The following is a 144179-nucleotide window of genomic DNA, read 5'->3' on the forward strand; positions in this document are numbered from 1 at the left end:
AGCCCTGGTAGCTTTGAGCTTGGCCCTAACATTGTGAACTTCATTTCTGGTCGCTTTCAGTTCAGCCCTAATCAATTCCATTTGGTCGTCCATGGCTTTCTCCAACCTAGCTATTGCCTGGATAATTGTTAGCCTGAATTCTCTTTCTGACATATTGTCTATGTTGATAGCCATTAGCTCTGTTGCAGAAGGTCCATCCTCTGTATTTTTCTTCTGTTGGGCATTCCACCTCCTATTCATTTTGGTGAGAGATGACTGAACAGATGTAGCTGGAGGTATTGACCATGGTGCAGTCAAGGTGCACCCTGGAACACTTCTGAGAAATCAGGATTCCCCACCCAAATGAGAGACAAAAGAAAAAGAGAGAGAGAGACAGGAAAGAAAGGGAAGATGAAAGAGAAGGTTCAGCCCCAATGGGCCCCAAGGTAAGATTTATGAAGTAGACAAACAAATACAGACAAACAAAAAAGACTGATAAAAGTATATGACAAGAGAAAAAAATATGCAAATAAAGGGAGAACCTCGTCAAAAAGAACCCCAAGTGTAATATTTATATACTATCAGGACATACACAAAAACACAGAAACAGTGGTGGAATAAAAAGGTGGGAGAGTGATTATAAATTCTCAGTGTGGGCGAGGAAGGTTGTTTTGAGTCTTCCTGGCTGTATCTTGATATCTTTGTTAAAGGACTCAACTTTCCTAAGATAAAGTGGGATTAAAAATTGGCTTACCTATAGGGGTAGTATTGATTGGGAGAAGGGGATTACTTTGAAGTTTAACTCTATATGAATATTAGAAAATAAAAATAAAAAGGAATAAACTAGACTAAACTAAACAAAATTAAAAATTAACTTTAAAAATTTTAAAAATTTAGAATTCAAAAAATAGAAATGCAGAAGAAAAACATAGGTGTATATATCAAAAAGTTCAGGTTAGAAGATCATTATGGAATTTGATGTACTGGACAGCTCACTGTGATGGTAAATAGGTTAAAAAATTATCTATATATAAAAAAATGAACTAGAATAGTGGGAATGAGTAAAAAATAAGTTTTCGCATGGAGTAGTCTTGGTTGTTCTCTTGTCATCTTTTATGTATTTTTTCCCCCCTTTCTTGGTTTGTTTTCTGGGGGAGGGGTCTGCCACATGGGTCTTCAGCCAATGGTGTTCCCTGAGTTAAGTCCTCCTGCCCCCCTAAAAGGGGGTGGGCTCTGAGGTAACTGTTTTTTTCCAGGCTTTTGTTCTCTGGCGTTTTTTTTGTTTGTTCACTTTTTTTCCTCTTACCTTGACCGCTTTTCATGGTTTTTGTAGTTTTAGAGGAAAACAAACTGCACCCTGACCTCCCTCTCAGAGAGAAGCCTCAGTCTGGCTGCAGATCCCAAATAAGTTCCCCCTTGGCCACTGGCAGAGCAGGTTCTGAGTCGCGGACCCTGGGGACGCAGGATCTTTTGCTTGTATGCAAAGCCACAGCAGTGGCGGCTGTCTGGGCAGCTACAGACCACCAGAGAGGTTCCAAGCAGCAGTCCCACACTGAGATTTTCCTGCTGGCCTGGGCTGGGAGTACCTGGTCTTCTTGGGTCTAAGAGTGCCCGGCTTGTGTGCACCTCTTTCAGGGGAGGCTGTGGTTTGTGCACAGCTCTCAGGCTCTCAGAACAGGTCGCAGGTCCAAAAGCATGGGGCTGGGCCTTCGCGCACCTCTCTGGGGGGAGAGTTTGGTGCACGTGTGTTAGACTCTGAAACAATGGCGCATATCAAAGGGCACTGGCTGGGCCTTTGTACCTCTCTCAGGGGAGGACAAGGGGCACGCGCATCTCAGGCTCTGTAGCAGGGCTCACGCGTTCTGCCATCTGGTGTGGCTCCCATTCCCTCACATGAGCCGGACCCCCACGCGTTTTCGGATGCACTGGCGGCTTCGGATGCACTCCGCCACACTCTCTCTGGCTCAGTGCCAGGGGAGGTTGTCCTGGAACCAGGGACTTAAGCCTCTGTCCCAAGCTGCCCCAATTCCCACAATCCTCCTCCCCGCGATCCTTTGCTCTTTTGGAGTGCTTTCAACCAGTCTTCAAGTTCATGCTGGTCCCTAGATGCAGGGCACTCTTGCTTGTATTGGGGTATTTCCAACTGGTGGCCTCTGATGGCTCCCTCCCCCTTTTGTTTATCTTCTGATATCAGTCCACTATTCCCACTCCGCTTTACCTGTCCACTGGCGTCTTCTGCTCCTGTAGAGATCCAGATGTGTATAATTCTGATCTCAGGCTGATCTCATGGGTGATCAGAGTTCTTTGGTAGGTAATAAGCTCACTTTGGGGGACAGGTTGAAAAGGCGCCTCCTCCTACTTCCCCACCATCTTGTCCAAGCCCCCCTCAGGTTTTTAATAAAAGTAATAAACATAAAGATTTCAACCAATAAAGGTAACTGTTTTGAGTACCTACTATCCAATGAAAAACAAAACAAAAGAAGAAGAAACAAAAAAGAAAAAAAAAAGAATGCCTTCCCAGCAATCTCTCAATGTTGTGATGAGCACTAGGTGTTCTATGCAAGTAATGAATCACTGAACACTACATTAAAAGCAAATGATGTACTATATGCTGGCAAACTGATCATAATAAAAAGTCAATGCCATAGAACTGATGATATTCTTTCACTTTTTTCACAGACGAGTCCCCCTCAGCAGCAGCAGCACATTCCTTTACTGAGAGTCCACATGTACTTTGAACAAATTGGACATATTGATTTTCAGCACATTGTATATTAGAAGGAGCAGATTAGAAGGAGAGAACTTGCTAGCATAAGCATTATGGAATGGCAAAATGTGATGGGTTGCAAGTGAAGCAAAGGAAAAACTAATAAACAAAATAATTATAACTTGTAAGGGTATCTATTAACTCATGCTACAAAAAAACTTCTAGGAACAATTAAAAATACAAAGTTCTTTTATTTTCTATAATAACCAAAAGTCATAGGTGTAAATATATACATGGTATGCATAAGTGAAAAAAACACATAAGTGAAAAACATTAATCAAGTACCATGTTATTACTAAAGTTGTCCTTATAATTATCGTTAAGTATTTTATATTTATGATACATTTCTTTAAATCATAAAGAAAATTAAATAACTGCCCTTTTCAGGAAGCAAAAGAAACCGAAATGACTACTCTGAAAATGATGTAACATTTATCCGATGGAGGGGTAAATTTTTGGTCAAAATAGAAAATTTTCTTTTGTAAATTCAGTTCATTAGTAAGAGAAATGTTTGCAGGAAAAAATTTCTATTGATGTTTTATTTTCTTTTTAAAAAGTTAATGATTTTAAATTATATGTCATCTTATATCTTATTTTGCATCTGAGTCAAGAGAAGACATTTCATGCAGTTATTCACATTTTAAGCACTATGACTCAGGATATGTGGTCAGAGAAAGCAAGAACCACATTATTTCTATAGAACTGGTCTTCAAACCCTGAGCATGGTGAATTAGCATTAACATGCTATCTAGGAGTTGAAAAGAATTAAAGCCACAATAAATAATCATTCTGTTGGTCAAATAGATCCATATAGTACTCTCTTTCTTTTGAAAAGAGAAAACATAATGATATGAATATTGTAAAACCCAAGGCCACAGCTTTTTCTTCAATGACTTCATCAGTAGACATCGTCCATGGTGTTGCATGAAAAATTTTAAATGTCCTTTCATGAACTCCAATATCTATAGTTAAATAAAAGGAAGTAAAAATATTGAAAGAGACAATGTAATCTATGCTTTCCTGCTTCTCTTTCCTATGTGTTTCATCACCTTGGCTTCTTTCCTCACATAAGTTAATGGCCAGTTTTCCTGAAATTTATTTTTTACAACCTTTTTCAAAAGGAGTCCTTCTCACCTCTAATATAAAAATTCACCAATAAATATAATCATAAATAAAAATAACCATGAACACAATTGTCATTTGAAACCCTACTAATTTACTGCCTAAAATCATTTTAGATTCTTACTTATTTGCATCTTTTAAACATTTTCTGTGTCCATGTGATGGAGTTAAGGAAGGTGATAAATACTTTCTATTTTCCAAGGATATCCTTTGTTTAGTTTTCATGCTTGTCCTCTTAGGTGGATTCTATGACTTTGCCCATTTCAAGAGTTAGGAAACTGGAACTCAGACAAGCTAAGCAATTTGTCAGTAGTAACTCGATCGTTGATAAAGCTGGGGTCAAAATTCACATAAGCCTAAGTCCAAGATCTTAATCATAATTACATTGACTTCATGAATGTTTTCTTCTTGAAATTAATTCATCAAGTATGGATCATCTATTTAATAATATATGTACATTAAAGTTTACAAATATTAAGTAATAAAAGAAATCTAGCTTTACTAAGAATTGTATCTGACTATATATTCAGTATTTCCTTTGTTAAGGAAAAAGTTCCTTTGCTAGGAACTTTATCAATTACTACTAGACATTAGTTATAATATTTTAATTGAATATCAGATTATAGAACAAAAGAATAAATCCAAGGGCTTTACAAGGTAGTGTAGAAGAAATAACATGAATTTAACATGTAACTCATGATTTTCTTAGAAAGAATTGAACTTTAGTTGTTTAGGTCAAGTAGAAACTTCTTAGAATATTGGGATGGTACAATTAAACAGACAGTTAAAAGGTTCTGAAAAAGAAAGAGAAATTCAGTTTAATAAATGAGAGAAAGCACAAATAAATGAGAAAGGCCCATAATACAAAGAAAGTCTGTTGCTATGTGGAGTGAGATAATCATGTCACTATATCCTGTGATAAGTATTTAAATGAATTACAAATAGATGTTTTAAACGTGTGATCTGGTGTGAGTTTTGTCTCTTGCCTTCTCTTTCAGATCATTAGTAAAAGTATCGCCACTGTGTTGCCTCTGAGTTTTGGTTCCTTTGATAGCAAGTAGTTTTAAGGGTGGGCTGAGGAAGATAGATTGCTGTTCCTTCTTTGGATGATACCAAAATGGTGATCAAGGGGTAATTACAGGGAACAGAGGACACACTTTCCATGAAAGAAAATATAGTAATGGTGATTCTGAAATTATACCTGCCACAATGACATAACAGGTTCTTAAAGTAATCCTGAATATATCAGCATGTGCCATCAGCTAATTTACAGACTTAAAACAGAGCAATTAAACTTCTTTTGCCTGTTAAACCTATTATTGCCCATAATGAAAGACTATATGTACTCATTAAACTATAAAGCTGTCTTAAATTTAACCAAGCTTGCTAAAAATTCATGATATACTTAACACATTTTTCCTTCAGAAATATGATCTACTCAACACATTTTTCCTTCAGAGATATGAGTGGTTGTTCTAGATGCTGTAAATCGTATAAATTGAGCTCATACTTAGAAGAAATTTAAAAGATCCAGCATCCTGTTTCAGAGGAAAACATTAAAAGGTACATGGGTTTTCTTTTTAAATATTTGATCTCCTTCCTATTATGCTTCTTTATTTCTCTGTATTTTATATTTCACAGATGCAAATATATTTCCCATTTATAATATTACATACTGTCTAGGATAAATTAATTCATTTGGACCATAATCAAACTGGTCTTTGATTCCTTAAAAGAAAATTTTACTTTTTAAATGCAGCAAGGCATTTGTATGTGTACATATATAAAAAATATATTTAAATTATACAAAAAATATATAAATATATTATGAATATAATATAAATATTAAAAGTATATTAAATATACTTTATATATAAATATATTATATATATTTTAAAGTTTAGTTCTAGAACCCAAAAGAATATTCTGACTACAATAACATCCAAACTACAATAATATTGCTACTTTTAATTATTTATCTATTAACTTAAAATAATATTTTCAGGGTATAGTTTACAACATTGAAAAACATTTTATTTAAGTACATTAAATAACTTATTTTAAAATGGGATCATCAAAAAATGTTTTCTAACTAATTTGTTAAAAACAGAATATGGACAAACTTTTTGTGGTTCTTGGATCAGCATTATTATACATTATATTCACTTTCTATAGAAAAGGCTAAGGTTTTCCTACTTACGGTTTTCAAAGTAGGTCAATAATTGGGCCTTGAAGCAATGTGTATTTCTTAGGATGTTTGGATCTTGCTTCATATCCCATGTGTCTAATTTATAGAGTAATTACAGAGCAGTGTCTAACAAAGGAAATATATCACCGACTAATGATGGAAGCTTTTTGGTAGAAATCATTTTAATTCATTGAAGAATGAAATAATACCTGAATCAAGGAAAATTAGAAACCTCTCTTTCTGGGAGAGGTCCTGTTTACATCTTTTTGCAATGTAAACCCCTAGAGCTCAGAGATGTTACTTAAAGGGCTCTGTATGATACTGCAGCGTTGGAACAGGTAGCGCTAAATCCTACTCCCTCAATCTATTTTGGCAATTTGCGTAACGTCTTTTCTCAGATGATTAGTTTTTGTTTTCAGTAGAAGCAATTGCCCAGTGAACGATAATAGAAATATTTCTGTGGCTCATTGTTCTGAAAGTATAAAATGCTATACAATAATTGTAAATACCTTAATGATCTGCTGAACTACTAGAGTCAACAGCAGTCTTTAATCATCACTTGAAAGTTACAATTAGCTTCTGTGACCTTAGATGACTATATAGGCTGGAGAGGTAAAGGAAAACAGCATTTCAAATTACATAAAGATAAGCGGTTCGTTTCTCTACGTTTGTTTAGGTCAAATATAAATGAAAAGCATCTTTACAGTGCTGTGGCCCAAGAAACAAGATGAGCTAAGAACTAGAGATTTCATGTGACTAAAGTAATACAATGGATGGTCCCAAACTCTTTACAAGCAATAGACTAATGTGAAGTGTATATATTTTATAAAGCACTAATTATGTTCATGTTTGAGATGAGACAAGAAAGGCAGATGTTGACTTATATTTCAGGTCCATGAGAAATGGGAGCCTGGATTTTGTTTGCCTGCCTCTTGGGAGCAGCCTTCACTATGCCTGTGAGTAAAATGCTCCTTATATCAGTCAGTTTCCAATTTCACAAGCTTGGACATAAAAATCTGCCCCAAAGCTGTTTAACTTTAGAGTTTAAGATAGTATGAGGTCTGATGTCCTCAAGTATCTCTGTGTTTAAGAAACACTTGGAAAATCATGTTATAAGAAATATTCTCAAATGCCTCTACCCAAGATTCTGATTTAGTATAGCCAGAGTGGGCATAGTGTCCAGGACTTTGCTTTTTAACAAACACTTCAGGAGAGTATGTGCAAACAATCACTCTGTACATATCATTGCCTATCTTCAGTTTGAAGGAGCTTTTTGAGGCACCCTTGAAAGGCCTCCAGAGAAAGGCCTCTAACAGCCCTGAGCAAATACTACAAAACACAAGTTTTTCTCTAAAACACAATTTCTCACAAGAAATCCAACTCTCTTCCTGCTCTGCAAACCTTAGTACTGTCTTCCTTCAGAAGGTAGGAATTGTTAGTTAGGTGTTAGGAATTTCCTTCTTGAACCATCTCATCTTGTTGTCAGAGGCCACATCCCTTTGGGTGCACCTGCTAAACTCTTGACTTCCCATGTGGTTGTGCAAAATTCACATGGATATATTTTAAATTCAAACGTACCAAGCACCTGGAAATCAGGGCCATTCTCTTTAGACATATGTACATAAGATATGATAGCTTAGGTCATAAGCCTGCAACAAAGAACCCAGCTGCTTTTTGGTGGCATAAAGAGCAGTTGATGAATCAGAAGCCAGCAGAGCTACCTCTTCTCTTCACCTCTCTCCCAAAGACCAAGATTTTGTGCTCTGGTTCCTGAAATCCTACATTGTGGCAATTCCCAATATCCTAACAGATCCCTAAATTACAAATAGAGCCATTTTCCTACTCTTCAACACACCCACTCCCTGGGGACTTATATAAAGGAGGTATAGGAAAGGAAGTTGCATGACTAAAATAATTCACAGTCAGGTGGGAGCCAAAAAGTCCTCTTAGAAAATATGAGCATTTAAAAATAATATAGCTTTAGTTAGCTTGATGTTTCTGGGAGATGTTCTGCATGATTCTCTCTCATCTCTCTCCCTATCTAGGGACAACAAGCATTGTCTACGGCAGGCATCAGTTACATGGCCTCTTTTTTGACGGGACAGACAGTCCTGGTGCAGATAACTATTTAGGCTCTTTTTTTATTTTGAACTTTAATTTCTTTCTGTCATAAAAACTTTGATAGAATAATTAAAAGAATCGATTTAAATTTCATAAATCAACTCTTTCACTTTCCCAGGGATTGATAGTGTTTCCACTTTAACACACCCATATTTTCATATTCCTCAATAACTCACAGGTAGTTATTTCTTCTGTTGTTGTTAACTTGGTTTGCATGATATTTGTAAGGAACCTCTTTGATAACTAATCACTATCTACCTCTTATCTGTAAGAAAAGGTTTGTGAGACAGTTCTCCTCTTCTTGCTATTTCATAATTGTGTAAGAACAATAAACCTCTTTTTCCAAAATGGAGTGAGTTTCAGTAAGATATAAAACGGTGGTTGGGATTATAGTAGGATTAGTGGACCATATGGAGGTGGGCGTTGTCTGATCGCTGGAGGCTAAATGTGCACTGGTTTTTGTTTCCAGGTCTTGGGAAAGTCGTTTAGTTGTCCTGGACCTCTTTAAAAGGTTCCTGCACAGCATACGGGTTCAAACAAAAGTAGACTTCAAATGTATTTTGCACTGTACAGATTCTTATAAAGTAGTTTCTCTTAATGTGGACAATTGCATATTGACTTAATTTCTTCTCCTCTCTCCCTCTCTTTCTCTGATATCCCTCCTTCCTCCTCTGTCTTCCTCTCCCTTGCTATTTCTCTTCCCCACCCTCTTGCTTCTTCTCCTCCTTTCCCTCCATAAAAGCTACCACCTCATCCTGGGCACCCTGGTTATATCAACTTCAGCTATGAGGTAATTTTTCTCTTTACTAATTCTGACCATCGTTTGAGTTAACAATGTTCTGGGGTCCGCAAAGAATACTGGGTTGATTCTTCAAGGTATTTCTCAGTCCCACTTTTCCAGTTCATGTTACCCCATTTCTCATTTGAGAGGTTGCCTCAAGCCTGCATTGCCCCAGCATACTTCTAATTGGCCTCTTTGACTCAGTGTCTCCTCTATGGCTATAAAGCTATCCATCATGAACTACTACTCAGGGTGAGGCTGCATGGTAGTACAGAAAGTGCTCTGGCTGGACAGCTTTGTTCTATTCCGGTCCTATAAAAGGTGGGGAAGTCAGGTATGATGTTATTTAAGGTCCTTTACAGTTAAACAACTCATGATTCTAAGATGTTCACACTCTGTGGGTCTCCCTTGTTTCTCTTTATTGAATGTTCAATGACCAAGAAGTCTATGAGACATTCTCAGAGCAATGGAAAGCATGCTTTCTGGAGATCAGGTTTAAAGCTCTTCTCAACTACATTTTAGCCATAGGAACTATGGGCAAATTGTTTTTCTCTCAGGAGCTTTGTTTGGTTTCATTACCTGAAGCAGGGAAATAATGACAATGTTTCATTACCTGAAGCAGGGAAATAATTAGAATGCCCACACTTCAGATAGTTTGAGGAGTGAAATAGTTAAGCTATATGAAAAGTGCTTTGTCACATGTAACTTGAGCAAGTTTAGTAATTGTTTCTTGTATTGACATAAATGCTATACTACTACATGATTGTATCCCTGGACCTGAGGTTACTCAAGTACAATTTTATTTTTGAAGAAATGAAACTAAGATCTCTCATAGGTTCAGAAGATAATTCATGAATCTGTTTACTTATACAAACTGATGAAAAGTATTAACAATTTGAGGCATGATTTTGTTATATCTCAAAAGGTTGGCATATTTGACCAGAATATTTGACTGTGTTTTATACTGAGACACAATGTTTCACTTTTATTTTTTCATTGTGATATCAAGACAAAAATTAATGTTACATGACATTAATTTTTCTGTTTTGTTTTGCTCTTGCAAAGAAGAACTGGAGCTGTGGAATTAAACAAAATCACCTCAGTAAGATTATAAGCCTCTTTACTCCACATGACCTTGTCTGTAAAAGTGACAGTAATGACATTTGCCTCAGAGTATGTAGGAAAACATGAGAAATGTATGTGATGGATGTAATACACTGCCTCACCATAGGATGTATCTGACAAACGTTTACCTTATTCTTTCTTCTGTAGAACTCACATTTTCAGGCTCCCAATTTTGGGAAGACTGCATTAGTGAGTCTGCATTTCATGCAACTAAATTAAAACAAACTTGTTCTAATGTTACTTTCTCCTAAGGTCCTTACACCTCTGAAATGGTACCAGAACATAAGGCATCCGGTATGCAGACTTTTTGTTCTTTATTTCCTTAGAATTTTAAGCATGTATTTCATTTTTCTTTTAAGTGAAATAATATAACTTTACCTCATATGGATACTAATGCGAAATCTAGTTTCATATCATATCATGTGAACAGTTAGAAATTCTTATACAAGGAAAAATGAATAAATATTCATATTACCCTAATGACAAAGAAAACATGACTACTTTTCTAGCTGGAAGTCAATGGGGCCAATGGTAAACCTGATTCTCTGTTTCTCACCAGTACCCTTCCTATGGTTACGAACCCATGGGTGGATGGCTGCACCACCAAATCATTCCCGTGCTGTCCCAGCAGAATCTCCCGAGTCATGCCCTACAGCCTCATCACCACATCCCCATGATGCCAGCACAGCAGCCCGTGGTCCCCCAGCAACCAATGATGCCTGTTCCTGGCCAACACTCCATGACTCCAACCCAACACCACCAGCCAAACCTCCCTCTGCCAGCCCAGCAGCCCTTCCAGCCCCAGCCCGTCCAGCCACAGGCTCACCAGCCCATTCATCCCCAGCCACCCGTGCACCCCATCCAGCCCCTGCCGCCACAGCCACCTCTGCCTCCGATGTTCCCCATACAGCCCCTGCCCCCTATGCTTCCTGATCTGCCTCTGGAAGCCTGGCCAGCAACAGACAAGACCAAGCGGGAGGAAGTGGTGAGTAACCCTTGAAGCCACACCTGGGAAATAGTATTTATCTACATGGCTATTTATGGTAGGTTCAATATCTATTTAATTTTGAATTTCGGCAACAATATAGACTACCAGAATGCTTTCATTTTATGGCCAACAGTGTGAGGAATATCAGTCTTCCTTAGCTTTCAATCATTTCATTAGGAACAGCAGCTAGAATTACACTGAAGGATACTAAAAGTGATTTGGGGAGTGACGAGAATGCAAAATGGAAAATAAAACATAGGATGTGGGAAGTTTCTTTAAATACCTAAGGGAGACCTATGTAAGGCCAGTTTTCAGTGTAATTGAAGTCAGCTAAGTTGGGCAGATTTTAGCCTTTGAACCTAACCTTAATCCTAGCAATGAATGCTAGAATTAATAGATGAATAGATTAATTTACAATAATAACTTTTCCAAGTTTTAGCTTAAAATAATCTTTCATTAGTGGAAATTTCTACAAGTGAATTAGAAATACAGTAGGGTGACTCTCATCCATTCTCATTAAATCTCAGTGCTGTGTATGGAATTTTATGTATTTCTACAATTTACAAATGCAGTTAGTGCTTTGCTACTTAGAAGCAGTGAAGGCTTCTAAGTAGCCTGGGTGAGTAGCCAGAACATGTAGGTTCTAATATTAGCTTTGCCCCAAAGAAGAAAATGTTGTTACAAAAGTTCTTTCAGATTTAAGGTGCTTATTTTTCATCTCTAAAATGGGCAAAGGTGATGGATTGGATAACTTTAAAAGCTTTGTTCAATCATTTGTATTTAGGGCACAAATAATAAAACAACTTTTACACTTTTTTACATTTACAATTTTTACATTCCATTTTTACATAATTAGAAATTTTGTTATATGCAATATAGAATTTTATGAGTATTTATGATATGGAACTGAATTTTTGAGAATTCATTGTGTAACACATAATATAGTAGCTAGAGTCAATTATTTATTTATTTATTATTTAGAGGTTTGGAAAGGGCAATTTTTAAAAGGTTTTATTTATCTATTTGAGAGAGAGTGAGAGACAGCACAAACAGGGGCAGGGGGACAGGGGCAGAGGGAGAGAGAGAATGTCATGACCTGAGCCAGAGGCATCTGCTTAACTGACTGAGCCACCCAGGTGCTCCTGTAGTCAATTATTTTAGTCTAAACTTTATGTTCTCTAATGAAGAGATACAGATTCTAGATAATGTATATAGAATATATATATACATATATATATATATATAAGCTATATAGAAAGTACATTTCTTTAATAGTAAATAAGGCTGTGTGTTCATAACATATCAAACTATTTACACAAAGGTGCCTTTGGATACGTAGTTTCAACTATTTAAAACATAGTTTCTCCAAATTTAGATTATAAAGGGATAACTTCTTAGAGTTTTATTTTATACTTATTTATATTTACTTTATAGAAATAAAATAACCAAGAGTCTAGTGGGCAGGAAGTACTCAAAGAAAGATACCCATTGTAATTTTAACATTATATAATAGGTTTCAGCAGACCTGAGGGAGGGGCTACCTTTGTGGACAACTCATATCTAGCAACAATGAAACAACAAAGTTCGGAGATTATAAAGTTCAACTCAATTTGTAGTACATTTTTCAAGTAAAACTGAAGCTATATGTGTTACTGTACATGTACTATCTAAAAATATTTGTAAAATACTTTAAATGTTTCTTTTGCTCTTTTTTTTTCAGGATTAAAAGATCAGAAAACGAGAGGAGTAGCTATTTCAGTTCCTTTTAGAAATAATGCAAGAACACAATGATTTGTTCTGCAGTAGGCTTACCAATAAATTCTGTAAAAAAAAATAAGTACGACTAGAATCCAATAAAATGTTTTTCAAAAGTATCTGTTGTTTGTGAATTAAATATAAAATTTCATATCACTTGAGAGAATTTAGAATTTACAAACTACAAACAGATGTTTTGGCAAGAAAATAACACTATTGCTTTGGACAGAATTTAAAATATAGTATCTCAAATCTTTTTTTGTGATAGTTTATACATGAGTTCGGTAAAATAAAACATTGACTATATACAGTCACAGAAACTGAACTTTTGAAAAATGCTTATATTAAAAAATGAATTGGAAGCTTGAATACTGATTTTATACTTCAAATCAAAATCTGGACGTTTGTTTCTATTGAGTCTACCAAAAACATTTTAAAATGAAATCATATGATATGCTTAACAATATAGTAATTTAAAAATTATTAAATTTGTTTCCTAAAGGAAACTTTTTAAAAAATTTTATTTATTTATTTGACAGATAGATCACACGTACGTAGAGAAGCCGGCAGAGAAAGAGAGGGAAGCCGACTCCCCACTGAGCACAGAGGCCGATGAGGGGCTCCATTCCAGGACCCTGAGATCATGACCTGAGTCAAAGGCAGAGGCTTAAACCCACTGAGCCACCCAGCTGCCCCTTCTAAAGAAAATTTTTATTTAATAGATTTTCATTTGAAAAAAAATGTACATTTTATTTTTTAAAAGATTTTATTTATTTATTTGGCAGACAGAGATCACAAGTAGGCAGAGAGAGAGGAGGAAGCAGGCTCCCCACTGAATAGAGAGCCCAGTCTGGGTCTCGATCTCAGGACCCTGGAATCATAACCTGAGCCAAAGGCAGATGCTTTAACCCACTGAGCCACCCAGGCACCCCCAAAACATGTACATTTTAAACCCAAATCATTTCCTTCACTTACCAGTCTTTAATATGGCAAATTCTACCTTATTATCTTCAAAATATTAAGAGCATACTTAATTTCTTTTTTCCTATACACACATTTATAAATATTCTTTGCAGGGCATGCAGTATTCACAGTAACGTTATTCTAGTAACTTTATGATGAAAACCTCTAATCATTTTTTGTAACGAGTAAACATAAATTTACTCAAAGAGTATTGCTATTGAAAGAAGTAAGCTGATTTTTAAAAATTTTAATTCATTAAAAATAATGATTAAAAATTAGCTTGGAGATATTTTAATCAATTTAGTAAATATTTATTTATCACCCATTAGGGTAAGTACTCTTCCATGCCCTGGTAAAAGCAGTAAGTTCCCATCCTTAAGAAATTTAGAACCTACCAAAGGGATGAAATGAGCTCACAAATACTGATAGGAAAAGGCCTAGTAGCATTAACACTGTAACAGAAGTATAGTCCAAATACCCTGGCAAATAGGGCAGACTTCCTTCATCATTTTTGCTATGCCAACAAACATTCTCTTCCAGAGATGCAAAGCTTTTCTGGCCAGAATTTAGAATAATTATTTTGTTAATGACTTGCCTAAAGAAAATCCTGTTGATCCACACACACACACAAACACACACACATACACAACACCACATACATGCTTTGTCCCTCAGTTTTCTTATTTATAAAATGTACTCATATATACGTGTATATATATGTATATATATGAGTCCTTTTATGTTGAACTAGAATCTTAATACATAGTCAGTAGTCAATAAACATTGCCTACAGTTCTTACCTTTGGAAAGAAACATTATTTTAGTTCCCCATGGAACACTACACAGCTAAAAGCAGACATAATGCAGAATTAGGGCACCATAGGAAAGCTTTCAATATAAAACTTTCCAAAGTCTAACATATGCAATTTACCCGTGCACCATCTCTCACCACAGAGCAAGATGAACATCTTACTTACTAATCACTATCCTGTATGATTCCTGAGGAACATGATCACCCTGTGATACAGTTCTTTGAAACGCTCAATGATACAATACCAGGTAAGCTGGAGTGGACCACGCTGTGAGATTTTTTTTAGGATTTGTTGAGCATGCTCCATATTAAACAACTTTTTTTCTACATTGGCCTCTGCAGTAGGCATGCTTTTTGAAACAGATTTAGAAAAGTATCTGGAAATTGGTCAGTCTGCTAAATATCTGCTCAATGAACAATCAGCTTTAAAAGCTGATTTATAATGTAAAATTAGTGATAATAACAATATTGCGTATTTATCAAGTTCTTACTATGTTCCAGAAATTGTCCTAATAACATGCATTTACCCATTTAGTAATCACAACCTTACAGAAGTAGACCCATCTCTATCCTCATTTTATTTTATTTTATTTTTAAAATTTTTATTTAAATTCAATTTAATTAACATATAGTGGGTTAGAAATTTCAGGGGTAGAATTTAATGATTTATCAGTTGCATGTAACACCCAGTGCTCATTCTATCAAGTACTCTCCTTAATGTCTATTACCCAGTTATCCCATACCCCCACCTGCCCCTCCAGCAATGCTCATTTTAGAAAGGAAGAATTGTGTAAACTTTCAACTTTAAAATAAGTAATTATTCTTTAAAACACGTACTATTTTTTTTTACTGTGTGTAGCATCCTAACTAAAATAATATGCATCTAATTATATAACCTGGGGAAATACAAATTCAATTTGATCATAGTCACAAAACTTCTCATTTGTCACTAGTTTGCTGTCCGTTTGACTATCCAATAGTGTGTCAAGTAACTAATAGTGAGTCAAACACAGAAACTCCTGATCCATTTACAGCTTTGCAGTTGTAAGGAAAAAATTCCTTTTGTGGTAAACTGCCATAGCACAAAACAAAAACTTTGCAAATATGGACACTAATTAGAGCAAATCCTTAAGACTGCCTTGGCAATTTATGGGATCATCTATCTTAGCAACATCTCAGATCAGCCAGGGGTAGGGACAGCTTTCAGAGAAAGCTTCATTGGAAAGTGATGTTATTTGAAAAACCAGGCTTCATCCTCCTCTGTTTCCCCCCCACCCCGCCTTCCAGGTAGTCCAATGAGCACAAACTTAGATATAGAAAGGCTACTCCAAGTGAAATTCTGAAATATACTATGAATGGCTGTAGCATATAGTCTGAGCATGACATTGAATCAAGACTGAGTACAGTCTCTTTCCCTGGCAATTAGTATCTAGATTAAAATACGGAAAACAAAAGTTAGCATATTTGATAACATTCTAATTGTAGTTTCCATAATGATTCACTATTGACATTATAAATTCAGCTGCATGCAATAACAAGTACAGGCTTGGTAGATTTCCAAGGTTTATGTTTTCTCAAGTTCAAGGAACTTAAACTCAACCTGGTTTTCATAAATGATTTTTCTTAATCTTAAAGTAGGTACCATAGAAAAATTTAGGGTCTATTTCTTTGTAAAAACAGTGTCATAAAATAAAGTTACCTATTAAACATTGCTGCTATGTGCCATTCCTATCAACAGAATTCATTTAAAAAGTTGACAAAAAGGTAAAAATTGCCTTTGCAGAAAAACAAGCCACAAAAGCATTCTCATTTTTAAAAAAGACTTATTTATTTACTTATTTGAGAGAGAGAGTGCATGTGGTGAGCGGGTCAGTGATAACAGAAGGTAAGGAGAAAATTCCTTGCTGAGCAGGGAGCCTAAAGCAGGGCTAGTTCCCAGAACCCTGGCATCTTGACCTGACCTAAATCAAGAGGACATTATGCAAAGTGAAACAAGTCAAGCAGAAAAAGTCAATTATCATATGGTTTCAGTTACTTGTGAGCATTTACTAACATGTAAAATTGTTGAATCAAAGGGCTTCACTATTAGCATGTATGTTAATTATACGTATGTTAAGTACACTTCAATAAAAAATAAAATTTAAAAAAATCAGTAAAAGAAAAATGTTATTAATAAATGGTAATAATAAATAAGTAATGCTATCTATTACAGTTTGCTTACTGGGAAAAAGATTACATAACAACGTTGGATTTTTCTAACCCAAAAAACAGTAACAATTCATTATTAATTCCAGTTATGGAAAAGTTAAGGAATAACATGGGGGATATTAGAAGAAGGAAAAGTGGATTAGAAAGGAAAGGTAAATTGGCAGAAATTGGAAGGGGAGACGAACCATGATAGACTGTGTACTCTGAGAAATAAAATGAAAGTTTTGGAGGGGAGGCAGGTGGGGGTTGGGTGAGCCTGGTGGTGGATAGTAAGGAGGCTCGTATTGCATGGAGCACTGGGTGTGGTGCATAAACAATGAATCTTGCAACACTGAAAAATATAAAATAAAATAAAATATTCTCTATGCTGTACTTTTTATCTCCATTACTCATTTATTCTATAAATGGACATTTGTCCCTCTTAATCCCCTTTTACTAATCCTAAACCCCCACTGTCCTTCTGGAAATTACCAATACAGCTCTCTGTATTTCAGATTCTGAATTTGTTAGTTTGTTCATTTATTTTTAGATTCCACATATAAGTGAAATCGTATGGTATTTGTTTTTTCCTGTCCATACTTTGGATACTGTAAATAATGTTGCAACCCGCACCCCCCAAAATAAGAGCGAATATCTCTTATTCACATTTTTTTTTTCCTGGATGAATACCCAGGGGTGCAATTGCTGGATGATAGGGTAGTTCCGTTTTTAATATTTTTGAGGAAACTGGCTACACCAATTTGCATTCTCACCAACAACCCAGGAAGATTCCTTTCTCTTCACTTCCTCACCAACCCCTGTTTTTCCTTGTGTTGTTGATTTTAGCCATTCTGACAGACGTAAAGTGATATCCAATTCTGGATTTGATTTGCATTTTCCTGGATTATTGAAGTTGGGCATCTTTTCATGAAGACGCATGAAAAGAGTTACCCAACTCTGTCATCTTTGGAAAAATGTCTATTCAAGTCTTCTGCCCATTTTTAAATTAGACTGTTCTGATTTTTGTTATTTAGTTCTGGATATTTTCAATAAATTCTGGTTATTCTCTGGTTATATAATTTACGAATGTTTTCTCTTATTTAGTAGGTTATCTTTTGTACTGTTGATGATGTCATTCTCTGTGCAAAAGCTTTTTATTTTGATGTAGTCCAAAAGTTGAATTTTCCTTTTGTTTCCTTTGCCGCAGGAGACATGTGTTGGTAAGTGTTGCGTCCAAGAGATTACTGACTATATTTTCTAGAACTTTTAAGCTTTTATGTCTCATGGTTAGGTCTTTTGAATTTATTTTTGTGTGGTTCAGTTTCATTCTTTTACATGTTGCTGTCCAGTTTTCCCAACACCATTTATTACAGAGATTTTATTTTTGCCATTACCTTTGTTGAAGATTAATTGACCATATACTTGTGGGTTTATCTCTGTGTTCCCTATTCTCTATTAATCTATGTGTCCATTTTTGTTTCAGTACCATATAATTTTATTACTATTGCTTTGAAGTCTATCACGATCTGGAACTTTGATACCTCCTGTTTTGTTTTCTCTCAAGATCCTCTGGAGGTTTAAAGTCTTTTGTGATTCCTTATAAATTTTAGTACTAGTGTATTAAATGTATTAGTTTTAGTATTATTGTTCTGGTAAATTTGTTCAAATTTAGTATTATTAGTGTTGTTTTCAAAGGAAGGGTCTTTTACCTGTTTCATTTTGTTTTCCTTGGTACTATTGTAAATGAATAGAAATGCAACAGATTTCTGTGTATTAGTTTTGTATTCTGCAACTTTACTGAATTTATCAGTTCTCTTGGGTTTTTTTGTTTTGTTTTGTTTTGTTTTGTGAAATCTTTATGGCTTCCTATATATAGGTTATTGTTTTTCAGCATTGAATATGATGGTGGCTGTGGGTTTGTCATATAGTGCCTTAAATATGTTGAGATATCTTCTCTCTAAACTTACTTTGCTGAGGGCTTTTATCATGCATAAATGTTGTACTTTGTCGAATCCTTTTTCTGTATCTATTGACATGATAATACGGGTATTTTGTTGTTGTTGTTGTTAACTCTCTTGATGTGGTGTATTACATTGATTGACCTGCAAATACCAAACCACATTTGCATCCCTCGAATAAATCCTACTTGACTATAAGGAATGTTTTTTAAAATGTACTCTTCAATTGGGTTTGGTAATATTTTGAGGGGGATTTTCGTATTTATGTTCATCAGGGATATTGGCCTATAGTTCTCTTATTTAGTAGTCTTTACCTGCTTTTGGTACATGTAATGCTGGCCTGAATGAATGAATCTGGAAGTTTTCCTTCATTTTCCATATTTTGGAATAGTTTGAGAAGAATATGTATTAATGCTTCCTTAAGTATTTGGTAGAATTAGTCTGTGAAGCTGCTGGTTTTATACTTTTGTTTGTTTGTTGCTTTCTGATTACTGGTTCAATTTATTTGCTGTTTATTGATGTGCTTAAGATTCTATTTCTTCCTGTTTCAGTTTGGGTAGTTTCTATGTTCTAGGAATTTATCCATTCTTCTTGGTTGTAAAATTTGTGTGGCATATAATTTCTCATAATATTCTTTTGTAATTGTTTGTTTTTCTGTGGTGTTGGTGGCTATTTCTCCTCTCTCATTTGTGATTTTTTAAAAAAAATTTTGCAGTCATTTTTCTTTTTGTTAAGTCTGGTTCCATTGACCTATTCTATTATTAGTTTCTGTGTCATTTCTTTCTTTCTTTTTTTTTTTTTAAAGATTTTATTTATTTATTTGACAGAGAGAAATCACAAGTAGATGGAGAGGCAGGCAGAGAGAGAGAGAGAGGGAAGCAGGCTCCCTGCTGAGCAGAGAGCCCGATGCGGGATTCGATCCCAGGACCCTGAGATCATGACCTGAGCTGAAGGCAGCGGCTTAACCCACTGAGCCACCCAGGCGCCCTCCTGTATTATTTATTTCTGATCTCATCTTTATTACTTCCTTTCTTTTGCTGTCTTTGGGCTTGACTTGTAGCTCTTTGTCTAGCTTCTTGAGGTGTAATGTGAGGTTGTGTATTTGAGACTTTTCTTGTGTCTTGAGGAAGGCCACATTGCTATGTACTCCCTTTTTAGGACTACCCTTGCTGCATCCCAAATGTTTTAGAGTATCATGTTTCCATTTTCATTTGTTTCCTTGTACTTTTCCATTTCTCTTTGATTTTTTGGTTGTCCTATTCATTGTTTTGTAGAAGTGTTGTTTAACCTCTATGCATTTGCGGTCTTCCCAGATTTTTCTAGTGGTTGACTTCAAGTTTCATAGTTTTGTAGTCAGAGAAACACATGGTATGGCTTCAATTTTTTAATATTTTTTGAGGCCTGATTTGTGACCAGTATGTGATCTATTCTGGAGAATGTACTATGTGCAAAACAATGTGTATTCTGTTTTAGAAATAAATGTTTTAGAAATAAATGCTCTGACTTTATATGTTAAGTCCATGTGGCCCAATGAATCATTAAAAGCCAATTGCTTAGATAATCTGTCCATTGATGTAAGTGAGGTGTTCCAGTCCTCTATTGTTGTTGTATTATTATCCATGTGTTCATTTATGTTTGTTATTAACTTTTTAATATATTTGGCTGCTCCCACATTGGATGCATAAACATTTACTGTTGTTCTATCTTGTTGTTGGATTGTCTCCTTTAGGTTACATAATACCTTTTTTGTGTGTCTTGTAGTATTCATTCTAAATTTTTGTATGCATAATAGAAATATTTCTACTCTGGCTTTCATTTGATATGTGTTTTTTCATCCATTTACTTTAAATCTGTGATGTCCTTAGATATTTAAAATAAGTCTCTTTTAGGCAGTATATAGTTGGGTGTTCTTTTTGTAATAAATTCTTACACCCTGTATCTTTTTTTTTTTTAAGTAGGCTCCATGCTCGGTGTGGAGCCCAATGAGGGACTTGAATTCAATGACCCTAAGTTCAAGACCTGATCTGAAATCAAAGGTCAGAATTTTAACTGACTGAGCTACCCAGGCACCCCACCCTATGTCTTTTGATTAGAGCATTTAGTCATTTGTATTCAAACTAATTTTTGATAGGTATGTATTTGTTCCCATTGTGGCTTTTCTTCTGATGATTTGTCTCACCCTTTTTTGTCTTTGTTACTTGTGGTCTTTCCTACTCAAATAGTCTCCTTTAAATTTCTTGCCTTAAAGGGCTGGCTTAGTGATTATAAATTATTTTAATAGTTGCTCCTCCAAGAAACTATTTATCTCTCATTCTATTTTGAATTACAGCTTTGCTGGATGGAGTATTTGGGGGTGCACATTTTTCACACTCAAAATTTGGAGTATCTCCTGCTATTTTCTTTTGGCTTGCCAAATTTCTGTGGGCCAATTCGCAGTTAGACTTATAGGCCTTCTCTTGTAAGTTAAGAACTCTCTTATCTTGCTGCTTTCAAGTTTCTTTCTTTGTGCTATGTTTCGCAAATTTAATTACCCTGTGTCTTGGTGTCTGCTTTTGTTGATTTTGATTGGAGTTTTCTGTGTCCCCTGGATCTCATGTCTGTTTACTTCCCTGCTTTAGGGAAGTTTTCAGGTATTAGTTGAAATGAGTTTTCTATGCCCCATTGTCTCTTTCTTTATGGGACTCCTACAAAAGAATGTTAATTACATTTGATGTACTCACTGAGTTCCCTAAGTTTATTATCTTTTTCCATAATTCTCTCTTTTGTTCAACTTCATTATTGTTCATTATTGTCCATTATTTTGTCTTCTAGGTCACTTATTCATTACTCTGTTCTTCCAGCCTCTGTTCTTTGCATTCAGTATATTTGCAGTCTCATTTATTGCACTCTTTATCTCTGATTGATCCTTTTTTTCCTCTGGTCTCACTGATGTTTTTTATTCTTTTATTAAACCTAGTGATTATTGTGATTATTGATATAATGTGTCTGTGGGTTTGTCATATAGTGCCTTAATTATGTTACTTTAAATTGTTCATCAGGCATGTTACTTATATGTTTCACTTAGATCTCTGGTTATGCCTTATTTTTTAATAAATTTCTGCATTTTGACATTTTGTCTAAGACCCCCCCATTCTTCTCTGTGTTAGAAAGACCTGTTATGGTTGCTGCTCCTGAAAGTAATGTCCTTTGAAGAAGAGGTCACATAGTACCCAGGGCTAGTGCTTCAGAAAAAGTCTCTGCTGTGTGACGCATGCAGTCTGTTGTTGTGTCTCGGTTGCTCTATCCTTCAGGCAAGTTGTCTGCAAACTCTCTCCTTTCCTGCAATGGACAGTGTTCGGTCCTTGGCCACAGAGTGACCAGTTTTAAGTTGGTGTGCTCTGGTCTGCTTTTGAAATGAGACCAGACATCACCTCCACCAGAACTGAAGCCCTGCAGAATCTCTGGTCAGGATACAGTGTGGGCAAGGGTTTGTGCTGGTCTGGTGCAGGGGCCCCCATGCTGACTCAATTGAGGCCAGCTTGATAGAGAGAGGCAGTCCTTCCAAAATGCAGTGGGTTGGCACTTGCTGTAAGAAAGTTAGGCAGACAGTGTAAGTGCTATGTTGTTTCCCCATGGGTGACTATTTATGCTGAGGGATGAGCATGAGAAATGATGCCAGCCACTTACTCTGTCCCTGGAGAGGTACCTCTGTGAATGCTGCTTCCCAGGGACATGCTCTGAGATGAGAAAATAATCTCCCCACTGTGTGTGCCAGGTGCTCTTCAGATTGCTGTTTCCACACTGTCCACTCCAGGTTGTTTGCTTGACAAACCTATCCTGGGACCAAGGAAAGCCTGACCAAGAGTGACAGTATGCAAGAGCTCAGGAGTGTGCAACTTTGTATAAGCAAGGTAGACAGCCAGTGTCAAACCTAAGCTGCTTTTCACAAATAGCTCTGTGTCTATCCTGATGGGCAGAGGAGAGATACGGCACCCGTCATCTTCTTTGTTCCTAAAGCGCTGTTTCCATGAACACTGACTTTTGGGGATAGGTTCAAAAAAGAGTGAATAATCTCCAGTGTATGTGTGCCACAAGTATTTTTTAGGTCCCAGTTTCTACACTGTCTGCATCTGAATTATTTGCCGGTCTTCTTTCCAGAACAGTGCAGTACCTTCAGGTCTCTATTAAAGCCCAACCTGCTGACCTTTAAATCTCCAGGCTTTAAATCCCACTGGATGCAAGTACTGAAGAAATTCAGCTCCTCTAGTTTTACAAGCAAATGGCTTTGTGGAAATATTTTCCTTCTGCATTCCTTTGCATGCTCTTCTTTTTCTTATCTTTGTGCCAAAATTTGTGAAATTTCTTTTTTTTTAATTGTGAAATTTCTATCTCTGTGCCAAAATTGTGAAAACTTGACTTATGTCCGTGGGGGTTGGGGATTAGAATCACTTGAAGCTCTAGTTTTTTTCTTTTTTTTCTTTTAAAGTACAGATGCCTGGTCATGCCTTGATCCTATCACTTAGTCGTGAATCTTAGCGTGGTGTGAAGGCTAGTTGTGAATTTGTGATAAAAATTGCCAGTTGAAAAATTTTTTCTTTCTTTCTTCCTTTCTTTCTTCATTTCCTTTTCTACCCAATGGAAAACTGCTCTAAATATTTCATAATTTTGTGGACTTTCTTTAATTTTTTAATTTTTATTTTTTTATTGTGCTTTGTTAGTCACCATGCAGTATGTGGTTAGTTTTTTATGCAGTGTTCCATGATTCATTGTTTGTGTATAACACCCAGTGCTCCATGCAATACATGCCCTCCTTAATATCCACTACCATGTTCACCATCCCTTTACCTCCTCCCTTCTAAACCCCTGAGTTTGTTTCTCAGAGTCCACAATCTCTCATGGCTCCTCTCCCTGTCTGATTCCCCCTACTTCATTTTTCCCTTCCTTCTCCTAATGTTCTCCATGCTATTCCTTATGTTCCATACCAGTAAAACCATATGATAATTGACTGTCTCTGCTTGACTTACTTCATTTAGGTTAATGCCCTCCAGTCCCATCCATGTTGATACAAAAGTTTGGTATTCATCCTTCCTGATGGCTGAGTAATATTCCACTGTACATATGGACCACATCTTTATCCAGTTGTATGTTGAAGGGCATCTCAGCTCTTTCCACAGTTTGGCGACTGTGGTGATTACTGCTATGAACATTGGGGGCCTTTCTGTTCACTACATCTCTACGTTTGGGATAAATACCCAGTAGTTCAATTGCTGGGTCGCCGGGTAGCTCTATTTTTAATTGTCTGAGGAACATCCACACTGTTTTCCAAATGACTGCAGCAGCTTGCATTCCCACCAAAAGTGTAAGAGGGCTCCCCTTTCTCCACAATCTCTCCAATATTTGTTGTTTCTTGCCTTATAAATTTTTGCCATTCTAATTGGTGTAAGGTGGTATCTCAGTGTGGGTTTTTTATTTGAATTTCCCTCATGGCTAATGACGATGAGCATTTTTTTCATATGTCTGTTAGCCATCCGTATGTCTTTTTTGGAGAACTGTCTGTTCATGTCTTCTGCCCATTTTTTGAGGTGATTATCTGTTTTTAGGATGTTGAATTTGACTTCTTTTTAGATCTTGGATATCAGCCCTTTGTCTGTAGTGTTATTTGTGAATATCTTCTCCTATTCTGTGGGTCGCCTCTTGTTTTGTTGACCGTTTCCTTTGCTATACAGAAGCTTTTTATTTGAAGAAGTCCCAAAAGTTCATTTTTTCTTTTGTTTCCCTTGTCTTGTGGACTTTCTTTAAAGAAGTAAGTGTTCATAAAAATTAAATTGGAAAAATGGCTATTTTAAAATTCTTATTTCCTGTTCTGTAGAGATACAATTATGCAGTTCCTTCCTCTGACAGTACAGTAAATACTTGTGCCAAATCTCTGGAATATGGAAGCCCAAATTAAAACAAAATATCTACTACTGTTTTCCAGGAAATTTAGATTAAAATAAAATTTTGACACTTGATAATTCTCAGCTTGATTTTTGTGAACTTCTCACCAGAATAATACTATCAAACACTTTTGAGACTATAAATTTTACAATTAGCACAGGCCTTAAAATATTGATCGGTTCTACTTAAATTATTTGCTTGTTGTTTAAATTATGAACCAAATTAGGTATTAAGTTGTAATCTCTCCTCTGAACTATAAATCCTGGATTTAAATAGATATAAAGTATATGATGCTAATTTACACAATTTAACATGGAAGGAGGAACATAAGCTTGGGAAAATATCCTGAGCTTACATCCCTGATCTCCTTCTTATAAGTCATGTAACCTGAAGAAATTAGCTTAGACATTCTGAGCAATAATATCTTCATTTGTAATTTGGGAATACTATACAGCATTGAGATTGACAAAGTACTGCCTGCAATCCAAATCTAGACTGCTGCCTATTTTATAAAGTTTTGTTAGAACTTAGCTATGCCTTTTCATGTATGTATGGTGAATGGCTGATTTTGGGCTATCCTGGTCAACTAGAGTAGCTGTGATGGAGATCTTATGGCCCACAAAATTTAAAATATTTGCTTTCTGGAATTTTACAGTAAGTTTATTGGTCTAAGCTGTAGCTGAAAAATGTGAGATGCCTTAACTAAAATTTGTATATGTTAATCTTATCTCTTCACTCAGAGAATTTTACTATTTATTTCTTTTCAGAGCCAATAAGGTATTCATAATAGCAATAATAGTAAACCCAGGATTCATTCAGTGTTTAATAAATATAACACCCAAACACAAGAAGATCTGTAATTCTTACAATAACCTAGGTATGTAAAAATAATATTCTATATGTAAAAAGACAGGATTTTGGAGCTATTAAACAACTGCCTCAAGGTTATGTACAAACTAAAAAAGTTGGTAATTAGCATTCCCACCAACAGTGTAAAAGGGTTCCCCTTTCTCCACATCCTCTCCAGCACACGTTATTTCCTGTCTTGCTAATTTTGGCCATTCTAACTGGTGTAAGGTGGCATCTCAATGTGGTTTTCATTTGAATCTCCCTGATGGCTAGTGATGATGAACATTTTTTTCATGTGTCTGACAGCCATTTGTATGTCTTCATTGGAGAAGTGTCTGTTCATGTCTTCTGCCCATTTTTTGACACAATTATTCTTTTAGTGTGTGTGCTGAGTTTGAGGAGTTCTTTATAGATCCTGGATATCAGCCTTTTGTCTGTACTGTCATTTGCCAATATCTTCTCCCATTCCGTGGGTTGCCTCTTTGTTTTGTTGCCTGTTTCCTTTGCTGTGCAGAAGCTTTTGATGTTGATGAAGTCCCAAAAGTTCCTTTTCGCTTTTGTTTCCTTTGCCTTTGGAAACATATTGTGAAAGAAGTTGCTGTGGCTGATATCAAAGAGGTTACTGCCCATGTTCTCCTCTAGGATTCTGATGGATTCCTGTCTCATGTTGAGGTCTTTTATCCATATTGAATTTATCTTTGTGTACGGTGTAAGAGAATGGTCGAGCTTCATTCTTTACATAAAGCTGTCCAATTCTCCCAGCACCATTTATTGAAGAGACTGTCTTTTTCCCACTGTATATTTTTTCCTGCTTTGTCGAAGATTATTTGACCATAGAGCTGAGGGTCCATATCTGGGCTCTCTACTCTGTTCCACTGGTCTATGTGCCTGATTTTATGCCAGTACCATGCTGTCTTGGTGATCATAGTTTTGTAGTAAAGCTTGAAATCTGGTAATGTGATGCCGCCAGTCAATGAACACGTCTAATTTGAATGTTTGCTATCAGTTATTTCAACATTTCCTTAGCAATTCGGTGGGAATGCAAGTTGGTGCAGCCACTTTGGAGAACAGTGTGGAGATTCCTCAAGAAATTAAAAATAGAACTTCCCTATGACCCTGCAATTGCACTACTGGGTATTTACCCCAAAGATACAGATGTAGTGAAAAGAAGGGCCATCTCTATCCCAATGTTTATAGCAGCAACGGCCATGGTCACCAAACTGTGCAAAGAACCAAGATGCCCTTCAACGGACGAATGGATAAGGAAGATGTGGTGCACATACACTATGGAGTATTATGCCTCCATCAGAAAGGACGAATATCCAACTTTTGTAGCAACATGGACGGGACTGGAAGAGATTATGCTGAGTGAAATAAGTCAAGCAGAGAGAGTCAAGTATCATATGGTTTCACTTATTTGTGGAGCATAACAAGTAACATGGAGGACATGGGGAGATGGAGAGGAGAAGGGAGTTGAGGGAAATTGGAAGGGGAGGTGAACCATGAGAGACTATGGACTCTGAAAATCACCCTGAGGGTGCGGGCCAGTGGGAGGTTGGGGGAACCAGGTGGTGGGTATTAGGGAGGGATTGCATGGAGCACTGGGTGTGGTGCAAAAATAATGAATCCTGTTACACTGAAAAGAAATTAAAAAAAACTATAGGGATACTTGTTAAGCAAGATCTGGTATCAAATTTCTAATATAATCTTAACAATATCTATTGGGATAAGAAGTATTTTTTTCCCTATCAGATAATGTATGGACTCACTAAACACTAGTGGGATTAATAAATGTCGGAAGGAATTCTAAGGTTTAAAAAAGAAAAAGAGTTGGTAATTAAAAAAATATATCATAGTTACTTTTTTATTTTCCTTAAAAAAAATCCATTTATAGCATGTAACTCCTTTAGCACACATTGTTGAAGTGTCTTTAAAAAAGCAACTGCATTTTCAAGCAAGTGAATAAACCTGAGTCAATGAACACGTCTAATTTGAATGTTTGCTATCAGTTATTTCAAAGTTTTGTCTCAAAAGTTATCTCAGAGTTTTATCTATTTGTCTTTGCCTTTCTTGTTCTCCACTTTATTTTCCTCTCACTTCTCCATTTTTCCTTTATATTCTGCTCTTGTTTCTTCCCACCTTCGGGCTCTTTCCTTTCTATGATCTCTTTCTTGAGATCATACGGTAAAGATGGAGTAATGAGCCTCTACATTTGTGAAGCTAAATGGCAGTTGGTTGAAAGAGGCATTATTACAAATTCTTCTAAAACAGATTGTCACAAGATCACATGATGCTGTTGGTTTGTAGGCACTAGTCATATTCATGAAACAGTGTGGTACCTAAAGACAATCTACTGGTTTTGTGGCTTATTATTAGGATCTATCTCCTTACTCTGAGGAGTATCGTTAGAGTTCAAAACTAGCTTCATAAGTACTCTTAGAAAGAGTTAAGATGGCGATGGACATCCATTACTGGGATATGTACCTCTTTTGATGGATATTAAAATGTGACCTTATACCCTCCATGGATAATGGTAATCTATATCTGAGTATGTGTCTCCATAGATAGTCAACGAGCACTGGGACTACGTCTCTGAAGAAAGTAATTGAGTAATTGAGTTTGCGGGGGTCATATCTCAGACACAATCATTTGGTATCTTTGTTTGCTCAGGCTACTCTAACGAAATATCGCAAACAGGGTAGTTAAACAAACAAACAAACAAACAAACAAAACAGACATTTATTTCTCACGGTTCTGGAGGCTGCAAGTCCAAGATCTTGGTCTCTCTTCTTGGCTTCTCACTGTGTGCTTCATGGTACATACACATGAAGAGAAAACAAGCCCTGGGATCTCTTGCCTTGCTAATAAGGACACTAATCTCATCATTAGTGCTTTAGCTTTATGGTCTCACCTAAACCTGACTACCTGCCAAAAGGTCTGCCTCCTACCTTTGTCAGAATTGAGGCTTGTGGCTTCAACATATAACATTCGGTTATAAATATTCAGTCTATAAGAGTGTGGTACTCTCTGATTTCACCTTATTTTATTTTTCCCTCCCTACCCCTATGATCCTCTGCTCTGTTTCTTAAGTTTCACATATAAGTGAAACCATTTAATTGTCTTTCTCTGACTGACCTATTTTGCTCAGCGTAATATCCTCCAGTTCCATCCACGTCAGTGTAAATGGTAAGTGTTCATCCTTTCTGATGGCTGAGTAGTAGTCCATTATACACAGATAATAGATATGTGATAGATAGATAGATAGACAGGTGATTGATAGATAGATGATCTAAATGCCTTCTTATATCCATTCATCTGTCAATGGACATCTTGGCTCTCTCCAAGTTTCATTCTTGTGGACCTTGCTCCTATGAACTTTGGGGTGCAGATGCCCCTTTGGATTGCCACATTTATATTTTTGGGATGAATCCCAGACTAGTTCAATTGATTTTTTAAATTTTTAATTAAAATTTTAATTTTTAATTTTTTGAGGCATCTCTATACTGTTTTCCAGAATGGCTGCACCAGCCTGCAATGTATTGGTGTATTCCTACCAACAATGTAAGAGAGTTTGCTTTCTCCCATTGTATTGAAGAGACTTTTCTTTTTCCATTGGATATCTTTCCTGCTTTGTTGAAGATTAGTTGGCCATAGAGTTGAGGGTCTATTTATGGGTTCTCTATTCTGTTCCACTGATCCACATATCTGTTTTTGTGCGAGTGCAATACTTTCTTGATAAGGATAGCTTCATCATAGCTTGAATGACAGTCTGAAGACTGGCATTGTGAAGCCCCAGTTTTTGTTTTCTTTTTCAAACATTCTTCTGGATATTCAAGGTCTTTTTTGGTTCCACACAAATTTTGGGATTATTTGTTCCATTGCTGTGAAAAATATTGGTGGTATTTTGATAGAGATTGCATTGAATGTGTAGATTGTTCTAGGTAGCATAGACATTTTAACAATATTTGTTCTTTCAATCCAGGATTATCGAATGTTTTTCCATCTCTTTGTGTCTTTTTCAATTTGTTTCATAAGTGTTCCGGAGTTTTTGGAGTACAGATCTATTACCTCTTTGGTTTGGTTTATTCCTAGGTATCTTAGGGTTTTTAGTGCAATTGTAGATGGGATTAACTCCTTAATTTCTTTTTATTTTGTCTCATTGCTAGTATATAGAAATGCAACTGATTTCTATCAGTTGCTTTTATATCCTGCCACTTGGCTGAATTACTGTATGATTTCTAGAAATTTTTTGGTGGAGTCTTTTGGATTTTCCACAATAAGTTTCATGTCATCTGCAAAGAGTAAAAGTCTGACTTCTTTGGCAATTTGAATACATTTTCTTTCTTTTTGTTGTCTGATGACCGAGGCTAGGATTTCTAGTACTACATTGAACAACAATGGTAAGAATAAATATCCCTGCCATGTTTCTGACCTTAGGGGAAAAGCTCTCAGGTTTTCCCCATTGAGAATGATACGCACTGTGGGTCTCTCTTACATAGCATTTATGATATTGAAGTGTGTTCCCTCTATCCCTACACTGTGGAGAGTTTTAATCAAGAAAGGTTGCTGTGCTTTGTCAAATGTTTTTTGTTTTTTTTTTTTCCTGCATCCATTGAGAGGATCCTTTGGTTCTTTGTCCTTTCTTGTATTATAGTATTACAATGATTTCATCTTTGCAGCCCAGGAATAAATCCCACTTGGTTGTGGTGAATAATCCTTTTAATGTACTGTTGAATCCTATTGGCTAGTATTTGGTGAGAATTTTTGGCATCCATATTCCTCAGGGATATTGGTCTGTAAGTCTCCTTTTTCACGGGGTCTTTGGTTTTGGGATCAGGGTAATGCTGGCCTCATAGAATCAGTTTGGAAGTTTTGCTTCCATTTCTATTATTTGGAATAGCTTCAGAAGGATAGGTATAATTCTTCTTTAAATGTTTGGTAGAATTCTGTTGGGAGGCCACCTTGCCATGGATTCTTGTTTATTGGGAGATTTTTATTACTACTTCAATTTCTTTACTGGATATGGCTCTTTTCAGGTTTTCTATTTATTCTTTTTTTCTTTCTTTTTTCTTCTTTTCAGTTTTGGTAGTTTATATGTTTCTCGGAATGTAAACATTTCTTCCAGGTTGTCTGATTTGTTGGGATATAATTGCTCATAATATTCTCTTATATTTGTCTGTATTTCTCTGGTGCTGGTGGTGATCCAACCTCTTTCATTCATGATTTTATTTTGTTTTTCATAAGTCTGCCTGGGGAGTTTAGTTGATGAGTAAAAAGAAGGGCCACATGCATCCCAATGTTCATAGCAGCAATGTCCACAATAACCAAACTATGGAAAGAATGGAGATGCCATCCATTTTATTTTATATTTTATCTTATTTTATTTTATTATTATTGTATTTTATAATTTCATTTTATTTATTGAATTTTATTTTGTTTCTTTTCAGTGTTCCAAGATTCATTGCTTATGTATCTCACACAGTCCTCCATGCAATATGTGCCCTCCTTAATACCTACCACCAGGCTCACCCTCCCCTCCCCTCCAAAATCCCCGGTTTGTTTTTCAGAGTCCACAGTCTCTCATGTTTCATCTCCCTGCTGATTTCTCCCAATTCACTTTTCCTTTCCTTCTCCTAATGTCCTCCATGTTATTCCTTATGTTCCATAAGTAAGCAATAATGTATGATAATTGACTTTCTCTGCTTGACTTATTTCACTCAGCATAATCTCCTTTGGTCCCACCCATGTTGATACAAAATTTGGGTATTCATCCTTTCCGATGGCTGGCTAATATGCCATTGTATATATGGACCACATCTTCTTTACCCATTCGTCTGTTGAAGGGCATCTTGGCTATTTCCTGATGGCTAATGATGATGAGCATTTTTTCCATGTGTCTGCGAGCAGACATTTGTATGACATTTGTATGTCTTCTTTGGAGAAGTGTCTGTTCATGTCTTCAGCCCATTTTTTGACATGATTATCTGTTTTGGAATGTTGAGTTTGAGGAGTTCTTTACACATCTTGGATATCAGCCCTTTGTAGTGTCATTTGCGAATATTTTCTCCCATTCCATGGGTGACCTTTTGTTTTGTTGACTGTTTCCTTTGCAGTGCAGAAGATTTTTATGTTGATGAAGTCCCCAAAGTTTATTTCCACTTTTGTTTCCTTTGCCTTTGGAGATGAGTCTTGAAAGAAGTTGCTGTGGCCAATGTCTAAGAGGTTACTGCCTATGGTCTTATCTAGGATTTTGGTGGATTCCTGTTTCACATTGAGGTATTTCATCCATTTAGAGTTTATCTTTGTGTTGCTTAACTTCTTGGCATATAGCTGATGATAATAATTTCTGATGATTTTTTCTATTTCCTTGGTGTTAGTCGTGATCTCTCTCCCCTTTCATTCATAATTTTATTAATTTCAGTCTTCTCCTTTACTTTTGGATTTGTTTGGCCAGTGACTTATTAATCTTATTAATTCTTTCAAAAAACCAACTTCTAGTTTAATTGATGTGTTCTACTCTATCTCTAGTTTCAAACTCATTGATCTCTGCTTAATCTTAGTTATTTCCCTTCTTGTGCATGGGGTTGGCTTAATTTGGTGTTGATTTTCTAGTTCTTAACGTGTAAAAAGAGTTGACGTATTCAGGATTTTTCAGGTATTTTTGAGTGAGGCTTGGATTGCTATGAATTTCCCCCTTAGGACTGCCTTTGCCATATCCCATAGGTTTTGGGCCAATGTGTCTTCATTTTCATTGGTTTCCATGAATTGTTTAAAGTCCTCTTTGATCTCCTGGTTGATCCAAACATTATTGAGCAGGATGGTCTTTAGCTCCCACATATTTGAATTCCTTCCAAACCTTTTCTTCCAACTGAGTTTCAGTTTCAGAGCACTGTGATCTGAGAATATGCAGGGAATAATCTCGATCTTTTGGTATCTGTTGAGACCTGATTTGTGATCCAGTATGTGCTCTATTCTGGGGAAAGTTCCAAATGTGCTCAAGAAGAATGAATATTGTGATATTTTAGGATGGAATGTTCTGCATATATTAATGAGGTCCATCTGGTCGAGTGTGTCATTCAAAGCTCTTGTTTCTTTGTTGATTTTCTGCTTAGATGATCTATCTATGGCTGAGAATGGTATGTTAAGATCTCCTACAATTAATTTATTCTTATTAAATTCTTATTTATTATCTTATTAATTATTCTTATTTATTATCTTATTCTTATTAAATTCTTAATAGTCTTATTAAAAATAAGACTATTTTGGTTAACAGTTGGCTTATGTAGTTGCCTGCTCCCATGTTGGGGGCATAAATATTTACAATTATCAGATCTTCTTGGTGGATAAACCCTTTCAGAATGATGTAGTGTCCTTCTGTATCTCCGAGTACAGTCTTTAGCTCAAAATCTAATTTATCTGATATGAGAGTCACTACCCCAGCTTTCTTTTGAGGCCCATTGGCATGAAAGATGGTTCTCCATCCCTTCACTTTCAGCCTGGATGTATCTTTAGGTTCAAAATGCATCTCTTCTAGACAGCATATGGATGGGTCCTTTCATTTTATCCAGTCCATAGCCCTGTGCCATTTTATGTGAGCATTTAGGCCCTTCACGTGAGAGTGATTATTGAAAGCTGTGTTTTTATAGTCATCATGTTGCCTGTGAAGTCCTTGTTTCTATAGATTGTCTCTGTAAATTTCTGTTCTATGTCACTCATGAGTTCTTTCTTCTTTAATAATACTCCTACCCCTTAGTATTTCTTGTAGTGCCATCTTGGTGGTGACATAATCTTTTAAACCTTGTCAGTCTTGTCAGCTCTTTATCTCTCCATCCATTCTGAAAGTCAGCTTTGCTGGATAAAGTATTCTTGGCTGCATGTTCTTCTCATTTAGTACCCTGAATATGTCTTGCCAGCCCTTTCTGGTTTGCCAGATCTCAGTGGATAGATCTGATGTTATTCTGATGATCCTTCCTCTGTACATTAGCAATCTCTTTCCCTTAGCTGCTTTTAAGACATCTTCTCTGAGTTTATGACTCATGAACTTCATAATCATGTGCCTGGATGTCTTTCTACCCTCATTGATCTTGGCAGATGTCCTCTCTGCCCCTAGGACATGAGCAGTTGTTCCATTCCCCAGATTAGGGAAATTCTCATCTAAGATTTGTTCAGCTGTATCTTCTAGTCCTCTGTCTCTCCACCCCCTTAGGGATCGCGATAATTCTGACATTGGAATGTTTCATGGTGTCATCTATTTCCTTAAATCTGTTTTCATGTCTTCTAAGCTGTTTTTTCCAGGCCTCCTCCTGATTCTTCTTTTCTATCAGTTTGTATTCTAGATCACTAATTCTCTCTTCTGCCTTGTTTACCTTAGGTGTTAGAGTATTTGGATTAAATTGAATCTCACTGATAACATTTCTAAGTTCTGTGAGATCAGTTCTCCCATCCATTCTTAGAGATTCGATGTTGTCACTAATGGTCATCTCCAACCTAGCCATTTCCTGGGTAATTGTTACCCTGAATTCTATTTCCAATATATTGTATATGTCCATACCTAATAGTTCTGAGACAGAGGTCCCAGTCCCTGGATTTTTCCTCCGTTGGCACTTCCTCCTCTTAGTCATTTTGGTGAGTGGTGGTTGAGGGGATGTATAGCTGAATATATCAGCCACAATCCAGGCTGGGTGCACCCTGCCAAGTTTCAGAGCATTTGGAAGTCACCTCCAAAAACAAAGAAAAAAGAAAAAAGCAGAGAGAAGAAAAGAGGGGGAAAAAAAGAAAAAAAAACAGCCAAAATGAGTCTCAGAATTAAGATTTGTAAGGTACAAAAACAAGTACGAACAAACAAAAGGACCAACAAAAGAAAGAGGAAAAAAAAAAAAAAGAAAGAAAAAAGAAAAACCCAGCCAAAATGAACCCCAGAATAAGATTTGTCTAGTATAAAACCAAACACACTGGCAAAAAATAAATAAATAAATAAAATAAGATGGAAGATAGTGTTAAACCCTTGATGTGGGCAAAGAAAGTTATTTCAGTTCTTCCTGGGTATATCTTGTTATCTTTGTAAAAGGACTCAAATTTCCAGAGATACAGGAAAATTAAAACTGGTTTATAGGGGCACCTGAGTTGCTCAGTGGGTTAAGCCTCTGTCTTTGGCTCAGATCATGATCTCAGGGTCCTGGGATTGAGCCCCATGTTGGACTATCTGCTCAGCAGGGATCCTGCTCCCCCCCTTTCTCTCTGCCAGCCTCTCTGCCTATTTGTGGTCCCTATCGGTCAAATAAATAAAGTAAAATCTTAAAAAAAACAACAACAACAACAACTTGGTTTATATATAGGGGTAGAATTGAATAGGGAAAAATGACTACCTTGAAGCTTTTATCTATTTATTTATCTATCTATCTAGACAGATAAATATATATAATATATAATAAATATATACTATATATAAAAATATATAAAATATATATATATTTAAAGAAAAGGAAAAGGTATAAGTATGAAAAAAGTTCAAGTTAGAAAGTTATTATGGAATTTTATTATGGAATATGTTATATATTCCTCTAGTTGTAATGGTAAGTAGATTAAAAGATGAAAGAACAGGAATTGTGAGAATGAATAAAATAAAAAAATTTAAAAAAAGAAGAGAAAGAAAAGAAAGGTTGTATCTATGAAATATAACAGGTCTTGAGGCAATACTGGGAGCTTTATATATTGTTTATATATTTATAAATACATATATATATGTATATATATAATATATTAGAGCTAATATATTGTTTGTCTCTGATGTTGGGGTTTTATAGGGACACTGTCATGGTTGTCCTCTTGTTCTTTTGGCATGCATTCTGGGGGATGGGCCTGCTGTGTTGTTTTTCAGTCAATCCTGCTTGACTTGAGTCAACCTGACCCCTATCAAGGGGCTGGGCTCTGTGGAAACTGGTTTTTCAGGCTTTTGTTCTCTGGAGGTTTTTGTTCTTTGGTAGCTGTTTTTCTGCCTTTTGGAGGGTCAGAGCAAAGTAAACTGTTTGCACCCAGACCTGTACCTTAGAGAGAAACCTTAGTCTGCTCTCCTCTGGGTGGTCCAGAACACACAGACTCCCCTTCTGCCTGTACACTGTAACCTGCCACAGGTGGTGTGCACCCTCAGCCACTGTCTCAGTGGTCACCCAAGGCCTCTGCTTGTCTCTGCACCCCCATGGTACTGAAGCTACAAGCCATACTTGTCTGAGGGAGCCCAATCCTGGGGGGGAGCCCAGGCTCTGTCTGGAGCCCATGCTCATGCCAGGTGGACTGAGACCTGGAGGCGATGCAGCCTTTGGAAGGCTATGGGTCCAGGCTATGGCTCCATTCCTGGAGCCCTGCCAGGCTCTCTCAGGAATGGATGGGCACTGGCTGTGTCAGCCCTTGGGCTGTGGGCTTAATTCTGTGCCTGTGGCCATGGGATCCCACTGTTTGCCCCCAAAGACCCTTTAGGTCTAGTTATGGAGCACTGGGTATTATATGTAAAGAATGAATTTTGGCACTACATCAAAAACTAGTGATGTATTGTATGATGACTAACATAACACAATAAAAATTTTAAAAATAAAATAAGTATAAAAAGGAAATAACTTTAGCATTTGCTGATTGGAACAAGATATTCTGGGCAAGTGTCTTCAAGTCTCACTTACAGAAAGGGATGAGAAACACTTACTTCTTCCCGTTCTCTCTACCTTTGCAGTTGAACTAGAATTCCTGGGGATCTTCAATTTAATCTCTCCCTCCTAGCTTGAGAAATAGAATCACAATCCATCCTCACTCTCTGCTTCCCTCTTGTCATGGAAATATGGCAAATAGCAGATGCATGTCTTAGATTTTCTTTTACTTACAGCCTAAGAATTGTCAGAGGTCAATATCAGTGGATGGAGAGTCTGGTCAGACATTGAAATAGGGTCATAAGCTGATTGAAAGGAGCACTTCATCAATAGAAAACCTGCAGTGTATTTTTAACTTGGCTTCATTGTTAATACAAGGTGCTACCCATGCAATGTAAGGGTTTGAAATATTTTTAAATGACTATAAATGAATATTTTATGTTACCAACCTGAACTAACTTAGTCTACTAAAGTAATTAAGTAACAAATCTAGTAAAAATCTATCTTTAATACTCTAAACAATTATTCATAGAATAGATCCTCCCAGCAAGAAAAGAGTCAAATGTACATACCCTCACGTAGGAAATATATCAAATGAAAATTGATGGTATTAATTTAAAATACATAGTCACTCTTAGAAAAAAAATTGTAATGACTGAACTATCTGTACATATAAAATAAAAAAAGCTTTAAATGTAAAATCTAAAAATAGTATTAGATATTGTAATACTGTAAAATGATTTTTTACCTTGTCGAACAATTTCAGTAATAACTTAAATAAACGGATACAACATTAGATTACAAAGGAAGACTTAATATTTTGAAACTTCTATAAAATTATCAGGAGGTATAGAAATTTTACTAAGTATTATTGTCTACTTATATTTCTTCTAAAAATCATCATCTATGTTTTCATATGTCTAATGAAACATGCTAGGTGAAAATTTTATATTAGCAAGGTTCATTTTTTAATTTAAACTTTTACAAGGTAATAAATACTTCCAGAATGTTTATTAAAAATGGCCATGGAAAAGACTAAATATATAATATATGAAAGGCACATTTTTCAAGAGAGGGAAAATGTCTCAAAAGAAATATCAAATTTACCCAGCCTTCAGTTGTTTTTCAAAAAAAAAAAAAAAAAAAACAACCAGACATGAATCATTATATCATCACAAATACTCTCAATTAATTACATTAAAAGAAAATTAAACACTTGAGAAAGTGAAAAACATATCTCAGAATATTGGAGAACCCACATAATTTAACATCTAATTTTAAAAAGCCAATTTTACCAGTATGTATTAATTAAAATCTTTTTAAGTTTTAAGAAAGTAAGATAAATCCCTTTTTAAAATTATTATTTTTATTATGTTATGTTATTCACCATACAGTATATCATTAGTTTTAGATGTAAGATCATTTCTTTTATTAAGGGAAGGAGATATTATTATATTTTTTGAGAAAATAATGGAAGTGTCCATCCAAATCTCTAAAAATTGTGATTTCTTTCAAATAAATTACTACCAAATAAATGGGCAAAACAGTAAGATGAATAAAAAAATTTTTAAAAAATGCATATTCCATTTTTGCCAAAACTGGGAGGCAGACTACAAAATATTTGTTAAGGGTTACTGGAAGCAGCTGAGTATGTACAAGAGTAAGGCTGAAAATAATTGCTGTAGACTTAATAATATACACAGCAATTTTCTGAAGAAGGTATTATGTTGCCAGTTTTACAATATGGAAATGTAGGCAAACTAATTACATAACTTTGCCAACGTTCAGCAGGAATGAGTGGAAGACAGTGAATTCTGACCAGGGACCCTCATCTAAGCTAACATGTAAACTATCATGTTTGAGCCTTGTCAAGAACTGGAGATCCCCAATTATGACAATTTCAGACTGGGCTCTGCCTTTCCATCGTTTATTTACATAATTACAAAGCAACCCCAATTTTTTTTTCTTGCAAAACTTGATTTCCTAAGAAACTTTCTGCACTCCTTTGTTTTTCCGTAATTAGATCCAAAAAATGTCAGTAATTCAATTAATGATTAGTAGACATTTACATTTAACTGTTCATTTCTTAAAATTGAGATATTTTAAAAATTCTGATACAAAGGCAAAGTTATACAACATTTTTTTCCTGAGGCTTAAGACAGTAAAGATGATTCTTTTGCTCTTTCCTTATTGATTTCTTGTTTATAAAGTTGCTTAATGCTACTAATGATTTTTATCGATTCAAAGTAAATTCAGAGTTGTAGATATGGGGAGGTCTACTTGATACATTTAGCACTTCCCATCTACTGAAGGCTGGGGTGGGGGAGGCAGTGAGCAGGAAGAACTCAAACCCAGAAACAGATGCCAAGACCAGTTAGGACCATCTTTCAACTAAGGTCAGTGAAATCTGACTCAAGTCTAAAAATGAAAATGCTCTTCCACTGTGAATCCATTCTACACAATTCATTAAAGGTGGCTCAGTTTGTTTCAATAACTAGCATGATACAATTAATGATTCATTCCCATTCCTCCTCCCCTTTCTCCTAATGATGATTAAAAAATAACAAAAATTCACTGGTTTTGACAAGGACTTCAAGTGGGCAAAAAAGGGAGAACACAGAGTGGTGGTCAGGCCAAATGTCCCAAGACTGTAAAATGCTGGCAGAGGTACAAAAGAAGTGTGAAGGGGGGAATGGGAACATTGCCAAGAAGAGTGGGATCTGAGAAAGAGAAGGACATCAGGAACTTTGCAGTGAGTTGTTCCTCGCATCCAACACATACATGTCATCCAGCAAGGATCTCCACAGCTTCTGTAAGGCTTCCTGACATGGTGTTTTCTTTATTCAGAATGCCTCAGCCTGCTGAGGTGAGCCTTGAGGTAATAACAGGCAGAAATGGTAGATACCAGTGATGTGTCTGCCTTTGGGGGAAAAAATCCAAAATGGCACTAATAGAAACTCAAAGTCCATTGTTGAAACTGGCCACTTTCAGAGAAATCCTCTTCCAAACATCTTTAATCACCCACTAAATTAAACTCCCCCAATTAAATAATTATAATATAAAATTAAATTATAATTATAATTTAACATTATACATGCACTAATGAAATACCACCATAATTTCATGGCTAATACATGATGTCTCCTAGAAAAGGAAATGACTGGACATCAAAGGTAAAAAGATGTATGTCAACTACACAACAATTAAACATTCTTAAAAATAAGAAAAAAAATTAATGAAAACAAACAAACAAATAAATAATCCCCCAAAGAAGAAAAAGAAATATGAATGGAAATATGAATGGTTTCAGGTTCTTTGTGTGCATTTAGTAACTATGAGGCTGTGAAGTTCATGCTGTTCAAGAGCTTTCATGCAAAGGAATAGCAAATGTAGAGATCAATAAAGCTCTGATGATCCTGCACCCTCATGAAGTAAGAACAAAGACACAAGGGAGAGCAAAGACCAAAAAATGCTGATGTGAGGAAGATAGTAACTATGGAAGAAGGAATCTATAAAAATGTTATGTTCTCCTGGGAACCTGTTTCTCCACCTGACCTATTCTGTGGAGCAGGCATGAGAGTTCCATCCATGCTCTCATCCCTCTCCTCATCCCCACTAAAGGAATTTAAAACTGGCATATGTCTGGAAGTGCCTCCTGAGTCCATTCAGAGTACTGATGGCTTTTGTCTGAGTTGGAGATATGGATTCCAACTGACTCAGTGATATGGCCAGATGGGTTGCCTGATAAGACTTTACCATCAGCTGAGCCAAAAATGGAATTAATTCCCCCAGCTCTGAGGCATTTACCACTTTGTGAAAGAGTGAATCAAAGCATAGAGGTTCATCCATTAGCCCAAGTTCACGAGGTGACCAAAGAATTTTGGCATGGCTAAAATTCAGACTTAGAGCTCTTACTCCCAGATCCCAACCCAAACTCATTAATCTCTCTGATCTCACATGTTTATTCACAACTAGTCACCCCCACAGACACTGAGTGCCACCCACACAGAGTGCTATAGTAATGTAGGTGCACCTCTCCACCCCTACTCACTCAAATTTCTGTTCCAATCTTCCCTATTTTTCGGGTCCTCACAGGGGTTCCTCAATCCAATTACATCATTCCACCTAATAATATCTAGGGCCACACAACAGTTAAATAAATCGTGCTTTCTGGAACCACACTCCCTCAGTATGAATCCCAGCTGTACTCCTTACTAGTTACATAAAGTTGGCCAAGTTAATTTCTGTGTGTTTTAGGTACTTTGTGTGTGAAATGACTATGGTTATAATGACACAGGACTCAGGAAGTAATGTGGTAAATGAGCACAGAGCCACTTCTTTGTAAAGATATGCTATGTTTTCAAATAGTTTCCCCACTTGGGCCTTTGGAAGCTGTACATGCTGATGTTCATCCACATTTTGGCCATATTACCTCACATGCAAGGCATAATTTCTACCACACTGACCCATCACTGCTTCACAAACATTTTCTTTTTACTTCCCCACTTCCATTATTTTACAAGTATTTTCCCAGATTGGACTGCTCTTCCATCCCCACTGTTCTGAATCTAGATGGCAAGTGTGACCTAGTCAATCACAACCACACTCCGAAGCCCTCTCCTCTATAAAGCTTATTACCTAGAGTCCCCCACACCCACCAATGACCCCATTTAATGTACAAGTTCTGGGTCAATACAGCATGATTTGAAACTCCTGCTCTTCTCCAATTTTTGTGTGACCCTGGAAAATTTGAATTTCTACCTCAAATATAAAATGAGGATTACATTAGCACCTCATTTTATAGGATTGTGACTACTATGTGAGATAATGTACTTGACTCGGAAAAACAGTGAGCAAATACTAGCAGTTGATTTTAGAAATATGCCTATTGGTTGAGCAGATATACGTCTTCAAAAGGTAAAGCAAATAGAACCGGTAAGGCAGGTTTAGAGGTCACTGAAAACCAACATTGATGGCAAAAATTGAAACCCTTAAATGCATAGAAGCTTTCAATATCCACAAACTGAATATAGCTTAACACAGAGTGAAATCATATTACTTTCCAGATAGAATTTCAAGGTTTTCCAGAAATTCTGTTAATTCTAGTTTCCTTTAATAATTGTTGGCCAAATAAATAACGAAACGTCCACTTTGACCTCTCTCTCAGCCATCTTATTAATGACTGGAAATAACAGCAAACAACAAACAAAAAACAACTCCCTGTCCTCACACCTTTATTCCTCTTTGCTCTCTCACAGAAATCCAGGTTTCTGTTCTTCATTCTTTGACAAAAGTCCACAGATTCTATGCCAAGAGTCTTTATCTAAATATGTACACAAATCCTTAAATGTATCTGAAAAGCATTCAGTTTTGGAATGCTATATGGACTTTCAATGGGAAAAGGACATTTATGAGGTGGTTCACAACTTTATTGGTATAACTTGGTTCTATTCAGCTTACACATTACTTGGCAGTGTGTGAGCACATTCCCTGAATGCCACTGACAGGAAGTATGACACAATTCAGGAAGAGCTGGAAAATTGCAGTATGTTGGGAAGAATGAATCCATGGGAAGTTGGCAATTACTCTTAGAAATTCCATTTGCAACTGAGTTGCTCAGCTGTTAGACAAATTTGTATGTTAATTAATCTAACTAAACTTTTTCCAATGATACCATGGTATGTCAGCAAGAGGTTGGTCAGCTTAGGCCTGATCTCTTACTTAAATTTTCCTAGAACTACTGACAATAAAATGTGCCAGAATTAGTGACCTTGCAAGTTACAGACATACATACAGATGTAGTTTTAACATAGATTAGGAGTACTAGGGAGCATATCGTCATTAGGGTTATAGATGTAAAAAGAAAAGAAGAGAGAAAGCAAGATGGCAGAGGAGTAGGAGACTAAAATATCCTTAGGTCCCAGGAGTTCATCTAGATAGTTATTAAACCATTCTGAACACCTACAAACTCAACAGGAGAGAGGGGAGAAGAAGAACAGCAATTCTAAGAACAGAAAATTGACCACTTTCTGGAAGATAGGATCTGCAGAGAAGTGAATCCAAAGCGACAGGAAGCTAGACCATGGTGGGGAGGAGCAGCTCCCAGCAAGTGAGAGAGCAGCAGAGCACCAAAGCTCAACTTTTAGAAGTCTGCTCCACTGAGGGATGTCGCTCCAAAGGCTAACTGGGGGTAGAGTCCTTGTGGGGACAACAGTGTCACAGAAAGACCAGGTGTGTGAGTGTTGCAGAGCTGCCAAGTATTAGAGTGGAGAAGCTGGCTACAGAGACAGAGCTGGCATTGTGCTCTCAATTTAGGGTTACTTGAAGCTGTGATCCAAGGCATAGCTCGGCCACTGCTCTTGGTGCAGAGACCCCACAAGTGGCAGACCCAGAGAGACCCCCTCCTTCCTCCTCTGGGAAGAGCAGTGTGGAAGTGTGTGGCAGGAATCTGCTGGGTTTGGAGACTCCAAACGAGGCCAAGCGCCAGAGGTAGAAACACTTGATCACAGACCGGGTGAGCATGGATTGTGGCCGAGACCACAGAGATGGGAGGGATTGACTGCTTTTCTCTGAGGGTGCACTAAGGAGCAGGGCCCTGAGCTCTTGGCCCCTACAAGGCCAGAGATTGGGGGGGATGGAGTGTGTGGCCACCATTTTTGTTCCCATTCTCTAAAGTTGTACAGAAAACATTCAGGGAACAAAAATTCCTGAGCAAATTACTTAGCCTGGCCCCAGGCAAGGGCGATGCAATTCTACCTTGGACAAAGACATTTGAGAATCACTGCAACAGGCCTCCACCCCTAAAGATCAGCAAGAACATCCAGCCAAGACCAAGTTCACTGATCAATGAGAACTGCACAACTCCAGAGCTGGGCAGAATACAGTATATAGAATTCATGTTTTTTTCTCCCATGATTCTTTAGTCTTTCAAAGTTACATTTTTTGAATTTTATTTTTTTCTTATTCTATTTTTAAAAATTTTCCTCTTTCCTATTTTGACCTTTTTCAACTATTTTATCTTATCAATACCTATAAATCTTTTTAAAGTTTCATTGTTATAGTCATATTTTATCCCTTCATTGTATTTCACCTTATTTTTTGTATACATCTAGGTTTCTTTTTCCTTAAAATTTTGGGATACAATTTCTTCTAATAGATAAAATATACCCTGAATCTAGCATGTGGCTTTGTTCTAGTCTCCAGCCTGATGACATTCTCTCCTCTTTTTTTCCCCTATTCCCAACCAACCTATCCTATCCTATCAACTCCATGTTAAGAATCTCATTAAATTTTCATTTTTAAAGTCATGTTTCATCCCTTCGTCATATTTATCCTTACTTTTGTGTATGTGTGTGTGTCTGTGTGTGTGTGCATATGTTTTTCTTTCTATAAAATTTTGGGAGGTAGTTTCTTCTAAAGGACCAGAATATACTCAAAATCAAGTAGGTGACTCTGTTCTATTCAACAGCATATATATATATATTTCATATATATATTATTTTCTATTATTTTTCCCCTTTATATATCATATATATATATATGAAATCTAATATTTTTACCATTGTATGTTACATACTTCTTGTCCTGGGCTGCTTTCAGGATTTTCTCTTTATCACTGAGACTTGTAAGTTTTACTATTAAATTATGGGGTGTGGACCTATTTTTATTGATTTTGAGGGGGTTCTCTGTGCCGACTGAATTTTGATGCTTGTTCCCTTTGCCATTTTAGAGAAATTCTCTACTATAATTCTCTCCAGTATCCCTTCTGTCCCCATCCCTCCTTTCTTCTTTTTCTGGGATTCCAGTTATTCTAATATTATTTCATTACATGGTATCACTTATCTCTCGCATTCTCCCCTCATGGTTCAGTAGTTGTTCATCTCTCTTTGGCTTAGCTTCTTTATTCTCCATCATTTGGTCTTCTGTATCACTAATTCTCTCTTCTGCCTCTTTTATCCCAGCAATAAGAGACTCTATTTTTGACTGCACCTCATTAACAGCTTTTTGATTTCAACTTGGGTTGAGTTTAGTTTTTTTATTTCTCCAGAAAGGGATTTTATTTTTCCAGGGACAGATTCTCTAATATCTTCCATGCTCTTTTGAGCCCAGCTAGCACCTTCATAATCATCACTCTGAACTCTGGTTCTGACATATTACAAATGTCCATATTGATTAGGTCTCTAGCCTTTGGTACTGCCTCTTGTTCTTTCTTTTGTGGTGAGTTTTTCTGCCTTGTCATTTTATACAGATAAAAATAGATAAATTAAAGAAGAATAGACAAACTAAAAGGGTGGCAAAGACTCCAGAAAAAAATACACTAACCAAATCAGAAGAGACCCAAAACCTAGGGGAGAAAAAAAAGGGGGGGGGAGGAAATCACATAAAAATCACATAAAAATCTCTCTCTCTGCCTGCCTCTTCACCTACTTGTGATCTCTTATCTGTCAAGTAAATAAATAAAAACTTTTAAAAAACTAAAATTAAAATTAAAAAAAGTGGAAGAGTGAGGCCCAAAATGCCAGAAGGGCAATGGCAGAGGGGGTAAAGGGAGTCCTAAAGATGCAATGTTGCCAGTGTTGAAGAGGGAAGAAAGGGCCGGAAGGCGAGCGGCCTCTGGAAGTTGGAAAGCACAAAGAAACTGATTCTTCCCGACAACCTCCAGAAGGGAACACAGCCCAGTGAGACCCACGGCAGACGTCTGTGCCACACACGTCAGGTAATATATTTGTGTTGTTTAAGCCACTCAACTTTGTTATAGCAGTAGACAGCACACATCAGAGCCAAGAAAGCTGCAGGAATGAGGGGGAAAGGATATATTTGAAGTGCTCACAGAACGTAGGTGCATTCCATAGGGAGACTGAGGAAAAAAAGAAGTTCACTTACCCCAGGACAAGAGTTTCCAAGCACTGTAGAAGGTCAGAGGGAGGGGAAGAAAGTGGGAGACGGTGATGAGTCAGTGGGAAACTTCCTGAGGAAACCTGAGGATAATCTAAGTGGTTTTCTTGCCCAGCATGCCTCCCTAATGCTTACCACAGAGCCCAGTACAGAGTAAGCACGCCACACTTGGGGAATGGTACTTCGAGGATGGGAGCAGTAGCTGGGGCAGTGTCGGGTGAAGCCAGAACACAGGAATGAGAGGCATGCTGGGACCACCTGGCCTCAACACAGAAAAGAACCTTCTGAAAGTTCTAGTACTGAGGCCTTCACAGTCTCAGAGGTCTGCTTGGGGAGGTCTGTGATCAAATGATTAACAGCACTTTTGTGAGAAGTTGAAGTTTCCACACTTGTGAAGAAACTCCCATAACCACTGATAGGAGTTGTTGACTCAAGGACTCTCACCTGGGATGAAAACAGTAGCTGTCCCTGACGGCTAGGTAATTTGAGCTGTTTGAGAGGGAGTGACAACTAAAATCAATGTGGTGATCCAGAAGTCCTAGACTAACTTGAACTGGAAGAGGGCGTGTGCATGATGTAAGAAACAGGGCACTAACTAGTAATGAACACAAAAAAATAATCATGTATCTGTGAGCCGGGCATCAGAAGGGCTGTGAAACACAAAATGAATGGAAATGTGTGAAATAAGTTAAGAAAAACAAAAACCTTCTTAGACTACAATCAGGAAGAAGGGGAAAAAGGTCACCTGGTACACAGGATGCAGATCTGCTGAACTTCAGTTTTCTCAAAGAGGCTGATTTTCCTTTTTTCAAAAAATTATTTATTTGACAGAGAGGGGGGAAAGAGAGAGAAAGATATCACAAGCAGCCAGAGAGGTGGTCAGTTGTGGGGGAGGGGGTGGGCAGGCTCTCTGTTGAGCAGAGAGCCCGATGCGGGGCTCAATCCCAGGGATCATGATCTGAGCTGATGGCAGAGTCTGAACCCACTGGGCCACTCAGGAGCTCCCTCAAAGAGCATGATTTTCTAATAGCAAGTGTGACAAAAAGTTAGGCGGGCTAGGAACCTCAAGACAGGTCTATATTTTTAAAAAGACCTCTCAATAAATACAGATCTTCAAGTCTTAGCAAACCTTACATCTTTAGCTAACAAAAGTGGCTGTATAGTCATCAGGGACGTAGGAAATCTCAGGAACAAAACTGTCAAACCACCTCAGATAGGTAAGTGTTAGGTTTTTCAGAAACTTATCTTCTGTAACTGAGTACTTTCGGCATAGATTAAAACACCAAGAGAAACACGTATGAAATACCTCATCCGGTCAGAACACAGGTTAGGAGCTTTTAATTAACATTAACATGAATCCCCAGACAAAAATTAAGTGGTTAGTCAAAGTTCTGGTTATATGAGAACAAATCCTGCCAAACTTAGACTTTCTGTTTTGGAAGAGAAATCCGGGATATGGCAAATCATTGTATGAAGTAACCTGACAACAAACTGGAGATTTGTGGGTCCAAGAAGTCCATGGTACTGTCAGAGGTACAAGGGGACGGGGTTGCAGGCAGCACTGGTTTTATTTGTTGAGTGAGGGACCACTACTACCAGACTCGAAAGTCAGTGCCCAAAGAACTTAAAAGTTGTACAAGTTGGTTGATATAATGGGAAACCATCATGTGACATTAACCTAGTTCAGCTCAACATTTTAACTGCTTAAGTGAGGGACGTTTATCATACCGAAGGATAACACCTTGGGCAGCTAATAAACTGGAAGGCAACACTAAAGGTTCAACAATCCCTACGGGTTAAGAGAATTTAAGTGAAATGAACAAGATAAAATTTAAGAGAAGGCAAAAACAAACAAACAAATAAATAAATAAATAAATACCAGGAAAAACAAAAACCCAAACTGTACAATAGGAGAGAAACCTAGATTAAAAGCAGCTCATCTACAAGGACCCAAAAGTTTACATTTACTGCAAGCTCCGTAAGGGGCAGTAGTCTAATACAGGAACCCAAAAAGCTAATGCCAATTTGAGGCTGTACTAAGATCATGTCCTTTTGACACCTCCAGGGAACATACGCACCTCTGGGAATCTCGTTTTAAAAGGGTCAATAACTCTGAACTGTGTGTTGGAAGGAATGCTCTGGAAAGGAGCTACTGAAGGAACAGAGAATGTTTAAATGGGAAGGCCTTTCTGGGGGGTTGGGAGTGAGATACAGCAGTATCTTACCTTCAAATATAATGTATGTGGTCCAGAGGAAAAGGGATATGATAGGGGATGGCAAATGGGTTATCGCTGGTGAGCCAGTTCTAATTAGCCCGCAGTGACGGCCGGGACCTGGTGCTGATAACGACTGGGACAAGGAAGATCTGTAGCAGGAAAGATGGCTGTGGTCGAAGGGCAGTACGTAGGTGTGTACCAAGTCTTTAAAGTCTGGGTGACAGATTTATCCCAAACTGCCCAGAGGACACGCTTACGGCTGCGTCTTTGAGGTTACCTGGAAACTTGTTCGAGACAATGTTACCAAGCACTTTGTTACACGCTATCAGGCTGCCTGTGCGAGGACTAATCCCCGCCCCTCAGCGGACAGGGCCCACAAATTTTCCAGCTCCAAGTGACAACAGTACGGCCGTTAAAAAACCCTGCATTAGCTGACTGTCCCAGTGAAAGGCAAAACGAAGCAAAGGCCCCGAGCTGATCGACACTTGCGGGCTAAAACGCGATGTGCGTCGGCCCAGTGGCCTGGGATGTGACCGAACGGGGGACTGGCCAGGTCCGATCCGGTTGTCCCCGGGCGGACTGGAGACGGGGCCAAAATCCGCGTCACGCGGGACCCGGAACGTCCCCTGGACCTCCCGCCCCCTACTCACCCCATCTCCTACCTGCGGGGAGATGCCGCCAACGGAAACAGTCACTTACCTCAGCCGACCCGCGCTTGGCAGCCTCTGTCAGAACTCCCCGAGAATCCTCGCGAGAGTCCGCGGTTGCGATCTCGCGAGAGGTGGGAGGAGCTCCGGCCAGAGGGCCGCGTAACCCCAGCGCGTGCGCCATAGTAGTGCCGACAAAGGGCGGTTCCGTTTGGCGGGCCTCGGGGGAGGGCGGGCTCAACGCGGAGCCAAGCGAATTCCGGTTGGTACCCGGTTTTCTCTTGTTGCCTCACTACCGGTCCTCGCCCTGCAGCCGCGTGGGAAAGTCGCGTGTGGACCACGACCCCGCCTACCCGTCAGAACCAGTGAGAACGGAAGTGCGAGTCGGTTGGAGTTCCTAGTCCAGAGCGAGAGCCAAAGTGTTCAACTGCCCTGTTCTTCCCGACTGGCCGCGGGCAGAGACCGAGCCCTGAACGCGGGGACTCCTCCTGAACCTGCAGCTCGGGCGGGGTGTTAACTCGGGCCCAGGCAGGACGGGCGGGGCGGGAGGCGGGGGAGGCGGGGGCAGGGGAAGCTGGCAGCTAGCGGCTCGGGTACACACACTGGCTGCTCCCCAGGGACTGGTGGAAACGTAACCTGTTGTTTGTTTCCGCTGTAGCTTCTTTTCCCCTGCTCAGCCTCTTAGGGTTTCTCGGGAGGCCACTGGTCTGTTTTCAAAAACTCATGGTCCATCTGCCCGCCGGGTAACCCGTAACCATTTTTTTCTTCCAGTTCACTATGCACCCCGAATCTGACGTGTTGAGTCAAGATGAACTGCGAAAAAAGCTTTACCGGACGTTTAAGGATAGGGGTATACTGGACGCGCTCAAGGTATCCGTTTTAGCCAGATCTTTTACACAACTTTTACAAGTTAACCTGTAACACGCAGTCCAGATTTAAATACATTCAAGTCTTGGCTTTTAAAAGAGTAAGCCATCTCAATGTGGTTTTCATTTGATTCTCCTTGAGGACTAGTGAGGATGAACATTTTTCATATGTCTGATAGCCATTTGTATGTCTTGATTGGAGAAGTGTCTGTCCATATCACCTCACACCAGTTAGAATGACCAAAATAAGCAAGACAGCAAACAACATGTGTTGGAGGGGATGTGGAGAAAGGGGAACCCTCTTCCTCTGTTGTGGGAATGCAAGTTGGTGCAGCCTCTTTGGAGAACAGTGTGGAGATTCCTCAAGAAATTAAAAATAGAACTTCCCTATGACCCTGCAATTGCACTCCTGGGTATTTACCCCAAGGATACAGATATAGGGAACAGAAGGGCCATCTGTACCCCAATGTTTATAGCAGCAATGGCCACGGTCGCCAAACTGTGGAAAGAACTAAGATGCCCTTCAAGGGACGAATGGATAAGGAAGATGTGGTCCATATACACTATGGAGTATGATGCCTCCATCAGAAAGGACGAATACCCAACTTTTGTAGCAACACGGATGGGACTGGAAGAGATTATGCTGAGTGAAATAAGCCAAGCAGAGAGAGTCAAGTATCATATGATTTCACTTATCGGTGGAGCATAACAAATACGGAAAACATGGGGAGTTAGAGAGGAGAAGGGAGTTGAGGGAAATTAGAAAGCAAGGTGAACCGTGAGAGACTATGGACTCTGAAAAAGAATCTGAGGGATTTGAAGTGGTTGGCGGGGGAAAGTTGGGGGTACCAGGTGGTGGGTATTAGAGAGGGAATGGATTGCATGGAGCACTGGGTGTGGTGAAAAAATAATGAATACTATTTTTCTGAAAATAAATAAATAAATTTAAAAAGAAAAGTAAGCCATAGTTTGTATTGCTAAGTTACATTTTTATGTTCCTGTGTAACTCTTTGTAATGCAATACGGGTCTTAAAAATGGTTTAGTTTGACTGGTCTTAAAAGAGCATATTCAAATCATGGGTTTAGTGGACTGATATTAAGGTGATAGTGGGTGGCTTTGTAAACTGAACACATTCTAGTAAAGTTGGACTTTATAAAAAAAAAGTTTATAAATCTGGTTTTCAAGTCCTGAGTTAATAATTGTACTCACTTTTGAATGAAGGAAATAGACACCATATGGAAAACAATAGGTGAACCATTTACCCGAGAATAATTTGGGAAATGGGAAATTTCTTGCTTAAAATGTATTCAAATATATAAATATTTGGGCAGCAGATACTAGTACACATGAACAGCAAAGAGTAGGATTAGCTCAAATGTTTTTGTTACTGTATACATTTCAAAAGTATATTTTGTATTTGAAATGTCAAATTAAGGGGGCACCTGGGTGGATTAGTCAGTTGAGCCTCCAGCTCTTAGTTTCAGCTCAGGTCATAATCAAGGTTGTGGGCTCAGCCCATAACCAGCTCTGTGCTGCAGATGGTGCCTATTTAGGATTTTGCTTTACCCCTCCCTCTGTCCCTACCCCTCTCCCTTTCTTTAAAAGAAAGTGTTAAGGAAAAAGTGAGCTTTTTAAAAAAAACTTTCGCTCTCCCATTGTTTTGGTAACTTAAATCATGAGATTAATCTGAAAAATATAGAAAAAACATGGAGAAAATCATGGCTAATACAGCTACTAATTGACATAAGAGTCTTTCTTTTCTTTTTTTTTTTTTTTAAGATTTTATTTATTTGGCAGAGAGGCAGGCAGAGAGAGAGGAGGAGCTCTCCTCGCTGAGCAGAGAGCCCGATGCTGGGCTCTATTCCAGGGTCCTGGGATCATAACCCGAGCCAAAGGCAGAGGCTTTATCCCAGTGAGCCACCCAGGCAACTCCCCTTTTTGATTTATTTATTTATTTGTTTGTTTTTTAAAGTAATCTCCATTCCCCAATGCAGAGTTTGAACCCACAACCTGGAGACCGTGAGAGTCCCATACTCAATTGACTGAGCCAGCCAGACACCACTCTTTTTAATCTGATATTATATGGTGTACATTTTCCGATATCCTTCAGAGTCCTTGAAATTCTCACTTTAAATGGCACCAGGCTTGTCTTTGAATGCATGGGTGATTTATGTAGCAATTCCCTGTTAAAGATTTACATTATACCCAGGCCAGCCCATTCCTTCAGTTGAATCTCTCACTTTTTGCCTCGTCTAGGTTAAGTGACATTACTGAACCAAAAGCCCGAGTTTTGTTTGTTTTTGGTTTGTTTGAAGATTTTATTTATTTGACAGAACAAGAGAGCACAAGCAGGGGGAGCAGTAGAGGGAGAAGGAGAAGCAGGACCCTGGGATGATGGCCTGACACAAAGGCAAATGCTCAACCATCTGAGCCATCCAGGTGTCCCCTGAGCTTTTTTTTTCTTAAAAAAGAGAGAGAGAGAGAGAGAGAGTGGGCAGGTGCTCCAGCAGGGGGAGGGGCACGGGGAGTGGGAGAAGCAGATTCTATGCTAAGCTCAGAGCCCTATTGGGTTCCATCCCAGGGACCTGAGATCATGACCCAAGCTGAAGTCAGATGCTTAACTGACTGAGCCACTCAAGGGCAGAACTTTAAGGCTCTCAGTATATGGGTCTTGTTCTAGAAAGATTGTTAATAGTATATACTCCACGAGCAATTTAATAATACTTATCTCTCCAGTGATAATATCATGACTTTTTTTTAAACATTGGAAAATCTTTAATGTTCCATTGATTATTAATGAAGTTGCACATATTTTCTGGCCATTGGTATGTTTTCTGTGGATTGGCAGTTTATGTTCCTTGCCCATTACCCCCACCCCAGTGCTGTTTTATTAATGTATAAGATTTTCTTTTAATTGAAAATATCGGGGTGCCTGGGTGGCTCAGTGGGTTAAACCTCTACCTTCGGCTCAGGTCATGATCCCAGGGTCCTGGGATCGAGCCCAACGTTGGGCTCTCTACTCAGCGGGGAGCCTGCTTCCTCTCTCTGCCTGCTGGTGCTCTCTCTCTGTCAAATAAATAAATAAAATAGAAAATTTCTTTTCCAATTTTGCAGCCATACTTTATCTTGATATTCAGTTCTATTGGCTCTAAATAGTGATATACATTTTTAATATGTTCAAATCTTTTTTTTTTTTTTTTGCTGATTATTCTCAGTTCTTCTCTAAAAGAACAAATATTCTTTATTTTTTAAAAAGGTTTTATTGGGGTTCCTGGATGGCTTAGTGGGTTAAAGCCTCTGCCTTCGGCTCAGATCATGATCCCAAGGTCCTGGGATCGAGCCCAACGTTGGACTCTCTGCTCAGCAGGGAGCCTGCTTCCCCTTCTCTCTCTGCCTGTCTCTCTGTGTACTTGTGATTTTTGTCTCTTTTGTCAAAAAAATAAATAAAATCTTTAAAATAAATAAAATGAAAAGGTTTTATTTACTTATTTTTTCAGTTAACTCTGTATCCCACTTGGAATTAATTGTAGTGAATAATGTATTAATGTGCTTTCTAATGTCGAATGATCCTTGGATTCCTGGCCATGGCATACTTTCTTTTACTGTGCTTCTAAATTAGATTTGAGAGTGTTTTATTTGTAGTCAGAAATGATACTGATGTTTCCTTATCCTTTTTAAACTGTCCCTGATTGGGTTTGATATCAGGATTATGTTACCTTGATTCACTTTAATAATGTGTATCTTCTAGAGAAATAATGTTTCTTTTGTGTAGCTGGCTGTTCAGTTCTGTTATCCCAGCTTTACCAGTAGCAAGACAGATTTTTACTTACTAATCTGAGATAATTTGTGTTTTCTCAGTTCAGTGATGGTGGCCTGAGTTTTAATTTTTAAAATTCATTGTAATTTTTAATGGCCTAATTAACATTCTATTTGGGTGTTTGCGAAGAATTTCTGGTGAAGTACAAAGTCTGGCATCTATTAAATAGGATTTACCAAGTCTTTCTCCTTGAGTCTCTTCTTAATTTTGGAGAGAGTTGTGTAGAGGTTACCCAAGTTTCTTCTCTTCCACCCCCCCCATTATTGTACTTACTTCTATTTTACGAACATTAATTCTGAATGGATTTCCCTCTTTACATTGGCTGCTGGAGAGTCCCCAGCCAGTTGTGGGATTCCTTCCAACAAGTACTGGATGGCTTGCTTTTTGTGTTTGTTAGGCTGGGGATTGCCCTGTAAGGCCCTTTCCTTTTTTTTTCCTCCTACCCTTACTTTCCTTTCTGCTTCTGTCACTCTTCTAAATCTTTCTCTATTTCAGTATTTATTTGCAAGACACCCTAAGTCATTTTATTAAGCTGAATCTAAATATATTCTTTAGTTCTTACAAATTTAATTAAATCACCTCTGAATTTTACTGGTGGAGAATGCTATGACTTCATTTTATTTCAGTTACTGAATTGTACTATATGAGGTAGGGCATGCATATTCTGTTCAGTAAATGTCTTTTTTTTTTTTTTTTTTAACTAGGAGACTTTAAAGATTTTTATTTATTTATTTGATACACAGAGATCACAAGTAGGCAGAGAGAGAGAGAGGAGGAGGAAGCAGGCTCCCCGTTGAGCAGAGGGCCCGATGTGGGGCTCTATCCCAGGACCCTGAGATCATGACCTGAGCCGAAGGCAGAGGCTTAACACACTGAGCCACCCAGGCACCCCAACTAGGAGACTTTAGACCTATACTAAGGCCTGTTCTATACTGGTATTTATGTACTGTTCTATTCTTGAGCTAAAGAATAGAAAAAAGTATGATAAGAACTGCATTTGTTTCTTGCTTGTATTCTATTGACATGAATTTATTAGATAGCATTTACTGATGAACCGCATGAATCTATTCTTAAGCTCAGCCCAAATGTATGTTTTCAGATAATATGCAAAATAGACTAAAAGAAATACCCAGTAATCTGAGTAATTTGGGGAATTTTGTTAAAACAAGATGAATAATGGTAGTGTTACAACTTTGAGAAAATGACCCACTTTACACTATAATTTTCTGAATTATAAAATGTAAGAAAATTATTATACTTCAGTATCTTGAGATGTAAATACTGTATGCAAAAGTATATCTTAATATGTTTTGGGGTTTACCAATTTCTTTCTTGCATATGTGATTTCCCTTTTGGGAACCCAGTTTTGTTTTGATCAATATGCCCAGTATTTTCATATCCTTTAGTAGTCCACAGAGAGGTGAAAAGGTGCAGAATTGTCTCCTGCACTTGATACCCTGGTGAAAAGCTGCTGAAATGGGCTCCTGGGGAAGTGAAGTTAGAGTGTACATGTGTTCTGGGGAACCACAGGTTAACTTGAAAGTTGGTGAAAATGAGTTTTTTCCAGAACTCAGTGAGCTACTTGTGTCACAGAGTTATCTAGGGAATGGTTCCTAGCTTTTGGTCATGGGTTCCGAACCATTTTGGAAATAAAAATGCTAATTCATATAAAGATCTGTGTATCTCCAGTGAAATAATCTTGCTGAAATTTTTTCCCTTTTTTCATGTTTTTGTTTTGTTTTGTTTTGTTTTGAGCTAGACACAGCTCCGCAACCAGCTAATTCACGAATTGATGCACCCTGTTTTGAGTAGAGAACTGCAGTCCCCGTCCATTTCAGTGGAAGGGAGTTTCCTCTTAGTGGATGCTTCTAACTGTCTAGTGGCAGATCACTTACAAAGATGTGGCTACGAGTATTCATGCTCTGTTTTTTTTCTGGAAAGTGGTTTGGCCAAAGAAAAGGTAAAGTTTTCCTTTTCTGTTTTTGAATTTTCTATTAACAGCTTTTTTTCTGAGCTAACGGGAAGTGCCGTGCCCTAGCGGCATATTCCCTAGTGAGTGAGGTCCATTTTTCAGTCATCTTTGAATTCACATCATATATTCGATCACATAACAAAGTGGAAGTATTAAACTTGATTGTTACCAATTCCTTGGAATCTCATTTAGTCTTTGTAAAATTATGATGTGAAGAATGACTGTTTTGGAGCTAGAATTGACCTCCCATTCGATGTTATCTACTAAGACTCACAGTTGTCAGTGATGTTGAATCTGTTGTAAGATTGTTACTATACTTGTCACAGTGCGGGTGTTAACTGCATTAGAGATGAGGAGCCACCTCACCTATGGAGAGGTGAGGTACTTTGCTCAAGGTCACATGATTTGTAAATATCAATGCAGAGCCATAAATCTAGATTTCTAAAATGTGTTGTTCTTACTATGTCAAAGTCTTTTCAGATATTTCTGTTCCTTAGAATTACACAAGGGAAATGAGGGGTACAATGGTTTTTAAAAATCTGTGGAATTCTTGGGGCACCTGGGTGGTTCAGTGGGTTAAGCTTCTGCCTTCGGCTCAGGTCATGATCTCAGGGTCCTGGTTTTGAGCCCCACATCAGTCTCTCTGCTCAGCAGGGAGCCTGGTCCCCCCACCCCCGCCTACCTCTCTGCCCACTTGTGATCTCTGTCAAATAAATAAAATCTTTAAAGAAATAAAAATAAAAAATCTGTGGAATTCTCAAATACACCTATTTTTACCAATTTTCTAGTTGCTTAATGTTTAACAGTAATGGTTGAGAAATCTAGGCACACTTGATTATTTTATTTTATTTTTTATTTTTATTTTTTTAAAGATTTTATTTATTTGACAGAGAGATCACTGAGACCACTGAGCCAGCCAGGTGCCCCAACACTTGATTATTTTAAAGGCTGATACAGCTGACTTTGCTTACTTCTTTTAATAGACTTAATTTTTTAAAGGAGTTGAGATTCAGAGCAAAGTTGAGCAAAGGAAGATATCCTAAATGTTCCCTGCTCCCACACATGCACAGACTTCCCCGCTATCAACATTTTTTATTATATACTTGATTTTTTTCTTTCTTTTTTTTTTTTTTAAAGAGGGAAGGGTTAAGCATCTGCCTTTGGCTCAGGTCACCATCCGAGGGTCCTTGGATTGAGCCCTACATCAGGCTTCCTACTCAGTGGAGAGCCTGTATCTCCCTCTGCCTGTCTCTCTGCCTGCTTGTATTCTCTCTCTGTCAAATAAATAAATAAAATGTTTACCAAAAAAAATAAATAAATAAAATAAAAGGGAGGTGGGGAGGAGCACAAAGAGGAAAAGAGAGAATCTTAAACAGGCTCCATGCCCATTGTGGAGCCCTCAGCAGGACTCCATCTCCTGACCCTGCGATCATTCACCTGAGCTGAAATCAAGAGGCAGATGCTTAACCAGCTAAGCCACCCAGGTGCCCCCATTATATACATTTTTCCATTATACAAATGTATATTATATGTATTATAATGTATTATAATGTGCATTATACAAATATACATTATACATTACATTTTGAATCTACATTGTCACATTATCTAAAGTCCATGGTCTATTGTTATTTACTTTTTAAAAGTTTTATTCGAGAGTGAGAGCAACAGGGAGTAGGAGGAGGGGTGAAGGAAAAGCAGACTCCCTGCTTAGCAGGGAGCCTGACTCTGGGTTTGTTCCCAGGCTCCAGAACCATGACGTGAGCTGAAGGCAGATGTTTAACTGCCTGAGCCACCCAGACACCCCTAAAGTCCATAGTTTAACTCTTGGTGTTGTTTCTCTATTTTTGTTCTTTCTCTTGTCTATAATTGACTAAAGTTCATATTCCGATGTTTTAAGAAAATAAGAACAATGTTAGTATTTGAAAATTCAAATATGCTGTTTTTATTTAACAACCAAATTTTATTTGTCAACATTAAGAGTTCTTGTTTGGTCCATCAGTCTTTTAAGTTTTGTTGTTTGTTTAAGTAAGGTCTAAGCCCAAATGGGGGCTTGAACTCATGACCTATGTTCTACTGACTGAGCCAGCCAGGCACCCTTGAGTTTCCAGTTATGCTTCACAATTTTACTTATTGCATGAGTAATAGTCAGTTACACAGTTGTTACAGCAGTAGGTAATCCAGTTCACATACTTAAAGGTTCTACTCTAAAATGCTGTGTTGTTCTATAAAGGAAAACCATTTGAAAACCTATCCATGTTCTCAGGGTAAACCTTGTAAATGATAAATATTGTAGTAAAAATATATATTAAGGATAGCCACCCTAGGGGTGCCTATGCCTCAGTTGGTATCTGCCTTCAGCTCAGGTCATGATTCTGGAGTCCCAGCATCCTGCCCCAGCATGGGGCTCCCTGCTCAGCGGGGAGTCTGCTTATCCCTCTGCCCTTCACCCTGCTTGCTCTCTCTCTCTCTCTCTCTCTCTCGTAAATAAAATCTTTTAAAAAAAAACAAAACAAAACAAATAGCCACCCAAAATGTTTAAGACTATTTTAGGTATGCTTTAATTATTCATTCTGGTAATGACAGTAAAAGTTTATTTATATTTTGAAGCGGTAATACTTTAAAAACGTTACTGCAGTTGAAAGACCCTCAAATTCACACATGTTTTCACTGGTTCATCACCTGTTAGATTGTTTGTAATCTGTAAAGCATTAACCATTTAGACATATTAGAACTATTGTCTTCAGTGTGTAATAGTAGGAGGTTAATTATGTGATCAAGAAAAATATTTTAGGGACACCTGGGTGGCTTAGTTGGTTGGACGACTGCCTTTGGCTCAGGTCATGATCCTGGAGTCCCGGGATCGAGTCCCGCATCGGACTCCTAGCTCCATGGGGAGTCTGCTTCTCTCTCTGACCTTCTCCTCGTTCATGCTCTCTCTCAAGTAAATAAATAAAATCTTTAAAAAAAAAAAAAAGAAAAATATTTTATCCTTGTGACTTTAATATGTTATCAATGGTATAAGAAAGTGCTTCAGTGTTATATTAGCTTGATCATAATATTTTTTAATTTGGTCTGAACCATTATTCTTAGTTTTCAGAAATTTCCTAGTTTATCATTTAAACACTGATATAAAAATATGTCTAACTTTTCTTTTTCTTAAGGTATTTACTATGCAGGATCTATTGCAACTCATTAAAATCAACCCTGAATCGAGTCTCTACAAATCACTGGTAGGATTGTGTAGTTTTTATAACTTGCTTTGGTCTGCTAATTATAACTGAACAGTTGAATAAAGATAAAATATTTTCTTTTAACAGATTTCAGGATTTGATAAAGAAAACAAAGGTAGGAGCCTTCATCTTTGTAGAATATAGCAACATTTTTCTCATGTACTTTTTCTTGTAAAACTATGAAAGTAATAATATTGAGGGGTATAAGTAGGGAATTTAATATGAATTTGAATTTCCATGCTATAACAGTACTTACCTTCTTATGTAATATTTTTAAAAGATTTTATTTAAGTAATCTCTACACCCAACGTGGAGCTTGAAATCATGACTCTAAGATCAGGAGTCACACACCCCACTGACTGAGCTAGCCAGGCACCCCATTACCTTACCTTTTAAATAGAATAATTCATCTATTTTGACAAATGTCAGTCACTTCCCTAAATTCCACTCTTATTAATTGCTCTTATAGATACCAAAAATCCCCCAAAACTATAGAGTTGATAGAATCCTAGAAATGATGTGAAAGTTGATAGAACCCTAGAAATGATGTGAAATCTGCATTTTGTAAAGATATCCACTGTTGGGAACATTTCCACACACACAAACTAACGATTTTAAGGCTACGTGTCTTTAGTCTAGATCTCCCCCTCAAGTACAGTTCGTAGATTCTTAATATTTGCTTAAAGAATGAAGTATTGGGTCGGTATGAGTGTTACATATATACTTTTATTAAGTGTTTATATGAGCCTGATAAATTGCTTTATTCTTGGGCTTGATAATAACCTTCATAGAGTCCATAACATGCCAGACCATGAGCTAGACTTGAGGATAGACTTTGTGGAATGAAGTTAAGCTGGTAACTTGGATGAAATGCATATTCTTTAGGTCTGTTGTAAATAATCTGTAATAGTACATAGTGGCCCATTTGTGTTGGTGATCTCCAGGATTTTGTCTGTTGCCAATATTGCCACCATCCATAGTAGGGTATTCACTGAGAACTTAACTTTCAGCAAACATTTGAGTACTTAGTGTTTCTTGGCCATTAGCCTATGACTTAATTGCCTCGTCTCTTGGGAGTAATGTTAGCAGAGGACAAATAAATCAGATCACAGGACATTCTGGAGTGCCTGCAAAGTAGGTCATCCATTCTGAGCTGTGTTAGTGTTGCTGCAAAATGCTGTGGGCATTTGGGGAGATTTGGTGGTTCTCACAAAGCTAAACCTAGTCTTGCCATACCATCTGACAGTGATGCTCCTAGTTGTTTACCCAACTGGTTGAAAAACTTAGGGCCACAGCTTTATCATAATTTAGCAGCTTTATCATAATTGCCAGAAATCAGGAGCAGCCAAATTGTCCTTGAGTAGGTGAATGGGTAAACAAGCTGTGGTACATTCAGACAGTGGAATACTGTTTGACTCAAAGGAATGAATTGTCAATCCATGCCAAAACAAAGGCTGGGGCACCTGGGTGGTACAGCTGGTTAAGCGTCTGACTCTTGGTTTTGCCTCACGTCATGATGTCAGGGTTCCTGCGTCAGGCTTCTTGCTCAGTGGGGAGCCTGCTTCTCCATCTCCCTCTCCCTGTCCCCTCTGCTTGTGCTAGGGCTATCAAATAAAGTCTTTAAAAGCTGGGAAAAAACACATGAAACTGTAGAGCTGTTCAGTGGGTTGTTGATTGCCAGGGATTTGGAGGGAAGGGGTATAGGAGGTTGAATAGGTGAAGCATTGGGGATTTTTTAGGGTCCTGAAGGTATTTTTTAGGATACTATAATGGTAGGATCTATAGCTCTAGATATTGGTCAAAGCTTGTGGAACTTTATAGTACAAAGGGTGAACTTTAATGTATGCAAATTTAGGAGGCCAGGGATCCCAGGCTGGACTGCAGAGTGTGACCAAACCAACCAATAACCTGACCAGAGGGGATGGGGAAAAATAAAGAACCTGAGCTTTACCAGCTTTGGAAATGAAGACCGTGAGGCTAAAAGCAAATGAAACTATATAGGCACCATGTTCAGGCTGATACTTATTTCTCATGGAGGTACTGCTTAACAGTTTGGAAGCCATTGCACATGTGTCCTGGAACTGCACTGTTAACCAGATGGGTAGTAAAGGGTGAGCGCTGAGTTTCTCAGCGTTAAGAGTGCAGCTTCACGGATCGGTAAGGGGAAAAGGCTGGAATGATCCTTGTGGGAATGGATCTTTTGGAGCCCTTGGATGAACTCATGTTTAGCTTAATATAGATGCAGAGGATATACAGAGGTATTTACAGATATGTGTCTACACAGGTAGACACACTTAGACACAGAAATCTAAGTGTTCCACTAAGATATCCTTGTTCTGGAGGCTGAGAGGGCCTAAAGGCAGTGAGAGGGCCTAGAGAGGCCCAGTAGCCACAAGCATGCCTAGTGCCCTGTTCGGAGCATTATGCTTTGGATTCCAATACCATTCTGTAATAAGAGGAGCGAAGGCTGCCGGGAGCAATTGCTGATTCTAGGACTGGGTGTACAAGAGTGTACAAGATGAGCCTGGATCTTTTTTACTGCCAGATGAAACGAAGGGTTTAATTAAAAAAAAAAAAATCAACTGTGAAAGACCTTCCAAAGGCCAAAATTAGAACAAATGAAGCAACAAAATAAAATACTGTATTATATAAAAATGTTACATAATCACAGAGGAGTTGAAATACAATGTGTAAAATACCATGCGTCCATACCAATGTAAATACTTGAATAAATGAAAGTAGAGAATTCCTTCTTAGAGGGGATATATTTGTCGGGGAGGGGAGAGGGGAAGTGGACTAATTAGGGGCCCTTGAATAGTACTATGGAACTGGGAAAAGGTGGCCATCCTGCACCTAGAACGAGTGAGAGGGAAGAGCACACTTTGGAAGATTGTCTACTGCAGCATCTCAAAGAACATTTCTGCAATATGCCTACCTTTTCTAAAAAGACAGAGCAGACACCCTAAGCATAATAGTAGCAGGAAGGTGTGAGGAGAGGACAGGAGCACTGGGAGGAAAAGGTCCGGAGATTAGTGGATGAGCCCAAGAGGAATTGCAAGCAATAGCTATGAAAGAACGGATGTAGGTCACATTAGAGGAAGTGAGAAACTAGATTTTAAAACATCTTCAGAAAAGGGTAAAAACAAAAAGACCTTTAACTTGGCTGATACAGAAGCCAAGTCCTTCCAACTGTTTTTAAGAAACAAAAAACTTCTAAATGTATACTCATGGTTTAAAAAAAAGTGTTTCAAACTATTGAGAAAAGTATAAAGGGAAAGAAAAGTGGAAATTGCTGCCTGTATTCTATAATCTCCCTTTACTCTGATACATAGAATGAATAGTTTTACCTACCAGATTTTGTTTATGAATGTGAAAGTCTGTGTGATTAAAATACACACATAATCATGAATGGGATCGTATTGTTTGGCCATTTGCTGCTTTATTCACTAATACATCTTTGTACATTCAGACTGATTTTTAAAAAATATTTTATATATGTATTTGACAGAAGCCTCTCTTGTATTTTTCCCAATCACTACGCTTTCCCTGTTTCCCAGTCTTCACTGCTATTCTGATATATAACACCGTGGATTGTTAATTCCTGTTTTTACACTTTATATGTGTGGGCTCCTGCAATATGTTTTGAGTATGGCTTCTTTCTTTCAGCGTTACGACGTTGATTCAGACTACTTTAGCATTGGTTTGTTTATATTAATTGCTATGTATTATTTCATTGCCTGAGTATACTGTTATTTTTTTATTCAATTGTTAATGTAGTGGTATATTAGTTTCAGGTGTACAGTGTGGTGATTCAACAATTCTATATATTTCTCAGTACTAATTGTAACAAGTATACTCTTAATCCCCTTTGTTTCACTCATGTTCCCACCACCTCCCCTCTGGCAACCATTATTTCTCTGTATTTGAATCTGTCTCTTTTTCCATTTATTTATTAAATTCCATATACAAATGAAGTCATGATAGTTGTTTCTCTGACATTTCACTTAGCATTATACCCTGTAGTTCCATGTTATTGCAAACGACAAGATTTCATTCCTCTTGATGGCTGATTTCATTGTGTGCGTATCTTCTTTATCCATTCATCTATTGAGGGGCATCTGGGTGTTTCAGTGGGTTAAAATCTCTGTCTTCGGCTCAGGTCCTGATCTCAGGGTCCTGGGATCAAGCACTGCATAGGTCTCTCTGCTCAGCAGGGAGCCTTCTTCTCCCTCCCCATCTGCCAGCCTCTCTGCCTACTTTTGAACTCTCTCTCTGTCAAATAAATAAATAAACTCTTTAAAAAAAAAGCCACTTGAGTTGTTTCTGTATCTTGCTTGTTGTAAATGAAGTGCAGTAAACAAAAGGGTGCATAGATCTTTTCAAAGTAGTGCTTTGGGTAAATACCCAGTAGTGGAATTACTGGATCATATGATAATGGTGATTCTGTTTCTAATTTTTTGAGAAACCTCCATACTATTTCTCACAGTGGCTGCACCCGTTTGCATTTGCACCAGCAGTGCACTAGGGTTTCCTTTTCTTCACATTTTTGCCAACACTTGTTTTTCTTGTGCTGTTGCTTTTGGCCGTTCGGAGAGATGTGCGGTGAGAGCTCCTTTTGGTTTTGTTTCCATTTCCTTGATGATGAGTGATGGTGAGCATCTTTTCATTTGTCTTTTGGCCATCTGGATGGTTTTGGAAAGATGTATATTCAGGCCCTCTGCCCATTTATTTATTGGATGGTTCTGTTGTATTGAACTGTTTAAGTCCTTTATAGATTTTGGACTTTTTTTGGGTGTGTCATTTGCAAGAGTTTTCTGCCATTTGGCAGGTTGCCTTTTTGTTTTGTTGATGGTTTCCTTTGTAATGCAAAAGCATTACTGATGTTGTCCCAGTGGTTTAATTTTGCTTTTGTTGCCTTTGCCTGAGGAGACCTGTCTAGAAAAATGTTTGCACAGCCAATGCCAGAGATATTACGGCCTGTATTCTCTTCTAGGAATTTTATGGTTTCAAGGTCTCACATTTAGGACTTTATTCCATTTTGAGCCTATTTTTGTGTGTGGTGCAAGAAAGTGGTCCAGTTTCATTGTTTTGCTTGTAGCTGTCCATTTGTTGAAGAGCTGTACTTTCCCCATGATATATTCTTGTCTCCTTTGTTGTAGTTCACACTTAATTGACCAGATAAGCATGGGTTTATTTCTGAGCTCTCTTTTCGGTTCCATTATCTATGTGTGTGATGTTGTGCCAGTACCATCCTATTTTGATTACTATACCTTTGTAGTATATCTTGCAATCTGGAATTGTGATACGTCCAGCTTCTTTCTTCTTTTTAAAGGTTGTTTTGACTCTTGGGGATCTTTTGTAGTTCTATACAAATTTTAGGATTATTCTATTTCTATGAAAAATGCTGTTGGTATTTTGATAGACATAGCATTGAATCTGTAGGTTGTTTTGGTTAGTATGGACCTTTTAACAGTACTGGCTCTTTCAGTTCGTGAGCATGAAATATCTTTCCATTGGTGTCATCTTCAGTTTCTTTCATCACTATTTTATAGTTTGATAGTATAGGTCTTTCAGCTCTTTCATTAAGTTTATTTCTAGGTATTTACTTCTGGTGCTATTGTAAATGCCATTATTTTAATTAAAAAAAAAATAAACCTACTTTGTTGAGAGTTTTATCATGAATAGATGTTGTACTTTGTTAAATGCTTTTTCTTCACCAATTGAGAAGAGCAAATGGTTTTTATCTTTTCCATTATTAATGTGATATATCACTTTCATTGATTTGCAGATATTTGTACCACACTTGCATCTGTGGAATAAATCCCACTTGCTCATAGTGAATAATTTTTGTAATGTTGGATTCGATTTTCCAATATTTTGTTGAGGATTTTTACATCTGTGTTCATCAAAGATATTGGCCTATAGTCTTTTGTAGCTTTTTGTTTGTTTTTTGTTTTGTTTTGGTAGTGTCTTTATCTGATTTTGGTATCAATAATTCTGGCCTTGTAGAATGAATTTGGAATCTTTCCTTTCCCTCTGTTTTTGGAAATAGCTTTATCTTTATTTTTTCAAATATTTTATTTATTTATTTGAAAGAGAGCAAGCATGGGCAGGTGGAGGGGCGGAAGCAGGGAGCACGACACAGGGCTCGATCCCAGAACCCTGGGACCATGACCTGAGCCGAAGGCAAAGGTTTAACCCACTGATTCACCCATGTGCCCCTAGATTTCCTATTTGTGATTCAGTTTTCAAGGTTATATGTGTTTTTAGGAATTGATCCATTTCTTCCTGGTTGTCCAGTTTATGGGCATATAATCTTTTGTAAAATTCTCTTTTTAGAATATGTTTTTAAAAGATTTTATTTTAGAGAGAGTGTACATGCTCAAGTTCAGGGGAGGAGCAGTGGGAGAGGGAGGGAATTTCAAACTGACTCCTCACTGAGTTCAGAGCACAACATGGGACTCGATCTCAACCCTAAGATCATGACCTGAGCCAAAGTCAAGAGCTGGATGCTTGGGGCACCTGGATGACTCAGTCGTTAAGCATCTGCCTTCAGCTTGGGTCATGATCCCAGTGTCCTGGGATTGAGCCCCACGACACGACCGGCTCCCTCCTCAGCAGGAAGCCTGTTTTTCCCTCTCCCATGCCCCCTGCTTGTGTTCTCTCTCTCCCTGTGTCTCTCTCTGTTAAAAAAAAAAAAAAGAGTTGGATGGTTAACTGACCGAGCTACTCAGGTGCCCAGATATTCTCTTCATAATCTTTTGTATTTCTGTGTTGTTTGTTGTTATTGCTGCTCTTTCATTTCTGATTTTATTTGAGTCTTTTTTTTTTTTTTTTAATGAGTCCAGTTAAAGGTCTGTCATTTAATCTTTTCAAAGAACCAGCTCCTGGTTTCATTGATGTGTTCCATTGATTTTATTTAATCTTTATTTCATTTATTTCTGCTACAATCTTATTATTTCTTTCCTCCTACTAGCTTTGGGCCTTGTTGTTTCTCTAGCTCTTTTAGGTGTTAGGGTTACATTATTTGAGATTTTCCTTGCTTTGTGGTATAAGCCTGCATTGTTAAATTGTCAGAATATTCTGTCTTTATTAGCTTTTGCAGCAGCCCAAAGATTTTGGACCATTGTGTTCTCATTTTCCATTGTCTCCATGTATTTTTTTATTTGCTCTTTGATTTCATGGTTGACTGGATGAAGTTCTAGAACATAGGTGAGGTCGGTGGGGTGAAATCCGGAGGCTATGACCAAGAAAGAATTCTTGAGAAATCTCTGGTGCAAAATGGTGATTTATTAAAGCACAGGGACAGGACCCGTGGGCCGAAAGAGATGCTGCCCTGCTATCTTGAGGAGTGGCTGATTATATACACAGGAGTTAGAAAGGTGAGGACAAAGGGGTTGTTCAGAAGGGCTATCGGGTAAAGAAGACTGTCAGGATATTGGAGGCCTGGTTATTATCAAGCCACAGCCATTTTTCCCTCTAATGAGGCACTAACATGAACACAGTTGGGAGTTTCCTGGTGGAAGGTCACATTCCTCCTATCAAACATCCTTGTCAGTGAGTTTTAGGTTTAGAAGAAATTTAACTTTATTTACAATTCCTTCTGCCTCAGCCTCCTTCAGTTTTTATGGAGGGGAGGGTGACATTGGGCTTGAAGAACTGAATTATTTGTCTCTGGAAATTGGGCTATTGATAAGAGAGCTTCTTTGTTGTAAATTAGTAAGACATTTCTAAGACTCCTGTCTTGCAGGATTGTGATCTCTGCAAGTTAACTATTTGTTTTTCTTTTAGGGCAGCCAGGGGTGCCTGAGGAATGTCACACATATTACTGAGGAGAGCAGCGGGTGGAGAAGGGGTGCAAGGTGCCAGCTTTTGCTTTGTCCTCAGCCAGCCTTCTGCCCCCTCATCAGACCCATTCATTGTTCAGTAGCCTCCATGTAGTTGTGTTCTTTCCAGATATTTTTCTTTCTCTTTTTTAAAGATTATTTATTTATTTATTAGCAGAGCGAGAGTGCGAGCGAGAGAGACATCACAATTAAGCAGTGAGGCAGGCAGGCAGAGAGGGAAGCAGGCTCCCCACTGAGCAGGGAGCTCAATCTCAAGACGCTGGGATCATGACCTGAGGCTGGGATCATGGCAGAGGCTCTAACCCACTGAGCCACCCAGGCGTCCCCAGATTTTTTTATTGTGGTTGATTACTAGTTGTGTGCTGTTGTGGTTGGAAGAGATGTATGGGATGTCTTCAATCTTGTTGAATTTGAGACTTGTTTTGTGGCCTAATGTGTGCTCCATTTTGGAGTATATTTACTGTACACTTGAAAAGAATGTATGCTCTTTTAAGATGGAGCCTTTCGAATGTATCTGTTAGCCCCATCTGATCCAGCATTTCCTTCAAAGCCACTGTTTCCTTATTGATTTTCTGTCTTAATGATCTGTTTATTAACATAAGCGGGGTCTGTGTTAAACTCCCTTACTATTATTGTATCACTATTAATTACTTCCTTTATGTTTGTTGTTAGCTGTTTTATATATTTGGCTGCTACTGTTTTGGGTACAAAGGTATTTTCATTGTTCTTTTTTTTTTTTTAATGATTTTACTTTTAAATAATCTCTACACCCTGTGTGGAGCTCGAACTCACAATCCAGAGATCACGAGTTGCATGCTCCAACGACTGAGACAGCGGGGTGCTCCACAATTGTTGTGTCTTCTTATTGGATTGTTCTCTTTATGACTATATGGTGTCCTCCCTTGTCTTTTCTTATGGTCTCCGTTTTAAAGTCTATTTTGTCCAATATACATACCGCTCCCACAGCTTTCATGTCCATTTGCATGATAACGTTTCTTCATCCCTTCACTTTCAATCTACATGTATGTTTAGGTCTGAAGTGATTCTCCTATGGGCAGCATATAAATGGGTCTTGCTATTTTTTTTTTTTAAGATCTATTTATTTAGAGCAAGAGAGAGCCACATGGGGTGAGGACAGAGGGAGAGAATCTTCAAGCAGACTTCCTGTTGAGCAAGGAGCCTGGTGCAGGCCTGATTCCACAACCCATGAAATCATGATCTGAGCCAAAACCAAGAGTCTGACACTTAACCAGCTGAGCCACTCAGATGCCCCATAGATGGGTCTGCCTTTTTTGTTTGTTCAGTAACCATATGTGATTGGAGCAGATAGTGCACTTGCACTGAAAGTAATTATTGATAGGTACATACTTACTGCAATTTTGTTACCTGCTGTATGTTTATTCTTTGTTTGCTATGCTGAGTCTTTAATGGTGAACCCTGTTTCCTTTTGCCCTTCAGCTCTCCCAGATCTAAGCCTGCTGATCATTAGGATACCTTGAGGGAAGCCCTGCTGATTGTAAAGACAGGCTAAGCTAAGCACCACTGGTTTTTAAAGTCAAATGATATAGGGACTCATCTCTCCAGTGCAGGTCCCCCCTGTCTGGGATGCCTGGTGCAGCTGGAGTCTGCTCTGCTCCCTTCTCTGTGCTTGTGGTGTCCCTCCTATTGGTGGTTAGTTTGACTCCCAACTCTGTCTCTGCCCCTTCACCTGTTTTGAGTGTGGCCTCATCTCTTTGATTAACTGTGTGATGTCTGTTCTGCCAGTCTTTGGGTTTGTTTTCTGGGTTAGTTGCTCTGCTGTGGTTGTTACCTAGGTATGTCCATGGGAGGAGGTGAGCTTACAATCTTCTTACTTTGCCATCTTCCCAGAAGTCCTATATGCCTGTGTATTGTGGGTTTTTTTTTTTTTTTAAGATTTTATTTATTTGGTAGAGATCACAAGTAGGCAGAGAGGCAGGCAGAGAGAGAAGAGGAAGCAGGCTCCCTGCTGAGCAGAGAGCCCGATGCAGGGTTGGATCCGAGGACCCTGGGATCATGACCTGAGCCGAAGGCAGAGGCTTCAACCCGCTGAGCCACCCAGGTGCATCTATGCCTGTGTTTTTAATCTTAGCAATCTTACTGTGAAAATACAGTCACTCTCTCATAATATTTTGCATTTATTTATAATTTTGTTCACGTTTGACAGTTAAACATTTTTTTGTGTGTAAACTTTGTTCATGTCTTATTCCATTTTTCCATTTGTTCTTACTGGATGTAAGAGCCGTTTGATAGTATGAAAACTAGTCCTCTGTTTCCATATTATTACCGTAGATTTTCTTCCAGTGTATCACTTGTCTTTTGACTTCATTTCATGTCGTATAGATTTCTGATTTTTATGTTGTTAGGCTGATATTTATCGTTATTGCTTCTCGGTTTTTTGCCATGTTTGCAAAGGCCTTTCCTTAGAAATTATTCTTAAAAGATATAGAATGGAGAAAAGGAGAATGTTGGGTTTGTTTGTTTTTTTTTCTCAAAGATTTTTATTTATTTGACAGAGATCACAAGTAGGCAGAGAGACAGGCAGCGAGAGGGGAGGGGAAGCAGGCTCCCTGCTGAGGAGATGCAGGGTTCCATCCCAGGACCTAGAATCATGACCTGAGCTGAAGGCAGAGGCTTTAACCCACTGAGCCACTCAGGTACCCCGAAAAGGATAATGCTTTAAAACCAAGATTATATAAACAGTGACTGGGAAATGGTTAAATGAAAGAAATCGGTGCCATTAAACTATATTACACGCTTTGTGTCTTTTAGGTTTTCTCATGCAGTTTTTAAGAACATTGGCAGAATATCATCAGTCCAAAAAAAGCTGTGATATGGAAACGCAGACAAATTCAGCATTTCCTAGCAAAGACTCTCTTGGTAACTGTAGCCTTCTCAGAATTTTAATTGTTCTGTTTTCTCTTCAAATGACGGTGACTTGATTTACTGTATTATGAGCTTGTTCCTTGACTGGGACTGGGAGGGATGCAACCTGTAGGTGGTGGCGGGGGGCTCTTTTCCTCTGGCATCACTGTGGGAAGGGTCCTTAACTTCTCTCCAGTACTGCTCCCTCCTCTTGCGACTGCTAAGGCTATACCTTCCACGTGTAAGAGGAATCCAAAGGCCCACGTTCTTCCTTGTGTGTTGCATTTAACCTCTCTTAAATGGCAGGTTCTTCCCTTTGTCTCATCTAACTTAATTTTATAGCCACTACCTGAGAAAATCTTAGACAACTTGCACTGTAGAAAACTAGAGAAGTTAGTGGTGTATCACTTCAGTTTATAGTTGAGGAAATGGGGGTCCACAGAGGAAGAGCAACTTGGAAGCAAGTCTGGGCAGAACTAATATATGAGTCCAGGTTTTCTGTAATTATGTGATTAATCGTTTTCTTGGCCCTTCCCGAGTCTTAAGTAGAGTAATGGTGCTTTTCACCTATAAGAAGATAAGCCTGTAATCTGAAAAGGTTACACTGTATAACGAGGCCTTTATTTTGGTATAGGTTTTATTCCATTGGGAACATGGTATGTGCTTATTCTAGAGCAGTGCTGTCCAATAATATGAACCACATGTATAATTTTTAATTGCCTAGTAGCCATAGTAAAAAAAAGAAGAGTCGCAAAACAAAAAACCCACAGGTGACTTTGTTTTAATATATTTTATTTAACTCAATATGAACAAACTATTACAATATGTAATCAATATAAAAAAAAAGAATGAGATTAGTTTAGATAAAATTTCTTATGTTCAGTCCTTAAAATCTGGTGTGTCTTTTACACTTAGAGCACATGTCAGTTCAGATGGTCACATTTTGTCTACTCAGTGGCCTCATGTACCTAGAGAGTTCTGTATTGAACAGTAACAGTTACAGAGCATTTGGAAAATACAGAAAGGACAATGGAAAGTATGTCTAAAATTCTCTAAAGAGAAGAACACTGCTGGTACCTCTGCCAGCCTTTTACCCTGTGTATCTTCTTTTGTGGGTGTTGGTGGTGGTCCTCTAGGTTGAGGTTTGCATGCCTCGTGGCTCATGCTGATCCACAGTTGGTTTGAGGGCTCTGGGTACTGGAGATGGCAGGAGACTGCGGGACAGTCTGTGGGCCTGGTCTTAGTCCCTGTTAGGCCATCAAGTAGTTGCTTGGTCCTCTAGGACTCACTCAAACCGTAGGGGGGCACTTTCCTTTCTTGGAAAGCAGAGGAGTTGAAGTACATGATCTTTGGTTATTTTAAGGTCAGTGTTTTGAACGTGTGAGTCACACCTTTAACCAAAGTCCACTGAAAGTGCTCTCTGCCGTGGCACTTAGGGACTGGAGAGAAGCCAGTCTTTTCTGGCTTATTCTGTATGCTTTGCTTCCTTTGCCCCTGACATTTGAGGATGAAAAATTTTCAACACACAGAAAGGTGGAAACAGTTGCATGCTGAACACTCGTGTACTTGATTCTCCCAGTAAATTTGTGTGATACTTGCTCAAGCCCTTGTCTGTTCCATTTGTTAATCTGTCTTAATTTTTTGATGTTTCAGAGTCAGTGGCAGAGATCCGTACGCTTCCCCCTAAGTATACTCTTCACTTTTGAACAGAGCTCTAGCCTCGTGCTCACCTGACCGCATCTCTCTATCCTAACTTCCCGTGTTGTTCTTTTTTAATAGTGAAAAAGCTTCAGCTCATTGATGATCAGTTTACTGATGCTTACCCTCAGTATCCCAAGTTAGAATCTTTAGAACTAAAGTTAAATGCATTTAAGAGAGAAGTAGAACAGCAGCTTCGTGAAGAAATGTGTCAAAAGGTAAGTTGTATCTTGTTGCTGTTAGCAAGGGTGATACTGGTGCTTATCTTTTAATGTCTTAGTCTTAGGTATAAGGGAAAAAATGTGGTGTCTTTATTAATGAATGTGATAAACCATTGCACATAGGATTCTTTCTAATTAATGGCATTTTTTGGTGCTTTTTGGATGAACGCTACAGGTATAGTGAATCAGAGGAAACTAAAGATGAGTTAAACTAAATGTATTAAGTGCAGCATTCATGTTAACTGTAACCATCAAAAGAGAAGTTACTTCTTTAGTATAGTTATTGGTATTTACAGTTATTTGTAATCACTTGGCAGTTAAAGTATTTTAAAGATACGGAAATAGCAAAAGTTAAAATGGAAGAGAAAAGAAAGGCTGAGAGGGAATTAGCTGAGTTTCGGAACGAACTGGAGCGAGCTTGTCAAGCAAAATCTGAAGTCCTCATTTCTCAGGAAAAGATGGCCCTTGAGAGAATTCAAAAGCACCAAGAGGTAACATTTTAAAATTATTTACTAGGTGTCTGTTTCCTGCAGCTCTTAGTAGAGGGGCTCAAGGTCCAAGACTGGGATGGGACAATTGGCCAGACAGGACAGAGCCCTACGAGAGTGCTAGGGATTGGGCTCTAGAGCACAAGTAGAAGGATCGGCCTATAAGCGATATGCAGACTTCATTCCTCCGAAATTGCTGGAAGGAAATTGCTTCATTCCTCTGAAATTGCTGTGAGTGCGAACATCCATGTGGGGATTATGAGAAACTCGCACTGAATAATCTCCATCCTCTTGGGCAGATTTGAGGGTTGGGAAACAGCCTCCAGAAGAGGATCAGCAGTTGTGGAACAGCTGTGTGGGGGGAGAGGCAGAACAATGTCCCAAAGCAGACAGGACGGCCAGTGCCATGTTGAGGTCCCAGCTGAGATGAGCAGCCTGCCCCTCATGTCAACCAAACCAGGCGCTTGTAGGCTATTGTTTTGTTCCATTTCTTGGTAGGCCTTGTAAGATCAGTGAGGATAGAAGGAGGCACTTGTGGAGTGGAGCTTTATAGAGCTGAAGTGACTTGGCTTGACAAAGACAGCCTGTTTAATTGAAGACTTTGGGTTTCACTGGGGTGGTGAATGGAGCCAATAGGGAAGATGGGGGGGCTGCTAACCCAGGAAAGAAGGGAAGGCCATGTGGCAGTGTTTGAGACCTCAAGGACTAGGTCTAGGGCTACCGACAGGAGGACGGATAAGTGTGGGCCAAGAGGTTAGGGTTTTAGGCCGACTGGCCACAACATGCTGTGTGCTGCCATTGGGTCAAAGCACAGGGTCCCCAGAGTAGTGGAATCCAGGCCTGCAGAAGTCAGCCAAGTGGCTGTTTGATCTTCTCTCACGGGAAGTGATGGGACAGGAGGTGGAAAGGTTGTGGTGTGGCAGGAGTCATGGGTCCATTCTTGTAAGTAGATCCAGTTCCTTTCCTGAGGGGCTGTCTTCCATCTGCCTGGATTGGGACCACTGTTTCCCATGTTCGACTGCAACTGCTACTGTTCGGAGTTCTTGATCAGGGCTTCACAGTTACACCCAGTCATTTCATGCTGACTGCACCCCTGTATGATTTTATTTACTGTTTCTGGTGATTGGGCTCCTCCAAAAATAAATGTGGGCAGCACCATCTTTGGATTATGTTTAGAAAAATAATGGCATCCTTATTTACTCATTCAGCCTAGTCAGTTACCAGACCAGAATGTTCATTTAGTTAACTGATGCTCTGAGGGCTCTGGACAGGAGGGCCCTCCTCACACACAGCATTGTGTCATTCCACCACCTGGAATGCCCTTCTTCTCCTGTGTCTGGAAATGCTCTTGGCCTTCAAAATCCAGCTTGAATATTACCTGCTTGTGATGCCTTCCCTGGTCTACTGACCCATTCGGCTGCCTCTCTGGCCAGTCTTTCTGTAGTTCGATTATAACATCCTCAACATCATCGCCTGATTATTTCTCTCTCCCTGACTAAACTGTGAATTTTGGAAAGGTGAGACCTGTATCCCTGCCTCTTTCTCTGGCCAGCTCCAATAGTGCTGTTTGACATAAGCTAGGTATTCTGTGAAGCCTTTGGCTCAGTGAACACACAAATGGAAGTGAGGCCCATTCCTTCAGCTTGCTACTGCTGAGTCAGAATGACTTAGGAATGGAAACTATCTGACAGGAAGAGAACCAGGAGCATTCTAGTCTTCTGGAACTTTACTGCTAAATACACATTTTGTCATTTCTTTCCTTGCTGAAGCACTTACCGAATTTTAAGGGTCTGAGAGATAGTATGTAGAATAAATAGATGAGGGATGTTAGGAATACAGGCTAATGGAGTTTCACAGTCATTGAAGGAGGGAACACATGTTTGCGTGAGGAATTAGGCAAAAGTGTACCTCCAGTAGGAACCTATTGAAAGGGAAATTGTGACACTAAATGTCTGGAATTTGTTCTCCGGGACTTAGGAAGCAGGATGTTAGTTCAGATCTGTTTTATTTCCTTTAGCTTGCTTACTGAAAATTAATGCTTTCTTACACAGATGGAAACCAGAGAAATTTATGCTCAGAGGCAGCTTCTACTAAAAGATATAGATTTGCTAAGAGGCAGAGAAGCGGAGCTGAAGCAACGAATGGAAGCTTTTGAATTGTGAGTAACGGGCATTTGTTTTGCATATTCAGAATGAAGAGATTTTTAAAGAACTAAATAGGTGTCTTAATAGTTTGATGCTAATTGCCAAGTGGAGTTTTTGGATGTGAAAGTGACAACACCTGATTTTAAAAGGCACAAGGAAACAAAGACTAGGGTTTCATTGATGAAATATTAGACATTGGGGGAAAGCAGAATGAGGTACCATCATCGGGATACAGTAAGACTAGACACTTAATTTGAAGAACCTAATGATGCTTTGACAAATCCCATGTTTCTCACTTACGGGCCGTCATTCAGCTCTCAGAGTTGCACGCACACATAGCAGCTGAACTCCAGACACCCAGACCTTCCACCTTTACCTGCTCTGCTGCCAAAATATACATATATATATATATATATATATATATATATATATATATATATATATGGTAGTGCCGAGTCTTGAGTTGTCCTGGGTGAAACTGTTTCTCCTGGTGTCGTGTTACTTTTCTAAGTGCTCATGGATGTATCAGCCTTCAGATCTTACTAATACCAAGCTCACTAGTCTGTAGTTGGTGGAATAAGCTCTCTTTCCCATTTGGGATCTTGACATTCATAGATACTCCAGGAGTCCGATTTTATTTAAGTTTGTTTCCATCTTCTTTAATCCGATTTTATTTAAGTTTGTTTCCATCTTCTTTAATGTTTTTTCATTCTCATAGGCTCTGTTCATTTGATTTCTTTTCTCTGCCTTTCTTACTCTACTTTTCGTGGTACGGAAGTAGCACATGGATAATGAGAGAGAAAAGTAAAGGGACAAAATGTGTGCAGATTATTGGTTACATAATCACGATTATATTATCATTTCCTTACTTCCACCTTCCTGACTCCTCCCGTCTAAGCATATTAAACTAAAGTGGATTTAATGCACCTTTGCCCTCCAGATTAGCCAGCACAGGGAAGTCTAACACAAAGGATTTATCCTTTGCTTGTAACAGGCGGTGTTCATAGGTTCACTGTGGCTTGGTTTTAAGTACCTGTGAATTCCTGGCTCCAGAGTTGACGTTTTGTGGGTGATGGGGGCGGGGGGTGTCTCACCATAAGAAGCACTCCGTTCTCCAGATTTGGAGTTTCTGAAGCACCCACCTATAGTTTCCTCTTTCTTTTGGCACTCTTTTCAACATTCAGTTGATGGATTATTAAATGCCAAAAATGAATCTTCTTTTTTTTTTTTTAATATAATTTTTTATTTTTTATAAACATATATTTTTATCCCCAGGGGTACAGGTCTGTGAATCACCAGGTTTACACACTTCACAGCACTCACCAAAGCACATACCCTCCCCAGTGTCCATAATACCACCCCCTTCTCCCAAACCCCTTCCCCCCAGCAACCCTCAGTTTGTTTTGTGAGATTAAGAGTCACTTATGGGTTGTCTCCCTCCCAATCCCATCTTCTTTCATTTATTCTTCTCGTACCCATTTAAGCCCCCATGTTGCAACACCACTTCCTCATATCAGGGAGATCATATGATAGTTCTCTTTCTCCGCTTGACTTATTTCGCTAAGCATGATACGCTGTAGTTCCATCCATGTTGTCGCAAATGGCAAGATTTCATTTCTTTTGATGGCTGCATAGTATTCCATTGTGTATATATACCACATCTTCTTGATCCATTCATCTGTTGATGGAAATCTAGGTTCTTTCCATAGTTTGGCTATTGTGGACATTGCTGCTATAAACATTCGAGTACACGTGCCCCTTTGGATCACTACGTTTGTATCTTTAGGGTAAATACCCAATAGTGCAATTGCTGGGTCATAGGGCAGTTCTATTTTCAACATTTTGAGGAACCTCCATGCTGTTTTCCAGAGAGGTTGCACCAGCTTGCATTCCCACCAACAGTGTAGGAGGGTTCCCCTTTCTCCGCATCCTCGCCAGCATCTGTCATTTCCTGACTTGTTGATTTTAGCCATTCTGACTGGTGTGAGGTGATATCTCATTGTGGTTTTGATTTGTATTTCCCTGATGCCGAGTGATATGGAGCACTTTTTCATGTGTCTGTTGGCCATCTGGATGTCTTCTTTGCAGAAATGTCTGCTCATGTCCTCTGCCCCAAAAATGAATCTTCTATCTATAATTCTTATGGGGTCATCAATTTAGTCTCACAGTTAGAAATAATATTCTAGAAGAAATAAGCATTTAAGTACACTAGAGTTTGGGTTTTGTGACTAAAAACATCACTCTTTCATCCCTAAATTGATGATGGCCATCGATTTGCTAGAACCTCTTTTTGAGTGTGGTTAGAGACCACTTCGATCTTAGTACATTCACACTCCCCATTGCCAGGAGCCAATCGATAATTCCGTCTGGTAGTTGATGAACTAAGTTAGTTCATTAAGTAGATGGAGGAACTAAAACACAGGTGATTTTATTTTCCTAAATTTATTACTTCAGATATTGTGGCTTTCTTATTTGCTTTCTGTGTTTTTGCTAATTTCAGGGCTCAGAGGCTGGAAGAGGAAAAAAATAAAGGCATAGCTGACACACTTAGGAAGAAGGAGCTGGATATAAAGGGCATTGAGGAGAGCTATGACCAGAAGCTCAAGAATGAACTTCTCAAGTAATTGCTTGGCACTGCTAAAGGAATCCTGTGTTCCATTAAGTTGCTAGAAACATAGCAACACTGATGAAATAGATAAGATGGACAGTTTATGGCAACATTTGGTGTTTAAAAAAATACATGTTTTCATTGATAGTCGCGCCTTTCCCATGAATGTTTAAGATGGGTTTTAAAAGGTACAGAGAATGGCATCCTCTGCTCATTCTTACTCATAGCTTCTCTGACACTGACTGAAGGCTTATGCTTTGCTTCAGTTTTTAGGACACATTAGGATTTGCTCGGTTTTCACAGCTGAGCAGTTGCATAGTCAAAAGTATGATCACTTTCTGTTCCCGCCTCATGATGGCATGAAGATGGGGATAGGCCACGATTTCTCCTGTGGCCTTCTTCCTGGTTACAGCGTTTGTCACTGAATGTGTGCCTGGTATTCCTTCAAGGTTCTGCCAAGTCCGAATCCAGAAAAAGGGTTAGCTCTGTGAAGTAAAACACAGCATGGAAGAGAAGAAGATGGAGAGGTGTAGTCCCTGGGGCTTTCCTGTAGCCTGTGTTCTGTGTTCTGGTGAATAGTGTCTTTGTGCAAAGACATTAAGCCCATATGGTGTCTTTCCCGACCGTGTGGCACGGCAGCTGGAGCACACTGAGTGCTCTCTTAGTACTGACTAATTGTGTGTGGACTGAAGCGATGGCTCCAGTCAGCTCCTCTGGTCTTAGTCCTTGGCCTCTTTAGCATTTTTGAGAGAGAGAGAGAATGAGAGAGGTAGGGAACAAGCAGGGAGGAGGGTTAAAGAGAGAGTGGGAGAAGCAGACTCATGGCTGAGCAGGGAGCCCAATGTCAGACTCCATCCCAGGACCCGAGATCACGACCTAAGCTTCAGGCAGATGCTTAACTGACTGAACCACATAGGTGCCGTACTGGCCTCACCTTATTGCCTTGCCCATAACTTGTCATGGGTATTCCACTCTGGAGTACCCACAAAGGTCTCTGGAGGTTATTCTTTAAAAGAATTCTGTTAAAAAAGAAAAGTAGCACCTTTTCATTGTATCAGTTTTGAAATGATGAGTCTCATCTATGTATTACGTCTGCTCCTCTAACATACCAGCGAACACTGAAGTACATCTAGTTGTTACACACATTTTTCTTCCCTTATTCCTCACAGCTTTGCCCAGCCATGGATAGAGTGAACTGTTTGGTATCACTTGGGCTTTGGGTGTCCTCAGATGACTTTCGTAGGTGTTGAAGTTGGGAAAATATCACAGGATTGCTTCTTCCTTTCTCTGGCCTCTGAACCAGAAAGTCAGCTGGTAACGGCTGGTGGAGGTGGCTGAAGCCTCATGAGCTGTGCCTTGGGTATTGCTAATTCGCGTCTAATGCTCTTGGCAGTTGGCTTTCAATACTGTGCTCCACCTTGAAGGGCAAAAGTGCGTATCTTAGAGGGGAGAAAGGAAGGTGAATTGGATGGCAAGTGACTGACTTGGTTATCATTTGGGATCTAGAGTGTCACAAACACTGTAAGTTGACCTTAATTTACTACCTCGTGCCAGTTGAGACCAACTGAAGAATAATTGCTCTCAGTAACCTCACAATAAGATCAGGACCCCTGATTTTTGTGTGACTGAGTTTTGGGACCTGATTAACAGAATCACAGCCATGTTTTATGGACCTTCTATGTTCAGATCCCTGGCTTTTGTCTTGAGAGAGCCTGAGGTTTACCTGTTGTCACCTTGGGGTCCTTGATGCCATAAATAAGCTCACATGTTGACGTCAGTCTGTCCAGGAAAGTGACCAGGAGCTCATTTTTGGTTCTTCTGATTGGCAGGTATCAACTTGAACTAAAGGATGACTATATAACCAGAACTAACAAGCTGACTGAAGAGGAAGGGAAGAATAAAGGTAACTCTGGGGGCAAGCTGTATTTTTCAGCACTGATATAGGCTGTTAGCTTTCCTTAGTTGGGCCTTTTCTGTATCCTAAAAAAGACAGAGCTAATACATCGTTGTTACTACAGAAGTTAAATGTTTTTTGTTATCTTAGTTTTACAAAATTTAAAAAAAAATACTGTCTTACTACATTTTTGTGAACCTTAGTGTTTAACCTTTCGTATATTCACAGAGATCAGGGATTTATTAGCAGTATTTTATCCAACTTGATTTCAATCTATTTTGGTAAATGTGATTGTCAAGAAGGTGGCAGCCGCTTACTGACATCCCTTAAATACCACTTTTAACCATGAAAGAGACTTCATTTCTTCCTAAGGAAAATTTTGACTGCTCTGTCCCTGTGTCCTAGTTTCTTATTTTACTTACAGTGTATTTTTATGTTTTGTGATATTTTCACATGATCGATAACTTCTTTAACTCTTGGACACATTAGCCTGAAACTAGGAAAGTTGGATAATTTTTCAGTCTTTGAGATATTTTGCCTTTTAATATATATCTAGGAGCTTGTTGATGACAAGAAGTTAAACTTCTAGTGGTAATTTCAAATGGACTCTTGGGAGGACACCAGGGCTAGGTACTTGATCCTGCCTAGCCAAGTTGCCCAGCATGGGCCTTGTCCTTCTCAGCTGCCTTGTGAAGGCAAATGCTTGTTTAGGTATCTGGACATTGTGTATTCAGCAAAGTGTTTTTTGATGAGATGTCTACATACACTTGTGTTAGATGAAGTAAAAATGATAGAACAGTAACTATAGAATCACAATGGATAACTAAATCTCTGTCTCAAGGAAATTCAGACCGGTTGGCGTGAGGGCCCTGTGCCCCAAGCAGATGGTGTAGGTGGTGGGGTATGTGTAGCAGGAGAGCATTTGCCACATATTTGACAGCTGCAGCTAACATCCCATCATGTATTGCATAACAGGGATTATTTTGTGCTTGTCTGCTGACTTTCTTTTTTTTGGCCCTGACATTTGCTTATTTAGGTAATGAAATAGTGGTCATAGAGCTGATTTACGGGCCATAAATTGCTAAATGATTTTATATTCACTAAGAAAACATGATGATGTTAATTGATTGGCTCTTTATTTCAGAAAAAGCTATACATTTGCAAGAGGAGCTCACAGCTATTAATTCAAAAAAGGAAGAACTTAATCGTTCAGTGAATCGTGTCAAAGAGCTTGAGGTAATTGTTAAGCCTGTTGTTTTGAAACAGACGTTAAGATAATGTATGAAACTTCAATTTTAGTCATACGTAATTTATCTTCATTTATCCTCTTGGTGTGTTTGGACTGTTTATTCCGTGACTTTGTTGAGCCCTTAGTTGCATCCGGAAAATGGGGTAATGATCAGAAGCGCTAGCTTTGCAGGACAGGGTTGTACACGGGAGCAGCTGGATAAACTTGCCCCTGGCCCAGCGCTAGGGCAAAAGATGACTTCTACTGCGGGAGCTGGGGTCTCATCGTGGAGAACCAGACTTCTGTCAAGGAGCCTTAATTCAGTTGTGATGCCCAGCTCTGGGTGGCTCACCAGCTTTCACGGAAGCAACCCTGTAAAGTCACCATTCAAGTACTGGTTTTTCTGTTTCAATTGCAGCTTGAGTTAGAGTCTGTCCGAGCCCTCTCCTTGGCAATAACCAAGCAGAACCACCTGCTGAATGAAAAGGTGAAAGAGATGAGTGACTATTCGCTCCTCAAAGAAGGGAAACTGGAACTTCAGGCACAAAATAAATTACTTAAACAACAGCTGGAAGAGACTAGAAGTGAAAACATGCATCTCCTAAACCGTAGGTCTTTTTTTCTAATTGACATAGCTTTGTAATTGCTATTAGCTTGGTATTCTGAAAGCACTTTGTCCTGTCAGGGAAGCTTCAATTGGGAAGATTTTATAAAATTAAGATTCTCGAATCAGAGTTAGTTTTTGCTTGCTGCTGCATAGTTGTGGCACTAAAACACATGAGGGTCCCCAGCTCCCCTTGCCCACTGAACCCTCTGGACTGCTGGTGTCCGGCCAGTGGGGAAACGATCAAGCGCTTGGAAGAAGGGAAGAGCGAGGTTGAGGTAATTGTGATCCCTTTTCCATCTCCTCCTTGTGGAGTAGCCCTGGGCTGGCCTTGGGCCTCAGCAAAGTGAGATCCTTAATGCTTCACCAGCACCCTGTGCCTGCTTGCTCTGTCCAGCTCCAGGAGTGCCTCCCTTCCTGACCCTCCAGGCCTGAGGACTGGTAACCACATGGCTGCAGTTGCAGCCCAGGAAACTATACTACCCTTTGTGGCCACCCTATGTAAGTGTCTCTTTATTAAAGGGTCTTGTGATGACCCGTACTGGGTACACCATCTGCTTGCTTTCTGGACCCTGAGTGCCGCTAACAGAGGCACAGGTTGGATTGGACCTAGGGCAATCCAATATGAACAGTGTGGAGATTCCTCAGGAAATTAAAAATAGAGCTTTCCTATGACCCTGCAATTGTACTACTGGGTTTTTACCCAAAAAATACAGATGTTGTGAAAAGAAGGGCCATCTCTACCCCAATATTCATACCAGCAATGGCCACGGTTGCCAAACTGTGGAAAGAACCAAGATGCCCTTCAACAGATGAATGAATAAGGAAGATGTGGTCCATATACACTAAGGAGTGTATTATATTCATAATAGTGATACAGTCAAGAGGAAAGTAAACTCCTCTATACGCATGGTTTTCCAAGTTGTGATGGTGCCCATTGTTCAAAGTATCCCTTGATCCTCACCCTGCGACTTAATACTATCTGTCTCCTGTCCTGGAGTAGCTGCTGTGTGAGATGAGTAAAGAAGGAGCTAGAAAACTTGTTAGCGTGTCCTTTTTTCCTTTTTTTTTTTTTTTCATTTCTTTTCAGCGTAACAGTATTCGTTGTTTTTGCACCACAGCCAGTGTCCATGCAATCCGTGCCCTCCTAGGGGCCGTCACTGGCAGGTTTTGACAGAGCATTCTTTCTGTGCCTTTGTGCATAGTAGAGGAGGGAGGTGGTATTCACGTTCATTTGAAGATTTGAAGGAGTTCTTGTACTGGGATTAGAACTCAGGAGTAGTAAAGTTTGCAGTTATGTGCATTCAGTTCTTTTGTTCTGAAACTGGTAATTCAGGATTGCTCTTAGACCATTTAGTAAAACTGATGTTAATTGTGTGCATACAAAGAAAGGGCAAAACCATCTTAAAGCCTCTTTAGCTGCTTTTGTGAAGGGAAATGAGAAAACTTCAGGTTGGTGATCACCAAGCTTTTTTACCTTCATAGGTATAGCTCAGCCATCTCCCAAGCTGGTGGTTTTTCAGAAAGAACTAAAGAAAGCAGAAGACGCTATCGCATTTGAGCATGAGGAGTTTGAAAGCCACAAGCAGGCTTTGCAGAAACAGCTGCAGAGTGAAGTGAGTATTGCTCTGGGCTCATCTGGATGTCAGGGCGGTGCACTTTGTGGGTGTGTAAACTCAGTGTGGGTCACACAACATAAGTCAGATCTACTTTAACATGAGAAATTCCCCCCATATGCTAATCATTCTGCCAGTGTTTTTTCTCATCTGAGAAAATTCTTGAGTGATTGTGACATTATATTCATAATAGTGATACAATCAAGAGGAAAGTAAACTCCTCTACACACGTGGTTTTCCAAGTTGTGATGGTGCCCATTGTTCAAAGTATCCCTTGATCCTCACCCTGCGACTTAATATTATCTGTCTCCCGTCCTGGAGTAGCTGCTGTGTGAGACGAGTAAAGAAGGAGCTAGAAAACTTGTTAGCGTGTCCTTTTTTCCTTTTTTTTTTTTCATTTCTTTTCAGCGTAACAGTATTCGTTGTTTTTGCACCACAGCCAGTGTTCATGCAATCCGTGCCCTCCTTAAAACCACCACCTGGTTCCCCCGACCTCCCACCTCCCGCCCCTTCAAACCCCTCAGATTGTTTTTCAGAGTCCATAGTCTCTCATGGTTCACCTCCCCTTCCAATTTCCCCCAACTCCCTTCTCTCCATCTCCCCTTGTCCTCCATGCTATTTGTTATGCTCCACAAATAAGTGAAGCCATGTGATAATTGACTCTCTCTGCTTGACGTATTTCACTCAGCATAATCTCTTCCATTCCTGTCCTTGTTGCTACAAAAGTTGGGGATTCATCCTTTCTGATGGAGGCATCATACTCCATAGTGTATATGGACCACATCTTCCTTATCCATTTGTCCGTTGAAGGGCATCTTGGTTCTTTCCACAGTTTGGCAACTGTGGCCATTGCTGGTATGAATATTGGGGTAGAGGTGGCTCTTCTTTTCACGACATCTGTATCTTCGGGGTAAATACCCAGGAGTGCAATTGCAGGGTCATAGGGAATTTCTATTTTTAATTTCCTGAGGAATCTCCACACTGTTCTCCAAAGTGGCTGCACCAACTTGCATTCCCACCAACAATGTAAGAGGGTTCCCCTTTCTCCACATCCCCTCCAACACACATTGTTTCCTGTCTTGCTAATTGGGGCCATTCTGACAGGTGTAAGGTGATATCTCAATATGGTTTTCATTTGAATCTCCCTGATGGCTTGTAACATCATGAACATTTTTTCATGTGTCTGATAGCCATTTGTATGTCTTAACTGGAGAAATGGTTTGTTCATATCTTCTGCCCATTTTTTGATATGATTATCTGTTTTGTGTGTGTTGAGTTTGAGGAGTTCTTTATAGATCCTGGATATCAACCTTTGGTCTGTACTGTCATTTGCAAATATCATCTCCCGTTCTGTGGGTTGCCTCTTTGTTCTGTTGCCTGTTTCCTTTGCTGTGCAGAAGCTTTTGATGTTGATGAAGTCGCAAAAGTTCATTTTGGCTTTTGTTTCCTTTGCCTTTGGAGACATATCCTGAAAGAAGTTGCTGTGCCCGATGTCAAAAGGTGACTGCCTGTGTTCTTCTCTAGGATTCTGATGGATTCCAGTCTCACCTTGAGGTCTTTTATCCATTTTGAGTTTATCTTTGTGTACGGTATAAGAGAATGGTCGAGTTTCATTCTTCTACGTATAGCTGTCCAGTTTTCGCAGCACCATTTATTGAAGAGACTGTGTTTTTTCCACTACATATTTTTTCCTGCTTTTTCGAAGATTATTTGACCTTAGAGTTGAGGGTCCGTATCTGGGCTCTCTACTCTGTTCCACTGGTCTATGTGTCTGTTTTTAAGCCAGTATCATGCTGTCTTGGTGATCACAGTTTTGTAGTAAAGCTTGAAATCCGGTAACGTGATGCCGCTAGTTTTATTTTTGTTTTTCAACATTTCCTTAGCGATTCAGGGTCTCTTCTGATTCCATACAAATTTTTGGATTATTTGCTCCAGCTCTTTGAAGAATACCGGTGGAATTTTGATCGAAATGGCATTAGAAGTACAGATTGATCTAGGCAGTATAGACATTTTAACAATGTTTATTCTTCGGATTCAAGAACATGGAGTGGTCTTCCATCTTTTTGTGTCTTCTTCAATTTCTTTCATGAGTGTTCTGTAGTTCCTCGAGTACAGATCCTTTACCTCTTTGGTTAGGTTTATTCCCATGTATTTTATGGTTCTTGGTGCTATAGTAAATGAATTCGATTCTCTAATTTCCCTTCTGTATTTTCATTGTTAGTGTATAAGAAAGCCACTGATTTCTGTACATTGACTTTGTATCCTGCCACGTTTCTGAATTGCTGTATGAGTTCTAATAGTTTGGGGGTGGAGTCTTTATAAAGAATCATGTTATCTGCTAAGAGAGAGTTTGACTTCTTCCTTGCCAATTTGGATACCTTTTATTTCTCTTTGTTTGTCTGATTGCTGTTGCTAGATCTTCTAATACTATGTTGAACAAGAGTGGGCATCCTTGCATGTTCCTGATCTCAAAGGGAAGGCTGCAAGCTTTTTCCCATTGAGGATGATATTTGCTGTGGGTCTTTCATAGATAGATTTGATGAAGTTCAGGATGTTCCCTCTATCCTTATACTTTGAAGCTTTTAATCAGGAATGAATGCTGGATTTTGTCAAATGCTTTTTCTGCATCAATTGAGAGGACCATGTGGTTCTTCTCTCTTTTCTTATTAATTTTTCTATCACATTGATTGATTTGCGAATGTTGAACCATCCTTATAGCCCAGGGAGGAATCCCACCTGTTCATGGTGGATAACCTTTTTAATGTGCTGTTGTATCCTGTTTGCTAGGATCTTGTTGAGAATCTTAGCATCCATATTCATCAGTGATACTGGTCTGAAATTTTTTTTTTTGGTAGGGTCTTTGCCTGGTTTGGGGATCAGGGTAATGCTGGCTTCATAGAAAGGGTCTGGAAGTTTTCCTTCTGCTTCAGTTTTTTTAAACAGCTTCAGAAGAATAGGTGTTAAATTTCTTCTTTGAAAGTTTGGTAGAATTCCCCAGGGAATCCGTCAGGTCCTGGGCTCTTGGTTTTTGGGAGGTTTTTGATCACTGCTTCAATCTCGTTACTAGATATCAGTTTGTTCAGGTTGTCAGTTTCTTCCTAGTTCAATTTTGGGAGTTTATAGTTTTCCAGGAATACATCCATTTCATCTAGGTTGCTTAGCTTTGGAATATAACTGTTGATAATAACTTCTCATGATTGTTTCTGCTTCCTTGGTGTTAGTTATGATCTCTCCCTTTTCATTCATAATTTTATGAATTTGGGCTTTCTCTTCTTTTGGATTAGTGTGGCCAATGGTTTATCGATCTTACTGATTCTTTCAAAACCACCTTCTGGTTTCATTGATATATTCTGTTGTATCTCTGGTTTCTACCTCATTGATCTCTGCTCTAATCTTGATGATTTCCCTTCTTATGTGTGGAGTTGGTTTGGTTTCTTGTTGATTCTCCAGTTCTTTAAGGTGTAGAGACAGCTGGTGTATTCTGGATTTTTCAATTTTTTTTGAGGGAGGCTTGGATGGCTATGTATTTTCCCCCTTAGGACCACCTTTGCTGTATCCCATAGGTTTTGGACCAAAGTGTCTTCATTCTCATTGGTGTCCATGAATTGTTTCAGTTCTTCTTTGATCTCTTGGTTGATCCAAACATTCTTAAGCAAGGTGGTTTTAGCTTCCAGGTGTTTGAGTTCCTTTTGAACTTTTTCTTGTGATTGAGCTCCAGTTTCAAAGCATTGTGATCTGAGAATATGCAGGGAATAATCTCAGTCTTTTGTTATCTGTTGAGTCCTGATTTGCGACTATTCTGGAGAAGGTTCTTCTCCAGTATGTGGCCTGTTCTGGAGAAGGTTCCATGTGCACTTGGGAAGGATGAGTATTCTGCTGTTTTAGGGTGGAATGTTCTTTATGTATCTATGAGATTCCTCTGGTTCAGTGTGTCATTCAAAACTCTTGTTTCTTTATTGATTTTCTTTGGATGATCTATTACAGAGAGTGGTGTGTTAAGATCTCCTACTCAATATATTCCTATCAATATGACTCTTTATCTTTATGTAATTGGCTGCTCCCACATTGGGGGTGTAGATATTTACAATTGTTAGATCATCTTGGTGGATAGTAGCTTTAAGAATTATGTAGCATTCTTCTGTATCTCTGACTACAATCTTTAGTTTAAAATCTAATTTATCTGATATGAGAATCGCTATCCCGGCCTTCTTTTGAGGCCCATTAGCATGAACGATGCTTCTCCATCCCTTCACTTTCAGTCTAGGTGTATCCTTAGGTTCAAAGTGGGTCTCTTGTAGACAACACATGGATGGGTCCTGTAGTTTTATCCAGTCTGCAACCCTGTGTCGGTTGATGGGTGCATTTAGGCCATTCACATTTAGAGTGATTATTGATAGATATGTTTTTATTGACATCGTGTTACTGTTGAAGTCTATCTTTCTTTAGATTGTCTCTATATTTCTGTTCAATGCTATTCTTAGGATTTTTCCTCTTTTATAGAACCCTCCCTTAATATTTCCTGCAGTGTCAGCTTGGTGGTCGCATAGTCTTAAGCCTTGCCGGTCTTAGAAACTCTTTATCTCTCCATCCATTTTGAATGTCAGTCTTGCTGGATAAAGTATTCTTGGCTGCATGTTCTTCTCATTTAGTGCCCTGAATATATCTTGCCAGCCCTTTCTGGCTTGCCAGGCCTCTGTGGACAGGTCTGACATTATTCTGATGGGCTTTCCTCTGTACATAAGGAGCTTCTTTGTCCTAGCTGCTTTCAAGAGGGTCTGCCTCCAGTTATAATTCTTCATTCTTGCTATTAGGTGTCTTGAGGAATTTCAAGAACTATAATCTTTGGGGGAGACCGTCCTACCGTTCTGCCTCTAGTATATGAACACTGGTTCCATTCGCGATATTGGGAAAATTTTCATGGACAACTTGTTCCACTATATCTTCTAGACTTCTTTCTTTCTCCTCCCCTTCAGGGATTCCAATAATCCTGACGTTGGAACGTTTCATGGCATCATTTATTTCCCTGATTCTGTTTTCATGGCTTCTAAGTTGTTTGTTTCAGGCTTCCTCCTGATCCTTTCTCTCTGTTTGTCCTCCAGGTCACTAATTCTATCTTCTGTCTCAGTTACTCTAGCTTTGAGAGAATTTAGATTAGATTGGGACTCATTGAGAGCATTTTGAATATCATCCCTGGTGGCTTTCAGCTCAGCCCTAATCAATTCCGTTTGGTCATCCATGGCTTTCTCCAACCTAGCTATTGACTGGTTAATCGTTAGCCTGAATTCCCTTTCTGACATATTTTCTATGTCGTTAGCCATTAGCTCCGTTGCAGAAGGCCCATCCTCTGTATTTTTCTTCTGTTGGGCATTCCTCCTCCTAGTCATTTTGGTGGGAGATGACTGAACAGATGTAGCTGGATGTATTGACTGTGGTGCAGTCAGGGTGCACCCTGGAACACTTCTGAGCAATCAAGAGTCCTCACCCAATGAAAGAAAAAAGAGAGAAAAAAGAAAAAAGAGAGCGAGAGACAGGAAAAAAGAAAAAAAGATAAAAGAGAAGGCTCAGCCCAAATGGGCCCCAGGGTAAGATTTATGAAGTATACAAACAAAAACAGACAAATAAAAAGACTGATAAAAGTATATGACAAGAAAAAAAATATATATATATATTTATATATATATACATATATATAAAAAGCAAAAAAAAAAAAAAGAACCTCGTCAAAAAGAACCCCAAGTATAAGATGTATATACTGTCAGGACAGACCCAAATACTAGAAACACTGGCGGAAGAAAAAGATGGGAGAGTAGTAATAATTTCTCAGTGTGGGCGAGGAAGGTTATTTTGATTATTCCTAGATGTATCGTGATATCTTTGTTAAAGGACTCAACTTTCCTAAGATAAAGGGGGATTAAAAATTGGTTTACCTATTGGGTAGTATTGATAGGGGAAGGGGATTATCTTGTAGTTTATATGAATATTGAAAAATAAACTAAACTAAAATTTAAAAAATCTTAAAAAATAGAAAAGCAAAAGAAAAACACAGGTATCTGTATCTAAAAGTTTGGGGTAAAGGTTATTATGGAATTTGATGTACTGGACATCTCACTGTGATGGTCAGTAAGTTAAAAAAAATGTATATTAAAAAAAATGAATGAGAATAGTGGGAACAAATTAAAAATAAAAGTTGTATCTATGAAATAGTGGTGGTTGTTCTGTTGCTGTCTTTTTGTTTTCTTTTTTTTTTTTCTTCTTCCTGGTTGGTTTTCTGGGGGAGGGGCCTGCTACGTGGGTTTTTAGGCCAAGTTCCCTGAGATAAGTCCTCCCGCCCCCCTCAAGGCGGTGGGCTCTGAGGAAACTGGTTTTTCAGGCTTTTGTTCTCTGGAGGTTTTTATGTTTGTTTCTTCTTCTTTTTTTTTTTTCCCCCTCTGGCCTTGACAGCTTTTGTTGGTTTTTGGAGGTATAGAGGAAAGCAAACTGCACCCTGACCTCCCTCTCAGAAGCTGAAAGACCCACGGATCCCCTTACCCAAGAATCCAACACTGCCACTGGATGCAATCAGCAAGAGGTTCTTTATTGTTACGCAGGCGCCTGCGGGTGGTCAGCAGCTCCTGCTAGCTGAGCACACCCGGCTGGGGTGGTGCCGGGTTTTTATAGACAGGTGCAAACAAGTTTTGGGTGGGGCGCAACTGATTGGTTGACAGTTAGAACTTTTGAAAAAGGCATATGTGGAGTTTGCTGATTGGCTCTAAGGACCCGCACGCGCGAAGAGAGAGGCGGGAAGGGGGAACAAGCTGATTGGTTCTGAGGGCCCGCGCGCGGGAGGAGAGAGGCGGGAAGGGGGAACAAGAAGGGGGAAGGTAGGAATGCCATCATGGCGTCCCTATTATTTCTATAAGCCAAGCAGTTACAGAAGGGCAAGAGAGCAATTAATCACGCAATTAATAACCTATCTACGCCTAAAAGCCAGCGGTTCACAGAAAAGCAAACTAGCGGTTAGTTATCCTATCTATCTTCTAGGAGAGGGGACTTTCCAGGGCAGGGGTCTTTCAAAGCCTCTAGGTGCTGCATTCCCCTCTAGGTGCTGCGGAGCACATAAGTTCCCCCTTGGCCGCTGGCGTTTCTTGTCGTGGTCCCTGGGGACACAGGAACTCCTGCTTGTACCCAAAACCACAACAGCGGCGGCTGTCTGGGCAGCTCCTGACCGCCAGAGATGTTCCAAGCAGCGATAGCCCCCTGAGATTTTCCCGCTGGCCCAAGCTGAGAGTGCCTGAGCGCACCTCTCTAGGGAAGGTGTGGGGCGCATGCATCTCAGACTCTGATGGCACTGCCTGGCATGTGCTTGGAAAGTGCAAAAAGGCGAGGCTTCCAACCCCTCATGGGACCTCACGCACTCTCAGGCGTGCTGGCGGCTCTGGGACCAAGACCTGGTTTCTCCATCACACACTCTCTGGCTCAGCACCAGGGGCGGCTGTCCTGGGTCTGGGAACTTAAGCCCCTGTCCCTAACTGCCCCGATTCCCACAATTTCCCCCGCAATCCTTTGTTCTTTTTGGGTGCTTCCAACCAGACTCCAAGTTAATGCTGGTTCCCAGACTCAGGGCACTCTTGTATTGGAGTATTACTTTCCAATGGGTCACCTCTGGTGGCTCCCTCCCCCTTTTGTTTATCTCCCGATACCAGTCTGACATTCCCACTCGGCTTTACCTGCCCACTGGCATCTTTTGGCCCTGTAGAGGTCCAGATGTGTATAATTCTGATCTCAGGCTGATTTCAGGGGTGGTCAGAGTTCTTCGGTAGGTAATCAGCTCACTTTAGGGTACAGGTTGATATGGCGCCTCCTCCTACTTCCCCGCCATCTTATCTCCTTGTTAGTATGTTCTGTAGTTTCATGGTTATAAACCTGCTCAGAATTGGCAAAAAAGAGAAAGAGAATAATTTGGAGGAGAGAATTGGTCCTTTTGAAATAAGTTGTGATTTGTCTTATGTTCATTTCTTTTCCTTCCCTTAATCTATTCAGATCGAACATTCTGCACAGCTGAAGGCCCAGATGCTTGATTATGATGGCTCGGTAAAGAGACTAACTATACAGGTTGCCGGTTTGAAATTGCAACTGAAGCAAACCCAGACAGGTCAAAGACATTTTAACACGTTTGTGTGTTTATGTGTGTGTGTAAAGCTTCTGATGTTTGTAAAAATGTAATGATGATTACTCAGTGAATTTTTAGTAATTCTCATAGCAGGGGAAGAGTTATAGAAATATATGTCAGCTGAGAAGTAAAACTATTTCAGGACTAGCAACCAGGTTCTCCACTATAGTGACCTGCTTTCACAGGTGCCCCATGACTCAGGAGAGGTGAGGTAGTGACACAGAGGTCCCCGGATTCATCCTGAATCTAGGTTTTCCTTTTTTGTGCCACAAAGACCAGTTGACTTTTCCATCGTTTGACGTGTCCCCGGACAGATGTGTACTCACGCGCAAGAAGTGGGGTAGTCAGCACCACTACAAGTGGAGTCGGGAAGTGCTCCTTGTTTTGGGTCCCCATTGTGAAGTCCGTTCTCTGAACCTGGGCACACTCCCTTGAACTTCTTTGGGCCTCAGTGTCCTCAATGGGTAATTGGGCTAGGAGTGACGCTGGGCTGTGTGGATGAAGATGAAGTGAGATGGATAGCAGTACAGGGCCTGGGACACACATGACACCAAGGGAATGGTTGCTGCTGTCATTTTCTTACTCCAATTTCACTGCTGTGCATGATGTCCACCGCTTCCTACTTCATAACAGGGACACCGAAGTTTCGCACCTTGTTTCACTGCTTGCAGGCACAAAGCAGGTTCCTCCGAGCGTTCCCGGTGGGTGTGCTTTCTCGCTTCTTTGTTCCGAAACCCCCTCTGTCCCATTCGCACTCTGTCCTGGTTAGGCCCTTTGTTCCCTTCTCACACAGGTTTTCCCTTTACTCATTTCTACTCTTGCGTGCTCTTCACTGTCTCTCCATAATTCTGTTTGCCACACTGTCTGCAGCTGGAATTCTGGTGACCTCACATCATGAAAAATACTTCAAGAAGGTAGAACCTTTTGAACCCCCCGTGGCACATTGCAAGCCTCTGTCTCAGCGGTGTCCTCAAGGAGGCGTTGCAGGAGAGGTAGTGGTCCGGAGTGCCAGCTTTGCCCTGGGCAGTGCCAGTGGCTCTCTACCTTGCTTACCATGTGAGCCAGCCTCAGTAGTGTCTGCCCTCCTAAAATGGGAGCAGTGAACGTTATTGGCCCACAGCATTGTCGAGACTACAGGTCTTCCTTCCCTTATCGGAAACTCAGGCCAGGGCTGTGGCTTGTGGATTTTACCATGGCCCTGGGGGTTCTACACAGCATCCTGTAGTGAAACACAGTAATTACTTCGTAATCAAAGGGATGAATATTCATGGTAGGTGGAATAAGTGAAGATTGTAAATGTGTTTATATTGGTTCAGGTCAAGCTTTTCAGCCAAATCAGTTGGGCCTTGCCACCAATTAAGTTAGAATATATTTTCAGTTTCCAGGGCTTTTTAGATCTCATGATAGTAATAGATTGGGAAGTAATATGCATAACGAAACGTACATATATAACCTTTTCATAAATATTAATACTGTCAAGACTGCAGCTTTCAGAAACTAATGTGGAAGCTTGTCCTTAATACCACCTTCCGTTTTTGAAAAATCATGATCTTGATCTATTTTGACTCTCTTCTCTGCCTTTTCTCATCATTTCACATGCGGTCTTCTTGGAACCCATAGCTCTCGAAAATGAAGTGTACCGCAGGCCCAAGCAGTTTCTCATCGAGCAGTCCGTCAGCAGACTATTGAGTGGCAAGACGGCAGTGCCTTGTGATGCAGATGTAGGCGGGGATTTCTTAAAAAATACTCTCGACCAGGAAAGGCCAATGATGGTTATACCAAGGATCATAAGTTATCCAAATGCAAGCACAGAGAGCAGTTCCCGCGATTCTGACCTTGAGTTTGTAGCCAATACCAAGGCCAGGATGAAAGAGCTAGAGCAAGAGACCAAACGTTTGGAGAAAGCTTTCCAAAATTATCATCGAAGAGTTAGTCAACTCCCTGCTAAAAGCCCTTTAGCAGCCAAGAGCCCACCACCCCTGCACTTGCTAGGAACACTCCAGAGCATCGATTTGAGTTCATCTCAAAGACCCACTTGTGCCGAGGACAGAGTTGTCTCTGAGCAGCCTCTGGTGGGCACCCCCGAAGAGGACAAGAGCAGCACCTTGGAGGCGTGGGTTGGCAGCATGGCCTCAAGGACACACAGGGACACTGCCTCCAGACGCCTCTCCTCCACTCCCATTCCCAAAGCAAAAAGGAACCTCGATGGTGAAATGTATATGGAAGGTGAGCGGCTGCTAGGAGGGTTGCAGGAAGCTCTGGGTTTGCTCTGGTCCTTGGATGGCCTCTTACCCAAGTCCAGAGTGCAGCCTGCCTGAGATGGCAGGAAAGAGCAGGAGGCGAGACCAGGGTCGCCTGAGCCCCAACACTGCTGTCCTCTCTCTTGACCTGCCTTTTCTGGTTAACAGGGGCATCTCCTTTAAGGTGCGGGGTTGCTGTGCGCAGTGGTGGGATAGCGTCCTTTTCTAGCAATTTCCTGGGTACGCAGACATGTGCAGAGCGACAGTGGCTTTCCCTTTACTGCTGGATAGTTGGGTACATTTTATTGTTCCTACTGCAGTTTCATGTAGGGGCTTGAATCGTTAGTTTGGTGAGATCACTTAGGCGTCATACACAGCTATTTACAAGGGTAGTAGAACTCATTGTCAGAGTAATAGAACTGTTTGGAGACCATGTTTCTGTCTTCTTGCAATTCTTTAAGTCAAGCCTTCTGCCCCTTAGGTCTGGGCCGATCCCATGCGGCTGACCCCATTCCTTGTCCCAGACAGCCTTCATCTGCTGAGTCCAGGCACAGGGCTGCCCTCCAGCCACTGCCCAGCCCTCCAGAGCAGGCCAGGTAATACCACCTTCTGCTGGACTTCAGCTCAGTCTGCTGAGCTGCTTGGGGTCTCACCCTGGACTCGCTGGGCTTTTCTTTGGTGGTATAGAATCAGTAGTCAGGTTGTAAGATGATGTGTGATCTTTGAGAATGATCTAAATTACCTGGGTGAGGGGTGGGCACGAACATTCTTTTTAGTAAAGAAGTAATTTCTATTTGTTTGCTAAACTTGGCATGTAGGACCTACACTCTACTATCAGTAAACAGCTTTATACTTCAGAATAGACCCGGTTAATGGAGATAGAACAAATGGACCAAATCTGCGAAAACAAATTCAATTTAAACTTTAAACAATTTCACACATCACTAAAAAGTCATATAAAAATATTTTGGGGGGTGCCTGGGTGGCTCAGTGGGTTAAAGCCTCTGCCTTCGGCTCAGATCATGATCCCAGGATACTGGGATTGGGGTCCCCATTGGTCTCTCTGCTCTGCAGGGAGCCTGCTTCCTCCTCTCTCTATCTACCTGCCTCTCTGCCTTTCTTGTGATCCCTGTCTATCAAATAAATAAAATGTTCCAAAAAAAATTTTTTTTTGGCATTTAAATATAAACAAACAAGGTTCCAATCTCTTTTTGTACTTGAGCATAGTTGACAATGTTACATTCATTTCAGGTATAGAGCATAGTGAGGTGTCTCACTATGTTTCGCTCTGTTATGTTTCGCTCTGTTCCCCACAATTGGAGCTTGGCCTATCACTGTACAACACTGTTGCGCCCTTGAGTGTATTCCCTGTGCTATGCCTTCTGTTCCCATAGCTTGTTCGTTTCATACGTAGAAACCTGTACCTCCCCCTCCCCTTCATCCATTTTGCTCATCCCCCTGACCCCTTCCCTCTGGCAACCATCACTTTGTTTGTTTTATATTTATAGGTCTAATTCTGCTTTGTTTATTCATTTGTTTATTTTTTGATTATTCATTTTCCTTATTCATTTTTTAAAAGATCTTATTTATTCATTGTATGAAGAGTGCACATGAGTGGGTGGGAGCAGAGGGAGAGAAACTCTCAGGCAAATTCTGCGCTGAGTGTGGAGCCCAACGCAGGGCTCTGTCTCACAACTGTGAGATTGTGGCCTGAGCCGAAATCAAGAGTTGGGTGCTTAACTGACTGAGCCAGCCAATGGCCTCTGTTTTTTCATTTGTTTTTCAGACTCCACATGTAAGTGAAATTACATGGTATTTGTCTGTCTCAGTCTGATTTATGTCGCTTACCATAATACTCTCAGGTCTATCCATGTGTTGTTGAAAGTGGCAAAAAAATCTCATTTTTTTATGGCTGAGTAATATTCCCATTAGGTATAGCTATGTGCGTACCACATTTTCTTTACCATTCATCAGTTGTGGACACTTAGGTTGCTTCCATATCTTGGCTGTTTTAAATAATGTTGCTGTAAGCATAAGGGTGCATGTATTTTTTGAGATTAGTGTGTTCATTTTCTTTACATAAATGCCCAGTAGTGAAATTACTAGATCATAATTGTGTTTCTGTTTTTAATTTTTTTTAAAAGATTTTATTTATTTATTTGACAGATCACAAGTAGGCAGAGAGGGAGAAGCAGGCTCCCCGCTGAGCAGAGAGCTTGATGCAGGCCTCGATCCCAGGACCCTGAGACCATGACCTGAGCCCAAGGCAGAGGCTTAACCCACTGAGCCACTCAGGCACCCTGTTTTTAATTTTTTGAGGAAAGCTGTCGTAACTGTCCACAGTGGCTGCACCAGATTGCATTCCCACCAGCAGTGCACGAAGGTTCCTTAACATTATCACCAACACCATCTGCTGCTTGTCCTTCTGGTTATAGCCACTCTGACAGGTGTCAGGAGATACCTCATTGTGACTTTAATTCGCATTTCCCTGATGAGTGATGTTGAGCCTTTTTCCACGTGTCTGTTGGCTTTCTGTATGTCTTCTCTGGGAATATATTTATTCAGGTTCTCTGGCCATTTTTATCAGTTTATTTGTGTTACTGGTGTTGAGTTGTAAAAGTTCTTTACATGTTTTAGATATTAGCGTCTTATGGGATATATTATTTACAAAAATCTCCCATTCGGTAGATTGCCTTTTCGTTTTGTGATGCTTTCTGTTTGCTGTCCAAAAGGTGTTTATTTTGACATAGTCCCAATAGTTTAATTTTGTTTTGTTTCTCTTGTGTCAGGAGACCTGTTGCTAAGGCTAATGTCAGAGACATTACTGCCTGTGCTGTCTTTTAGGATTTGAATGGGTTTAGGTCTCCCATTTAGGTCTTTAACCCCTTTGAGTTGATTTGTGTGTGTGGTGTAAGGAAGTGGTCTAGTTTCATTGTTTTGCATGTAGCTGTCCAGTTGTCCCAAGACCGTTTTTTGGAGAGACTGGCCTTTCCCCATTGTGTATTCTTACCTCCTTTGTTGTTAATTGACCATATTAGTGTGGGTTTCTTTCTGGGTTCTCTGTTCTGTTCTCATTGATCTATGTGTCTGGTTTTGTGCCAGTACCATACTGTTGTGATTATTACAGCTTTGTAGTATATCTTGAAATCTGGGCTTGTGCTACCTCCCGCTTTGTTTTTCCTCAAGATTGCTTTGGCTGTTCGATCCCATACACCTTTTAGTATTATTATTTGTTCTAGCACTGTGAAAAATGCCTTTGGTATTTTGATAGGGATTGCACTGAATTTGTCAATTGCTTTGGGTAGCAGGGACATTTTAATTTAAGAATTGTTATTTCTTCCAATCCGTGAGCATGGAATATCTTGCCATTTGTGTCATCTTCAATTTTTTTCCATCAGTGTTTGACAGCTTTCAGAGTATAGGTCTTTCAGCTCCTTAGTTAAATTTATTTCTAGGTGTTGTTTGGTGCAATTGTAAATGAAATTGATTTCTTAATTTCCCTTTCTACTACTTTGTTATTATTGTGTAGAAATGCAGCCCATTTCTGGGTATGAATTTTCTACCCACTACTTCCCTGAATCAGTGTATTCTAATAGTTTTTTGGTTGAGTCTTTAGGATTTTTTGTTTAGAATCATGTCATCTGCAGATGCTGACAGTTTGGTTCTTTCTTGCCAATATAGATGCCTTGTATTTCTTGTCCTATGGCGGTGGCTAGGACTTTCAGTACCGTGTTGAATAAAATAATAAGAGTAGACATCTTGTCTTGTTCCTGATCTTATAAGGTTCCAGTTTGTAGATCATTGAAATAAATTCCAGGCAGTGAGTCCTGGGGTGCGATTGGTGAAGCAGGAGGCAGTGGGTGTGTTGAGGAGCTCAGCAGTGGATTGCCCAGTCTGGGATTTGAGTCATACAGAGAACCCCTGTTTGTGCCTGGTCCCCATAGCTGGAGACACTGGCTCCTTAGTTCCGGCCTCCGATTTGGGCTTCTGCGTATTGACTCCGTTACACTGTGCAGAGTTGAAAACTGCCACGTGTGCCTGTTATGATCCTAATGTCTGTAATAGTGTTTTATATCATTCTTTGTTGTAATAAAGCCAGGAAGAAAGCTGAGTTAGGGCCCTTTGATGTGCATGGGCTTGCAGTATAACCTCTTCAGCTGACATGTGCTGAGGGTATGCAGAATCCGGGTTTCTCAAAAATGCTTTCTGGTTCTTGAGAAAGTTAACTCGTCATAGGAGCACTGTGGTAATGGTGGTAGTGCCTGTCTTGCGGCTTGTGGTGGCCGTGAGGCGTCACCAAGCCAGCAGCTTATAGGGACGCCTGGTGCATGGAAGGTGACCCCAGCAGCCTAGCTATTATTCTCCGAGAACCCAGGAACATCTGCTTTCTGAAAGCATTTTGAATCCCAAAGAGTTTTCATCACCCTGTGCTCTTGGATTTTACATTCCTACAACTTGACGCTCTTGACTTTTATTCTTCCAATCTAGTCTTTGTCAAAGACAAATGGAGCTTCAGAACAAAAGTGAATTTTCAAATCCGGCCAGGCTACCTCTTAAGGACAATGAGGAATTTGAATCATCTTTCGAATGTAAGTTCAAATACGAGTACTGGTTTTTATAAGCTCAAAATGGTGAAAGCTTAGTTTTGGTGAAACATACTCATTCTCATGAAGAGTAGTGCAGTTACAGATTGTGACATTTTTATTTTGTGATAAAACCACAAATACAGATATATTGCCTCATCTTTACATCACGAAGATTTTCAGGAGTGTGTTTTGAGTTCCATTTATCAAGCATTTCAGGGTAGCTCACAATGTTAGAGTTGGAGCTGAGCCTATAAGTGAATCCTTAACTCAGTTTACCAAGTTTGGGATTGCCTCAGAGTTCAAATAAGTGATTTTACGAATTCTTTTTTCCCTTCTATGGAACATGAGTATGCCATTGCTTTATTGGTCCCAATGACTGCCTAAGATTTAGAAAGCCCTTTTTTTAAATTCAAGAATGGAGGTAAAATAATATAAGCTTGAGTGTCTGGAATTGGTATACTGGCTGTGGCCATGCCCCAGAGCCCAGCGCAGAAGGTTAAGTGGGACAGAGCTGTAGCACGGCTCATGCCCGCGGTTCTTTCCAGCTTGGCAGTCTTTGTATTTCTGCATAACCTGCCATTTTCCTTCATGGGCTTCATGGCCGGTGTGCAAGTATCAGATTTTGAACATTTAAATTATAAAGCTTAATAAGCTTTTCAAAGTCCTTGTGACTAAGTTTGTTAAATCACTGATTTCAAGTAGAATTCAAGTGATTTATCCGCAAGCCCGGTGAATTTTTTCCCTTGGTAGATTTTCCTATTGGGGAACCAGTGAGATTTTATAAAGGAATCTAATTCTTGAAAGCAGAACAACACGGGAGGAGAGAGTACCATGGTCAGGCGACTCTGATGCAGAGTTCTAGAGTTCTCTAGGCAAAGAGCTGGCCCTGTTGCTTGGGCCAAGACTCGAGTGGTTCACCGTGAGTTCTTCCTACACTGCGCTACGCTCCCTTCTCCTGTCCTAGCTGTGGAGAGCTCACGAGACACTTGTTTGAACCTTGTGTAGATGCAGGGAGCGCAGCGAGGCAGTTTGAAGTGGATGGCGTCCATCCTGCCAACGACATGCCTCACGGGAGTACTGCCACGGCTGCCAGACCTGTGGCCTGTCACTACCCGAGTAAGTTTTCCTCTATTTTAACGAACAAAGTAGATTAACGAATTAGTAGTGCTGAATCTTACTGTGTTTTCTCTTCTTGCATGCCTTAAGAAAGTAGGACAAGCAAACCTTGATATATTTCAGTCTGCAGAAAAGCTGCTGACGTTGCAGGGAAACTGACCATGAGGTTTGTCTTGCTGGACCCGCCCTGTCTTTCCTCTTGCCTCCTCCAGCTGACCCACTCCCTTCCCAGCGTGGAGGAAAGGTGTAATGGGGAGCTTGGGGCTTTGCTTCCAGGGCTCAGCCAACCGCCAGGTCCTTTTCTCCTTGGACCCAAGTGTTGAAGCTTCAGAGTTGAAAGGAAATGCCTCAAGTAAAACTGGCTAGTGGTCCTTTCCAAACATGGGGAGAACATTCTCCCTAAAATCTCTGCAAAGCCTATTACAGCCAGTTTCTTGGTTTGAGACACGGCTGGGAATGTGAGCAGTCGCTGACGGAGGCTTGATACTTGGAAAGAGTTGATTTTTGCCAATTCCAGGGTAAAATGATACTAGAGATTCATTCAGCCTTTTCTCTCTGGGCACTTTCCTCATGGCTGAGCACACAGCAGTGTACCAGCCCAGTCCCCTGCTTCCTGGAGCTTCTAGTAGATACTGATAGGGACCATGGCACCTGAGAGCAGGTCTGATGGGCAGGCATTTGGCCAAGAGCTGAGTGAGTAGGGAAGAAAATGCAGTAGTATAAGGGAAAGCAACTGAGCAGACAGGTGTTTTGTTTCTGACATACAACATAGATGACAGTAAATGGCTTTTTAAATGACTGTTAAGTAATGTGGTTATGTTGCAGTCATTGATAAAGTCTCTTACATTGTTGTTTAACTTTTATATCTGGGGTGCACAGGGAGACGCAAAGGCCCCAGGCTCAATACCTTTGTGCCAGTGGGAAGGCTTCATTTCTTTGTTCTTAAGGTCCAGGGTGGTTTCATTGTGCCTGGGCAGCTACAAAGTGCACTTCACAGGGAAGAAGGAGCTCTTTTCATCTGTTTAAATTAGCTCACAAATAGCATTCTCATTCTGGGGTTGCTGCTCCCTGTGAGAGTCTGGCACATCAGGGAGTAACCCTCATTCCCCCAGCAGGCAGGAGGCTGTGTCGCTGCTTAGGGAAGTGGTCGGAGCCTCCTCCACTCTTAGAATTTCATGACCAGGATTAAGAGAGTATTGTTGCGGGACGCCTGGGTGGCTCAGTTGGTTAAGCAGCTGCCTTCGGCTCAGGTCATGATCCCAGCGTCCTGGGATCGAGTCCCACATCGGGCTCCTTGCTCCGCAGGGAGCCTGCTTCTCCCTCTGACTCTTCCTTCCACTCTGTCTGCCTGTGCTCGCTCTCACTCACTCTCTCTCTGACAAATAAATAAATAAAATCTTTAAAAAAAAAAAAAAGAGAGAGTCTTGTTGCTTCTCTCTTATTAGGAAAACTAACTTTTTGGTAGTGACTTAGGGCAGGGCATGGCTGTGAGGTTAGAAGTCCCATGGTGAACCTATGCACTTATCGTTGCTTAGCATTGCTGGGGAAGGTTGAGGTTAAAGGTCAGGGCTGGAGGAGGTCAGCACAGCCACCCTTGGACTTGAGGTTGAATTCAGCATGTGAGGCTTGGGAGCCTGTGTTGCAACTGAGAGAACAAACAATGAAAAAAGGGTTCTTGGCCGGAAGGAATACAAGTAGAGAAGATTGATGCCTGTGGGTTGTGACAAGGCAGTTACAAAGTATGTGTGAATATGGTGCTGGAGGAGCCAGGTGTGACTTTAGGAGTAAGGAGGACCTCACCCAGGAGGTGGCTTTTAAGTGGTGGCTTGCGTAGCAGGTAAGGTTGTGGGGTAGGGAGGGAGCACCTCAGGTTAAGGAGGCCATGAAAGCAAGGGTGTGGCGCGAGGCCAGAGCGGCTGTGCTCAGTGAACAGTGGGCGTGCGGTTCCGTGGATGGCAGGTCCGAACGTGAAGGTTACGGTGATAGAGGAAGTCTGGAAAGAAGAAGGCAGATTGTCAGCTTGAACTGCTATGGGTTTGGACTCCCCCAGAGCAGAGAGTATGCGGAGCAGACCCAGGAAGTGACCCGCGCTCACAGTGGTGAAGGTGGGTTGCAAGCAAGAGAGACCAGTGTCATGGAGAGCTCTAACTAGGTAGTAGCAGCGCCCCACAGTGCAGCAGGATGAAGGGCCTGTGAGCCCTCCTGGCCAAGTGGACATAGCACGGAAAAAGCATGATGAAGGAGGCATGCTCTGTGATCAAGCATGGTTACAGAACCCTCCTCAGGAAGGAAGCCAGGGTTGTGGGATCTCTAAGTGTTGATGACAGGAAGCCTGTTAGAAGCCAGGACGTGAGGAAACAGAGAGGTCGGGCCTAAAGAAGGAGGTGTGGGAAGGGTCGGGGATCAGCCTGCAGGAGGTGGCAGCGAACTGGTTCTGGCCAGGGCGTGGGTAGAGTGTGGTGGCAGCATCCTCTCTGGGGCAGGAGAGATGGGATGCCTGCACTGGAGTGAGGGGAAGAGCTGGGAAAGTGCTGTGTAAGTGAAGAGGGGCTAACAGCTAACTCTGAGTCATATAGCTGGGGGTAAGCTCCTAACCAGAGGCACGGCTTGCCTTGGGAAATGTGGAAGTGAGCAAAGAGCATAAGAAGCTGTGATGGGGGTGGGGGGATGTGGGAGGCAGTTAGAGTCCTCATCTGAAGGGTGACGGGTCTTCATCTTAGCAAAGTAAAAGGCAGGTGCGGGGCTAGGAGTGGGTTTGGGGCTTAAGATGGAGCAGGCCAGGAGTCCATGAGAAACCATGCAGTCTTCCTGAGCTTTGGCAAGGGCCCCTGCAAAGCAGTCGTGTGTATAGTTGAAAAATCCGATGCCAGAAACTACGTACCCTTTTTTCTGTCCTGTTAGGCGTGGATCAGAAACAAATGGGAGAACAGAAGGGAGAAGAAAAAATGTGGGAAGAGCACATGAGAGAACGCAGGCAGAGAGAAGAGAGAAGGCAGAGTGAGCGGCAGGAAGCTTTAGGAAGGGAACGAAGAGAACTGGAGAAACTGGATCAAGAGCGGGTAATGCTAAGTGCACACAAATTCTCTACGCTGCTTTTCCTCTGGTGGGCCTCCTGTAAGTACTTCGCTCCCAGGGACATGAGCCCTTATTGTGTCCTGAAGTCATATGAGTGGCAGGTTGTTTAGTTTGGGATTTCTTTAATCATACATTATTACAGTGTTATTGACTATGTTCCCTACGCAGTGCTTCAGATTGCTGTGATTACACTTTTTATGACTGGAAGTTTGTACCTCTTAATCCCCTTTATCTATTTCCCCCACCCTCTACCTTCTCCCTGGCAACCACCAGTTTGTTGTCTGTATTTGAGTTTGGGTATTTTGGGTTTGTTGTTTCTTTGTTCATTTGTTTTGTTCTCTAGATTCCACACATAAGTGAAATTACTTTGTGTGGAATGTGTCTGACTTATTTTACTCAGCGTAATAGTCTCTGGGTCTGTCGTGTTGTCACAGATGGCAAGACCCCATCCTTTTCCTTTCTGTGGCTGAGCACTGGTTCATCGTGTGAACAGCCCCTCTCTACCCACTCCCCCCATGCGCGGACACTGGGCTGCTTCCCTCTCTTGGCCGTTGTGCCTAATGCTGCAGTGGACATTGGGGTGCATGTATCATTTCAGATTATTGTTTTCATTTTCTTTGGGTAAATATCCAGTAGTGGAATTACTGGATCATAGGGTAATTCTGGTTTTAATATTTTGAGGAACTTCCATACTGTTTCATACTGTGCAGTGGCTGCACCCATTTGCATGCCCACCAGCAGGGCACCACAAGGGTTCCTCTTTTCTCCTCACCCTCACCCTTACAAGGGTAACCCTGTCGATTGTTTCTTTGGCTATAGCCGTTCTGACAGGTGAGGTGAGAGCTCACTGTGGTTTGGATTTGCATTTCCTGATGATGAGTGATGCTGGGCATCTCTTCATGTGTCAGTTGGCCATCTGGATGTCGTCTTTGGAGAAACATCTGTTCAGGCCCTCTGCCCATTTTTGATTGGATTGTTTGGGTTTTTTGGTGCTGTGTAAGTTTTTTATATATTTGGGGTATTAACCCTCATTGCATATGTCATTTGCAAATATCTTCTCCCATTCAGTTTGTTTTTTTTAGTTCTGTTGATGGTTTCCTTCACTATGCTAAAGCTTTTATTCATGGTGTAGTCCCACTAGGTTTTTGTTTATGTTTGGTTTTTGTTGTTGTTGTTTTGGGGTTTTTTTTTTTCTTTGCTTTTGTTGCCCTTGCTTCAGAAGACGTATCTAGAAAAATGTTGCTAAGGCCAATGTCAGAGAAGTTACTGCTCTTGCTCTGTTGTAGGATTTGTGTGGTTTCAGGTTGCACATTTAGGTTTTTCATCCATTTTGAGCTTATTTTTTGTTTAAGAAAGTGGCCCAGTTTTCCCAGCATCACTTACTGAAGACACTGTCTTTTCCCTGTTGTATGTTCTTACCTCCTTTGTTGTAGTCAGTCGACCATACAAGCATGGGTTTACTTTTCGGCTCACTGTTCCCAGTAATCTGTGTGTCTGTTTTTGTGCCTGTACCATACTGTTTGGATTACTATAGCTTTGGTAGTATATCTTGAAATCTAGCATTGTGATACCTCCAGCTTTCTTCTTTTTCAAAATTGCTTTGGCTATTTGGGTCTTTTGAGGTTCCATACAAATTTTAGTTATTACTAAGTTTAGTATTAAAAGGCCATTCTGTTTGTGGTGAAAATCCTTTGGAGAAATACATGAAAATTATTCAGCAGGCTCAAGACCAGGAGACGGCAGAAAAGGTGCTGATGCTGTGGACCGGCCTTCTTTGGAGGGGGCTGCCAAGATGCTTTAGTTTGTTCCAAAACTGTAGGACCCAGATCTGCCTACTCCATTGGAGCCAAAAAGGTGGAAGCATAGAAAATCCACAGTTCAGATAGAGCCCTGAGTCTTTTTGATACATGAGACTCTTGACAAAATTTCCTCGCTTTGCTTGGATGAAGATTGAAGAGGTTTTGATTTGTCATATTATAAAAGTTTAGGATATCTATCATTTTAAGAACAAGAAAGAACATAATGAAGGTCTGTTCGTGAACAATGGATGCCTGAGGACTGTCCAAAGCCCTGGTGTTTTACTTCTGTCTCACCGTGGGTGTTGAGAATGGGCACCAGATAGTTTTTTTTTTTGATGTGCTTGCTGAATTTCATGTTTAAAAGTAACCCCTTTCTTAGACTTTTGAATTGCATCTATTTCTCAGATTAGTCCTGAGAGAAATCAGAGTGTTGAATAAGATTGATACATAATTTCAGAATTCTTTTTCCCTCTTTTTGTCAGCGTTCAAAGAAAGTTGGCAGAGAAGCCTCAGAAGCCTCAGAAGTGGACTTGCTGCCATCTAGTGACAAAGATGAAAGGTATGGTTTCCTCAGTGCGGTGTTCCTACACAAAGCATTACGTTGCCAGTGTGTCGGCCAAGGGAAACGTTCAGATATTTGAGTCTCTCTGTGAGAAATTAGTGAAATTCAAAATTAAGGACTTCAAAAAGTCCTTTATTTTTTAATTTGTGAAATTGCTTCTGAGAGAAATTTTAAACAAGGGCGGAAACCCCACAGAGAAAGAATGCAAATATTATAAGGATCCCTGAATAAACTTGACAAGAATTTAATAAATTAAAATTGTTTTTATCTTTCCCTAATTTAGTTTCATGGGCTTTTCTCGCGAAGGAACAGATGACTTTTGGTAACCATGTTTGCTGTCCAGGATCTTACCCATATAACTAAAGGCCTATGAATTCTTTGTAACAAGACAAAATTTTCAATAAAAATTTTATCTGTAATCCAATACAATTCTGTTTTTCATAATTTTATTTGGTTTCATGGTATATAAACCAGAAATTATCTAGTCAAGTAACACCTCTTTAGAATTTTTCCTTTTCAGGCTTTGCATGACCCTAAAATGTTTTTTTTTTTCCTCCCCATTTTTATCATAGGTTATATTTATTTGAAAACCTCTTAGTTAAGTTCCAGGCCTATATTTTGGAAGTTTCAGCTGTGTTCCTTTGCTCTCCAGAGTTGGGCTACCCACCGTCAAATAGGAGTCTTATTTTCCCCGTCGCTTTCCATCTGATCTGTCCCTGAAAATAAGGACATGGGTTTTTCCATCCCAGGTATTAGAAATAATAAAGTATCACCTGTGGTCTTTACTTCTCACATCTTTTTCTTGAGAATGAACACAACCCCTTCTTAGATGATGATAAAAAATAACATTTACTGAGCACTTTTGGTGTACCAGGTACAATTTTAAACCTTTATATGTATTAACTCACTTAATTCTTATATTATCCATATGAAGCATGTGTATTCTGACCGCCCACAATTTACAGATGAAGAAACACAAGGTACAAGGAGTTTGGTAGCTCAATCTGGTAGCAGAGCCAGGATGTATACACACCTCCCTCTTGTGCACATGTTCTCTCACAAATAAATACAATCTTAGAAAAAAATTCAGTTCCTTTGCCCATTTTTTAAATTGGATTGTGTTTTGCTATTAAGTCATATGAGTTCTTTCTGTATTCTGGATATTAACCCTTTATCAGATACATAGTTTGCAAATACTTTCTTCCACTTGGACAGGTTGCTTTTTCACTTTGTTGATGGTGCCTTTTGTTGTACAGAAGATTTTTAATTTGATGTTTTGTTTTGTTTTGTCTTGTTTTGAAGAATTTGAGAAGAACTGGAATTGATTCTTTAGGAAGCCTTTGGTAGGATTCACCAGTGAACTCATCTGGTCCGGGCTTTTTTTTGGGGGGAGAGTTTTGATTACTGATTTGATCTCCTTATTACTAATTGGCCTCTTCAGATTTTCTTTTGTGTGTGTGTGTGCGCGTGGTGTGTGCGTGTGTGTGTAGAGATTTTATTCATCTGAGAGAGAGCATGAGCTGCCGGGGGCACGGCGGGAGCGGTAGGGCAAAGGGAGAGGCAGACTCCCTGCTGATCAGGGAGCTAGACCTGGGACTCTTTCCCAGGATCCCAGGATCATGACCTGAGCTGAAGGTAGATGCTTAAGCAACTGAGCCACCCAGAAGTCCTGGTCTCTTCAGATTTTTCTATTCATGGTTCAGTTTTAGTAAGTTGTAGATTTGTAGGAATTTATCCATTTCTGCTAGGTCGTATACTTTGTTGGCATATAATTGCTCATAATAATACTTGTGTGGTATCAGTTGTAATGTCTTCTATCATTTGTACTTTTAATTGAATTCTCTTTTTTTCCCCCTTTGGTTAACCTAGCCAAAGCTTTTGTTTATCTTTTCAAAAAACCAAACTGTTACTTCCATTGATCTTTTCTGCTATATTTATAGATTTCAGTCTCTAGCTCATTTATTTCTGCTCTGATCTTTGTATTTCCTTCCTTCTGCTAGTTTTGGGCTTAGTTTTTCTTTTTGTAGTTCCTTGAGATGTAAAGGTAGCTTCTGTGTTTAAGCACGCTTCTTTTTTTTTTTTTTTTTTTTGAGATTTTATTTATTTATTTGACAGAGAGAAATCACAAGTAGATGGAGAGGCAGGCTGAGAGAGAGAGGGAACAGGCTCCCTGCTGAGCAGAGAGCCCGATGCGGGACTCAATCCCAAGACCCTGAGATCATGACCTGAGCCGAAGGCAGCGGCTTAACCCACTGAGCCACCCAGGCGCCCAGAGCATGCTTCTTTGTTTTTTTTTTTTTTTTTCGTAAATATTTTATTTATTTATTTGACAGAGATCACAAGTAGGCAGAGAGGCAGGCAGAGAGAGAGGGGGAAGCAGGCTCCCTGTAGAGCAGAGAGCCTAATGATGGGCTCCATCCCAGGACTCTGAGATCATGAGCTGAGCCGAAGGCAGAGGCTTAATCCACTGAGCCACCAGGCGCTCTCTTTCTTGTTTCTTAGTGTAGGTATTTATTGCTGTCAACTTTTTTAGAAGAGTGTTAGTGAGGGTGCCTCATAAGGGTTGGTATGTTAGATTTCCCTTTTCATTCGTCTCAGATTTTTAATTTCTCTTTCTTAACCCATTTGTTGATCAAAAACATGTTGTTTATGGGGCGCCTGGGTGGCTCAGTGGGTTAAGCTGCTGCCTTCGGCTCAGGTCATGATCCTAGGGTCCTGGGATCGAGCCCCGAGTCGGGCTCTCTGCTCAGCAGGGAGCCTGCTTCCTCTCTCTCTCTGCCTGCCTCTCTGCCTGCTTGTCATCTCTCTCTGTCAAATAAATAAATAAAATATTTAAAAAAAAAAAAGAACATGTTGTTTAATTTCTATGTATTTGTGTATTTTCCAGATTTACTGTTATAATTGATTTCTAGTTTTATACCATTGTGGTTGATACGATTTCAGTCTTCTTAAATTTCTTGACTTATTTTGTGGCCTAACCATATGATCTATCTGGAGAATGTTCTGTGCATGCTTGAGAAGAATGTGTTGACTCCTCCTGTTAGATGTGTGAAAATTAATAAAGGGAACTCTTACTTAGAATGGCGTTGGGAAGCCCTATCAGGGGAGCTCTCCCCCACATGAATTTTCTCTCACATCTTAACTTCATTCCTATGCCAGAAAAAGTTCACTTGCTTGCTCCAGCAGGGGAAGGAAGATTTTCTAGCCCAGCAACAGCCTAACCAATGAGAAACTACCACAGTTCAGATAGTAAGTAACCATCAACATCCTAAATTTCGTTCAAAGCAGCCCCTCCCAACTTTATCCATTTTTCTCTATAAGAAGTAATGTTTCTCTCTGTTGTTCCACAGACTCTGCCTATGGTTTGCTTGCGTGTTCTGAATTGCCATTCCTCTGCTATTCCTGATGAAACTCATTTTACTGGTAGCATAACTTGCTATTTTATTTTTAAAGTTCATGTTACTTGTGGTGCTCAGAAGTGGGATCTGAAGGAGATGAACGCCTGCGGAAGTAACAAGCCTCAGAACCGTATGCAGTACCCACTGGAGCCCTCTGTGCTCTCTGCTTCCCTGACTTGTCTTTTTTTTTCCATTGTGTATCTCCCATATTCAAGCTCCCTCCCTTGGTTGAGCTGTCTGACTTTATTTGGCATCTGGTTTGGTTTTTATGAAGGCACCCCCCACCCCAACCTGGTGAGCAGTCTTTGGTTTCCATTAGCCCTCTTTTGATTCGCTGCACCTTCTTGGAAATTGACCCGTACTGTTCCAACGCGGGGAAATACATGATTCCTGGTGTTTCAGAGCAGCTCTTAGAAAACAGGGTCCTTTGAAGGTAAGACACTTTAGAGACTCTAAAGGCAAGATGGGCTTGCCCTAGTTCTTGGACCAGGCTCTTGGCCTTTGTGGAAAAATAAGCAGACTTTTGGATAATTTGGAATTACAGTGGCCATTCTTAGAAACTTTGACTTAGATAAATCCATTTAAGGGGCACCCTTATAAAGAGAGATCCAAGCCCTCTCAGAGACAATGGAGTGCATTCTTTGGTAAGCAGAAGCTTTTGAACAACAAAATAATTTTTAAAAACATCTCTAAGAAGGATTCTTAACAGCATGCAAATAGAAGACAAAGCAAACATGGGCCATTTAGGTCACCTTTCCTTGATCTGTCTGCCAGAAACCTAATTGGATGCAGCTATTCTTTGAGTTTTGTACTTGAGACATGATTAAGGTTAACAGTTTTTTTTTTTAATTTATTTATTTATTTATTTATTAAGATTTTTATCTATTTGATAGAGTACAAGCAGGGAGAGCAAGAGAGAGAGAGAATCAGACTCCCCACTGAGCAGGATGCCTGATGTTGGGGCTTGATCTAGAGACCCCGGAATCATGACCTGAGCTAAAGGCAGATGCCCAACCACCTGAGCCACCCAAGTGCCACTGTTTTTATTTTTATTTTTTTTAAACAAAAGCTCTTAAGTACTCTATGTTTGTCTATTTATGTGTGTCTACATATGTCTGTATTTTTCTCTTTACAGGTAATGCTGCAAAATTAATTTGTAAAGAGCTCTATTTAATTGGCTTAAAGAAAAACAAATGTATATATAAATTAAGTAAACTAACCCAGATGTCTCTTGGGTTCACATGTTCCCGAATAATCAGTAAATAAAAGCTAATTGGTTGATTTAATGAAGACATACATGTCTTAGAATTATCAACATTGACTATAATGCAGACATACAACTTTTATTCTACCTGGGTTAGTCAATATTTATGCTATCTCTATTGCAAAACCTGTCAGCAAGAAAATTTGCTTAAGATGGTGGCTGGCATTGTCTAATATCTCATGAAGTTTTTGTGAGTGACCTAAACATGTGGGAACAACAACTAGATGAATGAAGTGAGATAAAATTTTTTAAGTGTAGTAATTATGTTTTTATGGCTTGTGTGGTTAAAAATAGCTTCCTCAGACCTTGTTGGGTAACTCCAATCTTGAGAGTTTTGCTGAGTTAAGTTAAATGATGGAGTTTCTTTAGGCATCTAGGTAATTTTTTTAAACAACGTAAAATACTAAAACAGTACTGAACCCTGATTATCCACTTTTGGCTTCTTTATTATAGAGAAACTAAAGGTATATGGGTTTATTAGTAAATACACTTTATGCCACTCTGAGAAAGTGTTCTATGAGTAAAACACATGGTTCTAAAAATGATAAAATATATTTATAAATTTGCTAGTCCATAATTCCTTACATTTTAGTTTTTGCTGGGAATTAAGGATTGTGAGCATTAAGAATTCTAAATACCTGTAAAGATACAATTACTAGAAACAAAAGTATGAAAGAAAACAACTATAAATGAAAAGCTTGCAAAGAAAATAGGATATATGTTTTTGGTAAAAGAAGGTATGAGGAATGGACATGTCTTTTGTTGAGGAAAATAAAAATGATTTTCTCCTAAAGGAAAGCTGGCTGTTTAGGAAAGGGAAAGAAAAGAGCAAAGGGCAAACTGAAGTGGACAAGGAAAGGTTGGGGTTTGTGGAACAGGGATCTTGAGAAAAGTATTTTATATGTAATCAAACTAACACTAAAATGAATTCCTTTAAAAATGAGTTTTAAGGGGAGCCTGAATGGCTTAGTTGGTTAAGCTTCTGCCTTTGGCTCAGGTCATGATCTCAGGGTCCTCGGATCGGTCTCTCTGCTTTATAGGGAGTCTGCTTCTCCTTCTCCCTCTGCCTGCCACTGCCCCTGCTTGTGCTCGCTCTCTCTCAAATGGATAAGTGGAATCTTAAAAAAAAAAAAAAAGGAGTTTTAATAAATCAAAAGTGTCCTGGTGTTCTGTGGTGGCTTAGTCAGTTAAGTGTTGTACTCTTGGTTTTGGCTTGGGTGCTAATCTCGTGGCTTGTGAGATCAAGCCCCATATAGGTCTCCATGCTCAGTGGGAGTCTGCTTGGATATTCTCTCCCTCTGCCCATTTCCTTTCGCACTTGCTCTCTCTTTCTCTCTCTCAAATCTTTTAAAAAATAAAAATCAAAAGTATCTTGGTACATAATTAAAATTTGTGGGGTTTTGACTGTTGAAAAGCTTTTTTACATTATTGGTCTCTCTCTCTCTCTCTCTTTTTAAATTATAGTTGACATATAGTATAGTATTGGTTTTAGGAGTAGAATTTAGTTATTCATCACTTTTGTATAGCACCCAGTGCTCATCCCAACCAGTGCCCTCCTTAATACCCATCACCCATTTAGCCCATCCCTCTACCCACCTCCCCTCCAGCAACCCTCAGTTTGTTCTCTATATTTAAGGGTCTCTTAAGATTTGCCTCCTTATCTGTTTTTTATCTTGTTTTTCTTTCCTTCCCCTATATTCATCTGTTGTGTTTTTAAATGCCACATATGAGTGAAATCATATGATATTTCCCTGATTTCATTTAGCATGATACACTCTAGTTCCATCCATGTCATTGCACATGGCAAGATTTCATTCATTATTTTTTTTAAGATTTTATTTATTTATTTGAGAGAGAGAGAAAGAGGAACAGCATGAGGATGGAGAGGGTCAGAGGGAGAACCAGGCAGGGAGCCTAATGCAGCACACAATCCCAGAACTCCTGATTGTGACCCGAGCAGAAGGCAGTTGCCACTAGGTGTCCCAGATATCATTCTTTTTGGTGGCTGAGTAATATTTCATTGTATATATATCGCAATTTATTTTTTAAGGTGGAGGGTCAGGATTGGGGCAAAGGGCAAGAGAGAGACTTTTAGGTAGGCCCCCTACCCAGCATGGAGCCTGTCACAGAGGGCTCCATCTCATGACCTTGAGATCATGACCTGAGCCGAAATCAGGAGTCAGATGCTCAACCGACTGAGCCAGCCCAGTGCCCCCATGTACCACATCTTTGTGTCCACTCATTGGTTGATGGACATTTGAACCCTTTCCATAATTTGGCTATTGTGGATAGTGCTGTTATAAACATTGGGGTGCACGTGCCCCTCAAGTCAGCATTTTTTATTCTCCTGATAGATACCTGGTACAATTGCTGAGTCATAAGGTAGCTCTATTTTTAAGTTTTTGAGGAAACGCCATACTGTCTTCCAGAGTGACTACCAGTTTGCATTCCCACCAGCAGTGCGAAAGTATTCACAGCCTCACCAACATCGGTTTCCTGACTTGTTAATTTTAGCCATTCTGACACGCATGAGGTGGTATCTCATTGTGATTTTGACTTGCATCTCCCTGATGCCAAGTCATGTTGAGCATCCTTTCACATATTGTAGTCTTTTATGTGTCTTTTTGGAGAAATGTCTGTTCATATCTTCTGCCCATTTTTTAACTTATTTTTGGGGTGTTGATTTTGGTGAGTTCTTGATAGATTCTGGATACTAGCCCTTTATCCATTATGTCATTTGCAGATATCTTCTCCCATTCTCTTGGTTGTCTTTTGATTTTGTTGACTGTTTACTTTGCTGTGCAAAAGCTTTTTATCTGTTGGTTGTCTTTGGTTTTGTTGACTGTTTCCTTTGCTGTGCAGAAACTTTTTATCTTGATGAGGTCCCAATAGATCAGTTTTGCTTTTGTTTCCCTAACCTCTAGAGATGTATGTAATAAGAATTTGCTGCAGCTGAGTTCAAAGAGGTTGTTGCTTTTTTTCTGTTCTGGGATTTTGATGGTTTCCGGTCTCCCATTTAGGTCTTTGAATTTACTGTTGTGTGTGGTGTAAGAAAATGGACCAGTTTCATTCTTCTGCATGTGTCTGTCCAATTTTCCCAACACCATTTATTGGAGAGACTGTTTTTTCCTTTGGAAATTCTTTCCTGCTTGGTCAAAGATTAGTTGACCAATGAGTTGAGGGCCCATTTCCGGGCTCTCTATTCTGTTCCACTGGTCTTTGTGTATCTGTGCCAGTACCATCCTGTCTTGATGATTACAGCTTTGTAATAGAGCTTGAAGTCTGGGATTGTGAGGCCGTCCACTTTGCTTTTCTTTTTCAACATTAGTTGGCTATTCAGGGTCTTTTCTGGTTCCATACAAATTTTAGGTTTCTTTGTTGTAGGTCTGTGAAAAACGCTGGTGTTGTTTTAATCAGAATTGTGTTGGAAGTGTAGACTGCTAGGGGTAGTATAGACATCTTAACAAAATTTGTTCTTCCAATCCATGAGCATGGAATGCTTTTCATCTCCTTGTATCATCTTCAGTTTATTTCATAAGTGTCCTATAGTTTTCAGAGTACAGGTCTTTCACCTCTTTGGTTAAGTTTATTCCTAGGTATGTTACAGTTTTTGGTACAATTGTAAATGGGATTGATTCCTGTAAAGTTTTTCTGGCGAGATAAACACAACACCAGGCAAAGTGGGTGCAAGGCAAGATTTATTAAAAACACTCTCCGGCGAAGTTTCAGGGCTCAGGAGAAGGGGAGCCAGGAAAGTTGTGCGGGGAGAAGGTGGGCACCCTCGGGGAGGTTCCGCGACTCTGGAAAGCAGAGTGGCGGAAGTCGCGCCTAAGGCAGGGAGGAGGGGGCTTTGAGGGTCTTCGAGGAAGCTCAGGGGTCTTTTGGAAGTTTCCGTCTTTCGAATATCTCGCCTGCTTGTCGGGCTCCCATTGGTCCACAGGAGCCTGGGGCGAAGGGTGGGGGAGGTTCTCAGATTCCTGCTTGTCAGGGTCCCATTGGTCCATGGGAGCTGGGGGCGGGAGGGATTTTAGATTCCTGCTTGGGTCTTTGTTCTCCTGTCGGAGCTCAGGTCTTGTGGGGGAACTTTCGCCATCTTAAGTAGCCCTTTCCGCCAGCCCAACAATTCCTTGATTTCTCTTTTTGCTACTTCATTATTGGGTGTATAGAAATGGAACAGATTTCTGCCCATTTTATATCCTTTGACTTTACCGAATTTTCATATATGAGTTCTAGCAATTTTTTTGTGGAGTCTTTGGGGTTTTCTACATAGAATATCATATCATGTCATCTGTGAAGAGTGGACCATTTGGACCAATTTGTACCAATTTGTACCAATACTTTTTTCTATTGACTGATTACTGAGACTAGGACTTCTAGCACCATGCTGAACAACTGTGGTACGTTATTGATCTGTTCTTAATAAGAAATTATAAACAAAGTTTCTTTGCTTTTAATATAATCTGCCTAGGAAACAAAGTTTCTGTGTTTTATCTTTTTTCCCCCCTTTCTGGAAGTCACTTGACTTCTAAATTTTTTATTATTTTTTCCAGTAAGTTCTTTCCAATTGTTCATTTATTTAAAGATTTTATGTATTAATGGGACGCCTGGGTGGCTCAGTTGGTTAAGCGGCTGCCTTCGGCTCAGGTCATGATCCCAGCGTCCTGGGATCGAGTCCCACACCGGGCTCCTTGCTCGGCAGGGAGACTGCTTCTCCCTCTGCCTCTCCAGGCCTCTCTGCCTGTGCTCACGCGCTCTCTCTCTTCCTCTGTCCCTGACAAATAAATAAATAAAATCTTTAAAAAAAAAGATTTTATGTATTATTTATTTGACAGAGAGATCACCAGTAGGTAGAGAGGCAAGCAGAGAGAGAGAGGGAAGCAGGCTCAGCACTGGTGCAGGGCTCGATCCCAGGACACTGAGATCATGACCTGAGCTGAAGGCAGAGTCTTAACACACTGAGCCACCCAGGTGCCCCTCACATTTTTATTTAAATTCTAGTTAGTTAACATATAATGTGATAATGGTTTCAGGAGTAGAATTCAATTATTCATCACTTAATATATTCACAGCCAGTGCTCATCATCATAGGTGCCCTCCTTAGTACCTATCACCCAGCTAGCCCAGACCTGATCCTCTGTTTTATCTGGATCAAATCGTGGATTACTTAGAAAAGCTGAGTGTTCTCTATTCAAAAAAAGTTACAGCTTTTGCAGCTTTGTGATATACATGTATATTTGGAATCTTTCTGTCAGTTTAGATAAGTAGTTTTTTAGTTTTCGGTAGCCCCGATGGTACCCAAGTGTCCAAACCTTCTGTTACTCTTGACAAACTTCTCAAAATTAAAATTTTTAATGAAAATTTTTTTGGCCTCAAACTCATGATAAGAATTTCTAGTGGGTTCCTGGAACATCTCAATATGTTCTCCGTTTATAAAAACAGATCTTACACTAGCTAGGCTTATTTGATATGTTAAATTACATGGGAAGCATTGTCTATTTAGGAATACTAAGACTTCTTTAATTTGTGTTTGTATAGGTGTGTGCTAATATGTGTGTTCCAAAGATTACATGAAACTTAAAAATTATGGTGTGTTCTGTACAATGTTATCAGTCATAATTTTATAATGTATGTCATGATAAAGAAGATGTGGAGTGTGTGTATGCAGAAACACACACAATGGAATATTACTCAGTCATCAAATATGAAATTGGGCCATTTACAACAATGTGGATGGAACTAGAGGGTATTATGCTAAGTGAAATAAGTCAATCAGAGACAGTTATACAATTTCACTCATGTGAAATTTAAGAAAACAGGATCATTGGGGAAGGGAGGGAAAAATAAGACATAGAGAAGGGAGAAAAAACATAAGAGACTCTTGACCATAGGAAACAAACAGAGTTACTGGAGGGGAGGGGTTTGGGATTGGGTAACTGGGGGTGGGTATTAAGAAGGGCCCTTGATGGAATGAGCACTGGGTGTTCTCTGCAACTGATGAATCACTGAACTCTACCTCTGAAACTAATAATATACTGTATGTTAATTAATTGAATTTTTAAAAAATAGTAACTGATTTGTCAAATGCATTAATACTAGCATTAATAGTAACAAATTTATCAAAAGGTTTAATAACTAGTTAAAATAAATGTATGCCACAAAATGAAGCAAATGTACTTGTCAATTGCATTATAGGTCCCTTTGGTATATGTATATGAACTCTTACCCGATCTTCAGTTCTGGCCATTTTTAAATCTTTTTTCCTTTACAGTTGTTGTTTTAATCTGATGCTTTTATGACATATTTCTACAAAAGTGTTTCATCTTCAAAGGGATTCATGACAAAGGAATTGGACAGGTGCTCTAGAATACAAGTTTTCAGTTGCTTTAAGATCATAACATTGAACTGGGTAAGAATTTCTCGAACTCTAAAGGAAAACTGATTGCTTTAATGCTTTCTTTTCTAGATTTAAAGGACCCTCCCCCTTTCCCCTTCTCCTTTTAAGCTGTTGTAACTTAAAAAATAATTTGTACCAATAATTTAAGCATTTATCTTTTTTCTTTCTTTCTTTTTTAAAAATTTTTTAAAAGATTAAATTTATTTATTTGACAGAGAGAGATCACAAGCAGGCAGAGAGGCAGGCAGAGAGAGAGGAGGAAGCAGGCTCCCCACTGAGCAGAGAGCCTGATATGGGGCTTGATCCCAGGACCCTGAAATCATGACCTGAGCCAAAGGCAGAGGCTTTTAACCCACTGAACCACCCAACCACCCTCTCTTTCTTTCCTCCTTTCTTTCTTTCTTCTTTTTTTTTTTTTTTGAAGATTTTATTTATTTATTTGACAGAGAGATAGAGAGGGAACACAAGCAGAGGGAGTGGGAGAGGGAGAAGCCGGTTTCCCACTGAGCAGGGAACCCAATATAGGACTCAGTCCCAGGACCCTGGGAACATGACCTGAGCCAAAGGCAGACGCTTAATGACTGAGCCACCGAGGCACCCCTTATCTTTTTCCTTTACCTGATCTGTCCAGAATTCTGGAACTCTTATTGAATAGCCTTCATTTTCATGGCAATATATTTGCATCAACTCCGTGAGAATCTGTTATGTTTTGTTTTTTAATCAGGATGTCTAATACACCCCTGCTTCCTTTGATCCACAGTTGGTAAAAAGAATTTTATTTTTGCAAAAGCCCAAACAAAGCCATAGGGAATAATAGCACTTTAGTGGGACAATCTTCCACAGTGTGCTCTTGGTAGATGAAAATATTGTCATCATTTGCAGACCAGAGACTTGTCATTAGAAAGATATCTCTAGAAAGACACTTCAATCCCATGGAAAGGTCCTATCAGGGACTGTTAATCGACCCTCATGCTGGCAGACTTCTTGGAACATGCCCTTGGATCCAGGTATCACATCTAAGCAAGTGCCAAACCTTGAGTGGGCATACACTGTTTGGTAACCTGAAAGTAAAGGTTCTGGAAACTGCAAAGGAGATGCTAAAGGTGACTGCTTTCCCAGGGTATGCAGACCAGGCCTGTATGGCTTTTTTTTGCTGCTCCTTATTTAATTTCTTCCTCTCTCGTTTGGGATGACAGCATTCTGATCCATATTTTCCAGTCTGTCGCCAAAAAGGGAAACCTCTGTGACTGTCGAATCTGTCCCGAAACTGACAGGTTCATTATATCAGACATACCTCAATTTTCTGTGTCACCAGTTGGCTTAGTCCCAGATGCCACTGTTGATTATACAGGCACATTCATGGGCATTACCTGTCAGATGAGGCCATTTACAGCAGGGATTCTCACTCCTTGTTTAACGCTTCCTCTAGCCATTACTGGACTAGGTCAGCCCAACATCTGCATCTTTGCCAATCTTATGACGGTGGCACACCTGCGCACATTCTTTTCCTTCTCTCAGTACGATCCATTCCCCTGCAAGGTTGCTGCAGATGGGCTACTTGCTCTTTGCAAGACTTTCAGAAAAGACCCTTTCAGGATGGGATAGGCCCTCAGAATGTCATGTTGGTTTCTCTGATTCCTGGCTTGAAGAGGTCAGTCTGGGGCACCTGGGTGGCACAGTTGCTTAAGTGTTTGCCTTTGGCTTATGTCATGATCTCAGGGTCTTGGGATTGAGCCCCATGTTGGGCTCCCTATGCCGTGGGGAGTCTGCTTCTCCCTCTCCCTGCCCCCCCACCCCACTCATACTCTCTGTCTCAAATAAATAAAAATCTTAAAAAAAAAAAAAAAAGTGGTCAATCAGGGAATTCCATCAAATGGATCTGTCACTTACCAGACCTCAGCTGGGACCCTCTGTACTCGCCCCAGTTTCATTTTGGTCCACACTGGGTGGCATTTCCCATGGGTGTGTGAGCTTTAGATAGCTGGCAAGTTGGAGGTCAGTGCTTACTGGGATGTTTAACTGTCCGTGTCAACATCCATAATAAATTAGAAGCCTCCAGTGTTAGTCTGCCCCATGAAACCTCCACAGCCACAAGATACAGGAACTTCCAGGAGGCATACATTACTACTGCAGGCAGGCTGCCCTCAGGAGGACCAGTCTGCTCCATGGCCAGAGCAGCAGCTGTCTGGCGATGACCACCTGACTTACAGGCTGAAGTGGTTTTGGATAGTTGGATGGTCCTTGCGTAGCTACTTAATACACTAGGAGGGGTTTGTGCAATCACGGATCTCCCCTGTAGCACATGGGTAGGTGCCTCTGGACAGGTCGGAATCCAACAGTAAATAAAGTCGGGAAGCAAGCACAGTTCTGATTTTCCTGGTCCCTTAATCTGTTCAAGTGGCTACATTCAGGCCTAGGGTCCTAATTCAGAGCCATAATACAATTCAGTACTGTCATGCTACCTTTTTCCCCTTAAGATTTTTACTCAAGGGTGAGCACAAGCAGGGGGAGAAACAGAGGGAGCAGAAGAGAGATTCTCCAGCAGACTCTCCTGAATGTGGAGCCCAATGCCAGATTCATTCTCAACCCTGAGGTTGTGACCCAAGCCAGTTTCAGGAGTGGGACACTTTAAACGACTGAACAGCCCAAGCACCCCTGTCCTGTACTTTTAATTCTTTTTTCTTTTAAAGTTTAATTTATTTTTTATTTATTTTCTGCATAACAGTATGCATTATTTTTGCACCACACCCAGTGGTCCATGCAATCCGTGCCCTCTCTAATACCCACCTCCTGGTTCCCCCAACCTCCCACCACAGCACCCCGCCCCCCACCACTTCAGACCCTCAGATTGTCAGAGTCCATAGTCTCTCATGGTTCACCTTGCTTTCTAATTTCCCTCAACACCCTTCTCCTCTGTAACTCCCCATGTTTTCCATGGTATTTGTTATGCTCCACAAACAAGTGAAACCGTATGATAATTGACTCTCTGCTTGACTTATTTCACTCAGCATAATCTCTTACCGTCCCATCCATGTCGCTACAAAAGTTGGATATTCGTCCTTTCTGATGGAGGCATAATACTTCATAGTCTATATGGACCACATCTTCCTTATCCATTCGTACGTTGAAGGGCATCTTGGTTCTTTTCACAGTTTGGGGACCATAGCCATTGCTGCTATAAACATTGGTGTACAGATGGCCCTTCTTTTCACTACATCTGTATCTTTGGGGTAAATACCCAGGAGTGCAATTGCACTGTCATAGGGAAGCTCTATTTCTTATTTCTTGAGGAATCTCCACACTGTTCTCCAAAGAGGCTGCACCAACTTGCATTCCCACCAACAGTGTAAGAGGGTTCCCCTTTCTCCACATCCCCTCCAACACGTGCTTTTTCCTGTCTTGCTAATTTTGGCCATTCTAACTGGTGTAATGTGGTATCTCAATGTGGTTTTCATTGGAATCTCCCTGAGGGCTAGTGATGATCATTTTTTCATGTGTCTGATAGCCATTTGTATGTCTTCATTGGAGAAGTGTCTGTTCATATCTTCTGCCCATTTTTTGATATGATTTTCTGTTTTCTGTGTGTTGAGTTTGAGTTCTTTATAGATCCTGGATATCAACCTTTGTCTGTACTGTCATTTGCAAATATCTTCTCCTATTACGTGGGTTGCCTTTTTGTTTTCTTGATTGTTTCCTCTGCTTTGCAGAAACTTTTGATGTTGATGAAGTCCCGAAAGTTTATTTTCGGTTTTGTTTCCTTTGCCTTTGGAGACATCTTGAAAGAAGTTGCTGTGGCTGATATCGAAGAGGTTACTGCCTATGTTCTCCTCCAGGATTCTGATGGATTCCAGTCTCACCTTGAGGTCTTTTATCCATTTTGAGTTTATCTTTGTGTATGGTGTAAGAGAATGGTCAAGTTTCATTCTTCCACATATAGCTGTCCAGTTTTCCCAGCACCATTTATTGAAGAGACTGTCTTTTGTCCACTGTATATTTTTTCCTGTTTTGTCGAAGATTATTTGACCATAAAATTGAGGGTCCATATCTGGGCTCTCACCTCTGTTCCACTGGTCTATGTGGCTGTTTTTATGCCGGTACCATGCTATCTTGGTGATCACAGCTTTGTGGTAAAGCTTGAAATCAGGTAACGTGATGCCACCAGTTTTATTTTTGTTTTTCAACATTTTCTTAGTGATTTGGGGTCTCTTCTGATTCCATACAAATTTTTGGATTATTTGCTCCAGCTCTTTGAAGAATATTGGTGGAATTTTGATTGGAATGGCATTAAAAGTATAAATAGCTCTAGGCAGTATAGACATTTTAACAATGTTTATTCTTCCGATCCAACAACATAGAATGGTCTTCCATCTTTTTGTGTCTTCTCCAATTTCTTTCATGAGTATTCTGTAGTTCCTAGAGTACAGATCCTTTACCTCTTTGGTTAGATTTACTCCCAGATATCTTACGGTTCTTGGTGCTATAGTAAATGGAATCGATTCTCTAATTTCCTTTCTGTATTTTCATTGTTAGTGTGTAAGAAAGCTACTGATTTATGTACTTTGACTTTGTATCCTGCCATGTTGCTGAATTGCTGTATGAGTTCTAGTAGTTTGGGGGTGGAGACTTTGGGTTTTCCATATAAAGAATCATGTTATCTGCTAAGAGAGAGAGTTTGACTTCTTCATTGCCAATTTGGATACCTTTTCTTTCTCTTTGTTGTCTAATTGCTGTTGCTAGATCTTCCAATACTATGTTGAGCAAGAGTGGTGAGAGTAGGCATCCTTGTCATGTTCCTGATCTCAAAGGGAAGGCTGCAAGCTTTTTCCCATTGAGGATGATATTTGCTGTGGGTCTTTCATAGATAGATTTTGTGAAGTTGAGGAATGTACCTTCTATACTTTGAAGCGTTTTAATCAGGAACGGATGTTGGCTTTTGTCAATTACTTTTTCTGCATAAGTTTGAGACGTTCATGTGGTTCTTCTCTCTTTTCTTTTTAATTTTTCTATCACATTGGTTTGTGAATGTTGAACCATCCTTATAGCCCAGGGATGAATCCCACCTGGTCATGGTGGATAACCTTTTTAATGTGCTGTTGGATCCTGTTTGCTAGGATCTTGTTGAGAATCTTAGCATCCATATTCATCAGTGATACTGGTCTGAAATTTTTCTTTTTGGTAGGGTCTTTGCCTAGTTTGGGGATCAGGGTAATGCTGGCTTCATAGAAAGGGTCTGGAAGTTTTCCTTCTTCAATTTTTTTGAAACAGCTTCAGAAGAATAGGGGTTTGAAAGTTTGGTAGAATTCCCCAGGGAATCTGTCAGGTCCTGGGCTCCTGTTTTTTGGGAGATTTGTGATCACTGCTTCAATCTCGTTACTAGATATCGGTCTATTCAGGTTGTCGATTTCTTCCTGGTTCAATTTTGGGAGTATATAGTTTTCCAGGAATGCATCCAATTCATCTAGGTTGCTAAGTTTATTGGCATATAACTGTTGATAATAACTTCTGATGATTGTTTCTGCTTCCTTGGTGTTAGTTATGATCTCTCCCTTTTCATTCATAATTTTATGAATTTGGGCTTTCTCTCTTTTCTTTTGGATTAGTGTGGCCAATGGTTTATCAATCTTATTGATTCTTTCAAAAAACCAGCTTCTAGTTTCATTGATATGTTCTACTGTATCTCTGGTTTCTACCTCATTGATCTCTGCTCTAATCTTTTTTTTTTTTAAGATTTTATTTATTTTATTTGACAGAGAGATCACAGGTAGGCAAAGAGGCAGGCAAAGAGAGAGAGGGAAGCAGGCTCCCTGCTGAGCAGAGAGCCCGATGGGGGGCTCAATCCCAGGACACGGAGATCATGACCTGAGCTGAAGGTAGCGGCTTAATCCACTGAGCCACCCAGGCATCGCTCTGCTCTAATCTTGATTATTTCGATTCTTATGTGTGGAGTTGGTTTGATTTGTTTTTGATTCTCCAGCTCTTTAAGGTGTGGAGACAGCTGCTGTGTTCTGGATTTTTCAACTTTTTTGAGGGAGTCTTGGATGGCTATGTATTTCCCCCTTAGGACTGCCTTTGCTGTATCCCATAGGTTTTGGACTGAAGTGTCTTCATTCTCATTGGTTTCCATGAATTGTTTCAGTTCTTCTTTGATCTTCTGGTTGATCCAAGCATTCTTAAGCAAGGTGGTCTTTAGCTTCCAGGTATTTGAGTTCCTTCTGAACTTTTCCTGGCTGCATGTTCTTCTCATTTAGTGCCCTGAATATATCTTGCCAGCCCTTTTTGGCTTGCCAGGTCTCAGTGGACAGGTCTGACATTATTCTGATGGGCTTTCCTCTGTACATAAGGAGCTTCTTTGTCCTAGCTGCTTTCAAGAGGGTCTGCCTCCAGTTATAATTCTTCAGTTTTGCTATTAGGTGTCTCAAAGAATTTCGAGAATCTGTAATCTTTGGGGGAGACCGTTCTGCCTCTAGTACATGAACACTGGTTCCATTCACGATATTGGGAAAATTTTCATGGAGAACTTGTTCCACTATATTCTAGCCTTCTTTCTTTCTCCTCCCCTTCAGGAATTCCAATAATTCTGACGTTGGAATTGAAGGAGCAGGAGGCTGGCTGAGGACAAAGCAAAAGCTGGCGCCTTGCACCCCCCCCCTTCACCCGCTCCCCTCCATATGTGTAGCATTCCTCAGGCACCCCTGACTGCCATAAAAGGATAAATAGTTAACTTGCTGAAATCACAATCCTGCAAGACAGGAGTCTCCCTTGGTTTGCAAATGTCCTTGAGATTACAACATAGAAGTTACCTTATCGATAGCCCTAATGTCACCCTCCCCTCACCCATGAAAAACCGAAGGAGGCGGAGGTAGAAGGAAAAGTAAATAAAGTTAAATTTCTTCTAAACCTAATTCTCACTAACAAGGATGCTTGATAGCAGGAATGTAACATTCCACCAAGAGACTCCCAATTGTCTTTACTTGATAGTAACCAGGCCTTCAATATCCTGATAGTGCTTTTTTCGCATGCGTGGGCTAACCGGCCAATTCTGCTTCTGTAAGATTGCTTTGTCTGCTTTCGCGCAGGGTCCCCTGACCCAATTCACTGACGCCAAGTATGCCTGTTAAAACTGTCAATCAGTCAGCTCAGCCCCACCCAAAACTTGTTTGTACCTGTCTATAAAAACCCTGCACCAACCCAGCTCTGGATCAACGAGCGCCGCAGAGGTCCAGGTTCGAACCTGCAATAAACGACCCTTGCTGATTGGCTTTGACTCACGTCTCTGGTGGTCTTTTAAGGTGGGGGTAATATTCAATTGGCATTTCAGAATGTTTCATGGCATCATTTATTTCCCTGATTCTGTTTTCGTGGCTTCTAAGCTGTTTGTTCCAGGCTTCCTCATGAACCTTTCTATCTGTTTGGCCTCCAGATCACTAATTCTATCTTCTGTCTCAGTTACCCTAACTTTGAGAGAATTTAGATTAGATTGGAACTCATTGAGAGCACTGTGAGCCTCGGTCCTGGTAGCTTTTAACTGCCTTAACATTGTGAACATCCTGTCTGGTCCTTTCAGCTCGGCCCTAATCTATTCCATTTGGTCATCCATGTCTTTCTCCAACCTAGCTATTGCCTGGATAATTGTTAGCCTGAATTCTCTTTCCAACATATTGTCGATATTGATAGCTGTTAGCTCTGTTCCAGAAAATCCATCCTCTGTATTTTTCTTCTGTTGGGCACTCCTTCTCCTAGTCATTTGGTGAGAGATCATTTTGGTGAGAGATGACTGAACAGATGTAGCTGGATGTATCGGCCATGGTGCATGATGAAGTCCCAGAACCTAAGTCAGGTTCGGTGGGGTGAGGAGGTTCGGAGCTGACGACTAAAGAAAGAATTCTTAAGACGTCGTTGGTGCAAAAGGTGATTTATTAGAGCACGGGGACAGGGCCCGTGGGCAGGCAGAGATGCGGCTGCCCCGGGTTGTGAGGGGTGGTTGGTTATATACGCAGGAGTTGGATAGGTGAGGACAAAGGGGTGTTCAGAAGGGCTATTGGGGCAAAGAATACTATCAGGATATTGAAGGCTTAGTTGCTATCAAGTAAAGACAATTGGAAGTCTGGTGGAATGTTACATTCCTGCTATCAAGCATCCTTGTTAATGAGATTTAGGTTTAGAAGAAATTTAACTTTATTTACTTTTCCTTCTACCTCCACCTCCTTTGGTTTTTATGGAGGGGAGGGTGACATTAGGCTTGAAGAACTGAGTTCTGTGTCTTTGGAAATTGGGCTATTGATAAGGTAACTTCTTTGTTGTAATCTCAAGGACATTTGCAAACCAAGGGAGACTCCTGTCTTGTAGGATTGTGATCTCAGCAAGTTAACTATCATTTTATGGCAGTCAGGGGTGCCTGAGGAATGCTACACCTATGGAGGGGAGCGGATGAAAGGGGGGGGTGCAAGGCGCCAGCTTTTGCTTTGTCCTCAGCCAGCCTCCCGCTCCCTCATCAGTGCAGTCAGGGTGCACCCTGGAACACTTCTGAGCAATCAGGATTCCCCACCCAAATGAGAGAAAAAAGAAAAGAAAAAGAGAGAGAGAGAGAGACAGGAAAGAAAGGGAAGATGAAAGAGAAGGTTCAGCCCAAATGGGCCCTAAGGTCTAATTTATGAAGTATACAAACAAAAACAGACAAACAAAGAGACTGATAAAATTATATAACAAGAGAAAAAAATATATATGTGCAAATAAAGGAAGAACCTTATCAAAGAGAACCTCAAGTGTGAAAGACCCGCGGATCCCCTTACCCAAGAATCCAACACTGCCACTGGATGCAAACAGCAAGAGGTTTATTGTCACGCAGGTACCGGCGGGTGGTCGGCAGCTCCAGCTAACCGAGCACCCCGACCGGAGTGAAGCAGGGTCTTTTATAGGAAAGTACAAACAAGTTTTGGGTGGGGTGCAATTGATTGGTGGACAGTTTGAACTTTTGAAAAAGGCATACTTGGAGTTTGCGGGTTGGCTCCAGGGACCCACGCGCGCGAAGAGAGCGGCGGGAAGGGGGAAACAAAGAGGGGAAGTTGGACCTTACTACTCAGCAGAAAGACATCCTGTCTACGTGACTATGTGGCCATGCAGCCCCCTTGCCTACATGACCATGCCCCTGCTATTAGGAGAGGGTATCTTGTTCAAACAGGAGTTAAGTGTCATGCCTTAGTAGCCAAGCTGTTACAGAAAGGCAAAAGAGCAGTTACATTGAATTCAACCCTGGGGGAAGGGTCTTTTCACTGCAAGGGGAGGAGGGGTACTCTTACACAACAAAAGAGCAGTTAATTATTTAAAGACTGGGGGGGGTCTTTCAAGTGTAAGATTTATATACTATCAGGACAAACACAAAAACACAGAAACAGTGGTGGAAGAAAAAAGATGGGAGAGTGGTAATAAATTCTCATGTGGGTGAAGAAGGTTATTTTGATTTTTCCTGGATGAATCTCGATATCTTTGTTAAAGGGCTCAACTTCCCTAGGATAAAGGAGAATTAAAAATCAGTTTAGCTATAGGGGTAATATTGATTGGAGAAAGGGGATTACTTTGTAGTTTAATTCTATATGAATATTAGAAGATAAAAATAAAAAAGAAATAAACTAAACTAAAAAAAAGAAATTCAAAAAATAGAAACGCAAAAGAAAAACACAGGTGTATGTATCAAAAAGTTCAGGTTAGAAGGTTATTATGGAATTTGATGTACTGGACATCTCACTGGGATGATAAATAGGTTAAAAAATTATCTGTATTTAAAAAAAAATGAGCCAGAATAGTGGGAACAGATTAAAAACAAAAGTTGTCCTTTGAAGTAGTGGTGGTGGTTCTCTTGTAGACTTTTTTTTTCTTTTTCTTTCCTGGTTGGTTTTCTGGGGGAAGGGTCTGCCACGTGGGTTTTCAGTCAATGATGTACTCTGACTTCTTAAATCCTCCAGTCGCCCTCAAGGGTGTGGGCTCTGAGGAAACTGGTTTTTTCAGGCTTTGTCCTCTGGAGGTTTTTATGTTTGTTCACTTTTTTTTTTTTTTTCCTCTCACCTTGACTGCTTTTGATGTTTTTTGTAGTTTTAGAGGAAAACAAACTGCACCCTGACTTCCCTCTCAGAGAGAAGCTTCAGCCTGTTCTTCTGTGGGTGCTGAAGAGCCCATATAAATTTCCCCTTGGCTGCTGGCAGAGCAGGTTCGAGTCGCGGTCCCTGGGGATGCAGGATCTTCTGTTTGTGTTAGGGTACGGAGTCAACCGCCCCTCAGACAGAGAACACTCTCGATAATGCAAGTCACACAGGTTTATTTCCAGCTAGCTGGGGTCCAAGTATCCACCCGCCACAGCGGGTTTCAACAAGGACCCCAAGCACTCAAAGCCAAGGGTTTATTTTATATTGCATTTTCAAGGCAGTTCTCCATGGCTACAAACATATCTTGCATCCCACTTTGACAGTTTAACTTTGTTTAACCTTTTGCCACCCCAGCATCACCTGGAGCCATCCTGGCATTAAGTGAGATTTAGGTTTAGAAGAAATTTAACTTTATTTACATTTCCTTCTGCCGCAGCCTCCTTGAGTTTTATGGTGCTACCTTGGGCCTCGAGGCACTGAGCCATTTGTCTCTGAAAATTGGGCCATTGAAGAGATAGCCCTTTTTGTTGTAAATCACCAGGACATTTGCAAACCAAGGAAAATTCCTGTCTTGCAGGACTGTGATCTCTGCAAGTTAACTATTTGTTTTTCTGGACGAAGTTTTTCTCGTTGCCTGGCAGTTGCCTAGCTGGTGAGAAACCCTGTCACCACCCTGAACTCTGGTGTTCCTCTAAGAGACTTCTGTTCTTCCTCCTCCTTTCTCTGTAAGGTTCCTCTCCTTTGTTCTCCAGACTCTGCCTGTGGTTTGCTATAGCTTGTGTGGCTCAAATTGCAATTCCTCTGCTAGTCCTAAATAAGCTCATTGTACTGGTAAAATAACTGGCTGTTTTAAGGTTAACAGATAGAATGTTCTGTAAATGTCGGTTCAGTCCATCTGGTCTAATGTGGTGTTTAAGTCCAGTGTTTCCTTATTGATTGATTTTCTGTCTGGATGATCTCCATCATTGAAATGGATTTTCAAGTCCCCTGTTGCTATCACATGGCTGTCTCATTCTCCCTTGAGGTCTGTTAATATTTGCTTTATATGTTTATGTGTTCTGATGTTGGGTGCATCTTTACAAATGCTGTATTTTTTGATGAATTTATCCTTTTATGATTATATGATGAGCTTCTTTTGTCTCTTGTTAGTTTTTGGTTTAAAATCTATTTTCTCTGATTTATGTATATTTACCCCTACTTTGGGAAATTTGCATGAAATATCTCCTTCCATCCCTTTACTTTCAATCTGGTGTGTCCTTAAAGCTCAAGTGAGTGATTTGTAGGCAGCATATTTATGGATCTTGGTTGTTGTTGTTGTGTTTTTTGTTGTTTTTTTTTTTTAAATCCATTTAGCCACTGTGTCTTTGGATAGGTACAAGATCAAAATCACCATGTTGTTTCTGGTTGTTTTGCAATTCCTTTGTTTCTTTCTTTTCCTTTGTATTTTGATGATTTTCAGTAGTGGTCTGCTTCGGGTCTCATCTTTGTTTAAGAATTTACTTATTTATTTGACAGAGTATACCAAGGGGAGTGGCAGGGAGAGGGAGAAGCAGGCTCCCCACTGAACATAGCCTAACATAGGAATTGATCCCAGGAGCCTGGGATCATGACCTGAGTTGAAGGCAGACACCAACTGACTGAGCTGCCCACACACTGGGTTTCATCTTTTGTGTATGTGCTACAGATTTTTGCTTTGTGATTACCATGGAGCTTACATACAAGGTATGTAACATGGTCTTTTTTTTTTTTTTAAGATATATTTATTTATTACAGAGAGTGGGTGAGCAGGGGGCTGGGCAGAGGAAGAGGGAGACGATCTCAAGCAGACTCCCTGTTGAATGTGGAGCCCAATGTGGGGTTCAGTCCGGTAACTCTGAGATCCTGACATGAGCCGAAATAGACGTTTGACTGACTGAGCCACCCAGGTGCCCCTGTAATAGTCTAATTTTAGTTCATAACAACTTATGTTTGAATGGCTACAGAAGCTCTACATTTATACATTGCTTCCACTTTTTGTGTAGTTTTCATGACCTCTTTTAGCTCTTATCTGGTAAACTCTCCTTCGATTCTAAAGAACAACTTTGTAAGTGTGGTATTATTCCTGGTTGGCAGTTTCTTCTTACTAATTTGAATAGACCGTCAAGTTTTTGCTGACAAATCTGCTGGTAGTCCTATGGGGTTTCCTTTGTATGTTGCAAGGTTTTCTCTTCCTGCTTTAAGATTCTTTACTTTGGCCACTTCAGTTACACTGTGTGTGCATTTCTTTAGATTGATACTTTTTGTAACTCTTCAGGCTTCCTGACTCTCTGACAGGTTGAGTTTTCCACTGGCCTATTTTCCAAGTTTTCTGATCCTTTCTTCTGTTTGATCTAGTCTGCTGTTGACCCCCCTTCCGGATTATTCAGCTGTTCCTATGTTCTTCAGCTGTATGATTTGATACTTAATTTTCTCTTTGTTGAGATTTTCGGTGTGTTGATGTATGGCTCTGACCTCCATGAGCATCTATAGAGCTTACTTCATACTCCTAGGTAAGTCACTTCTTTCTATTTCATGATGGTTTGGCCTTGCCCTTGCTGCTGGATCAATGTTGTCTTTAGACCAGCCATTAACATTAAGATAGTTGGGAGACTTTTTGGTGGGGTGTCACAATCCTGCTATCAATCGTCTTTGTTAGTGAGATTTAGAACATTTGTAAGCCAAGGGAGACTCCTGTCTAGCAGGATTGTGAGCTCTGCAAGTTAACTATTTGCTTATTGTTCATGGCAGTCAGGGCTGCCTGAGGGATGCTACATATATGGAGGGGAGCGGATGAAAGGGGGGGGGTGCAAGGCGCCAGCTTTTGCTTTGTCCTCAGCCAGCCTCCTGCTCCCTCATCAGTTTGACTCTTGTTGAGACCACACTCTATCTTCTTTTTGATGAAGTCCCAGAACCTAAGTCAGGTTCGGTGGGGTGAGGTTCGGAGCTGACGACTAAAGAAAGAATTCTTAAGACATCTTTGGTGCAAAATGGTGGTTTATTAAAGCACGGGGACAGGACCCGTGGGCAGGAAGAGCTGCTGCCCCGGGTTGTGAGGAGTGGCTGGTTATATACACAGGAGTTGGGTAGGTGAGGACAAAGGGTTGTTCAGAAGGGCTATTGGGATAAAGAAGACTGTCAGGATATGGAAGGCCTGGTTACTATCAAGCCAAGGCCACTTTCCCTCTAATGAGGCACTAACATAAAGACAATTGGGAGTCTCCTGGTGGAATGTTACATTCCTGCTATCAAACGTCCTTGTTAGTGAGATTTAGGTCTTTAAAAGAAATTTAACTTTATTTACTTTTCCTTCTACCTCCATCTCCTTCGGTTTTTTATGGAGGGGAGGGTGACGTTACGGCTTGAGGAACTGAGTTATGTATCTTTGGAAATTGGGCTATTGATAAGGCAACTTCTTTGTTGTAAATCTCAAGGACATTTGTAAACCAAGAGAGACTCCTGCCTTGCAGGACTGTGATCTCTGCAAGATAACCATTTGCTCTTCTTTTAGGGCAGTCAGGGGTGCCTGTGAAATGTCACACATATTACCAAGGGGAGTGGGTGGAGAGGGGGTGCAAGGTGCCAGCCCCTGCTCCGTTCTCAGCCAGCCTCCTGCTCCCTCATCATTTTTGTTTTCCTTCATGGTGTGTGTTGACTTCTAGCCTGTGACTGGGCACCTATCCTAGGCTAGAGTGGTCTTGGGTAGGAGGTGCCCAGGTCAGTTAGCTGGCCCAAGCTCTTGGTAACTTCTTAAGTTTGTGTGACCGTCTAAGACAATTGTTTTGTTCTTGGTGTTTGCTGCTAGTTGAGTGTTCGTCAAGACTGCATAGTGTCGGGGCGCCTGGGTGGCTCAGCAGGTTAAGCCTCTGCGGATCGAGCCCCGCATTGGTCTCTCTGCTCTGCAGGGAGCCTGCTTCCTCCTCTCTCTCTGCCTGCCTCTCTGCCTGCTTGTGATCTCTCTCAAATAAATAAATAAAATCTTAAAAAAAAAAACTGCATAGTGTCCCTGTGGGGAAGATCACAGCACACACACCCACAGTCTGAGTAGAAGCCAGAGTCTCAGACAGCCACTGGGAAAGCATGGAAGTTACTCCTCTTTTTGATGTCAACTGTGAGATGGTGCTTTTCCTATCTTCCCTAGGCCGAGTTCTTCTGCAGTTGTCCAAGGAGGTGGGGAAGTTGGGGGAGTGTTGCTCCTGTGCCCATTGAAAGACCCGCGGATCCCCTTACCCAAGAACTCAACACTGCCACAGGATGCAAACAGCAAGAGGTTCTTTATTGTTACGCAGGCGCCTGCGGGTGGTCAGCGCGCGCCGTGGTCAGCAGCTCCTGCTAGCTGAGCACCCCTGGCTGGGGTGGTGCAGGATTTTTATAGACACGTACAAACAAGTCCCAGATGGGACGGGGCCGATTGGCTGACAATTTGAACATTTGAAAAAAGGCATACTTGGTGTTAGCGGATTGGCTTTGGAAGACCCCCTCGCGCGAAGAGAGAGGCGGGAAGGGGAAACAAAGAGGAGAAGCTTGACCCCATTACTCAGCAGAGCCTACCTGACTATGCAGCCCCCTGTCTACGTGACCATGCCCCGGCTATTAGGAGAGGGTATTTTGTTCAAACGGGAGTCAAGTGTCATGCCCTAAAAGCCAAGCGGTTACAGAAAGGCAAAAGAACAGTTACATTGAATTCAACCCTGGGGGAAGGGTCTTTTCATTGCAAGGGGAGGAGGAGGGGTACTTTTACACAACAAAAGAGCAGTTAATTAGTTAACGACTGGGGGGGGTCTTTCACCCATGAAAAGCTTTTTCTTTTCTTTTTTTTCCCTATAGTTCTGTGGAACTCCTGAGTGCAAGCAACATAGGCTGTCAAGCCAGGTGCTCCAGGGATATGTTGGGTGACAGCCATGAAAACTGAGGCCCAGAGCACCTGGATGGCTCAGTGGGTTAAGCCGCTGCCTTCAGCTCAGGTCATGATCTCAGGGTTCTGGGATCGAGTCCTGCATCAGGCTCTCTGCTCAGCAGGGAGCCTGCTTCCTCCTCCTCTCTCTCTCTCTGCCTACTTGTGATCTCTCTCTGTCAAATAAATAAATAAAATATTAAAAAAATAATTAAAAAATAATAATAATAATAAAAAAAGAAAGAAAGAAAACTGAGGCCCAGTATGTATAAGCTCCTTCCGGGGAGATACAGGCACTTTGGAGCAGGCTATTGGGGAGTGGATGGTGGAGGCATCAGCTGGCTTCCCTGTTCTCTGGTGGCTTATCAGGCAGCATCTAGATGTGTGCTTAATGTAGAAGCTGGACTCTGAGGCAACAGTTTTTAATATATGCAAACAGAACCTTTTCAGGGAAAGATCAAGAGATAGTCCTCTAGGGCTGGTTAAGCACCATTTCTTTGTTAGTTTTCTGCCTGGGCTCATTACTACAAGCCCTGTTGGCATAAGAGAGGTGTTTCACGGTGCCTGGGGGGCTCAGAGGGTTAAGCATCTGCCTTTGGTTCAGGTCATGATCTCCAAATCCTGGGATCAGCCCTATGTCTGGTTTCTAGTTTGGCAGGGAGTCTGTTTCTCCCTCTTCCTCCCCCACTGCTTGTGCTCTGTCTCTGTCTCTCTCAAAGGAATAAATAAAATCTTAAAAAAAAAAAAAAGCCATTTTAGGGGCCCATCTTTGTGTTAAAAGTTGAGACACTAAATGTGGGGTCTGATCTGTTTCAGGGGAACCTTGAGGTTGACAGCTTTCAGCTGATTAGGTGTCATCAGGTCAGGATTGGGGTTTATGGTGAGGGCTTGGCTCAGCTTTTCCTGACCATTTCAGTGTGTAGAAGAGTTGCTCAGCCAGTTGGATTTTTTTTTTTTTTCATCAAAAATAAATCTGAGGGTGGGGGGGCAACTGGGTTGCTCAGTGGGTTAAAGCCTCTGCCTTTGGCTCGGGTCATGATCCCAGAATCCTGGGATCAAGGCCTGTATTGGGCTTTCTGCCCAGTGGGGAGCCTGCTTCTCCTCTCTCTCCCTGCCTGCGTCTCTGCCTACTTGTGATGTCTATCAAATAAATAAATAAATAAATAAATAAATCTTTAAAAAAAATAATAGAATCTGGGTGTAGTGGTGCATTTGCTGTGTTCTGGGGAGGAGTTCAGGGGCCTTCTCTGTCCCCATCTTGGGCCAGAATCCTCAGCTTCTTAACATATTTTGATATGACTAATTTCTTCCCCACCTTGAATTTTCAAAGACCTTGTCTAAGTAACTCATTGTATCTTGTTTTATAGCTTGGAATTTGATAGCTTCATTTTTCAGTCAACTTAAACTCTAAGTGGTATTAACATTCCACATCAGGACAGATCCCATTTAAAGATCAGACACTTCTTACGTACCTTTTTAGGTGGCCTAATTTTCTAGAAGGCTATGGATGCGTGATGTGTGACTTGAGAAGACCCCAGCGCGGTTCCTCTGACTGTAAAGTTTTTTCTGGCGAGATAAACACAACACCAGGCAAAGTGGGTGCAAGGCAAGATTTATTAAAAACGCTCTCCGGCGAAGTTTCAGGGCTCAGGAGAAGGGGAGCCAGGAAAGTTGCGCAGGGAGGAGGTGGGCACCCTCGGGCGAGGTTCCGCCACTCTGGAAAGCAGAGTGGCGGAAGTCGCACCCAAGGCAGGGAGGAGGGGGCTTTTAAGGGGTCTCGGAGGAAGCTCAGGGGTCTTTTGGAAGTTTCCCTTATTTGGATATCCCGCCGCTCATCGGGATCCCATTGGTCCACAGGAGCCCGGGGCAGGGGTCTCAGATTCCTGCTTGGGCCTTTGTTCTCCTGTCCGAGCTCAGGTCTTGTGGCGAGAACTTTCGCCATCTTTAGTAGCCCTTCCTGCCAGCCCAACATTCTGACCTTTTGCTTAATATAATGTTGTCAGGGGCGTCGACTCGGTTCTGGCTACTTCCTGCTGACAGGGGGCTTCGTTGTAGGGGTAGTCGGAAGTGGGCAGGCGAGAGTAGGGCTGGAGGAGGAGTTGATTGACAGATACTCAGGCAAGTTCTTGTAGGCGACCTGCAAGTACCGGAAAAGACAGGGAGCAACTGAGATTAGGAGGAGGATTATGCTTACAGGTCCCGCCAGAGGGAGCAGCCAGGTTACCCAGTTGTAGGGGTCCAGGCCCCAGGAGGATGTGTCTCGCCACCGTGCTTGGATCCGATCCCTGAGTTCTTTGATCCTGGAGGTAACTATATGATTGGTTAACCAAGTAACAACTTGGTGTGGATTCACTGGTGAGGCTGGGGATGGACCTATCAGTACCAAGGATGACTCCTAAATGTCTGGTGTGGGTAACCGGATGGCTGTTCTGCTGTACCCTGACCTAGGGCTAACAAGAAGACAGCCAAGCTTTGGGAACCAAGATGAGTTCAGTTTTAGACATGTTGCATTTGAGGGCACTGCACGTCATCTCAAGGGAAGCTATCCAGGGGACAACTGATTTCTTGGCTCTGTAGATTCAAAGAGCTAAAGTTGAACCCTGTGAGCTGCTGTTGGATGGCAACAAGAACTTTCAGAGGCCAAGACAATATATGAACAGACCACTTATCACTCAAAAGTGACTCAGACCCTTTGCTTCGCAAAGCATGGTCCTTGGCCAAGCCACAGCAACTCCATTGGTGGGAGAGAGGGGTGTTGCTGAAGAGAAAGGCAGACACCTGAGCTCCACGCCAGATTAGCTGAATCAAAGTGTTAATCTTAACAAGCCCCACAGTGACGTGCACGCCAGAATCTGAGAAGCCCATTTCTAGCCAGCAGTCTCCTCTCCCCTCTTCCCTGTCTTGCAGTGTGTACCACCCCAGTCTGACACCATCCAAAGGGCCTGCTTTGGGGCTTGACCCATGTTCGGAGTTTTCTCGCTAAGAGGCAACCCACTGGTTTGGTCGGAACACTCCAGCCCCTGCCCATCAAATGTATGGCAAGTCCCAGGGTGTGCAGTGAAGAACAGAAAGTTCTAAGTTCTTTGGCTGTCTTGAAAGGAATGCAGTTGGAGGGCTTCCTCTGAGCCAAGTGAGTACTGCTCACCTCTGGAGTTGGGTGGGGAGGGCGGTGGAGCAGGGCGAGAAAGTCCCGGAGCAGTGCCCTCCCCTGGGCCATGAAGGGGGCCCCAACAAAGGGACTGAATAGGAGAGTGGGGCTGTACCCAGGATGAAGAGTGGCATGCAGCATGGGGTTGGTGTCAAGGATTGGCAGAGCAGCCCTTGTGAAGAAAGCTGATGCTAGTTAGGGGACATCAGCGCTTTCTTTGGACACTCCTGAAAGTCCACGGACCACCTTCTGGAATGTGACATCAGCAGTGATGCTGGGTAACGCTGAGCTGAAAAGGCTAAGCAAACAGTTTTTGACTAACATGATCTACTCGTGTAAGCAGACAGAGTTTCTGCTTCAGAAACTTAAGTGTTCAGAGTCAATGCTAGAGTTTCTAGCACTTTTTACAAGTAACTTGGAAATTACTTTTAACTTGTTACAAGTAACAAGCAGTTTCTCTCAGTGAACCCCTAAAAGCTCTATTAGGTTCAGAATGTCTTAAGCCTTTGTTTAACTGGGATCTGGCCAAAGAGATTTTTAGATTTTGATTCACACAAAAACTCCAGTGTGCATTAACCTAAGACAGTTTAAATATAAACCACATAGTAGAGAGAAAAAACACGCATCAATGCCTTCAACTCTCAATGGCCATGTTGTCTCCAGCATCTCTAGAACCTTTTGTGCAGAACAACAGAATAAAACATGTCTTGTACTTGGGCTGGCGGATGGCCGTTGCCATGGCTGAGTTCATAACAGCCCAGTGATTTGCCCCGAGCTATCTGTGGTCCTGGGGGCAGGAACAAGGGCTCAGATTCTTCCTCAGGGAGAGTGAGAGAGAGAGAGAAAGAGAGATAAAGAGAAACGCAGGGCCTCTGGCCAGCTCTCATACACACCCCCATGCCCTCTAAACAGGGCCTTCCTTGCTACTTTGCTTATTTCCAAGGAGCCAAAAAATTAAGAAGGAAAGAAGTAACCGTCTGCAACTTTGAAACAATAGGCACCAGGGAAATAGAAGCAGACAGAAACCAACTTCAAAGACACAGTAGTGTCACCCAGCCTAGGCCTACCTCCTGGATTTTGAAGGACACTGTGTGTCCTCAAATAAAGTTTGATGTTCCGCACCCTGACCCCAGGGGGTGACTTTGCCCCCCATGCGACACTGAGCAACATCTGGAGAGATCTTCCATTGATAACACACTGTGGGGGGTTGCTGCCACTCTCATGAGCAGAGGCCAGTGACGCCACTTGATGCCCTGCAGCTCACAGGACAGCCACATCACAATCAGTAGTACCGAGGGAGAATAACCCAGACAGCATAAGCACAAAAGGGTACGTCGAGGGGACCGATGGCAGCGAGTGAAGACAGTTTCTATCATTATTGCAACTGGGAGTCCACTACTGGCGTGTTGTAGGAAAAAGCCAGGGATGGCATTGGTAACCCTGCGCCGCCCTCGCACCGCACATGGGGACACATGCACAAAAGGGATGTGGGGACACAAAATATCAAGAGGGTCAGTTGTGAGAAGTCCCACTCTCAGGTGACACAGGCTGCCCTGGTCTATGTCAAATTCTACAATCCAAACAAACGAACAAACCCTTCAACTTTACTTTGTTTGAAGAACATGATAGCCCAGAACGTCTCCAGTCCCGCCAATCATTAAAATGATCCAAAGAGCATTTTCAAGCCCTGATGCCCAGATTTCCCCAAAGACCCATGACATCAGGATTTCTGAAGCTGGGGCTCGAGAATCAGAGGCTCTGGCTTTTTTTAAAGGCAAAAGTCAGCTCCTGAAATGATCTCCAAAGTTGGAGAACAAGCATGACAGAGAAAGGGGAAGCAACCTGTGACCCATGGGCCACACTCCGCTCATCCTATGGCCTGCAGGAGTAATACTCTTTCATATCATTTCTGCATGATATGAGTATAGGACATTCAGCTGTGTCCATAAATAACGTTTGATGGGCACACAGCAATGCTCATTAGGTTACGTTCAGTGTGCAGCTGTCTTCAAGCTGCAAAAGCAGAGCTGAATAGTTGCCACTGATATTTGCCACGACTTCCCTTACGGGAAAAGTCTGCAGAGGCCTGTTAGGCAGCAGTCCTTCTCAAACTTTAACACGCCTCGAAATTCCCTGGGGAGCTTGTTATGTTTAGGCAGGTGGAGGGCTGGCAGTGAGAGAACATGCTTCTGCACTTCTCACCCACCCCCAGATTGTTCTCACCCACCCCCAGATTGTTCTATTCTGCTGGCCCCACAGGCCTGAAAAGGAAAATGGGGTTGGGGAGAGGAGCTAGCGCCTGGGCCATCCTGGGAGACTGGGGGCTCTTTCAGGAGATCTGTGAGGTTAAACCTTTTTAAAGAAATAACACTAAGATATTACTGTTTTTTGTGGGTTTTTTTAAAGATTCATTTTATTTTTGAGGAAGAGAAAGAGAAAGAGAGAGCAAGCAAGCAGGGGTTGGGGCAGAAGAAGAGAGGGAATCCCAAGTAGACTCCGTGCTGAGCATAGAGCCTGACATGGGGTTCTATCTCAGCACTTTGAGACCCTGACCAGAACTATAATCAAAAGTCAGATGCTTAACCTACTGAGCCATCCAGGCACATCCTAAGATGTTACTGTTTTTACTGTGCTGACATTTGTGCGATGACCAGCAACAGAGTAGCTCCCATCAGGCAGTAGCAGTGAAACGTACTCAGTGGCCAGGCATTCTTCTCCAGCACACAGGCGTGGTTAAAAAAAAAGAAGAAGGAGGAGGGCGCGGGTGGCTCAGTTGGTTTTCAGCTCCATTACAGATCATGATCTCAGAATTGTGAGCTGGAGACCTGCGTCTGGTGCTGTGTTCAGAGGGGGGGCCTGCGATTCTCTCTCCCTCTACCCCTTTCCCCCACTCGCACTCTCTCAATAAATATATATTTTTTTAAATTTAAAAATAGTTTTACTAAAAAAGTCCATGACACAGTAGAGAAGTGATGAATTTTACCAAATCACAACCTCCCAAAGATACACCTTCGAATAGTGTGTGATGAAGCCAGAGGGAGGCACAAAGCACATCTGCAGCACACCGAAGTGTGATGCCTGTCCTTACGGAAAGTTCTAGTGTGACGGAGTTGCAAGCCAAACAAATACTTTTTCTTGTTTTGGAACATTATTTTTTCTTGAATTAGTGACAAACTCTAACTAGGAAGACTTGGGTACCTGACAAACATTTTCTCAAAGATGATCAAAGTAAGCCAGACAACCATTGGCGGTATTCTGGAAACCTTGTACCTGCCACAGTGACAGTCCCAGCTTTCCCAACACCTAAAACCCTTCTGGGTGAAACTGGTGGTGATATTAACAAATGGGACTTTTTTGATGTGGTATAATGAAATGTGTCAGTATTTGGAAGATCTGCATTACTCGGGAGTACCAGTATTTCTGCATGACCAACATGTAAGGTTGCAAAATCATTCTTGCACACAGAGCCAACCAAAGTCCAATGGAGAGCAACAGAATACAAAACAAAACAAGATCACAGATATGTCTCCAGAGTCCACATTACAAATAATCTTTAGGAAACCACCACTTGTTGAATTTTGGTGTATTATCAAGAGGAGTTTCACAAGCATATGGAAAGGCCATTAAACCATTTGTAGGTATGTTAAGAGACCAAGTTTCCATCACATACCTAAATCAAAACCAGTTATCCAAGATGCCTGGGGATGAATGCAGAGGCAGACAGGTGAACCCAGCTGTCTAGCAGTGAGTCGGGTATCCGAGACATTTATGAATACCTAAAACCGTACTATTCTTCTTACTGAAATTTTATTTTGTTTTGAAAAGTAGTTATTTTTCCTAAACACAATGTTAACGTGTAATGGATTTCTGATTATTTGAAATAAGTTCATTATTTAATAATAAGTTGGTTATAATTTCTAAGGCAGAAAACTGAAAGATATAACCCACATCAGCAAAAGGTTTTGGGGGGGTCTTCAGGTATTTTTGAGAATGTGAGGGGGGACCTAACAGCCAAAAGCCTGTAAACTGCTGGAATAAGGCATGAAGAATATATCATGAAGTCAGTGGATGGGAAGCTTCCTAACAAAGCGCTAAATGAGAACTCACTTGAGTGACAGCTTGCTTCTCCATTCTCTCTCAACCTTCACTGACCTGAAAGTTCAACAGTCTAATGGAAAGAATGCTGCAATTATTTTTAATGATCCAAAGGAAATGGCTTTTCAACAGATCCCTTTAAATTCTTGTCCTAAAATTAGTTAAATATGAAATTTTCAGGGGTGCGTGGGTGGCTCAGTCATTAAGTGTCTGCCTTAGGCTCAGGTCATGATTCCGGGATCATGGAATTGCCCTGGATTGGGCTCTCTGCTCTGTGGAGGGCTGCTTCTCCCTCTCCCATTCCCTGTGCTTCTGTTCCCTCTCTGTGTCTTTCTTTGTCAAATAAATAAATAAATAAAAGCTTAAAAAATAAATTTTCATATTTGTGCCATGTTGTGAAAATCTTAAAAATAGATTAAACTCTAACATTTGCAATATGGCACAAGCAGTACAAGATAATTATGATCAAAGTAATGACGTCTTCGCAAATTAAGAGTGAACAAATTCAACAACTGTGTGTAGCGGGGGAGGAGAGAAGGTCCAGTGGGAGGAGGAGCATGTGGGAGAGATCAGGATGTGGCCGACTTTACGGAGACACTGGGGCAGCATTATGGGAGAAGCCAGGTGTCCTTCCCTTGGGAGGCAGCGGGGACAGAGGCAGGTTCGTGAGCAGGCGAGTGATGAGAACTGAGGGGCGCTGGTGAGAAATCCATGTGGCCCGGCTGTGTAGGTGGGACTAGAGTGGGTGTGAGCAGAACAGGCCTTTCAGAGCTTTAGTCAAAGGGCACAGGGTGTGCTCCACAGAGGCAGGAAGGATTATCGCCCTCGACCCACAAGGACGACAAGACGCTCCAGTTCGGATGCATCTTCTCTCTCTTTATTTCCGCAAGTCTACACACTTACATACGCTTACATGATCAATCAGCAAGCAGGGTACAGGAGCCAGCGAATCAGGCTGTGCACCTAAAGGAACAACTTCGCTAGCAACCAATGCTGTTTACTTCCTCTTTGGGCGTTCTGCTTTGTCTCACGAGGCAATCCTACCCTGGCAACTAGCCAGGCGCCATCTTTTATTGGTGGAGGCCGCCCTGGCCAGGGGCCTGCCTCCGACAAAGGATGAAAATCAGACAAGGGTTGGAGCCATGAAGCAGCTGTTGATAGGAAAACCACAGGCCCTAAATGGCGTCACTTAGGCCAAGTCCCCAAGCCAGGGGCTTAACACGTAATCTTTTTTTTTTTTAAAGATTTTATTTATTTATTTGACAGAGAGAAATCACAAGTAGATGGAGAGGCAGGCAGAGAGAGAGAGGGAAGCAGGCTCCCTGCTGAGCAGAGAGCCCGATGTGGGGCTCGATCCCAGGACCCTGGGATCATGACCCGAGCCGAAGGCAGCGGCTTAACCCACTGAGCCACCCAGGCGCCCCTTAACACGTAATCTATTTGCTATGTCAGCCTCTCTCAGAAATGCAGTCATCACCAGTCAGTCAGGAATTTTTTCAATCAGCCAGCGCCAAAGAGTCTGCCATAGGGGTCTTCTCCATTCCCCAAGGAAAGATGAGGTCATCTGCATGAGATGTCAGGACCCCTTGCTTTCCCCTTAAGGGAAGAAGGCCCTTGCCTGGAAGAATCCTTTCCTTCCGCTATAAAATGTTTTGCCCCACCCTCCTTCTTTGAAAACCCTCCATTTTGAACAAATACTCAGAGCCCCTCTACTTGCTCGATGGGATGCCGACAGAGTCATCCATCATGTAACAGAACCAACTGGATCTTTACAATTTACTCAGTGGGATTTTTATTATTTAACACAGTCAGTGTCATACCACATTTTACAGGAATGGCTGGGTTACAAAAATGGTAGGAAATGTATGTGAACAAATCATCAGAAGGGCCATTCCAGAAAATGGAAACTAACCCAGGGAAACAGAAAGCACATTGGCGGTTGGTCGGAGAGGGCAGGTGAGAGGGAGGGCCTACAGAGGGACTCAGGGACACCTGCCAATAGAAGGACCATCTGGCCTGTGCTGCTGGTTTCGCAGGTACATTCGTATGTCCAACTTAACAAATGGGCCACTTTAAATGCAAGCTCCATACACATGTCAATTATACCTTCCAAAAAAAAGAGAGACCTGGTTCTTAAGCTTGATGTTTAGCAAAGACACTAGTAACTTTAAGAGGGTTGTGAATCTCTCTGGGGAACGAAGGATCGGCAGCAAAAGCCAGGAGCCTGGGTGGGATAGTCTGGGGGGACAGATTCTGTGGCTGCAGAACCCACAGGTTCCTCTACTTGGTGACAGGAAAGTGAAGGGGCCACTGTACTCAAGGAGAGAAGACCACGCTCTGGAGGAAGGAAGGACCCACTTCTACCCGGAAACGTATATATGGCTGTGGCAGGCAGTCTCCTAAGATACTCCCAAAGGTCCCCACGCCTCCTGGTGGTCACACCCTTTTGTGATTCCCTCTCCCTGAGTGCCTGGACCTAGGATGTGCTTCCCTGATGAGGTTTCCAAAGACCATAACTTCTGGCTTGCTGTAACTTTCTCTCTCACCTGCTCACTTGCTCTCTTTCATGAAACCAGTTGCCAAGTCATGAGGGAGCTATGGGAAAGCACATACAGCAAAGAATCCAGAGAAGTCTTGGGCCAACAGTCTGTGAGGGAGCAAATCCTGTCAACAAGCACTCAGTGAGCCAGGAAGTGGATTCTTCCACGTTTGGGCCTTCTGATGAGACTGTGGCCTCAGCTGACACTTTTGGAGAAGTCTCACTGGACATCCAGACACTGCTAAGCCAAGCCTAGACTCCTGAGCTGCAGAAATGTGTCTAGCTACTAAATTCAAAATTAACTTGCTACTCAACAGTAGATAATAAGCATCCACATCTCTGGAGTTTGCCAGTGACTCTACAACAGGATCCCCACATTTTTTTTTTTAATACAGAAAGACACAATGGCAATATAAGAACACAAAAGGAGCAGTCGTTGAATTCGATAGTGTGGTCTGCTACAGATGTGGTGATTGAGTTTGGGGCATCTTGGTGTGTCAATAGATACACAAGTTGCCTTTGAATTTCAATTTCAGAAAGGTATCTTTTCCAGAGATGGTATAACGAGGATATAGTTTCCTAACCAAGCTTACGACCCTCTGCACATAAAGTCGTGGTGCTCAAACTTCAGAGCACATCTGAATTTCCTGGGGAACATATTAAAACATCAAATTCATGGGACCCATGCCAAGGTGGGTGGGGCCCGGGGAATCTGAATGCTTAACCAGCATCCTTGGTGATTCTGATTCAGGGCATCAGAGGTTCATACTCTGAAACACCACTTAGAGAAATGACCCCCAAGATTAAGAAGCACACTTGTCCTGATGAGCACTGGGTGATTGAAATAAAAACTTTAAAAAAAAAAAGATCTGGGGTACCTGGGGGGTTGCAGTCAGTTGACTAGACGGCTTTCGGTTTCTGTTCAGGCCTGACCTCAGGGTTATGAGATCGAGCCCCGTTCAGGCTCCGTGCTCAGCACTGAGTCTGCTTAACACACACACACACACACACACTCTCTCTCTCTTCTCCTCCCTCCTCCCTTTCTTACCCACACACATTCTTACTCTTTCAAATACATAAAGCTTTCTTAAAAAAATGACCCCCAATATTACACTGATTAAAACAGAGACAGTCTTTACAGAAGAGAAAATCTGAAGGACACTGGAGGGCACAACAGATGAAAAGAACCCCCTGACATATTACAGGACTTGATGAATTATAGGAATGCTCAGAGAAGGACATGAAAGAGACCAGAGGGGCAGAGCTTCTAAAAAGGGCCAAGGGCTGAGCCTTAGCCTAAAGAGACTAAGAAGAAGGGCTGAGCCTTAGCCTAAAGCCTGTGAATAGTGGGACCCCTTGGGGAACAAACATTCTGAAACCTGAAGAAAGGGAGGGATCCCAAATGATGATCTCAGGAAAGTGAGTGACTAGCCAAGTCTCTGGGTGTTGTCTTCTGTAAATAGATTAAATCTGCGATGTGGGCTAAGAATTCAAGTACCTCAAGTGAAGGCTTGGCAGAATTTTTTTCCCCTGTGAAGGGCCAGAGAGCAAATATTTCTGGCTCTTCAGAGCATGTGGTTTCAATCACTCAATTGTTGTGGCAGGAAAGCAACAACAGATGCGAGCTATACGTGAATGGGTGGGGTGTGTTCTGATAACATTTTATTTACAAAAAATGCGGTGGGTGGCATCACGGGCTAAGTCTAGCTTGGGCTAAGTCAAGTCCTCCCAGGAATGTCCATAACCTCTGCTTATGACCACTGGGAAAGAGGACAGGAACGTAAACAGGGTTGTTTTAAGAGCACAAAAGGCTCATTTTGATCCCTTTACTTCCCCCTGCCTGACACTTTAACACTGCAATTATTCCTTGGGGGGAAAGCACAATCCACAGAACTTTCCAGATAAAATGCAAACATGATGGTCTTCAGAGACTCTTCCCACCTGACTCTCTGATATGCAGAGCTTTCTGTTTAGCACAAAAGCCATTTTATCTAAGATTCTGACAGACATGGAAACACGTAGGTGTGTGTGCTTATTTGTGAGTGAACAGGAGGAGGTGCCTGAAAGGACACGGCCTGGGGAGGTGGGTGGACTCGAGCCTCCTGCTTCACAGCTCTTAAGGGTGCCAAAAGGTCTCTAAACACAATTCATTTTCAAGAACTTGAATGGAAACACAGCACACGAGGGTTATCAAAAAGAGAGCCAAGATCAGATGTCACTAATTCTAAGAAATGGGGGGGCAGGGGGATGGGACATCACTGTTTTGGATAATCCAGGTCAGTGGCCCTACACCTAGATTCTGTGTCTGAAAGAAAGCTCCAGATCTTCAGTACAGATCGACATGCTTTTCGTCTCTGCCTTTCTCTGTCTGCTGACTTGGAATTGACGGAATCAGCCATGAGACCAAGAGGCAAAGGGAGTCCTGAACATGGCAGCGGCTGTTACATAATCAAGCATAATCACACACCAACAAGACAGCTGATTAAAAAATGAACATTCATAAACAAAGATATTATACCTATTTGGCTGACATAATAACAGCCTTTGGTAAATGAGCTCTAAAATCATGACCCGCTGTCTATGGCACGTGTTTTGTGAGGACTGCAGGTGAGGCAAAAAATGGAACAATAGACCCATGGTAGGAAACAAATTGCAAAGAACTCAAACCACCACCACCACCGCCACCACCACCACAAAACCCCCAAACCCTTAGAAACGTTATCGCAGGGGCCTGGGTGTGATTCACTTGCACTGCATCCATGGTGAACTCCAGTTTAAGCCAAAACGATGAGGGGTACAGGCTGGAGATGTGAGGGGGTTCGCCTCCTGGGTCATACCAGGGCAGCTCCCCAGAACTCAGCCGTGACCATGGGTGAGAGGGAACACGTGCACTCCTTGGGTTTCTGGAATGATCTACGGCCCTCTCAAACCATGCACCAGAACAGTTCAGATTTGGGAAACAGGCAGAGAGGGGACTGGTGACTGGAGAAGGGGGTGGTTTTGCTGCTGCTTAGCTCTTAGACTGGATGCTGAGCCGCGGTGGTGGGCCGGTGCGTGAAGGGTCTGCCTTGGGGCATTTGCTTAGAGCCTAGATGAAGTACCAGCATCTAGTGAGTCACTGGATTATAGTAAGGAATGTAACGAGGGACATTTGAGAGTCTCTCCTAAGCTTGCACCAGTGGTCTCCTCATCCTCTCCTTGCCACAAGGAGACAGGCTTTTCCTGCTAGTGCTTCCCCTCCCCAACTCCCCTTCACCAAAACTTTAAACGAAGGTTCCCCAGGAGGCCCTGGGCTCAGACAAGCAGAAGAGAGAATTCTTCAAACTAACCAGGACTCAGAGCCTCGATGACTGGCCTCTCCACAGTCAGAAGGGGAGGAGTGAAATCCTGCGGCTGTCCTCAGCCTCTGCCAGAGAGAGACTTCTAGATCTCTAAAGGATAAAAATTGCTTCTTGAATTCCTTCCCAGTTCTTCCTTCTTACTACTTGGGTCTTCCTCTAAGCTAGTGCTTCTCAATTTTAACACATGTTGTTGGAAGCATCTGGAAATCCTGCTGAGACACCAGGTTTGGGTTGGGGCCTGAGACTCTGCATTTGCCACAGGTTCCAGGTGAGGCTGGTCCGCAGATCACACTCAGAGCAGAGGATCCAGCCTCCAGGGCCTCCACTCAGAAGCCTGGACCACACCATCTACACTAGCCTCAAGCGGCCCCACTGGGAAAGCCTGTTGGGGGAGCAGGCAAGAGGGCTCACTGATATCATGGCCACGTCTGGGACAGGCATTTTCTTTTGGCAAAGATCAGCTCAGCCTCTCTGAAAATCTCTCCCCTGCCCCATGGAAAAAACTGAGAACTCAGGGCCGGGGAGGGAGACACATCAGAGCCATATGGAATTCTCTATTTTTTCCATTTGGGAATGTAAGTACAGGGATTACTGGTTTGGGTTGTAAGTACAGAATGGCAACTGCATCGATGCAAGAGCCAATAAACTCTCCAAGCAACTGGGAAGGCCCTCACTCGGCTGGGTCAGGTCGCTCACACCAGGGCCTGTACTGCATGGGGCCCCACAAACTGTCCCCAGGGTGTGTGCCCAGAAGGCATGTGCGTTCTAGGGTCCACAGTCAATACAGACAAAAGATCAGACTGTGTGCACTTTGTCAGGGCCACTGCAGGATCTGGAAAGATGATTCTAGAAATCAGGTTTAGAGCTTTTTTTTCTCCACCTCAGACAAGAGCCTGCTTGCTTGTTCACAAAATTCTCACATGAACTCTTACTGGCAATGGGATACTGTTAGACTTCTTCATTTCTCTGCCTACCTGGCAGCAAAACTGGTTCAGATCTAAGATTACTTGGTACTTTCTAGCAGTTTCTGGTAACTTGGAGGCCTTACTTAAAAGCAAGTCCGGAAGACCAGTCCTAGGTACAAAGCCCTTACTTAAAAGCAAGTCCGGGAGACCAGTCCTAGGTACAAAGCCCTTTGGGCACCTTTTGGGTGCCAATTCTGACCAAGGTGATAGGCTGGTTCAAATATCTACTGTAGGGTAAATTGTAATTCAATTGGTCACTTATGTGTGACCTAGCATGACTGTGCAGTTTTCTCTGTGTGTTATAATTTCATTGGCCACTTGTGCGTGGTCAGGCCCAACCAGAAGGCCTTTGCCCTTAAAAGCTAGTCTGTGAAGCAGAGAGAAGTCACGACCTTATCTGTAAGAGGCACGGCCCTGAGCATTCGGTTTGATTCTTGATGCTTGGCGCGAAATAAAGCTTTGCTTGACCTTCGCTTTGTATCAGTCTCTCTCCTTTAATCATGGACCCATTATTGGGGGACCCAACTAAATGAGTTTCTTTGACGTTGGCCATAGCAATGTATTCTAGCTATGTAACTTAAAGCAAGGTAAACAAAAGCAAAAATAAACCATAGGTTCTCCATGAAATTAAAAAGCTTCTGCCTAATAAAAGGAACCACCTACAAAACAGAAATGTAATCTCCTGAATAGGAGAAGATATTTGCATTGATATACATGGTAAGGAGTTAATATCTAAATATCAGGGACCTGTAGAACTCTATACCAAAAACCAAGTAATACAATTAAAAAACAGGCAGAAGATCTGAATAGAAATTTTTTCCCAAGGAAGACATACATATGGCTAACAGACATGTAAAAAGATGCTCAAATAACTAATCATCAGAGAAATGCAATTTAAAACCTCAATGAGATACCACCCTACATCTGTTTGAATGGCTAATATGAAAAAGATAGTTAATAACAAGGTTTGAGGAGGATGTGGAGAAAAAGGAACCCTCATGCATTGTTGGTGGGAACATATAATGGTGTAGCTACTATGGGCAACAGTGAAAGTTCCTCAAATACAAAACAAAACAAAACAACAACAACAAAAAACAACCATATAACCGAGTAATTCTGCTACTGAGATTTTATTCAAAGAAAACAGAGTACTATTCAAAATGTAACTTAAATTCTATTTTTATTGCAGCATTATTTATAATAGCCAGTATATGAAAGCAATTTAAGTAGAGAAATAAAGAAGATGTGGCATATATATGTAAAAGAATATCATACAGCTAAAAAGGGAATGAGATCCTGACTTTGTGGTAACTATATGAAGCTAGAAAGTACAACACAAACTGAAGTAATTCAGTCAGAGAAACATAAATACCATATGAGTTCACTCATATGTGGAATCCAAAAAAATAAAAAAATAATAAACAAAAAGCAGAATCAGACC

At 40.7% G+C, this 144179-nt stretch overlaps 2 protein-coding genes across 21 annotated transcripts; both read left to right on the top strand.

Moving 5' to 3' along the window:
* The first annotated feature begins 9220 nt into the window (after positions 1–9220).
* Positions 9221–47653, top strand: LOC123394014 (amelogenin, X isoform-like). Its single transcript, XM_045087436.1, has 3 exons — positions 9221–9292; positions 10643–11068; positions 47480–47653. The coding sequence occupies exons 1-3, from the start codon at positions 9221–9223 to the stop codon at positions 47651–47653; spliced, it is 672 nt and encodes a 223-aa protein (XP_044943371.1).
* Positions 47654–48105: 452 nt separating this feature from the next.
* Positions 48106–102973, top strand: LOC123394024 (oral-facial-digital syndrome 1 protein-like). 20 transcript variants are annotated; one of them, XM_045087464.1, is made up of 22 exons: positions 48106–48164; positions 48674–48772; positions 54346–54546; positions 57723–57791; positions 57879–57906; positions 68429–68536; positions 70301–70437; positions 70758–70931; positions 72980–73086; positions 75573–75692; positions 77510–77583; positions 78719–78810; positions 79221–79410; positions 80892–81022; positions 89042–89153; positions 90792–91397; positions 91893–92007; positions 95900–96000; positions 97003–97113; positions 100015–100172; positions 102470–102546; positions 102833–102973. In XM_045087464.1, exons 2-22 carry the CDS (start codon positions 48680–48682, stop codon positions 102873–102875), a joined length of 2847 nt encoding a protein of 948 aa, XP_044943399.1. In that variant the 5' UTR covers positions 48106–48164; positions 48674–48679; the 3' UTR covers positions 102876–102973. The 20 variants fall into 20 exon arrangements, 16 of the variants coding, with proteins under 16 accessions (XP_044943399.1, XP_044943397.1, XP_044943398.1 ...); XM_045087462.1 differs by lacking the exon at positions 48106–48164 and adding an exon at positions 48170–48267; XM_045087463.1 differs by lacking the exon at positions 48106–48164 and adding an exon at positions 48174–48279.
* Positions 102974–144179: the final 41206 nt, after the last annotated feature.

This window comes from Mustela putorius, unplaced genomic scaffold, assembly GCF_011764305.1.
Source record: "Mustela putorius furo isolate JIRA1106 unplaced genomic scaffold, ASM1176430v1.1 tig00001149_pilon_pilon_pilon, whole genome shotgun sequence".
NCBI lineage: Eukaryota > Metazoa > Chordata > Mammalia > Carnivora > Mustelidae > Mustela > Mustela putorius.

Coding starts and splice junctions, on each gene's coding strand:
- LOC123394014 (XM_045087436.1), top strand. CDS start 9,221: ATGGTAGTACAGAAAGTGCTCTGGCTGGACAGCTTTGTTCTATTCCGG. Junction 9,293..10,642: donor ATAAAAGGTGGGGAAGTCAG/GTATGATGTTAT, acceptor GTTTCTCACCAG/TACCCTTCCTATGGTTACGA. Junction 11,069..47,479: donor AGACCAAGCGGGAGGAAGTG/GTGAGTAACCCT, acceptor TCTGGGTGACAG/ATTTATCCCAAACTGCCCAG.
- LOC123394024 (XM_045087464.1), top strand. CDS start 48,680: ATGCACCCCGAATCTGACGTGTTGAGTCAAGATGAACTGCGAAAAAAG. Junction 68,537..70,300: donor TCCTAGCAAAGACTCTCTTG/GTAACTGTAGCC, acceptor CTTTTTTAATAG/TGAAAAAGCTTCAGCTCATT. Junction 92,008..95,899: donor AGCCCTCCAGAGCAGGCCAG/GTAATACCACCT, acceptor CTTCCAATCTAG/TCTTTGTCAAAGACAAATGG.